The sequence below is a fragment of the Crocodylus siamensis genome, chromosome 4 (genome assembly GCF_052110815.1).
Source record: "Crocodylus siamensis isolate JL-2025a chromosome 4, ASM5211081v1, whole genome shotgun sequence".
NCBI classification, from domain to species: Eukaryota; Metazoa; Chordata; order Crocodylia; family Crocodylidae; genus Crocodylus; species Crocodylus siamensis.
Window position 1 is genome coordinate 117832514 of NC_143398.1, and position 144179 is coordinate 117976692.

Consider the following 144179-nt stretch of genomic DNA (forward strand, 5'->3'; position numbering starts at 1 on the left):
CCACAAAGCTGCTGCTTAGCAAGTCAGTCTCCAACCTGGAGCAGTGCATGGGATTGTTCTGTCCTGAGTCAGGACTTTCAGGACTTTGCTCTTGTTCTTACTGAATTTCATGAGATTTCTTTTGGTCCAATCCTCCAATTTGTCTAGGTTTCTCTGAATCCTAGCCATACTTCCCTGCATATCTACTACTCCCCCCAGCTTGGTGCCATCTGCAAACTTGCTGAGGGTGCATTCCATCCCATCTTCCAGATCGTTAATGAAGATATTGAACAAAACAGCCCCAGGACCAACTCCTGGGGACTCCACTTGATAATGGTTGCCAGCTAGACATCAAGCCTTTGATTGCTACTCTTTGGGCCTGACAATCCAGCCAGTTTTCTATCCACTTTACAGTTCATTCATTCATTCATTCTTCCTTAGCTTGCTTGTGATAACATTGTGGGAGACCATATCAAAAGCCTTGCTAAAGTCAAGGTATATCATGTCCACTGGTCTCTCCATGCCCACAGAGCCAGTCATCTTGTCATAGAAGGCAGTCAGGTTTGTCAGGTATCACTTGCCTTTGGTGAATCCATGTTGACTGTTCCTAATCACCATCTTCTCCTCCAGGTGCTTAGAAATGGATTCCATGAGAACCTGCTTTATGATTTTTCCAGGGACTGAGGTGAGGCTGACCGGTCTGTAGTTCCCTAGATCCTCCTGCTTCCCTTTCTTAAAGGTGGGCACTATTTGCCCTCTCCCAATTGTCTGGGAATTGTCCTCATCACCATTGACTTTTCAAAGATAACGGCCAGCAGCTCTACAATCACATCAACTCCCTCAGCACTCTCAGGTCTGGCCCTGTACACATTCAGCTTTTCTCAATAGTCTCTGACCTGTTCTGTCTGCAGTAGTCTGGGAACTGACCTTACCTGTGAAAACAGAGGTAAAAAAGGTAGTAAATACTTCAGCATTTTCCACATGATCTATCTGTAGGCTGACTCCTCTGTAGGTAAGGGACCCACATTTTCCCTGTTCTTCCTCTTGGTTCTGATATACTTGTAGAATCCCCTCTTGTTATCCTTCATATCCCTTGCTAGCTGCAACTCCAGTTGAGCTTTGGCTTTCCTGATTTCATCCCAAAAAGTGCTCTTATACTCTTCCCTTATTATTTGTCCAAGTTTGCATTTCATGTAAGCTCACTTTTTGTGTTTTAGCTCATTGAACAGTTCCCTGCTAAGCCAACCCGGTCTTTTGCCATAGCTGCTAGTCTTTCTGTGCATCGAGATGGCGCATTCCTGTGCCCTCAGTAAGGTTTCTTTAAAATACAACCATCTCTTCTGGACTCCTTTCCCCTTCAGAATGGCCTCACAGGGGATCCTGCCCATTAGTTCCCTGAGTCTGCTTTTCTGAAGTCCAGGGTCCTTAATCTCCTGCCCTCCTTCCTTCCTTTCCCCAGGATCCTGAACTCCATCTTGTAGTCCCTGCTGCCCAAGTTACTATCCACTAGTACATTCCCTGCCAATTCTTCCCTGTTTGTGAGAAGCAAGTCAAGAAGAGCAAGGCCCCTAGTTGACCTCTTTAGCATTTGCACCAGGAAGTTGACCCCAACATTCTCCAAAAACTTCCTGGATTGCCTGCGCACTGCTGTATTGCCCTCCCAGCATATGTCAGGGTGATTCAACTTGCGCATGAGAACCAGGCCCTGTGATCTAGAAACTTCTGCTAGCTAGCTGTCTGCTGCACCTCATCCTCCTGGTCTGATGGTCCATAGCAGACACCCAACACCACACCACCCTTGTTGCTCTCTCCTCTGAGCTTAACCCAGAGACTTTCAACATGCTTATCTCCAGTTTCATACTGGAGCTCTAAGCAATCGTATGCCTCTTTTACATAAAGTGCAATTCCTCCTCCTGTTCTCCCCTGCCTATCTTTCCTGAAGAGTTTCTACCCATCCATAACAGTACTCCAGTCCTGTGAGCTATCTCACCAATTCTGTGTTATGACAGTTACATAACAGTTTCATGACTGTGCAAAGACTTCCAATTTTTTCTGTCTGTTTTCCAAGCTCTGTGCATTCATGCATAACTGTAGGCAGGTCATTGTGGCATAAATATTTAGTGTAATTTCTCTCAAAATCATATTTTCTTGTGTCTTGGTTTATACCTGTTGTGGACTTAAAGAAATTTTATAGCTATCATCTATTTATCCTTGATATCAGCTTGTAATGGGCAATTTCCTTTATATATAATTTGTGTAACATACTTGGTACTCCCTTAAAAAGAAGCTTACTATTCTGATACAAAAGGTGTCATGTATACACAAATTATTCTTTTACAAGTAAAGCTGTAGAAACAGTAGGTTTCAGAGGGGTTGCTGTTTACTTAATAATAGTATTGTATATTCCATCTAAAGGGTAACCTAAATGCACTTGTTTGAGAAATTATGTACAAAATAAACTTTTAGAGCTAATGTTGTTTGACTATTGTACCCGCCAGGCCTCGAACATCCGGTCTCGTGCGGCCTTGGTCTGGGTGGCCGGTAGAGGGTGTCCTGCAATCTCCTGTAGGGCCGTGGGCTGACATCTATCCCATGAGTGGCTTCCCTCAATCTCACCTGCCACGACTTTGAATGTTACACCAATGGGGGGACCAGCCACCCAGGGTTCTGCTGCAGCGCAACAACTGCCTGGCAGTAGTTCATGGGGCTCCACCTCCCCTACACCCCAACCTCACCCCAACCTCCGGCAGGTCATCAGATCTTCTTGGCCATACCCCCGACAAAGTTTGTCTTCCATAGGACCCGTTGGCTCACATGTTCCCCACCATGCTCTAGGACCTACCTCCCAAGGCAACTAACTCAAACAGAAGTAGGGCTATGGAAAATCGCGCCCTCCTGGCTTGAACAGTCCCTACCCAGGACTCCAAAATTCACACTACTCTCCCACCAAAGATGGAGGCTCAAAGAAAAATATGGTACAATGTCTTACTATATGTATTGCCTTGCCCTATCTCTCAACCCCTCCAAAAGGGGAAAAACTAAAGAAAAGAAAGACTAACAAAAATCTAGCATGTAAGGACCTGACCGGTCTTTTTCCTCTACTTCTATGTTGGGGCGGCTGCCAACCCTTTACACCCACTGACTCTGCTGAGGTTTGGCCCATCGGGGTCAGTGTAGACCGTGGCCCTTTGCCCCGGGTCATTACGGCTCTCCCTCTGCCTTATTTGACATGGGCCATTGTCGTCCTTCTCCCCTGTAGGGAGCACCCCATTCCTTTTAATCTGGTGTGTCTCCCTATTTATCCAGCCTCTCCTCAGGTTGTGGACTGGCACCCAGCCTCTGGCCAGGCTGTACCACAGTTTCCCTCACTGCCCTGTTCTGTCTCCAGTCAGCAGGGAAACCTCCCTTGCCTCCTGCGTTCCTCCAGTGCTCCCACCTCCGTCAGCAAGGAGAGCCTCCTCCGGCTCTGTCGTCTCTCCATTGACCCTGCCTCTGTTGGCACAGGGAGCCTCTTCTGGCTCCTCTGTTTCTTCGGTGCTTTGTCTCTTGTTGCAGCAGAGAGCCCCTGCTGACTCTCTCACCCTCCAGGTATTCTGGGCAGTGTCCAGTTGCAGAGACCTTGCCATCTCTGCTCCGCTTCTCCTGCCGTCTTCCCCGGTCATTTTATCCCCACCGGCCGGTGATTGCCGGTGACATCAGCCAGTTTCAGCTGGATAAAAGCATGGCTTATGATCCACGTGGATTTCTTCTCTCTCTCCAGCTGCATTGCAAGACCTGCTGCTGCTGGTAAGTGATCCCTTCGAGTTATTTTAATATCTTTTTCCTTTCCATCATGTGCTCTCCACCCCAGGGGGTCCCTGTTTATTGATTGGGGTTCTTTCCCCCATTTCCCTCCCAGGACAACTATTAATTAAAATGAAATTATTTATACAAATGAACTATCAGTTTGAAAAGTAAACTTTGAAGTGTGTCTATAGTCCTGAAATAAATCTTAAAAATAAGACATGGGATTTTGCTTTTTTTGTTTTGCTCTCTTTTGCTATGTCTACACCAGTTCATTGAGTTGTCCAGATTTGAAATTTTGGCAATTCTTTGAATTGTTACAGAACTGGAAAGTTTCTTCATTTTTCAGTTACTTCTCCTATGAAAGATTGAGTGCAGCTTCATACTAGCCCTAATATTAATAATGAATTTGTCTGTCTTACTGAACATTTACTTCTGTTTCTCTTAGGAGTATGCATCAGGAAGGAAAATGAATATACAGAGGACATATAAAAGGCACAGAATGCTTTAGAGAGCCAAGGAACAGGAAAAGGAAAGTTGTTAGAAAATGCCCCACAGTTAGAAAATTGTCTTCTACACATTTGCCCCGTTTTGTTGCTTCTATGACCTCATATAGACATTCAGTTTATTCTGGGAGAGTTGCTGCTTTCTCAGAAAATAGCTATGAATGTTCTCCCACAGTAAAAATGGCTGTTCTAGGAGAAAAGTAACTTGGGAACAACCAGGGTTATATCACTTCCAGGAGAGCTTTTTCTGGGACCATGAATGTCTCTGTGCTGTAAGATTAACCACTGGTTTTAACTTGTTTCATATTAGTGGTTGTTTTTTCTTCTTCTGTGTCTTGAAGCTGTGGGTTTTATTTGTTTCAGCACCAATTTTTTCCAAAAATTGATATCTACCTCCAGAATAGTGACTTCATCCTGATAATCAGAATTTTTGCCATTCATACATCTTGCTGTATCAGAAATTGGATATAAACAAAGATAAAAGTCTTGTAAGTACTTCTGAACCAAGGATGCTGAACAGAGGGGTATAAAGGTAGGGAACTTCTGGTAAAAAGTCAAAGACCAAGTAGATGGCAAAATATGGACAATGGGAAGGAAGTGGCAGGCCCCCTATCAGTTTTTGGTTTGGGTTGTAGCTGGATGGTTTCACTATAGCAGCAGCAAGTTAGAAAAAAATAAGGCAAAAGCTACATCTGAGATTAATGGCTGTATCCTGAGGAGCAGAGCTAGTTAGAACCAGGCCAGTGCCATGGAGATGTAGCTATACTATTTTCATTTTAGGAGCTAGGGCACATAAAGCTATTTTGTATATGTCTTCACAGGGCTATCTTGTGGGTGTGTTTACACAAGACACTACATTGCCGTAGTGATGAGCTACAGTGACATACCCCATTGCTATGGTGATGTAGCATCAGCAGACACGAACCATGACACCAGTCCTACTAGCAGTGGGGTCAGAAATGACCCATGCACCACTAGGACTGCACAATAATAGCTAAAGCAAGTACAAAATAACTAAAGCAAGTAACAACTGAACAGTTGGGGGCATATGTAAATATGCCCTGTGCCATACAAATGTATCCATGGTGTTGGTATCTGAACTGAGAAATGCGGGTGCTCAAATGCAAAATGTATTAACAAAACCCTAAGCTTCATAAGTTAGAACTGTAGTGAAGACAAAAGTCAGAGGTTTATATGGCAGAAAAATTCATACAGAAAATTGGTTTTGTTTAGAAGTAAGGGAAACTGCTTCTGTCAGAGTTTTTAGAATATCTAAACAACTTAGTCCAACCCAAATGGAGCTTCTTGGGGTTTTTTTCTTTCAAATTATTATTAAATATATATTGTGTGCTTAAACGTGTAAGGTATGTATAGAAACTGATATGGGCCAAAGGAAGGGATCTGAATCTGGAAATTTTCAACATAATATCTATCTCTTCAGTTTTAAGCTGGTAATGGCAGCAGATTTATAACTGGATTTAACTGAAATTTGGAAATTGAAGGAATTTATGATGTTGCAAAAATCTCATTTTTCCATCAGAAGATCATTCAGATAGAAAATTCACATCACGCTACAATCATAACAACTCTGTTAAAGGAATCAACCACTAAAGGGGAAATAACGAGCCATAGTCTCCTCATTTGTTATTTACACACAGTAGGTAATAATTTTCCTCAACAGAGGATTGAATTGTACTTTCTAGCATATACAGTTATGTTTGATGGGAGGGGAGGGTATCTGAAAGGTGAAGGAAAAGAGGGGTGATGTTGTGTTTGTATGGTTGCCACAAAAGTGACAAGTTAGGTCAGGGGTGGGCAAAATACAGACTGCAAGCTGGATCTGGATCATGAGGCCATTCTATACAGCCCATAGGGATCCTAAAAAATGTAGTAAATTAATATTTATTTGCTCCTGGCTGCCTGTCAAAGATGACAGGAGCCAGGGGCAGTAGGACCCAGGGGGAGCCTCAGCAGGACCTAAGAGCCCTGCCCCACCCCATCCCCAGCCATTTTCTTGCCTTCCTACCTGGGCACTGCTTCAGTACTATGTGACTCACGGCTGCATCACTGAATCAGGGGGAGCATGGAACCGTGCCAGTATCCTGGGGCCAGGAGCGGTAGGAGGGTGTGTGTGTGTGTGTGTAGGGAGGGACAGAATGTGTGTGTAGGGATGAGCAGTATATGTGTGTGTATGTGTGTGTGTGTGTGTGTTCATAGGGTGAGTCCCACACACGCAGCCCACTGTACACATGCACCCACACCCCCTCTTGCACTGCTATACACACAGACCCTCACACCCCCTCACACACTCCAACCCCAGCCACCCTCCCCCAAACACATCACCCTACACACTTTCTCCCACAAACCCCATACCCATCCACACCCCACATATCCAGACACACACCCAAATGCTCCATCACCCCACACCCACACCCTACCCCACCACAACATACAAGAGTAAGACTTCATTTTAACCTATTGTGCAATCACCTCTATGAACACTACACAAACAAATGTAAATCAGGACAACAGTATTTTTAAAATCAAATTAATGGATGTTGTAGATGTTTGCTTTTTAAAATATAATTTGGTATTTTGCTGCTTCCAAGATGGCAAACCCCCTTGGAGTACTTCCGGGGGCAAAGGTCAAGAGTTAGGGGGTGAGACTTCTGGTCACAAGATGGTGACTAGGGGGTGAGGCAGCTGTCTAGGGGTGGAACTACCCAGGCAGCCCTTGACAGCTTGCCAGAACTTGGTAAGCAGCCCTCCACCCAAAATCATTACCTACCCCTGAGTTAGATGAGCAGGTTTCTATGATTATGAGGCCAATTTCTTTTTGGCTGGTCTGTTCTGGGCACAGAATTGCAATGGCAGAGCATCTATTGACTCTAGAGCACCGAGTGGAACTAAGGGATTCCAACAAAAGCAAACCAATGGGTCTGGGTAAGAGGGAGGATGTGAAGGTCTAGACTGCAGCCTTGATGACTCATTGATCGGGGGGGGTGGAACTATGAATAGTGTAAGTGAATATACAGGCATGCCTATACTGCATTACACAGGGAGTGTCAGGTGAAACATGGTACATCTGGTACCTGAGTTCCACTTGAAAATGGATCCTACATGGCCTTAGAGCAGTGCTGGGTGCACAGGAATTACCTTGCTCTCTTGGGTGTGCTTATTGGCTTATGCCTGATACTATAGTAAGAGTGTCTACATTACATCTATTTGGGGATGCAGTGCTAATCTAGGCATGTTGTGCCTGCATTCTTTCCACCTTTCCCTCCCCCACCCACCTCAGCTGACCAGGAAGGAGCAAGGCTGACAGCCATGTGGGCTGGCAGTTGAGCTGCACAGTACTGGGGAGTAATGGAGAGCAGAGGTCCCCACTCCAGCTGTGCTTGCTCAGGTCTGAGGGGCTGGGCCCAAGTCCATGGGACAGGGTCTCTCTCCTCCCTACCCACTGCTGCTGCCCTGCTTGGTTGATGTGGACAAGTAGGAACCAGGGATGAGAGCTACGCCAGGACTGTTAGCTCAGTCACTCAGTGTTGGGGGTGGGGTAAGTGGGGGACCTGTCCCACAGGTCCCATCCCAGCCCCCCCACACCTGAGTAAGTACATCTGGGGGGAATCCTTGGTTCCTCCCCATCCCCCACCCACACTGCCTGGCTTAGCTGACAGCCTGTGTGGCTCTAAGCCCTGCTCCTGCCTGTCCATGTCAGCTGAGCCAAGCAGGGTGGATGAAGGGTAGGGGAACTTGGGCTCCCCCTAGCTTTGCCTGTTTAGATTGGAGGCAGGGGATGGACTCAGGCCCATAGAGCAGAAGGTTCCAGTCCTTCACCACCCCCACACCCAATCCCAGCATTAAGCAACTGGGCTGAACGTGACAGTCCTGGTGTGGCTCTCAACCCCAATTCCTTCTTGCCTGTGCCAGCCAAGCTTGGCAGTAGTGAGGGAGCAGAATCACCCAGCCTGTGGGCTCAGCTTAGCCCTCCCAGACCAAGCAAGCACAGCTGGGGGACCCTGTGCTCCCTCACCCATGCACAACTGGTGCCACCTTAGTCAGGGGAGGCACGTGCCACCCCAACGACCAGTCAGTGACTGGGGGAGTCCCCCTGCTCGCTGACATGGGGGGAGTCCCCCTGTGGCTGATCCCAATGACCAGGGGAGGCTCCCCCTTGGCCAATCTTACTAAAGGGGGAGGGTCATGGCTGATCACAAGATGGCCGATCATTGTGGCCGATCAGTGCAGCCACTTCTGGAAGTGACTGTGGTCGCTTCTGGGAGTGTAACGGTGGTCCAGTCCCCAGCTGGTGCTTGTGGGAAGGGACACCAGTGCTCCCACCTGCTGCCCTGCCCATTGCCTAAGCAGTAAGTCAGGGGGTGCACTGGCAGTCTCAGGGGGTGTACATGCATCGCCATTGCCCCCTACACATTGCCATTGCCCCCACCCTTCCCCCTGTCCTGCAAGGCTCAGCTGACATGGGGAGGCAGGAGTAGGGCTGTTTGCTGGGCAGCATCAGGGGGTGAGGAGCAGAGGACCTGCCCTGGCCCCCCCAGACCTGAGCAAACACAGTTGGGGCTGGGGCTGTACAGTGGGGACTCAACTCCTTCCTGCTTCCCACCACTGACTGGCACAGCTGACATGGGGGGGCAGGAGTTGGGGTTGAGAGTCATGCCATGACTGTCAGCCCAGCCACTCAGCTCTGGGCTGGGGAAGTAGAAGCAGCTGCAGGCAGGGCACAGGGTGGGGGAGCAGAGGCTTTGCTACCTCAGCAATGTGACAGCCCAGGGAGTGGGGCCAGTTCAGCTCTGTGGAGCTGACAGCATGGCCATGCAAAGGATCATGGGATACTGGAGGACAGTGTGGTAACTTGATTCAGGAGTGGATCTGGGACAGAACTTCAGTAGACCGGTTTAACCCAAATCGGTTAAGTCTGATACATCCAGGTCTATCTTAATCTGGTTTTGGCCATTTTTAAACCAATTTATGTTACACTGAAGTTCAATGTGTTACAGGTTTAAATTGGTTTCCAATCACTTAAAACGGTTTATATATAATTTCTGTCTCTAGCCTTGGAGCCTAAGAAGCCAGCCATAGAATCCATGAGGAGACAAGAATATAAGTGAATAGGATCAAGGAGTGTAACTGTTTACTTATTTGGCCTACTGGAGACTCCTTTAGCCTGAGACCTAGGCAATATCCTGGTTGCATATCACTAGAGTCAGCTCTGCTACTAAGAAACTTTTAATTTTAAGATGCTTTCTTAAAATTAGTGGTATTAGTGTTATTTTTGGTGGGTTTACCCTCTAGTGTCAAGAAACTCAAAAGATAATCTTGGTATTACTGTTTCTGTCTATTAAGAAAGATTTTTACCTCATGTATTGGGTCTGCAGCTTTGGAATTTGATTTTCAGACAAAATCTCAATAGAGTTAGATTTTACAGAGTGACAGTGAAGTACTATACCAGAGTCAGTAGACTTTTGAGAATGTGCCTAATAAAGGATCTTTTACAACCTAACCTTTTATGTCGCTAAGGTTGGGGCCAGCCTGGAGGCTCCAAACAGCTGCGCCAGGCTCTGGCATCAGCTCTGTATTAGCACGTGCAGGCGCACCTCGGAGCGGGTGGTGGGGGAGGGGCCTGAAGCAATGCAGCCCCGGTTTCTCCTCTGCTCCTGGCACGGGGGTGATGGCAGCGTTCTGGAGCTTGGCTCACCTGTTTGCTGCCTGCCCCCTGCTTGCTAGAGCTTCCCAGAGCCCAGGCTGACTACAACAGCTGTGGCCACGGCAGGGTCTAGAAGCCAGGCCTGCAATAGTTTCCCCCCTTCCCCTGTGCCCCAAGACAGACACAGTTGCACAAACACCCAGGTCATGAGTTTGCCTGTCAGCAGCTAGAGGTGCAGGGCCCCAGAATCCAGAAGCCCCTGCACCTATCTCCTCGACAGCTGGCAGTCTTCATGGCCTCAGCAGGGGCTAGCAGACCTGCAGCTTTCTCTCTGCTGCACCTTAACATACACAGTGTCACCCATGTAATGAGTTTTGCTTGTCTGCAGCTTGAGGTACAGTTTGCCCCAAACCCCTGCAGTTATCTCCTTGAAACTTGGCAGGCTTTGTGACCTCAGCAGTGGCTGGCAAGCCTGAAGTTTTGACCACCCTGTGGCTTAACACATACACGTGATATGAGTTTTGCTTTTAAAATGTTGGGGTGCAGTTTCCTTGAACCCCCTGCACCTATTTCCTTGAACCTTGGCAGACTTCATGCCCTCAGAAGGGGCTACCATTCCTGAAAGTTTCATCCAAATCAGGCCAGAAATGACAAAGTCATAGGCTGTTTTGTCCTTCCCCATTATATCCTATGGGTGAAATGGCAAAATGTTTCAACTTGCCTCGTTTTGTTTCGAGGCTGTTTTGACTATATCTGTTCTGTTTCAATTTTGCTGTTTAGACCTTGAAATGGGTCGAAACAGCATTCAAACAAAATTGGCAGCAAAATTTAGCACAGCCCTATCATTTATTACTTGTATACATAACTTTCATAGACATTATTTCATAGACATTAGGGCTGGAAGGGACCTTGGGAGATCATCGAGTCCAGCCCCCTGCCCAAAGGGCAGGAAGTCAGCTGGAGTCATAGGATCCCAGCAAGATAAGCATCCAATTTACTCTTGAAGATGTTCAATGTAGCTGCTTGAACCACCTCCGCTGGCAGACTGTTCCAGACCTTGGGGGCTCGGACAGTAAAGAAATTCTTCCTTATGTCCAGCCTGAAATGGTCTTGCAGGAGTTTGTGACCGTTCAACCTCGTCATCCCTTGGGGTGCTCTGGTGAACAGACGTTCCCCCAGATCCTGGTGGTCACCCCTGATAAACTTATAGGTGGCCATCAGATCACCCCTGAACCTGCGCTTTTCCAGGCTAAAGAGTCCCGTGGCTCTCAGCCTGTCATCGTAAGATCTGTTTTCCTGACCTCTGATCATGCGCGTGGCTCTCCTCTGGACTCTCTCAAGCTTCTCCACATCCTTTTTGAATTGTGGAGCCCAAAACTGGACGCACCAAGGCCGAGTACAAGGGGAGAATGATGTCCCGGGATTTGCTCGAGAAGCATCTATGGATGCACACCAGCATTTTGGTCGCTTTACTAGCCGCAGCATCGCATTGCAGGCTCATGTTCATCTTGTGGTCAATGATGACCCCCAAGTCTCTTTCTTCTGTAGTGCTATCCAATGTAGCACTGCTGAGCCTATAAGGATGCTGCAGGTTTTTCCTCCCAAGGTGGAGAACCTTGCATTTATTGGTGTTAAACACCATCAGGTTCTCATCTGCCCATTTGCTGAGCTTGTCCAGGTCAGCCTGGATCAGCCACCTATCTTCTGGCGTGGATGCTTTGCCCCAAAGTTTGGTGTCATCAGCAAACTTGGCCAGTCCACTCCTGACTCCAATGTCCACATCGTTAATGAAGATGTTGAACAGTATGGGTCCCAGGACAGAGCCTTGAGGGACCCCACTGGTCACAGGGCACCATGATGAGTGACTGCCATCAATCACAACCCTCTGGGTCCGACCACGAAGCCAATTTCCCAGCCAGCGGATCATGGTGGAGCCAAGGCCACAACTGGGCAGTTTGGCCAAGAGGTGATCATGGGATACCAGATCAAAAGCTTTTTTGAAGTCAAGATATATGACATCAATCTCTTCTCCCTTGTCCAGGTGATAGGTCACCTGGTCATAGAAGGAAATGAGATTGGTCAAACAAGACCTACCCACAACAAACCCGTGCTGGCTGTCCCTTAGAATGTTAGCCTGGGCCAGTCCCTCAAGGATGGCCTCCTTAATAAACTTTTCTAAGATCTTCCTCAGGATAGAAGTCAGGCTAATGAGCCTGTAGTTAGCCAGATCCACTCTTCTCCCTTTCTTGAAGATCAGCACCACATTGGCCTTCTTCCAGTCTTCGGGCACTACACCAGAGCACCAGGAGTTTTCAAAGATCCGTGCCAGGGGCTGAGCTATGACGCTCGCCAGCTTCTTGAGTACCCTGGGGTGCAGATTGTCAGGGCCAGCTGACTTGAAGGTATCCAGCTTCTCAAGATGTTCCTTCACGAGGTCAGCATTGATGGAGGGTAGGGGATCCCCCTCACCCAGATTTCCCTGTCCCATAGCAGGCATGGGCATCCCATGTGACTGATGAAAGACTGACGCAAAGTACCTATTTAATAGGTTGGCTTTTTCCTGGGCGTCAGTTGTCAGTTGCCCCATCTGGTTTAGCAGGGGTCCAACATTGCCCTTGCTTTTCCTCCGGCTCCCACATATCTGAAAAAGGACTTTTTGTTGTCCTTGATGCTTGAAGCTAGTTGGAGTTCAGTTGCAGCCTTGGCTTTCCTGGTTTGGTCCCTGCAGGACCGGACCAGCGCGGAGTAATCCTTCTTGGAGGTGAATCCCGTCCTCCATCCTTTGTAGGCTTTCCTTTTTAGCCACAGTAGGTCCGCTAGGTCTCTGGAGAGCCAGGGGGGCTGCTGTGCCTTCTTGCTGCCTTTCCTCCGTGTTGGAATAGATTTAGCTTGTGCACTGAGGATCGCTTCCTTGAGAAGCAACCACTCTTCTTGAACTCCCATCTCCCTGGGGTCATGGTCCCCGAGGGCCTGACCGACTAGCCTCTTGAGCTTGTCAAAGTCGGCTTTTCTGAAGTCAAGGACTTCTGTGTTGCTGACTGACTTGCCAGCTTTACGGTGGATGGTGAAGGTGATCAGCTCGTGGTCGCTGTCACCCAACTTCCCACCAATCACTAGGTCACCGATTAGGTCATTCCCCATAGCCAGTACCGGGTCAAGCAGCGCTTTGCCTCTCGTTGGCCCATAGACTTCTTGAGTCAGGTAGAGGTCATCCACGCATGAGAGAAAGCTTTGCGCCCGCTCAGATTTAGCTGAGTGATCTTCCCACGAGATGTCCGGGTAATTGAAGTCACCCATGACAACCAAGGTCCTGGAGCAAGCGGCCTCAGTCAGTTCCCAGGCGAACTCCTGGTCAAGCTCGGGACTTTGAGTGGGAGGTCTGTAGTAGACTCCCACCATTGTGTCCCCTGTGCCGAATTCCCCATGAATTTTTACCCAGAGGGTCTCTAGCTGTCCATGCCGGTCGCCAACATCAATTTGCAGGGACATGTAGCATTCCTTCACATAGAGAGCTACACCCCCGCCCCTTTTGTCAACACGATCCCTCCTGTACAGGGTATAGTCCTCTATACCCGTGGTCCAGTCGTGGGTGGAGTCCCACCAGGTCTCCGTTGTCCCAATGACATCAGATTTCTTTGCACTGAGCAAACTACTAAATGACTGCACAGTAACTGTTGTTACTGCATAATAGCATCCCTCAATGGCTTTTTTGGTGATGCTGACTGCACAGTAGCTCATTACTACTCCACAGTAGTGGTGCATCATGGTTTGTGCCACATGACGCTACTGCGTAGTAGTAATGACAGTAGTAAGAAGCTACTGCGCAGTCAGCATCTTGTGTAAATGAGGCCACTCATTCCTAAGCTAGTAGGTACTACAAGAAAAAGAAAAATAGAAGAAAAAAGTCATCAAGAAAAAAAGAAAATATAATGAAGAAAGTGTATGAAATATCCACTGCTCAGGCAGCTTCTACTCTGTCTGATGCTGTAATATACACTGCGCTGTAACAGTTTTTCTAGATTGCATTAATCTATGGCTATAGCAGGTAAAGTCATTAAAGCTGTTGTTTAATTCTCTAAAAAGTAGGCATAGGTTCTGAAGTAACCTAGATTTATATTCTAAGTGTTCAAAAGTAAAATATTTTGGGTCAATCCAAAATCTTTGAGGTTTGAAAATTATTGAGGAAGTGGGGGAAAGATGTGACAAATTTTAGAAAGACAACAACTGGTAAGAAAATGGAATTTATATTGTGTAGGAATAACGGAAATGTCATAATTGGAAAAAAAAAAAAGGCAACCTTTCTCAGAGAATGGAAAATCTGATCAAATGTATTTTGGAATCAAAGAATAACTTTATTTTGAAAATATGTAATTAGTTGATTCTGATAATGCCACAAAATTTCTGTATGCTATTTAAGATACTAAGTGTATTATAGTGAATTCAATTATATACGCATTATATTCAATATTATTAAAAATAGAATATTTCAATATTTCAACAGAATGTAAAATTCTAAACAAAATTAATTGAATGATTAAATAATAATAAAATCTTTACTGCACCAATGCAAAGTAAGAAAGTTGAAATTATTTCAGTGTAAGATTCCTTCAAAATCAACATATTATGTAAAATATTTAGATTTTGATGAAACTTCATTTTCCAATGGAATAGTGTTCTCTCCAAAACATTTTTGACTGATTCTACACATAAGCTTTTCATGGACTACTCTGTCTGTGAAGGAAAAAGAACAGCAGGAGGCCTGATTCATTTGTGTCAGGCTTGTGTTACAAGATGTCCATGATGCCTGCCTGAATATCTTGCATAAGAATGCTGCTCTCATCTTCTAAATAGTCTAATGCCTGAATGCATAGACAAATAAATTTAAAACAAAAGACAAAGGGGGATTTGCACTAACTTTTGTCTGTACAGATTGCCCAGCCTCATCCACCAGCCCCCCTTACATCTGTCCCCCTTACATCTGTAATGGCAGTTGGCACTGTTATCAAGCATGGTCTCTATTAGGAAGAAGTGTTTAAAAACAATATTTTGTCTACCTGCGTGAAATGCATCATCTCTTGTTCTGCTAGTAGCTTTGTATACTAGAAAGGGGATATTGTACTTGTCAAACCATTCTTTCTTTTAATAATGTGTGTATATGTATATATGTGTGGAGATACATATATTCCCTGCCATTTATTTATTTATTACCTTACTACATCTTTAACTGTTGATGTTTGTTTATTTTTTATTTGACATTCAGTGAATTTGCTCTGGCTCTGCCTTTTTAGTACTGGCTGATGTTTTATAACGTATTGATTCCCAATATTTTAAACTGACCCACTGTTGATATGAGGATCACACTGGGAAGTAAGATGTTTACATCTCACTATGAATAGCAGATAAATGAAATAATAAAGGTTGTCAAAAGCTGAGAAATAAAGTACATTGGGTTCTTGTTTGCTCTCAAGGATATATGACTGTGCAGCTCAGAACTAGTCAACTTCAGAATGCAAGGCAAGTAATTACAGACCTCCAGACTTCTATTTTATTCCATTTTTATTGGTCAAGAAGAAAAAGTCAGCCCAGTCCAAAATCACAACTTTCCAACAAATGACACAGAAATAGGGATCTCAGTGGTTTTATATTTCTATATCTATATCTATATATTCCATGTAGTCCTTTTTAAATTAATTCTTGTTGTAATGAGCACATCAATGAAGGAGTCTTAACTTTTTTCCCTTATTGTATTTTATCCTGATGACTAATTAGATACTTGGTATGTGCAGACAGAGCTTGTGACACAGATTTTTATTCTTTCTCCTGGTAACTTTGTTTTGGTGGAAGTATACCCAATTCTTATTGCACTTAATCCTTTTTGGTATTTACCACAGTAACATTAATCATGATGAAGTCCTCTAGTATTTCATTTCAATGTAATTCCAATGTACACTACTTTGAATTAAAATAGTTCCTAGAATGTCAATAAATATTTACTGATTATAGTACAGTTCTCTGTGTGTGTGTGTCTGTGCATGTGCATATGTGTGGAGATATAGCTATATTGTATACATTAAGGGTGACATGTAATTTAAATCTGCATATTTTGCATTATTCAGTAGCTGGTTGCCAGCTGCTTTTCTTTTGTACTTTGTGATTAATTTCATTGTCGGTAGATTTTACGTTTCTGAAGAGTCTTTCACAGAACCTACATAGGACTGAATGAAGGGAATATGAATACACACTTGTCAGTGGTATTCTAGGCTGATGTGCAACACTAAAGTTCAATGGTCAGAGTTTTACAACGATGTGAGTGGACAACAAAAATGAACTGAAGGATTTAAGGATTTAAAAGAATACATTTTTCTCTCATTACCTTTAACATACAAGTAAAAGGGGTAAAATATATTTTTTATTTCTAATGCAATAGTTTGCCTGGTTTATGGAAACAAATATAAGGTAGGAGAATGCTTTGTCTACATTTGCAGGTCTGTTTCTCCAAGCACTGAGAGTGAGGAAGTTAGAATACTAAAAGCCTCACAGCCGGCATGGATTTCAACAGAGTTTAAAAAAGGAGGGGGAAAAGGGCTTTTTCTAATCTGTTTTATAAACCATGTTCCTGTTTGCTTGATTTGTTTAATCTGAAGGAGAAAATTTTGAGACAAAATGCAAGATTCAGGAAGGATGAAAAGATACAAATCCTAACTAGTACTGGCAATTACGAGTTTCAAAGTAAGAATTTGTGTGCATGTTTAAAGTAATTCTATAGGCCTCACAATTTTGGAAGGCTTTAGTCAAGGGGGCTGCAGGTAAAATTTATGCTACATTTGTCAAAAGGCGTAAATTCCCCTTTTTTGTAAAGCATTAAGTCCCTCCCTTAATTAAGCCTTCTGGGGTTTAAATGTGTTGATCTCATTTTAAACTGAGCTAAGCACAATTAGACACACTGAGAAGATAGGAGATAATCAGCACATACAAAAACATTTCAGACATAAATGCTTCATCCTGCCAGGCCCAAAATTACTATTTCAGTTTTTTATCTGGTTGGAAAAAAAAAAAAAGAAAAAAATTGATTATTTTCAGCTCGTCATACATCTCATTTGTAGTGGGTCAGACCTTCCCCATTCACAATTACCACTAGTTAATCTTATCAGAGAAAAATTCAATTACATTTATCAAGGTTATTCCATACGCTCAAGTTATTGCCTCGGAAAAATCGGGTTTCAGTGTTAAGAATGTTGGCATTGTGTATGTGTATGGGTTTTTTCTATCTTTTTTTAAAAAATAAATAAATAATTAAATCCTGCTTTCACACTGACGTTACTAATATATAGTTGTAATAAAGTAATATTTGACAGCTTTGTAAAAGGGATCATTAATACATAGATTATGGAAGTTTAGGAGGGAGGCTCATAACTGTTAATAGACTTCAATTCTCAGCCTACACTGACATTTTAAAAAATCTAGTTTCAAATTTGATAACAGATTACCAGCTAGGCTGGGAGCCAGCCACCTGATTAAGGCAATTTAAATGCTTGCAAAGTGGTGAGATTAAAATCAAATAAGTGCCGATTTTTTTCCTGCTTCACTTATCTTTCCCTGGATTCGTTCCTTAACTACCAGGTGGCAGAGGACTCTGGGTAATTTTCCTCTGCGCCAATTACCCCAGGATGGTTTTTAGGGTGAAGCAGAATAATTACTGCACTATCAATCCAAAATGGGCTGCTTAATGTGTTTAAGAGAGATTTTGAGCCTTAGCAGGGAGGCTGCCTGAAGCGTGCTATGCTTGTGGTGCCAAAGCCCACTCGGCCTACTCATGTAGTTAACTGTTCAGTGAGAAGGCAGCACACACCCAAGGTGAAAGAAAACAAGGAAAACTCCTGGGAAGCTGTAGGAAAGTTAATGAGCTGCTTCCAACGTGTGGCAGGCTGCAGTCGCAGGTGGCTGACAAAGCTAGGCAGGTTAGGAAAATAATATTTATCTTTCAGCTGCCAGGACCATCTTTCTCAAAAGTCTTTCTAAAATCCATACAACATGAAGAAAAATGAGTTTAAAACAACAGAAAATAATAACAATAATATTAAAAAGGCAGAGAAAAAAATTCTGTCACTGTAGCTGTGTTTCCCTTAATGGTCATTTGCAAAGCTTTGTACTGAAGCTGATTTGATATGAGGGCCCACTGATTTTTAATCTTAAAAGGGAGACAGTCTTTTGGTTAAAATACAAGAGTGGGAGCTAGATGATTTGGATTCTATTCCTGTTTTCCAAAGCCTTTTGTGACCACTGAATACGAACATTTATTTAGGGTCTACTGACTTTTGGGCACCCAACATGAGATGGGTTTCCAAATGTGCCAAACGTCTGTGTGACATGTGCCCATTTATTGACCTTAATTGGAATTGCCTTTAGAACCTGGGGCCCATAATGCTCAAGTCCCTAAGAATCAGAGGGTTAATCTTGAAAATGTTGGCTGTCATTTCTGTGTACCATAGCTTTATCCATCTATAAGATGGAGAAAGTAACACTCGATTCATTTGATGGTATAAAAAATAATTTACTAAGGTGTGCTAAAGTACTAAGAGATCCTTGAATGGAAGGCAATAGAGAGAAGTCTAAAGAGACAGTGAAAAATATCATTCTGTTTTGGTGGTGGATTGTGGGTGGGGGGCATTGAGCTGAGGAGAGGGGTTTAAGTTCAGCTGAAAATCTGAAATGACTTATTACTAAATAGTATCCTGTAGCAGCCACAAATTAAGTATTATCTTCCATCTGGTGACTATGCACTGGATTTCTTTAATTATCATTATCTGAATGTAAATTGTGAGTTTTAGCCAAGAATTCTGGAAGGTTGTCCTTAGAAACGGATAGATAATTAAAAAAAATCATTATATTTTTGAAGAGGTAGTGGCTGTTGCTTGCCTTTCGGTGATTTGCTTACATTGCTTTCCATATGATCTCTACCTACTTGATGTACAGAGCTTTTTTATTACTTAATGAAAAATTGATTTATAATTTTGCTTAGCAGATGGTTTATGATAATGCAAGTCAAAATGTTCCATTTTAAAAAGATTCTCTACTTTGAAATTTTGTTTGTGGGTCCAGTCCTGCAAAGGGCAAAGTATTCTCAAGCCTTACAGACTTCTGATAGATTTAAGTATCTGGAGGACACTGAAGGAGTTGCTTACTACCTATTGGGATCAGGCTTGATGCCTTTATATTTCTTGAAGTTGTAGCTTGTGAAATCAGATCCAGAATAATTTCTAATGCAAAACAGAATTTGCCAATTTACCTAGGCACTAAGGCTAAATACAGACAATCAAAAAGCTCAAGGCTGAACTGATCCAGTCTTCACAGTTAGTCTAAACTGTGTTGATTGAACCAATAAGCAAGTGAACTGACATTCACTTTTGATTCTAGAAATGCAGCCACATGCCATCAGTGGCCCAGGCCATAAGCTGGAGGGTGCTAGAGCATGCCTCTCTACTCTGCTGGAGCAGACATATTGGGCCAAGGCTAGCCCATCCTCCCTGTGAGGGTGGGGTGTTGCAAGGGAGGTGCAAAGAATCTTCGGATGTTGGGGGATTATAAATTAACTTGAATCTGGAGCGGACCTGGGACAGAAGTTCAGTAAACTGATTTAACGTAAATCAGTTAAGTCTGATACTCCATCCATCCAGGTTTATCTTAAACTGGTTTTGGCCAATTTGAAAGTGTTTTATGTTAGGCATGTGCGAAGTGGCTAGTGTTCACTTCAGATTTGGATTTGTCTGCTTTGGTGAGTCGAATCACTGTCCAGAATTGATTTGGCTGAATCTGGTTTGGAGATTTGGCAGCAGCTGAATCAGATGAATCTCTGAAGTGCTCCCCCCCCCACCCGCTCGCTGTTAATGGCTGCCCTGCCCGCTCTCCCAGCTCCAGGCTCTTTGAAAAAAAAAGCTCACACTCATTGGCTGCTGCCAGGTGGGTGGGAAGGGGGTGATCCCTGCCATCCCCCATTGCCCAACACTGTGTGAGGGGCTCTTTCATGAGCTCCCCAACCTTCGTCCATTCTCCCAGCCTCCCCCATGGCTGCCCCACCTGTCCCAGCTCCCAGCCATTAAAAACAAAATAAAATAAAAGCCCTGACTCACCAGCTCCTGCCAAGTGGAGGGTGGAGATCCCCACTGTCCCCCACTCCTCCACATTGCATGGGGAGCTCTGCCATGAACCCCCAGAAGCCCTGAGGCTGCTGCAGCAGCCAGTGGGTCAGGGCATTTTTTTAAATAGCTGGGAGCTGGGGCTGGGCAGGGCAGCCATTGGGGGCTCAAGGGACTCTGCCCCCAGCCCCTCCTGCCCCGCCCTCTACTTACCCGCATGGAGTACAGGTCCAGCTCCCTGCTGCAGCCATTGGATTTGTCCAAATTGCCAAAGCTCTCTGAATCTTTTCTGAATTGATTTGGAGAGCTTCAAATTGATTTGGACCTTTCAATTGGTCTCCTGTTTCGATTCAGATTTGGAGATTTGGCTACCAAATTGGGCCAAATCTCCTCCAAATCAAATCAGCACCTGAAGTTTCACACAGCTTTTGTTTATGTACACTGAGCTTCTGTTATGTTACAGATTTGAAATGGTTTCTTTTCACTTATACTGGTTTTTGTGCAATTTCTGTCCCTAGCCATGGGCCTTGTTACACAGTAATTTTGGGTGGCTCCTGGAGCTCTTAACACCTGGATAGTCCACACACTAACACCTGAAACTGGTTTTAAGCACTCATGTGACTCAAAGTTATGCCTCTCTAGTGCAGGTTTATCTCTGCTTTGTGCTACTCAGCTTGTGCTGCACTAAGGTTACACTTGGGCTACACTTTAGAGTAAACACCCTACCTGCCCCCCTCATCTTCTGGCTCCTTTTAACCCTCTGTGCCTGCTCACCTGGAACAGCCAGCCAGGCAGCTAAAAGTAGGTGGGGGTGGAGGTGGGGCAGAGGGGAACCTTGAAGGACAAGGGGGAGCCCTAGGGGTGAGGGTGAGGGGCCCTTGCTGGCCTGAATGTGTGAGAGCTAACATTAACATCAATCAACATTTGTACAGCTCAGTATAATGTGTAACAAGGCCTTAAATTGCATCCCCCACAAAAGAAAATGTACGTGAGAATAAAGGGAAGTAAACCCTGGTTTGTGGCTTAGATGCACTATTTATATTGACAATTTTAAAATAACACAGCAGTTGATGGTCAAAGAAAAGGCATTTATGTCCATTTTTCTGCATGTAGAAGCTTATGCAGGAGTATGTTTTGTAAGATGCACACAATCCATTTAAAGATTATCACATGAAACCATATTTACTTCAGAGGTCTGTAATAATTATACCTTCACTTGAAAAATCCCCAGGACTTTGGCTGCTGTGTCACAGATTTATACTCAAACATTTTCATTTGATGCGCAAAGTGTGAAGTACTCTTTAGTGGCAAGACAATTATCTGATTCTACTAATAAATGAATGCACTAGTAGTCATTTTTAATTGAACAATTATAGGATATTGCACTGTCAGTTGATTATAGAAGTCATTTCATAAATGTCAAAAATCTCTTTAAATGAATTATGAAGCTCCAAAATAACTCCGGCAATCAGCCAGCAATAACACAATAATCTGTTTACCCTGTTGTCAGGCAAACTACCACCATTTTTTTTTTTTTATTTTGAGGGGGGACTGAATCTTTAGGATTAAGTTCCATTCTGCAGCCACCAGATTTTGATTAATACAGATTGCGAGTGGTGTTAAGAGTTTTGCCATGTATTAAATAGCAAGAGAAATTAAAGTTATTTTTGAAAGATATCAATAGCAAACAGAAAGGCAGATCTCTCTGTTGATTGAAGGAGGTTGAATCCAAAACCACACTTTTTGGAGTAAAGCTGAATCATTTGAAAGCTTTATCATTTGCTTCAATCTTTATCATGGTTTGATGCACTGCTATAATTTACAACATCTCCCATTAATTATTAAACAATATCTATTTTTCCCGCTGTGGACAAAATGGCTACCTTCTTGCTTGGCTATAAAAATGGGCCAGACCATACTTACGGACATTTATGATGGTTGATTGTTTCCTCATGGTGTCTTCTGCCTCCTGACAAGCAAAACCAAGTGTTCTGTGGATTACCAGCTTGAATGAATTCCTTCCCTCCATAGCAGTGCAGTCTCTGCTATTTTGTAGCCCTGCAGTCTCTTTTGAGACTGTGGGCTCCCCTTGTGTGGCTGTGCTAGAGGAGCCTTCTATGGGTACAGAAGATAAAGTGAAAAATGCCCACATGATGCAGGCAAAAGGGAGGCCACTGTTGCAGAGGAGGTTTGACCCTCTTTCAGCATGTTGGAGAGAGATGTGAGTCTAATTTTGGATTAGTGTACTATGGCCTGCTGTAGCGTTGTGCTAATAGTAATAATAATAATAATAATCAGCTTGGTAGGGCTGATGAAAGCCAGAACTTAAAAAGTACATAGATCAGAAGATCATAGAAAATTAGGGTTGGAGGAACCTTCCAGTTGTCTAGTCCAACCCTTTGCTCAAATCAGGTTCATCCCCAACTATATCATCCCACCCAAGGTTTTGTGTAGCCAGGTCTTAAAATCCGCTAAGGATGGAGATCCCACCACCTCTCTGGGTAACCTGTTCCAGTGCTTTACTACCCTCCTAATGAGACAGTTCTTCATGATATCTAACCTAAACTTCCCTTGCTGCAACTGGAGACCTTTGTTCTTTGTTCTGTCATCTGCCACCACTGAGAACAGTCTAGCTTCATCCTCCTTGGAGGGTGACACTTATGAAATGACTTCTATAATCAACTGACAGCATAGTATTTTATAACTGTTCAATTAAAAGAAGCTCAGTGCTTTGAAGACACCATTCTCTGTTGTTTAAATGCATAACAAGAAAGATGCTTGATCTAAGTAAGGTTAACGGGGACCACAGCTGCTCAGGACCTCTAAAAATCAGTAATATGGTTTCTTAAGTACACCAGAATGAGTGGATACACCAGCAAATGTGGACCCTATTTTTTTGTGCGTGTGGAAGAGTTGTATTTCTGGCTTATCACAAGACATATAACTTATTTTATTCCATAGCAGTGAAAGGAGGACACCTACAACTTTGAGTCTTCTTTTAGTATGTCTATGGGTGCAGCTGTGAAAAACATTAGATCATTTGGTCCCCTGTTGATAAGTTCTTCAAAGCTGCAACTCTGAAAAGGAATAAGAAGGCTGAATCATAGGCATTTATAGAGATCAAATTCAATCTGGTGTTCCTATGACCCTCTGTAACTCAATCCATTTGGTGAGGTTTCACAGTAGGAGCAAAAGAACATGCTGTCCTGCCTATAATTTGTGCATCATGAGGTGTATGTGTGGGGGAAGGGTGTCTTTAGCCATTACTACATGAACTAGCACAGAGGGTAGTGCTGGGAATTGAGCCAGAAGCATTATGCAGATTCAGTAGCAAAATTACCTTATAAAAGCTGGTGTGCTTAGGCTAGAAGCAAAGGAAATAAAAGCCACCATATGCGATTATTCATCCTGCAATCAGTACCATAGGATGCACACTGTATAGGACATGAAATCAGCAAGGTTCACACTAATACAAAATAGTTTAAGGGAAAAAAATATGATAATCTTTTAAAAAATAATGTAGATGAAAGTCCAAGGTTGGAACATATTTCCTTTTCATTGTTACAACATAGATTGATCCCGTTCACACAAGCCAGGTCAAACCAGGTTCTAACATGGTTATAACACTAAGGAAAATCAATAAATTGTAATGGGTAAATGGTTTCACCTCTTGGTAGAAACATGATTTCAGAACCAAGTGGAACAACATTTCCTCAAGCGTCCAAGTCTTCAGTTCTCTAAAGGGATTTAAACATTAAGGAGGATTTTCAGTGTTCGAGATCAAGGAGACAAAATTTAAAAAAAAATCCAAGTCACTTTCCAAAATGGGACTTTTTCCCAAGTCACTGAAATGATAGCACCTTCCAACACACTGCTGTTTTGTGTGAGCTGCTTCCTCGAGTGGAGCTATTATAGTGGTGACTGTGGAGCACTGTGGGTGAGCTATGCAGACAGTGCTATGTGGTTTCTGAAGTTTGGGAGGCAGCCTGCATGGAGGAGCACAGTATCTCTAAGGGTGGTAAGTTGGTAGTATGCATTCTCTTATACCCTTTTGGAAATTTTACTCAAGGGCTGACAGCATTTTACCATATGAACCTTAAAAGCAGTAAATGCTTAGCTAGTGACTAGAAAGTCACAAATCACATTGCTGTACTGCTAATTTCTATGTCTGTTACCTACCTGTAACTTATTGTTGTTTTTTAACAAGGAAATTTTCTAAAGGAAAATATTAACTCATAAAGGAAATAAATAGGCTTTCCTAGATGCATAAAACCTTAATACATAAAACCTTAAGAAGATAGCACAGTTGCTACTTTCAGGGCTTGAAAACTCTATTTTGTCCTTTGCCATTGGTAAATGAAATTATTGATTGATCCAGTGCAGAGTTTTAGGTTAGCAAATACACAATGGTTTGGCATAGTGGCATCTTTCCGATTAGCGCTACCTGGATTTTTGAGACTGGTTGTTCTGAAATCACTAGGTCCTACTGTTCAGTGCTCTGTTAGCACGGCAGAGTGTCCAGAGGTGATCAGTCCCATCAAATACCTGTCAAAAAGTTTGAAAAATGTTTTCTGTCCTGTGTTAAAGGAGAAAGTTATACAAACATCCTGCTGATTCTGCTTAGGATGGGTAACAAATGTAAATCTGGAAAGGAAAAAGGAAATGTCCCCTCCCAAACAGGAAGGGGGAGGCATATGGAAGAGCAGGGTTAATTTTTGCTTTAAATAGTCTTTTAATTTTAATGTAAGGCCTCAATTTTCACCCTACACAGTTCAGCTAATTTTAATAAGGCTTGATGGCATGTTAGTGAAGAGTTCAGATGTAAAAGCTAAGGCTCCTCTTCTCCACTGCCTTGTACCTTGTGTTGTCATCTATACTTCTGCCAAATTGGTGTCAACTGTAGCCTGGCTTGGCAGCATTTTACATCTACTGTGTTCTCACTTTAGCTGACTACACAAGGTGCAAGGCAGTGGAGAAGCAGCCCCTGATATTTTTAATTGGCATTGAATTTAAATCATCATCAATTATTCCATGTTGGATGCATCTGTATTCCTTAGCACTGCCGTGCATATAATTCAAGAGCCCTTGCAAAAACCCATCCATGGTATCTGTCTTGGCTAGTAGGATTAAGCCCTGATGGCTGGTAGGTGGCTGAGACCTTACCATATGCTGTTGGTAGACAGCAGCAAAGCTTTACCCTGTGACAAGCATACTAAAAGCAATCTGTTAGGTTTTATATATATATATATATATATATATATATATATAAAATATACCCGCATGTGGTTAATTGGCATTCATATTACTGAAGAAATTTGTAAATAATATGATTCTCCCAGGAATCGTATCAGTTGCACTGTGGGTAAGTTTAGATTTCAAAGTTGCCACGGTGCCTCACTCTGTGTTGACGGAATTGAACAGCATTAACCTTTTCACTTGCACTAACAAAGACAAGTTAAGACAAGATGTGGTATGATGGCTGCACATCTATGTATTGTTTTTGCCCAGGGCCCTCTACAATTACACAGCACTTCAGAGCTAATATTGGGGACGTGTTTAGTATTTTTTTCCTCCCTGCAACACTTCTACAAAACAATAGCTTCATTATTTGATCAAAAATAACCAGTTACATAATAAATATATATCCTTTAAAAAATAAAGTTTTATAAAAATATATTCCAAGCAATTGTGAAGAGACGTAGCAATGAGGAAAACATGTAGCACTGCACTTAGCGCACTGAAGTTCAGTTATGGGGCTGAAATAATATGTTATTTGATGAATACCAGAGACTACAAAATATGTGAACAAATTCTGCTTAGTGATACATAGGCTGCATGTCCGTAAGAGTATTTGTAATGTCATTACAGAGACTCATGTGAACATCCAGCCTAGCTTTAAAATTAGCTAGCTCAAATTTTGTCAGCACTACAGCTATGGCAGTGTAGAACTCACTGAAGACTGCAAACCTGCCTTAGAGATCCTGAGCTATCCTGAGCTCCTTGTTCACAAGCATAGGTTTACTGGCTAGGTTGGACAGTGCTATTTTGAAGGTATACATACAGATTTGGCCATCTACTGTATTTCAGTGACTATATTTCTTTCTTTTTGTCTTAAAGGACCAAATCATTGTTAGGGCTCCACTGTGCTGAAGATAAAAGAGAAGTGGAGAGGAAACAGAAGTACAAAGGTGAAGTGATTTGCTCAAGGTCACACAGAGGGTAAGTTGCAGAGCTAGAAATATAGACCACCCCCACATCTGCTGACTACTATCTGTTGTTCACTGTACCACACTGCATTTTAAAAACTAGCTCAATGGACTGATGTTGGAGATATGAAGCTTTTCATATTTATATTCCTTGTTCAGATCCAACTCAATCAGCCTGTGTAAAAATAGCAATCTCCATCTTGTTTCCAGAAGACCATATTCCATATTACTGAAGCAATAGCACCTTGTTTCTGGCTATCTCAGGAAATTAGGCATGAAGTAGTGGGTACTATTATTAATTTGTTCTTATTATCTCTTCTCATGAACAATCACATTAACTCTGCGTATGTTCCTCTAAGTAAGGACTAAGACACAGGGTAGGGCAATTCTGTTTTAGAACCAACAATTTAACACCTTTTGTAAGCACTGGTCTAGCTAAAAAGATTTAGACTGTGCACATGTACCCACACACACAACTAGATACCCTTGCATTCCTTATTCGTCACCAATGAATATGTGTATAGCATATCCTTTAGACCAGGGGTCAGAAATGTTTTTGGGTAGAGTGCCAAAAACTTCTGAAAACTTGACTTGTAAGATGTTAGTGTGCCAGAGGTGGCTGGTGGGAGAGTTGCAAGGAGCACCGTCTTTGTTAAGGTAGTGCAGCCCTGGCCCCTTCCCTGCCATCTGCCTTGAGGCGTGTGTGTCAAGCAAAGTGCCTACACATGCCACACTGACACCCATGCCGGGGTTTGTCTATCCCTGCTTTAAACAGAGGCATGGATTAAACATTGTGAATTCCTATTCTCTACTGTAATTCACTACCACACAGCTGTCATTTTAAAATCCACAGACATTTCAGTAACATGAGTGATAAAAGGAACAAGAAGAAAAAGTTGCACCAGAAGCAGTAAAGATAAACATAAGGTACAGTCCTGTGTGCCCATGCTTGTTTCCTTGTGCAGCCAATTTGTTCATTTTCTAGTCATATTAGAACATAAACTTGTATTGGAGGCTGGCTATGGTATGTGATGTAGACCATATTGATGCAATCTTAAGACTGTAATGAGAATAGATTACACCTATGCTATTTCTATTTGCCATGCCAATTCTGTGAATTCTCTGATAGGGTGTTGTGCCTTTTGGAACTATTCTATATTAAGCATTTTGACTGACTTGTGATTTTTTTCTCTTACAAGCTGATGGGGCTCTCCACTAGGCATAAACAGATATGGGACTAGATATGGTCATAAGCTCAAAAGCACAGTTAAACAGCATGTTACTGCCCTAAACTGCTGTACTACTATTTTTCTTTTTACTGTTTCAGAAGTGCCACAAAATAAAACAATGTTGTTTAGTAGCATAGTTAAATGGAAAACCAGGCTGAATTCTGAATAGACCAGTTTCTGCCGTCAGGTACACTGCTGCAAATATTGAACAGCTCTGCTTATTTCAACATTTACCTTGGGATAATGGTTCAGAATCAAGCCCCCTCTCTTCTTCTGTCACTTTGACACAGGAATAGGGAATATCCTGGAAGTGACAAAAGTCAGGCTTGTATTACTGAGCACAGATATCATCCCACAAAAAAGGACTATTGTTAGTGGAACTCTGCAGGATGCTGAATTTGGCCCACTCAGCAGATGATGGCTTTAGTGTTGTCATGGATCCTATCTAACTAAAGGTAGATGAATTTAATCAAGAGGAATGAAGAAGACCTTCATATAAATACCAGTTTAAACTTGATTTTGACATTTTGCTGCCAGTGCCTCTAGCTGTGACCAGTGCAAAAGCTTCAGTCCTGTAGCTGACATTGTTTGGGCAGCCTTCTTGGCCCACAAAGGAGGTCACTAAAGTTGGTTACAGAACTGGGGCCTTAGATGCTTCCTTCCTTGGAGATCTACAATTCTATCAAAATGGGTAGCATGAGATAGCAAAAGTTCAAGAGTGGAAAAACCCAATATTGCAGGTACATGTGGTCAAGCAATAAAATAAAAAAGCAATGGTAGTTTTGATGCTGTTGCTTAATTTTTCTTCCTTGAATATGCCAACTTTTGGACTGACATCAAACTGCATTGGCTAATAGGCAAGGAAGATGCACTGAGTGTATCTACAGGCATGCCAAGCTAATAGGCATTTAGATGGCATTCGTCCTCTCACTGCCTTGACTTTTACAAAGGATATTCTCAAATAACTTGACACTTCTGCTCCTTCCTAATGATAATCATGTACAATAAATCCTCTTTAATGAGACACTACAGTGGACAAGTTATTATTTCTATTGACCTCTGTGTTTCTGGGCAATTTTGATAAAATGCAACTTGTTGAAGGTTCTGACAGCTAGTTGACTGGGCTGGCAGAATGTACGGTGGATAGCAGGGTAGGGCGAAGATGGGGTGGAAGGAGTGAAATCTGGAGCTTCTGTTGGGGAATATGGCAGGAAAGCTTAGAAGTGGAGCTAAAACGGCAGCTGAACCTGAAGGATAGCCTGGGAGAAGCTGTAGAAACCTAAGCAGCAATGAGTAAGAGAAGCAGATTAAATTGTGGCTGGCATATTTACAAGAACAAGTGGTAAGAACAGCAGTCAAAGCCCACCACTATAGTTGGGATAGAGGGATTAACTGGCTATTTGGATAGGAGAGACGGCCATTAAAAAAAAACTGCGATGACTTTAGGTCGCATCAAATCTAGCAAAAAGTGAAAACAGAATTATGAAAGGACCCTCAACATCAGGCTTTGGAACATAAAACATCCATTGAAAAAGCTGTGGGGTTAAGGAAGAAATGTTGAAAGACACATTATTCTCTCTTTGCCCACTGTTAGTTTCTTGTACCTTCCTTTGAAACATCTGATACTGACTACTGAGAAGACTGGAGAGTGAATTAGGTGGATTGCCTGTCTGATCTGGCATAGAAATGTGTATATCTGTAAAACAAATGTTATTCATTTTCATTTTATCTTTCCTACTCAAATGTTTGGTAACTTTTTATATAAAAAGGCCAGGATTTAGAACTTTTCACCTGTTTAACATGGGGTTAAAAGCCACTTAATCCCATGTTACCATGTCCCAGTAATGAAAATTATGCTAATAGCGTCCTGATTAAGTGAAACATCATTCAAGCTAAATTGGCTTCCTGGGAAATATCCCCATAAAGTAGCCATCATGATTAAGAATGCCCCAATTAAGTAAAGTACACTATGTTGATTATTAAAGTACCTGGAAATTTCTGCCAGATCTCTTTTCTTTTATACCACTGATTGTTCTGCATGTTTGCAGGCTGTTGTTCAGGGCATTTAGCTGTGAAGTGTAAACAAGTTGATTACCTTTTAGCAGCTTTTACCTGCAGTTCCTCAATATTATCTAAGAATGGATTATATCCTGAAAGACTCTTCTTGAACCCTGTGCCATGGTGGTTGGCTCACCTGTCACTTTAAGACAGGAGTGGGCAAAACATGACCTGTGGACTGGATCTGGATGACTAGGCCATTCTATGTGGCCCATGGAGCCCCTCCCAAAGATAATTATTACCAGCCTGTGGCCAGGGAGCTTGAACATCTCACTGGCCTAGGAGCAGGGACAGGGTCTAGAAAGACCAAAGGTAAGGGACACAGCCACAGACCAAGGGGGCCAAGGAGCCCATAGCCCAGGAGTGGTAAGGACTGGGGCTGGGAGCCCAGAGCCCAGAGCCCAGAGCCCAGGAGAAGGTGTTTATCATCAGGAATATCACCTGCAAGGCATGGGAGTGGGTATTGAGGATGAAATCTTTGATTAGACTTACTCTACTACACTTAGGCAGCCTCCCTCCTAATAAAACAATGACATCCAAAGCATGACAGGCAGGTAAGGAGGGGAGGTCACCCTAGAGTTGCAGCTGGGCAGGGATTGCATGACAGCTGGGAGGTGTCACAGCCACTCCTGGAGCAAGAACCTGCTAGAAACCTCTACTCCCCTACAGTTTGACACCATGTGACCATTTCTTTTGCCATTAGTCATTCCATAGCATCTTGCTGGCAGCTTCAGCAATTACTCACATGGGAAAGTAATGGAATGAAGGTATTTAATGTATTTTTAGCTGTCTCTTAATGGAATTTAGCAGCTGGAAAAGGAGCAGAGTCATTGCCATGTGATTAGCCAGTTCTTCACAGATCACAGTTTGAGAAACATTGACCTATCCCGCTACTGCTACTGATGCAATGATCACTAAGATGGCACTAATGATTGCAGAGGTGTTGTATTGACATTGTTCAAGTTCAGGCAAGGGACTTGGACTAAGCATCCCTGGTTGTGCTCCTGGTTTGTTTAAGGAACAAATGATGTTAGTGGCAACAATGCACAATTTTTCTGGGTAAATTTTTCAAAAATAATTATGCAACTGAGGATCCTAAGAGTCATACTGAGAAGTGATTAAGGCTCTGATGCCCAAGTAGATTGGTGTCCCATTTTCCAAGGAGGTTTAGGTATTGACTGTCAATGAGATTTAGCCTCCTAAGTGTCTAAATCCCTTTTGAAAGTATGACTTAAAGGCTGAAGTTATAGGTTACACTTAGACCATACTAAGGGCACTTAAAACATGAGCGTCTGCAGGTGAAATCTCATTAGCTCATGCTAAGTGCCCTCTGAACGTCTCAAAGTTATACCACTTCAGGTGAGGATAGGCTCTGCTACCTAGCTCATGTTAGGGTAATTTCAGTCTATGCCACAGAAATGAAATTAACACACTGAAGTCCTTCAGTATCCCAGGAACCTGCCCTCCCAGCCCCCTTTCTTGTAAGGCAGAGATGGACTCCAGGGGCATATCCAGATGAGTGCAGTTGTGTAGTATGTGGTGCTGCAAACAGGTTTCTAGCACCACATACTTCACAGTCAGGTGTTCTCTGCACTGCAAGAGTATACTGCACATGTGTGCACTGCTCAATTTTTTTTCTGCAGGTTTTTTTGATCCTTGGCTATCCAGGGGTAAAAAAAAAAAGGTGGGGGGGAAATGCAGTAGCGCACACTCAGGCACCATGTGCTCCTGAAAAGTGGAGCTGGGCCACTTGGAGCCACAGGCTACTGGCCAGACTCTGCCCAGCAGAATCACAGTGGCTGCAGACCTGGGAGGCCCCCAGGTAAGGCTTCTGGGGCCAGCATAGTGCTGGCCTCAGCCTCCCCTACCATTCCTGGGGTAACTTGCCATGTGCCAAAGCATGCATGGCACAGGTGTTTCCCAGGGACAAGTAGCTGTGGTGCAAGGTACGCTGCTGCTAGTTGTCACCCCCAGACAACCAAACATCCATACATGTCTGGATGTGCCCTAGATATTCTATCTTCTAGCTATGACTCTGCTCCCTAGCTGTCTAGTGGCAAGTGAGGGCAAGAAACAGTATTAACTCTTAATGTACAACTGCTGACAACATATTGTAACTTCAACACCACTTAATGTTCCATAGATTCAGTATGATCTAAGTGTAATCTATAAATCCCCCTTTAAGGATGCTGAGTCACTTGTATGCTGCTGTAAATGTGATCTTCGGTGACTCTATTTCACCATTAGTAGAATAGCGATAACAATACCTGACTACTTCTAGATGTAAGGAGTTTTGAATCACCTATATTTGTCAAGCTCTTTGAGATCTGCTATGTAATAAGCACAAATAAGTGCTTTATAATTTATTTATTATTTATTATTCAATTGCTGTTTTATTGGATTCAATGGGAAAGCTTAAATAAGTCATAAAATTGTCAAGTATGATGGGGAAGCTAGAGATCCTCATTTTGCCCACCATGCTTCTGGCAAAAGAAAAAAAAGAAAGACCTGAGGGAAATTCCTAAATGAAAAATATAAACAAAACCCTGAAGCTACTAAGGTCCTTAACAGATATATTTTTTTGAAAATAGGTTCTTTTTAAAAACAAATTAAATACATTCTTGCCCTCATTTTTTTTTTCCCCTGGTTTTGGTGGCAGGTGCCCCAGGCATCCGAATGTGGGTAGTCAATCCTTTGTTCTATTGATCCTGACAAGGACACGTGCTAAGGAGCCTTCTCCTCCCTGAGGCAGTGACTAACTACAGATTTAACAGGTCCAAGTGAGGAGGAAGAAGAGAGGTTCTAAAGCTTGTCATTCATTCTGGGCTCATCATTTTGCCCTTTTAATCTCAACCTTCTCCCTGTCTATATCAGATCATCAAGGTGTATTATAGCCAGGAGGCAGACTCCCAGCAACTCTGCAGAGCCCTCCCAGGGTTGGCAGATGCAGAGGATTTAATGAACTTCTCCTCAGCAAATGGGAAGTACCTGTAAGAGTGAGTAGTGCTCTTTACAGGCCACTATATCCTCTGAGGAGGGATGGGGACAAGGCCAAAAGGGAAGGAATTTTGGTGAGACCCACCTTTTTAAAATTCTAGTTGCCATGGGAATGGGTATATGAAAGATGAAGCTGTGTGATCTGGACACTGTTTTTAGGTTTTGCTCACAATAAGAAATGTGCTCTTTTGCTGTTCTTCTCTTCTTCTCAGTTTTCAGTGTTATTCCAAGCCTACCTACAGTTTTTGAATGCAGGGCAAATTAGATTCTTCCGTGTTTAGACTTCTCTTTAGCCACACAAGTTCTTTTCCCCTGAATTATTAAATATGGTACATTTCATCAAATGTGTTGATCAAATGCCAGAAGTACAGCAAACTGGCACTAGAACTTGTCTCCCATATATTGGTGCATTAAAGTAGACTTTCATGGTTCAACTTTGTTATAGATTTTGTGCATGGTTATATTTTATTAAATACTCCATGTTTACAGCTTATTGAAACTTTCACCCAACAAGATCCTGAAACACTTCCCAATCTAATATTCAGAATATAAAAATATATTGTCTCTCCTTATTTGTTTGGAACACAGGAATTCCTTAACATTTAATAACGTATTCCCAACATATAATAATGAATTAAATGTATCTCCATTATGGAGCCTGCTGCTGTTGTGTGTCATGCTCTAAGAGATGCCATATAACTACTGCTTAAAAACAAAGAAGCAAAATGGCTTAAAAATGGGTTAAAAACTCCTGGGGGTGGGTGGGGGGGGGGGTGTTTCATCTAATGTGTGTAGAATGTAGGTGTTAAGATTAAATTTAAAGGGTAGGTTTTGATTTTGTGAAATCATGCCTCAAATTAGTATAAAAGATTGTTCCAGTCTCCTGAATGTCAGACTTTACTACTTTTGTGGTCCTGAGAGAACTCACTTACAGGGACTGAATTGGAGAAACACCATGAACTTGCAACTCTTGCCAAGGTCTTTAGGAGTTGTCTGTTCAGCATGTCTCAGAATGTGGTCCATATGCCTCCATTTTTCCATCTAGGGGTAATGTTCGTCTACTTCACAGGGATCTTTTAAGAGTAAACTGATTATTATTTGTTTAGTCAGTGTTTATAAAGCATTTTGATGATAAAAAGCTCTATTATCAGTATTATGAAATATTTTAAGTGCTATTTGCTACATTACAGTTCCTTAGCAATTACTTTTTTTTTCTTTTAAGATTCTTACGTGATATGATTAATTGATACTGTTTACAGGTGAACCTTATTCTATCTCTGGATAAATAGCATACTGTAAAAGTCTAGGGAAAGGCATTGATAGATTTGGAATGTTATCCACAATGTACTTGTATGATACTTTTGCAAACTGCCTTCATCTGGCTAGTAAGAATTTGTCAAGGCATTTACCTGTTGGGAAACTCAACATGATTTCTTGAGGGTGCAATCTGGGTCTGAGTTATGTGATCTCCTCTCCTACTCTTCTAAGTATTCGTACATCAATGTCTCTGCCATTGTAATTCTTTTTGGCCTCCTCTTTATTCAGCAGCAGCTGTACAAAACAAATGTATGTTGTACTCGGAGAATACTGTATATCATATGCATTTATCCACCCAATGAAAAGAACACTTTCAATGCCCAGAGGCAGAAATGTCGTCTTGGGGAAAACTAGTGATAGGCTGTGCCTTATGTTGTACAATGTGGTATAAGAGCATATAGAAGCAATGGGATGAAAAAAGCAAAGAAAAATTTACATGAATATTAGAAAAAATATGTCTTAATAGTCTTAAAAGCGTGAAACAGGTTCCCAAGGACCACGATGGAAATCCCATTGCTTGTGTCAGCTAAAACATATTTTTTAGCACTAGTTTGGGCACTGTAAGAATCCTGCACTAGTTTGGATGACCTAACAACTCTCCACCATCTGTAATATTTGTTTTTGAATTTCATAGTTCTTAATTGGTATGCTGATATGTCCCTACTTAGAGGACTGAAATATTTTTCTTTGCCCAACGTACTCCCTTACCTTGCAAAGATAACAGAAGTGGGGATCCTCAAGATGCTGAATAGAAGATTTGAGTAAGAACTTTCTCATTTCTCCCCCACCCTACCACTACAGCAGGTGTGAAGTCAGGTACCTGCTAGGCAGCATTCCTCTCCAGAATGCTTAGACCACGCTAGGCCTCAAGGAGATGCTAGGCAGAACAGATGTGGCTTAGTTAGTATTGGATGCAAGGGTGTGGTAGTGTGTGCTACAGGATCCTATCTGTAGCCAGTACTCACAATAAAAGCTTGCCTTCATTTTATTAAAGAGCTTTGTTTCTTCTATATCTGGAGTTGCAATAAAGGAGATATTGACAGAAAAGGGGGTACAAACTCAGTTCCTTGCACTGCATTGTGTGTTTGACCAGTCCCAGAGGGGAGGTAACTGTCCTTAGCCTAATTTAGGTTTCATTTCTACAAAACCCTTGAAAAACTATAGCATGACAGTTTTTTGAAATACAAAGAGGCATTGAGGATAATCAGTGATGCATCACAGAAAGGCCCATTTGTTTCCATTTAACAGGGAAAAGGTTAGGGTAGTACATCATCTTGCTGCTTCCATTCTCTGCATTTAAGAAACTGTCTGTCCCACAACTAATTGAGAAGTGAATTTGTATATGTTGAAACTTGACTAGGACTGTCAGTTAAGAGGTCCTGGTTTTCCTGTTACTGAAAACAGATGCTGCAACAGCAACAATAAACATATTGTCTGTTTTTTTTAAAAAAAATCTTTGAGCCTAAATATGAATACCTGAGATTTTTCTTGGTACACTCTCCTCTCTGTTCTCATGGGTGGCTTTTATTTGATGTTCTAATTTTCTGTTATGTCTCCTATCTGCATCCAGCCATCTTAATTAGGTTGGTCATAAAAAGCTTTTAATTGTATTATGGCCTTTTTCTGCTCTCCCCAAAATTATTGGTTGCTGACTTCTTCAGCAACAAGATCAAAATCAGGCCTCTGGCTGATTTGTCTTCAGCCCGGGATGGTAGGGAGAGGCTTAAACCAAAATTCCTAATTTTAGTGCACCAGAAAGTTAGATTCAATCTCTGCTGGCTGGGCTCATTTTTCTGTGGCAGATGTCTTTCGATGAAGGTTGTACCCTCTGGGCCAGCATTCTTGCATACTGTGCTCCCTCTCTAAAACAAAGTCTGCTTCTTCCATATCACGTCTAGTTAGTAAGCTGTCTATCAGGACCCTGCAAACTTTGCAGAAAATTACTAGTTTTCCTGTCTTTGCCATTTCTTCCACTCCTATCTACTTGCAGATGTGTCCTTTTGGGACCTTTCTATTATTTAATTGCAAGTAGAAAGTATGAATGTGTGGTATTAGCACACCTTCAAGGTCTCCTGAACACTGACTTTTACATACAGTCCATTTGTGGCCTTGGGAAAGGCACTTTATCTAACTTCCTCAGCTTCCACATCTAAAAAAATGGAGGGCACTATATATACCTACATCTCTGGGGCAATGTTAAGGCTTAATGAGCTAACACCTGTTTGGTACTATGAGACAAACAACTTCAAATACAAGCCTGCTGTTAGATAATTATAAACTGTTGGGTTTTGTAGTCTAAAGGGTTAACTTAGCCTCTGTGGTCAGTTCTGACCACTTTACTGGGTGGGAAATATTATGAATTACAAATGGTGAGGTAGATAACTATTAACTTCTTTTTGTTATTAATCATTTTGTTATTTATTGCCGTTTACTTTGTAATTATTGCTTGGGAAAAGAAATCTGTCATTGCTGTGTGCCAGCTCTAACTGCAGCTGCGGATTTAGAGACAAAATTCAGGCTTCAGCCTTTCCCTGGGGCTGATGGACTTCTCCTTTCAAAGTAGGACACTTCTATCTGATGGCATTAACCATAAAATCCCCCATTTCAAGTCTATGATATCCTGAAGGACAACGGCTCATTTCATTTCTTATCAAGAAATCGGGCAGATCAGTCATATTTCCCGAATCAAATGACATTTTCAGAAAATTCATTTGAACCAAAAATGAGGTTTCCTCTCCACAGACTCCAATTAGTTTAAAAGTGGTTTTCTGATGAAAATTCTTGAAATAACTGAGCTGTATAAAGAAAAAATCCATATCTATATATGTATGTATATAGATATATGTACACATACACTCAATGCAAAAGCTACAGCCAGAGTACCCTATCAAGCAGTATAAATCTTTAATTTTGGTGATCAGCATTAATAGGGGAATACTTTAAGATCTTTCCTTGCTTCCTTTTATTTTTCTCCCTCTCATCCCATCTCTCTAGCTATTCCAATGGGAATGCACATACTCATTTGCTCCCTAAGTACACAAAATTAGCTGCTTATCTGTTGATCTTCTTACATGATCCTTTAAAAATCCTTTCTCTGTATGTGTGTCCAAGGCTGCTTTTGCCTTCAGAGGAAGTCCAGGCAAGCCAATCCTCAACCTTCCCCTTACCTGCTCACAGGGGGCCTGGGCCTAATTAAATTGCTCTCAAAGACAAGAAGGGATGAATTTCCTTCTTCCAAGCTCCCTTGTCACCCATTTAACTCAGCTGAGATTCATTCATTCCTTTTTACTTATGTTAAAAAAGATAAAATGGGAGGGAAGAGGTTGGATTAGGGCACAGGGGGAAGTAAGAGGAGGCAAGGGAGGAAGATGGGGAAAGTAATGAAAATAGCCCTCTAATCTGGTTATACTGCATAGATGTAAAATTCAAGGAATGAACAAAGGAAAGAAAAAAGAGTGGGTGAGTGAGACAGAGTGAGAAGGGAAAAGTACTGAAGGAGGGTTTGGATTTCTCCAGGTGAATGGGGCATTTGAAGAAAATTATTATTTTTTAACACTAATATTGGAGAAAAGTATCCATCTATCTCTGTGTTGTAAACCTCATTGCTTCTGCTTTCTTTCTTTCCCCCCTTCTTTGTCCCCCCCGCTTCTTTTTTCCCTTTCCCTTGCTCAGATTAATGAAGGAGGCCTGGGAAATTAAGATGAGCCCTGCCTGTTAATGCAGTGTTGCCTGAGAGGGGCGGAGGGGAAGAGGCGGCCACTTTGGCTCGACTGCTATCGATTGCACTGGGAGGGTCACAGGGGAGACATCGCTGCTGCTTCACATCTAAAGGAACAGGGAGGTGGGGGCTGTGGTAGAGGCTGGGGGTGGGGAGGGGCAAGTGTCGGATGTACCAAACGAGAAGGTCCCCTTTGCAAGCTGAAGCCCAGTGAAGGCCTAGGAATAGCCAAGCAATTAGCCTTTGAAGGTCATCTGAAGTTGCGGGGGGTTTTTTTGTTTGTTTTTTCCCCCTTTCCCTCCCCACCCCTTTCTTTTCAGCTCAGTATCCTCCTCCTCCTCTTCCATCACCCAAACCCCAAACACAGAGGAATCCGTTCAATTAAATCTCTCTCAGCTCCAGCTGGCTCTTGAGTGAAAGGTCAGTGGAGTCCGGGAGGGAGAGAAACACACAAGGAGGAGCTGGAGCTATTGCTGCTACCACTGCCTCTTCTGTCTTTCTGTTCCCTCCACCCCTCCTTCTCCTCATCTCCCCTCTTTAATGATACCCAATGGTCAATCACTCCCCAGCAGAGAGAGAGATGCCCTGAAGCATCATTGTGGTCGGGAGCGATCGATCAGGTTTTTAAAAAAAGAAGATAATGATAACCCGTGGACATAATGTCAGTGAGTTTGCGGTGTCTCTTGGAGGCCGCTCTCACTCTGTCTGCCAGGGCCAGTGAGAAGGTTGGAGGGGCCCGAGAAAGACTTTTCCCCCCACTGAGCCCACTTAGCCCTGCTTTAAAGACAGCTAATTAGACCAGGGCTGCTCTGTCTGTTTACACTGGTGGTGTGGTGTGTGGGGGTGGGACTTACACCAATGGTAAACAGGACTAAAGCAGGCTTTGTTTTAAAAGAGGCTTCAAGTTAACTGAAGGTAACCATATAGAGATATAGATATAAATAATACATATACACACATAACACACCGCACAGCCCAGACAGGCCCTTATAAGAATGCAATATAGTATTCTAAAGCAATCATCATAATTACTACTTTTTACAGGATGTGTTGTTCTGGTACATTACTTTAAAATCCATTAGTACTTATATTATAAGGATATTCAGGTAGGTGCTTACTGCTGCTTATGTTTTAGGATGAAGAAAATCTCCCGAAGGTTTTCCTGACACTTGACTTGGTAGCTAAGTGCTGATAGATGCATATCAACTCTTTAATTCTGTTAGCATACTCCTGAATAGGTTGTCAAAATTAGTAAATACTTTTATTGAAGGAAAACGGAACCTCAACTTTTCTAAATCTATTAGCCTGCGTGGCCTAAGCCTAGGAGCCTAAGTGGCCTAAGAGACTTTTAATTTCTCATGGATATGTAATATGTGTGTTAAAAGTTGAAACAGTGTATTATCAGAAGGATTTAATACTTCTGCAGTCTGAACCTCCTTTTACTCCACCATGCACTTTAAAAAAAAAAAAAAATTTAAATATCTGGACCATCTCCCCCACCCCCCTTTTTTCAAGAAGTTATAGGATAAATAACCCAATACAAATAATTTCCCATCCCCACACAAATTTTTTGTTGTCACATTATTTTCTGCATCATTTGATGAACAAAACTACATTTTCCTCTGCACCTATTAAACTATTTGATGATGCCTTTTATTTTGCACTATAATTGGGAAACCAATCATGTGATAAAATGTAAGTTTGTTGTGAAATAAAATAAGCGACGTTGAAAACATCCAGATTATATTGTCCGACAAAGTTTCCCAGACATCATATCCATTGAGAGAGGGAGAGGAATTATATTATTATTTCTTAAATTTTGCACATATAAGAAAAAGTGTTGAGTATTGGAATATACTTGCAACAGACATAACGATAATATTGCATTATTCTGCCATTACCTGCTTGCTTATGATATTAAAAAGGTGGGTAGCAAGTGTTAAAAACGGCTATGATCTTAAATAGGATATTTTTCTTGTTTCCTTTCTTTGGACAGCTGGTTTGTGTATATGAATTTGGAACACTTGTATGATTGAGCCAGTAAAAGGAAAAGCTGCCAGACATATGTATTAACATGCACTAGCAGGATTGAAAACTTGGGGCTAGCTTTAAGGGAAACACGGAAAATAATATGTGATGCCATTTGGTATTTTGCCGTGAAGAATCACAAAACACCCACTTGGATTTTCTTAATAAAACAGTCTACTTTAATTAAAACACAGAATTTCACAGAAGGAGCTAAAAAGCAGCCTGACCATTTTGAAAGCTAATGTACCTCTTTAGCAGCTCTCTCTGATTCCAGATTTATTAAGTAAAAGAGGATTTTAGAACAATGGTTGCAACAGTTTGTTGTATTTTATTGGTAACACGCTTGCATATCAAATAGGAATTCAGGCACGCATCTTTACTTGAGTTTAGACAGAACTGATTATACTTCATGAAATCAAATACAGTGCAAAGCACATTCTAGCATAAACAGATAGATCTAATTGCTGGTAAAAAGTTTTATAATATAACATTTTTACAGAAACAAAAGGGTCTTTTGTGACCAGGAATAAGTTAGCTGTGAATAATAGTGTTGTACATATGGTCAATAATGACAATGCTTTTAATCATCAGTGACAGCATGCGCTGGGAAGCTCCATTCCATGAGAGATCCCTTGGAATCAAAGTTCCCGTAAATGGGAAGATGCTAAAGCGTACAAGAAAACTTGGTTGGCTTGCTTTGGAACTAGTAGCCTGAGTTCCAGCACTAGAAGATGGGAGACAGGTTCTGGTCTTGCCTCTACTATTTAGCCAATGCATGGATTCAGTTATTCTGTTTAGGAAACAAGGTGAGAGGGGAGCGAGCTGATAATCTAAACATGCCTTACCACTGCTCTTCTCTGGCCCTCAGACTCAATTGCTGAAGCATTGGAGATCCACAGATGAAAACTTCTGTGGGCCAGATCCAAAACCCAGTGAAAAATATCCACCAGCGCTCTGGATTATATTACCTCTAAAGGTTCTGTTTTTATAGCTATTTTACAATTGAACAAATATATATTTGTGTATATATGTTTGCTGCAATCAATTAAGGGGTCCTGGGGATGTGCAGAATTATTCATATGTGCAAGGTGGGCAAAATATGACTTTCTATTAACCCTCTGGACAGCAAATGCTACTGGACATCACCGAATTGTCTCATATAATATTTCTTTGCTTTTAACAGTATAAAGTAGCAGATTAGATATCATGATACTGTCTAGCTAGGGAAATCATAAGCATGCTGGTACTGTAAGTATGAAATTTCCAGGTATACTCCTGTAAATATTCCCCTCTACTCTCCCTCAGAAAAGGAAAAAATGAGTGCTCCCCCCACATACACAGAACCATATGCTGCAGATGAAATATTTGGGGGATGAAAGATGTTTCTTCCTATTTTAAAGTCTTTTTGAAAGCTCCTATCCAATGCCACATGTACAATATTGCAATATTCTCTTCATGAAGCTGTGTTACCAGCTAGGATTGCAACAATAAATAGATTCAGACAGTGGTACCTCTCATTATTGTTCCTTTGTAGATTTTTACTGCTTTGTATTTATGCTGCATGGAGCTGAAAAGTGCATTTTGTAGACCAACATCTAAAGCACATTTATCTTTCCTACTTTATTCATTCCTTCCGTTTTATCCCACCTTATCTTTAGACCCTTCAGTGCTGTCCAACATACTGTTTAGTGTCTGAATGAGGTAAGTGGGTGCAATGCACTGTGGGGATTTTTTATTCCATTTTGGCTAACAAATATCCCAGGAAAAAATGAGTTAACCTTAGCATTGGAACAAAATTGTCTATGCATTGAAATTGCAAATTACCCACCAAAGTACTGAATTGAGTACTCACTGTCTGAAGTGATAACAGATTTTCAATCCTAAAATATTTTTTTTGTCATTAAAAGTTATTTGAATATTGCATTGCTTACACTATATAACATAAGTGACGCAGAACTATGCAGAGTTAATGCAGCAATAGCTAACAAAGTGACTGGAGAAATGACTACATAGGATTTTATATTTATTCCCTCTCAATGACTCCATGTCATATTTACAGAGATTTGAAACCAGAAGGTGCTTTTCTAACTGCCAGGCTTGCACGCTCCACCTGGAAAAAAATCCTACTATAGTCTTTCTGTCTCTTAAATCATCACCAGATTTTTTTTTTTAAACTCGGCCTTCACAATCTAGCTGACAATTCTGATGATGATGCATGAGGCAGCCCTCTGGTAGGTGTATGTATGTGCGGGAGTAGAAAAAAATGGGTTTTGGCAGTAAAACAAGCAGACGTACAGAAAACCGAGCGAATACAGGGTTGTTTTGTTTTGGGGTTTTTTCACATTGGGTCTAATTCTGCTAAGCCTTAAACACAGACATAAGAATGTAGGACTGGATGGAAGGGATTACCTATATCAGTGGTTAGCAATGTTTTGAAGAGGGATTACTTTAACAGAAGGTAGATCCAATTATGGGTTGCTTTCAGCCTGGCCCATGAAGTGGCCACGGTCACTTTTCCCCACTCAGTGCCTCCCCACTTCTCTCTATTGCCTGGGACAGCCCTATACCACTGAAACGCCACCGAAGTCCCTTACAGGCAAAATGCTTCAAAAGCTCCCCAGCTCCACAGGCCAGATAAAATGGCTCTGCAGGCTCTAGAGCAAGCCTAGCAGAAGTTAGATTATAGCAAATTTCCTGATTACACCTACGTTATATATATATTCAGAATTTAACCTCAAATTGCACAAATTGAACTAAGTTATGTACTCAAGCTCATTGTCATTCATTCTTTTATGTAACTACACTTGGCTTTTATGATATGCAGATAGTAAAGTGTATGACTTATAGGCAAAACCTCATCTTTTGTGATGCTGTCAGGTCTTGTAAGCTGAGCATGGTTGAGGTTAGGTCAGTACATGAAAAATTCCTGAGAACATCTCCACTCGTAGATGGAATCGTAGATGGTCAGCATGTTGGAAAAATCAGTCTTCTAGTGTGCAGATACTGGAAGACATGGTGGTTTGATAGCAGTAATTTATTCTGGCTCAGTATTAAATCACTTTATTGGTATGGTGTTAGGGCAGTATCAACAGATGTACGGTCTTGCAATAAAATGTAAAACTGTGGTCCTAATCATCTACCATTAATCTTCAGAGATTGTGGACTTGTAAGTACACATTTCTCTTGTCAGCAGGAAAATAGTAGTTTTAAGGTTTTTACTTTTTGTTAGATGTAAGGGTGTTTTAACCTTGCTAGGCCACAGCCTAATTCTATGCTTAGTCAAGTTCTTAGTATGTTTACAGTGACATATAAAAGCTTAATGCAATAATAATTTATATGGCAAGATTTATTCCTTAAGGTTCCCAAATCACTTTAAGTATTTAAAACCTATACAAATGATAAAAAGGGATAGATATGGTTGGACTAGTTGTAATGAATAATTTATTTGACAAATCTATCCCTTTTTTTTCCTATTTGCAAATTATCCAAGAACAGACTTTGATTCTTTTGTTCGTTATTTGAAGTTAGTTGACTAATCATTTATGCAAAGAAAATGTAGCCTATAGATTGCTTGCAAATGCCTCAATGTTACTATTACTTCAAGTATTAACTATTTTTAATTAATTGCTCAGTCTGCTGTAAATAAGGTTGTTTTATTTCTTCATGATGTCTGCGTGACTTTAGCTCAAACCATGTGGATCTTATAAATCTGTAAGGGGATCCACAACTGGCTAAAGAAGATAGACAAGATTGAGCGGGAACTTCATGGTAAGGGGATTGGGTAGGATATTCTGTGAGAAGTAGGATGACGGGGCGGGGGGCACAGTTTGCTGCCTTCTACAAGTGAAAACGAACTTGAGCCAAGCACAAAGAAACATGAGAAATAGATTTTAAAAAGTACCTCAATAACAATGGTAGGAGTCTAGATAATAAAAAAATTGGAGCTGGAGATGGTCATGCATGAAAAGAAATGGGCTATAATTATTACTAAAACCATAAGGGATGGGTCATATGACTGAACCATTTAAATCAGGGGTGGGCAATTATTTTGGGCAGAGGGTCGCTTACTGAGTTTTGGCTAGCCATTGAGGGCTGCATGACAGGCAGCCCAGGGCAGATTAATATGAACTTTCTAAACTTTTAGGGGCCCCATGGACTGGATAGAATGGCCTGAAGGGCTGCATCTGGCCCCCAGGCTGCATTTTGCCCACCCCTGATTTAAATCAACAGCTACAGTTTTATGCATAAGGATAGAATGGGAAGGGGGCATGCAGGTGACAGGTCAGATTAGGCCCATGAACCCTCACACCTCCACAGTGGATCCAGTTCACTTGGCATCTGCTCTGGCCAGTCCGAGACACAACAGGAAGAGGTCTGGTATCCTGGATACTTTTCTTCCACTGATGGGAACAAGCCACAGTGCTGGGCTTCTTGTGGTGTTGCTGGGGCTCCAGCACCTCTACTGTCTCCCAGGTGTTGGCAGCCAACACAGCGAGGGACACATGGCTTCTTCCTGCATCTGCAGCCAGGTACTTGGGCAAGAGACCCAGCAGCACTGTGGCTGCAGACAGAAGTGCAAGTCCCCGCTGTAACTGAGAACGTGTTGCAGGAAGCATTCTGAGTTACAAGGATCCCCCAGACTAAACAGCAGTTCACTGTTCGTTCCAGGAGGGATGGGAATCTAGCTGCTGGCTTCAAGCCTGCAGCCAGTTTCCCCTAGCAATGGCCCCTCCTTCTTCCCAGCCTGCACTGTTTTAAGAAGGGGAGGGGGAAAAGGGAGCAGAGGGAGCTCATTCTAGGGATCCCCCTGCTGATGCTGGAGGGTGGGCTGTGTGGATTGGACCCCGCCCATCTTGGGGCGGGAGGGGCTCCAATCCACCTGCCTCACCTTCCATCATGGACTGAAAAAAACTCCAGGTCAAATTCCCTCTGCTCCCTTTCCTTCCTCCCATTATAAAATAGTGACAGGCTGGGAGGCAGTGCAGGTGGAAGTCACTGAAGATGCTATGTTTTGAAACGTCTTCATGTGATCCCTCATACAATGAGGGTTTAGATTTTTGTGGGATTGAGCCCTTTTAAAGCACTTTTCAGATGTGCAATTGTGTTTGAGCATGGTTGTAGAGCATTTTCAGGGGCTAGAGCAGGCAAAAACTGTCACTTTTGTCTGTGCCCTGTGGCTTGTTTATGCTGCAGCAGGAGCAGCAGCAGCAGCAACCAAATGCCAGGGAAAGAGCAACACCATGGGAAGAAACCTGCATTGTGCGTGATTGTCACTGTGGGGACAAGCTACAGTGCCAGTCTTCTTCTCTTGGTGCTGCTGGAGCTTCAGTGCTTCTGGTCTCATCCAGGAGTTTGGTGGCCACTGTGGGAAGGTTCCCCATTGCAGCTGGAGCCAGGGCAAATGTCTGCAGGTTGGATGACCCATCTCTGCAGGCCAGATCAAGCCTGCAGGACATATGTTTGACGCCCTTGTCCTAGATGAATCAGATGCACAAGATTCTGAGTTCTTACAGATTCAGGTTGCAACTAATAATAATAATGATAAAGATGAGATAATGGTGGGCGTCTATTACAGACCAAAACATCTTACTGGAGAATGGAATAATCTCCTCTACAGATAGCTGTTCATAATGCATATGAAAGTGCAAGTCACCATAGTTGCCTTGATGGGACAAATTTGTAGCCAGTAATAAAACGTTCCATAAAGTTTCTAAAAGTAACAGTTGATAATTTCATGTCACTGAAACACTATGCCCAGGATAGGGGAACTTTAACATTGTGCATCATTCTGATGGTTAAAAAGTTAATAACTAAGCTAAAAATGCTATGACATATAATCATGAAAACAAGGCACAAACAATAATGTGTATTCTTGGCACTTTAAAAGGGTCAGTTTCCTGAAGATTAAAGCAACCTTTGATATAACTTAACACATCTACATGTGCAATCAATGTGCATAAATAAACTCTGGAGTTTATTGCTCCCCGGCATGATGGCTTCACGTATGCCCAGTGCCCCAGTACACTGGCTGGGTCAGCTGCCCCCGCAGTGAAGCATCCTCGTGCCCCAGCCAGCTGAGGCAGCATCTTTATGTGCACTGCTACAGAGTGAAAAAAACTCAACACCAGGATAGCACTTTGTTTACAAGTAATACCCTGCTGCAGAGTTAATTAGTTTACTCCAGCCTAATACAGGAGCATGTGTAGAGGCATAACGTTTACTACACAGCTGATTAGTTTAGTGCACAGTAAGCATCTAGTGTAGACATACCCACTGACTAAGAATTTTAATGAAAGAGGGGAGTATTGATAAAACCAGATTTGGTCAAAGGCATTGTACTGGATGCCTCAAATTCATAATTTCACAAAAAGAAAAGCATTCAAGGAAGGAAGTTATATTGGTCAAAAACCGTGCTAGATAAAATCAGATATGAAAGAAGTGAAATAAAAATAATTTATAAAAAGTGGTATAAAAGAGAGGTTGTTGGCCATTGTAATTTCTACATTAAAAATATAGCTACCTGATAAGAGAAGGTAGAATAATTTAAATAACATAAACAGAAATGTGTTAAAGGGGTTTTAAATATTAGGATCAAAAAATACCTTAGGTTAAGCATATATCAACTGCTAGACACATTGTGAAATCAATGTATACAGAATAAGCAGAAAATATTTCCTCTCTGTCTTTGGTACAAAATAGTAGGGCATATATATGATGACATGGATCATGCTGAAGGGGGGCATCATCTACAAAAATTGAATATTTTCTAGTAAACAGGATAGACATTTCATAGACATGAGGGCTGGAAGGAACCTTGGAAGACCATTGAGTCCAGCCCCCTGCCCAAGGGGCAGAAAGTCAACTGGAGAAAGGTGATTGTCCCTCCCTCCATCAATCTTCATGAGTTATGGAGTAGGAGTACTAGCCTGAGGAACCTTTGCTCCTCCCTCCATTCCTGAAGACAATGGTCAATTCTGACTGCCAGGTTCACACAGGCAGTTCCACCCATACCATTATATCATTTCCTCTTCCCACATTCCTCACTGAAATTGGTAATTTTTGGCTGATTTGTTCTAGTGGTGTTTGCTGTGTAGTGGTGGGAAATGGGTGCATAGGTGTTGACAGTACCCTGACACTGGAAATGGTTCCTTAATGCAGCTTTTGTTGCCTGTGCCTGGTAGGGGTCATAAAACGTTGTGAAGAATTCTTGAAGGAATGCCTCCCAGTCCTGGAGGACAAGGATGTTTTACTCCACCAGTGGAGAGGCCTAATTCAGGGCATCCTCTGTCAGGAGACTTGTGACAAGGGTCACCTTCACTTGATTCCTGGAGTATGCTACATTTTGGCTTGGCAACAAGAAGCAACGTTCAATAAGAAACCCCCTGAAGTGCCACTGGTTCCCATTGTACCTTTTGGGTAATGGGAGAGGGGTGTGGGACTCCACTGGATAGATCTGGATTGCAGGGATCTCCTCCTATAGCCATTGTGCTTCCCCAGAGCAGCACTGGTTATTCTTGTGGTGTGTGCCATATGGGAATGGAGGTTTTGGTTCTTAGCTTGCAGTACTGCACTTGGCTTTCTAGTATTTGTTGAGGGAAGGCAAGTGGGTTCAGAAAGTCCTGTCTGATCTGTGAATCTCCCAGACTTATGGCACCCATGGTGGGCTGGTCCTAGAGCACCAGCAGGGGACTGGATTCCTTACTGGACCCTCTTCACTGAATAAAGGTGGTGCAGGCAAACTGCCATGCTGGGAAGTGGGAGGCCAGATCTGGGGCCACTCAGGGGTCAAGGCACCGGCAAGGGCTAGGATGGGTGAGCAGGATCTATGGATAAGTCACTACAGGAAGCCAGGAAGTTGATCTAAGAGCAGGGTCATGCGGAGTCAAGGAGCTGGGAAATGAAGCAGAAAGCTGAGACTGAGGGAATGGCAAAACAGTCCTGGGTCAGTCCTGTTTCCCAAATGCTTCCTCTTCCTGCTTAGGAGCTCATATGAAGAAGTAGAGGCCCAGAACACCCTGATCAGACACTCTGGTGACAGAGAGTGGGCAGAGGACTAGGCCCCTGATTGAAGCTTCAGATCAACCTTGATCAGTCTTGTTGGTCAGTTGGAAGATGGCAAACTGGAATGAGTGGCTATGCTGATCCAGGTTTGAGGCTACGGCCTGACAAAATTAGAGAAAGTGAACTTTCAAGTATGATACTATTTCTTAGAAGTAAGGACTACAAAACAGAAGAGAAAAGGACTCACAAGATTAGGCATCTTTCTAAAAGATATGCTCTTATTTGTTTTATAGGACAAATTATTACAACCTGTGTATACTAGAGGACTGATTAGAAAATCTTTGTTGTCTCTTTTGACCTTGGAGACTATATGGAAAAATTACTTGTAAAAATACTTGTGGGAAATGAATACAAAGGACTGCATATTCCCTTGACATTAGCTCTGTTAGCATTCAGAGGAATGTTTTGAAGAGTTTCCTGCAATATTCAGAAAAGGATGGCTCCTACTACTAAAATGTGACTGCCTCTGGAATGGAATAGGGCAGGTGTTCTTACAGAAACATTATACACTTATCCAGGGCAGACAATGCAGAATGGCATATTCTGTTGATACTTCTAGCAAATATTAAAAAAACAGAATGCACATTGTTGGTTATCTTGGTTAATGCACATGGTTATCTTGATGAAATTGCCCCAAGACCTTGAATGAGTGATCACAACGATCTAAGCTGTAAGTACATCTCATCTTGAAGAGATGAGATGACCTACAATGATATAATACCTCTTCAGCAACTTGCTGAGATATTCGTACAAAATAAATTCAGACAGAAAACACTATCCTAGTTAATGCTGTTCTATGTATCTCACATTGCTTTTGTAGTTTCCCTTGGTTGCTGAATTCTTTGTGTAGTTTGGCAATACTATGTAATATTACTTTGTCACCACGTTTTCATGGTATAGTAAGTCATTTCTTATATATTTTGGTGTATCAGGTATATAGTTATTTAGGATCTTCTGATATCAAAAGCATCAAAGATGGGCTTTGGTGGTGGTTGTTGCCAGAAACAATTTATTGAATAAATGCTTGTTTGGTGAGATGGAATACATTAGCTATGAACTCTCTTATAACTAGGCAATTATTAAATGCATGGTGTTTGGATTAAACCCTGTGTTTGTAAAGAGCGTAGCCTACCTCATGTTTGAACTATTTCACCATATGTGTGGATAAGGCCAGCTATTCAACTGCTCACCACCGATAAATAGAAACAGAGTTTCACGAAAGCTCCTCTCCTATGCATCCAGCATATTAAGTTATTTTAAATGTCTGGTTCTGATGTGGGTTTGATTGGTTGTCTGTCTTTTCCCATTATAAATCTGGAATAATTGCATTGTAGTCAGTGAAGCTGCCTCCATGCAAAAGTCATCTGAGAAGGGAAATAGGCCCTGAGTAATTATTTATATTTAATGGAAAATAGGGTTTTCAAAATCAATAGGAAACAACTTAACTTTAAGGTACACTTTCTTAAAGATGCCACATGTAAGCCAGGTACATTTTCAGTCTGGTGTAGGGTATGACATTTACATACACTTTGCATGAATGCACCCACATTTTAAAGTTAATCTTCTAAGTGTGTCTTCACATCACACCTACTTTACTTTCAAACTAGGTTTTTCAAAAATGACACTGACACAAGTTCTCAGAAAGTTGGCAGGTCCTGAGGTCTGAATTGATTTAGGCTCTATGGAAAATTTTACCTCAAACCTGGTTGGAAAATAGGTTCTAATATCATGATGGATGACTAAGACAAATTTTATTTTCTCTTGATCCATTAAGAGCAGATTAATAGTCCTTGTTTACAGATTTACAAAATTAATTGGTAAAACAAAAGTTAAAACCTTGAACATTTTTACAGAAAAGGTAGCCCTGGAAAATAAAATATCTCTTTAAAAATAAAATGTATTTAGAATACCAAAGGCAATATTTTTTTCTGAGCTGAACTGGGAAAAATATTTTAAAGAAGTCATTGCACATGATAAAAAGGATCAAGAGCTAGCTTGTGTGACTGGCTGCACAGCAAGTGTTTATGTTCTGGAAAAATTTCTTGGTCTGAATCTTATCAGTGTAATTTTTCACTAGACAATGAGAATTTCAATAGTCCTTTGGCTCTGTGAGTGACTCACTGTGTAACCTTGGGCAATTCACTTATCTCTTGTCCCTCTACTTCCTCAGCTATAAAATGTGTATAATAATGTTTCTGGAGGCTTATAACTCACTCTGAGATCTACAGATAGAAAATACTATATAAGTACTAAGCAACAGTATTATTTTTGTCTCAATACAATATAAATGCAGTGTGAAATTCTCCTTGGGTTTTTTTTTTTTTTTGGAAGTCTCCCTGAAGTTTATAGCATACAAACCTCCTCTAGATCTGAACTCAGTGGTACAGGACCACTTTGAAGGCAACACTGGCTGGTTTTTTTTTCGTTTGACTCTTGGGTGTTTTTTAAAGGCCCTTTATCAGTCTGTATTCCTAGAGACTATCAAGAGGAAAGGTGATATATGCATGCTTGGCAGTGCTTATAAATGCCTATCAGAGTTATACTACATGGTTCGTTCAGATAAGAAGAAGGAAAACCAGCTGGAAATACTGGCACTAAATGGCAGCAGCGAGAGAGCTCATGGTGCATTTACGCAAGACTCTTTACTGCAGAGTTGACTACTTGGTTCCACAGTAAAGCATCACCATCTACATGTGTGCCCCTATTAGGCAAGAGTAAACTAATTAACTTCATCATAGGATAGTACTACCTGACACAAGTGTCATTGTGGTGGCTTTCTTCATTCTGTAAAAAGTAATAATTACTAAAACTAGCTTTCATGTACATTACATGCACTATTACTAAAGCACTTTTAGGCTCCAGATGTGGGGGATGGGGACATGGGGGGTTGAGAGTTAATGGGATGGGGTGGGTAATGTAATGGGAAGTGGAAAGGAAATAAGGTGGGGAAAGGGTGAAGAAATCAAGAAGTTCAGCCTCTGAAGGATAAAATAAAGTAAAATAATGTACTGTAAAGGAAATAAAGAGGAAGTAAATTAAAGAAGGTCTCATATTTTAATAAAATGGAATTTGGGATTAGGGTGTGGTGGATGCTGGTTATGCTTTCTGGTGTGACTGGGAGGTGGGAGTGGTGAGGGAAGGAGTTTTTGAGGGAGCTACTTCCCCTTTCTTGGGAAGGAAACCAAGCTCATGAGGATCCAATCCAGCCCTCTCCCTTGTTTCCCTCCCACACCCTAGACCCCATTCCTGGACCCACCCATTCCCTGTGACTTGGTTAGCTAGCATGTGCTCTAACATGCTATTTGCTTGGGGCTGCATCCCTGGGGGTAAGAGGGTCTCACTCCTGGGGTAGGAGGGGAAGTTGGCTTGGTGCCAGAAGAAGTTAGATGATGGAATGCTTGTAGACACAGAACAGGAGGGCAGGGGAGGGGACACAGCATCCTGGGATGCTGGGAGACTGCAACTTGGGTAGCTCATCTATGGGGAGTAGATGGACATTAATGGAACATTAATAAACAATAATGGAACATGATCTGGTTAACACAAATCAGAGACAAACCTTCTCTGGAGTGGCATAACTTTAAGCCACTTAAAATTTGCTTAAACCTGGTTTCAGGTGTTAATGTGTGGACAATCCAGGGATTAAGAGCTCCAGAAGCTGCCTAAAATTAACGTGTAATGCGGCCCTAAGGCTTATTAAGATTGTCAACAATAATCTGCAGTTTTGTTTTCATTACTAAATAATATTCCTGGACTTTTACATATTAGCGTGCTTCAGAATCTCAGCAAGCTTCACAAACTTTGAAGACCTGATTTTCATTATCAGCACTCAGGCAATGTCATGTGTAAGTAAAAGTCAGGCCCAACTCACTTAAGTCTGCATACACACATTCAAATGATCTGGGAGAATTTCTGGGTTTGTTTTCTGGGTAGAAAAACTTAGCTGGAGACCCCAGGACAGTCATTCAAATGCATAGCCCCTAAAGAGCAGAGATCTTTCAGTCCTGACAATGCATGGTCTCTGTACACAAATATCACCATGCTCTGCAGATGCTCTCAGTCTGCCTGGTGACAGATGGCAGCAGTGCACAGAGCAGCCCTGATTGGCTGACCCAGACTGCTCAGGGTCAGTCTGTGTTTCCCTGCAGCACAATGTGGGGATTGTGAAGGGGATGTGTTCTGTGCTCTGCTCTGCTGGAGCACTAGAGTCCAACCTAAGCAACACACTGTCTCCCTAGTGGAGGGGAGGGGAAAGTCAGGAGCAAAGTACCCTGGGATGCTGAAGAACTTGGGTATGGCTTCTCTCAGAAGGGACTGAATACAGGCATTCATTCTACTAGCAGAAACCCTTCTGGGAGAAAATTAATTCTAGTTGTTCCCATGTTGTTTTTGTCCTAGAACAGACATTTTTGCTCTGGAAGACAAATTCTGAATACCTATACATGTGTGGTTTCTCCTGGGAGAGCAGAGATTCTCCTCTAGGAAACTAAATGTCTGTATGCGGCCTAATTCTTTAAAGTACATGTGAGCTACCTGGTAAGAATAGTTCTCATTTTATAGTTGCAAAAACTGAGGCCCAGAAAGCTGTTTCATCCATGGTGCACAGCAAGTCTATGACAGAGCAGGTCCAGATCCAATTCAGATTGCCTGTCTCCCCACGCTGTGCTCTGAGTCCTGTACATTTCTTAAGTCTACTTAAAAATGAGAAGTCTAACTAAAAATTCAGCTTTCCCACTGATCCCAGTAGCTCACTAAGCAAAAACAAACAGGAGCCAAGGCTGCCAAACTCTAGTTAAAATCCATGTGTTCACCGAAATGCCATCACTTATATCATGCAGTTTCTGAATCATTTGGTATGATGTTCACATTATTACCCACTAAACTGTTTCTTATACTGTTTAGGCCAATGCATATCAAAATTCATGAATTCTGATGGTTACAAAGAGCTTTTAATGATAGCTTCAGATGATGAAATACATAGGTTTCAAAAAGGTATGCGAATATATGGATATTAGGCATAATAGTTAGAGGTAGGAGGAGCACACAAGATCAACAAGCCAGACAAGTTCAGAAACCTTTAGTGATTGTGTAGTGATCCATAATGAAAATTCAACTGCCTTCCCTTTAATGATCCATTTATCTCTTCGACATGATTTTCTGTCATTCTAACTGGTTTGGTTCCTTTTTTTCTGGTTGTTTACTATGAATTTATTTTGTCAAACAAGTCTTTACTACCTCATAGCTCTGCCTGCTTCCTCAAGATTTTCATGAGCACTTTTCCTCTCCTTATGGAAAATGAAGTTGTAGCATTTTATATCTAAATTAGCAACATTGACCAGGATTGTAAGTACAGTGGGGTGAGGAGGAGGAAGGGGAGAGGGAATCGTGTGAGTTTAATACCTTTGCTTTGGGGATTGTTGTTGTGGCAGTAGGTGTACTATATGGAAGCATCACTATCAGTGGCACTTTGAAATTATACTATATTTGTGCAGGGATTGCTGTGTGTGAATAAACAGGTTGGGTGGTTTGAAAATGGGAAGAAATCAGAGTAGGACTTGATTCTGTACTGTGTTCCCATGACAGAATCCTTTGACAAAACACTTGCAGTTGTCATGTAAGTGTGTCAGTTATTCATTAATAACATTTCTATCAGTATATAGAATAGTATGTCCTATGTAAAAAATAAATAAATAAAACTCACGATCTAAGGGCTTGAGAGGGCTTATGTACAAGAGGAAGTCACTTTGCAACTGACTAGAACGTGCATTCATTGTTTACTAGATGTTCTGGATGGACGTGAATACTCTACTTGCAAGGTAGTTTACTCCATTTTGGATATGACTTGAAAATGGAGTAAGTTACCTCACAGTAAGACTGCTCACACTGGGAATTAATGCCTAAAGTTCTGTAAATTCACAGATTTATAGTACTTAGAGTTCTGTAAGTATAAACTCTAGGTTGCGGTGGAGAAACATATTTATGTAGGCAAGACCCTTGATAAGTAATTTTTTTGGAGGCAAAAAACACATTAAGTTCAGATGCAACTGTTACATGTGCTAAATGACTACTCATGTAGTCTAGCATGCAAGCAGAAGTTGGACACAACTTTGGGGTTTTTTTATGGTTGTCAGTGGCCCTTTTGTTATGTGAAACATCCACTGAAATCCTCGAGAGTGATCCATGTTTGGATACTTTTATACATCTTGGAAATTAAAGTTTCTTCTAGACTATATGCAGGTTCAGTCAGTAGCAGTCAAGTTTTAACAATAGGGGTGTGCAAAATGGGCTGTATTTGATTCAGATTCAGTCCAAATCAGGAATGGTGATTCAATTAGTTGATTCAGATTACTATCCCAAGTTCAATTCAGTGAATCTGAATCTGAAGATTTGATGCTGATTCAGAGAATCAGAGATTTGGCCATAGACACAGCTTAAATGTTTTTTGTACATACCTCAAGGTACCAGGCATGGCTTGTGAATGTTGCAATGGTGGGGTGGATACGCCTCCCTACATGCTTGGTGGCAAACCTGGAAGTGGACCAGAAGTACTTCTGGTCCATTTCCGGGTCCACTTCCAGGAGCATGCCAGGGGGCCCCCTGTACCCCTCTGGATCAGCGATTGGCTGAGGGGGGACCCCGGGTGCCCCTCCAGACCCAGGAAGCACCAGTCACTAAGCTGGAGAGGAGGTGTAGTTGGGGGAGCCTGCGCGCTCCCTGGCAGACACAGAAGTTGACCAGAAGAACTTCTGGTCCATTTCCAGGTCTGCTGCTGAGTGCACGGGGGAGCCCCCATGCTCCTGTGGGACGCTTCATCCACACCACCAATGCTGCGTTCACAAGCTGCCTGGTACCTTGAAGTATGTGTGAGAGGGGAGGCAAAAGCCACCCCAACACATCACGAAACTCTGCCTGATGCACCCCAGTACTTACTGCAGGGGCGAAGACAATGCTGTGAAGAAACAGTTCCAAAGCTGCCTGAGCCTGCGAATCAGTGAGCCCTGGCGCAGGGTTTTGGAGGAGCACTTGCTGCTCAAAGAGCAGCTGAAGAGGCAATTGTGAGGCCAGGGAGAATGCTGGCCGGGTGATGCTGGCCGCAGAGCCAGGCAGTATTGACCCCAAGTACGGGGAAAGGAGGCTGAGCTTCTTCTGGGGAATCCCGGCTGATGAAACAGGAAGCTTGGGCCCTAGGAAAGAAGGGTCACCAGGAAGCTCCATCAGGGAAAAGCAGTTCCCCAGCATACTTGAGAGTGGAGCCATGGCCACACCAGAGATCACAGGTACTGTGGCAGGGAGTGGCGATGAGGGACTGCCAACACCCTCAGGCAGTGCGGTGAAGAGGGAGACACAGGACGTTATGGAGCCCCACATAGGAGTAGGAAGTACCACCAGGTGGTGGGACCAGGATTGATTGACTCCAGGTCAGCCTGGCCCCAGGGAGGTCACCTGGAGAGGCTGCCTGTCCCCATGCCTGCTAGGAGGGAAGAGATGGATGAGTCCCACCCAGGTGATTAAGTGGGTCCTGGGAGACGGAATCCCAGGTGCCCATCAGCAGATGCTGGACACTTTTCAATTAAGTTGCCTTAAGTTACAGTTAGTAACAGTTCAGCTGGTCAGAGCAAGTTTATTTGCCCAAAAGCCGGCCCAAAGACAAGGGACCGACACAGGAAGGATCGATGGCCAGGAAGACCCAACTTATGTCAAGGTGGGTAGTATGGATGAGGTGAGATCATCTGGAGGAAAACTTGCAGCGAGCAGCATTTGCCCAGGCCATGGATGTGGTAAGGTGGGGTTAACGGGTGGTTGGAGCCCCACAAAGAAAAGACCAGGGTCCAGACCCCTTTGGGCCACTGACAGGAAACTGCCTCCCCAACAACAAACATCAAACAATGGCAGGCGAGTAGGAGCAGCACCCGAACCATCTAGGTGGCACCAGAGCCCAGCCTCACCCTGATGTCACTAGGGAGTAAGGCACCGACCAAAAAGGGGCCAAAGCCTTATAACACCTACCAGTGACAGTATGTATGAAAAACAGTTAAAGTTGTGTTTACGTCTGAATTTCTGAATCTCTCCAATTCAATTGGGAGCATTCCAATTTGATTCAGAGAGATTAAATGGTATCCTGATTCAATTTGAATTCAGAGATTCAGCCACCGAATTGGACAACTGGTTACAGTAAAACAGTCATTCTGGTGGATTAAGGACATGATCCCCTCAAGTTACTCTCAAATACAGTTGGGTCCCAATTGTCTGGACAGTTTAGAATTATAATACATGATAGAGACCTTGACTAAAGAAGTGAAAATTATTGGGTGCAACCATATATCACACGATGTATATTTATCCTGGTAATGATACTGTAAATTAATTTCTTGCCAAACTTTCATTTATAATTTTTTGGATTCGGAACAATAATGATGGCAAACGATATTCAGTTACTTGTCCCTTTTCTCTGCAGAAGAGCAAGTAAAATTTTGGGACCCTTTCAGTTTGGGATATAATATAAGTAAGCTTCTAACATTTTGTTAGTAAAGTACTAGAACTGTAAGCCCAGCCCCCTCCACCCCCAATTACTCCTAACAAATTCTGTACACAGTGTCATTTGAGGGAGCTGTAAATCCCTGTGGGCCAGAGTCTGACACTTCACGCACCCTGGATAGTACCTTACTCTGCATCTAATCCCACTGAAGTCACTGGCAGTGTTCTTGGCTAAGGTGTTGTTCAGTGCAATCAGAATCTGCCTCTGATATTATAAGTTCTGAGGAGGCCTGTGAATCATTTTTACAATTAATAAACTGAAGTCAGAAAATATGGAAAAATGCAAGATGGTGCTTGCGACGTTAGCAGTAGCACAAATTACCTAATTTATGACTTTGATGTGATGTTTATATTATCCCTCAAGATTTTCACAGATTAATCCAAAAGATATGATTAAAAAGGAAAAGGGCTGCAATGTTTGATTAAGGGAACTCAGAATCTCAAATGAGGGTGAGAAGAGTGTCTTGTAACTAGAGTTAGAGAAATGCATGATGCGTATTTTTCCCACTTGGCATTGCAACAGTGCTCATCTTCAGCTCTGTACCTATACCTGTGTTCAATTTAAAGGTTTTCAAAAAGCACTTGGACACACACTTGAAGCTAAGCAGCTGCTGAAGTCTTGTGAGTTGTTCGGTATAACTGTAGTGAAGACCCCCTTCTCTGTACAATCATACTTCCTAGTGCAGAATTTTAGCATTCATAGTACTTCTGAAATTTGCTAAATAACTTGCAGGCTGAATTCAAAGATTTTTTTTTTAATTGACCAAAACAGTCCAGCACTGTTTGTAGGATGTTAGACTGCATGGAGACTTCAGAGATTTAAAAAAATAAATAAATAAAAGTGAATCTGTTGAGATAAATTGGTAAATAATTTAGAGTGCTTAAAACAACAATGTTCACACATTTTTAATTTAAAGACTGCTAAATCCTTTTAAAATTCATTTGTATTTGCAATTACTTAAACTGTGAGCTGTGCACTGGAGGGAGTGAAACTATAGATTTTAAGTACGTAGCTGGAGGTAATATATAAAGTCAATTGATCAGTCTGGCAGAGAATTGATGCCACAATTTGTACCCAGTGGCATTTTCTCTTTCTTACCCGACTGGCTTTAGAACATTATCAGAAAGTCAATATGATACGCCAATATAGTGAAATACTTGCATTCATAAGTCCCTTGTTTTGATTAAACCCTAGGTGCTCATGTTGTGGATTATAATGGACAGACAGCCTGACTCCATCCTACTATGAGATGCTCTGCGAGCGCTTGAATTGACTTAGCTCCCAGGTTTCATATGGTTATCAATGGCCCTAACAGCCAGCCAAACCGGTATCACAGGACGTCTGTCTCTTCCAAGACAAAACAGTAGGCGGGGGATAACATGTATCCAACGCTATAGTCTGGCTGCAGCCCCCTCTTTGTCAGCTGCCTGTCTCTAACTGGCTTTCCACTCGTGATCAAATTTCCTTTATAATTCTCCTTTAGTCTCATGTTTTCCATCTCTTTCTCTCTTAAGTTATTAATGACTTTTCCTCCTCTGCATTATCTTTTGAACTCATTCCATTCCATAGAAGTCATCCTTGTGCCTCCTCAGTCTGCTCTTTGGGAAAGTGATGTTTCTGCATGCGTATGAAATAAAGGTCCCAATTTTGAATGTGCTAGGAAGAGGACCAGGCTTTGGATTTGTTAATTTTACAGGAAATAGAGGCATTTTTTTTCAAATACAAAACCTTATGTCTAATGTGACAGACAAAATTAGAAGGCAATCCACAGCTCTACCCATTATTTTTTTCCTGGAATTAGTCTGTATACAATATGTACAGTAACATCTGACATATTGCTGTGTGTGTTAATTTTCTGCTGAAGCAATGACCCTTATCTTTCCACCCACATAATATCTGATGCTTAGAATCAGAGGAATATTGAGAAGATTTGCTAGATCAACAGTTGTTTATATCCCTCTCTGCCAATGCAGGATTGTTCCAGACAATATACTCACAAGTTCAGCGTAGGTTTAAGTGACTCAGTTGATGAGACCTTCCACCATATTCCTTTCTAAGTTTCATAAATTTCACTGGTAGGAATTTTTTTCTGATCTTCAACTTAAATTGTACTGTGCTCCATTTCATTTCTCATATATCCCATAACCCCTCCAAACAATTAATCTCCCCTGATAATATTTGTGGCCTTCAGATCTTCCTAGACAGTTAAATTTTGTTTAGTCCGGCATTTCCCTGAAGATCTGCTTCTGCTTGTGATCTTGTACAGAGCTCTTGTTGAATTCACTAGTATTCCTGGCATAGAAATCTTGGCAGGGCTAGATCACTCTGTGATTTTTTTTCTGTATTAGTCAATAGTTATACCCCCTTATCATTTTTTACACTTCTCTGTAGTTTGTTCAATGAGCCAATGAATCTTGACCCAAAGCCGATGATTGGGGCTGGGAAATAATGCTTAGTGACTAACCAGTATGGCAATTTGTTAAACCTGTATAGCGAACAATACTGAAAGGCTCATATACTTTTGCATAAAAGGCATTGTGTTTCCTTGCTTTGAGACAGATATGACACTTCTTAAATGTATTTGTTGTCATATTCAGGTTTTCCTTTTTTTCTATATTTATTTAAGTCCTTATCATGTCTGAGCGCAATGAAACCCTAGAGCCATTGTTTTTCTCATTGAAATCAGTAGAGGTCAGTGTAAATCAGTGGGCTTGATTTGCAAACTAATTATGGCTAGGTACAGACATCACACTTAATGCGCTTTCAGCACGCAGAAAGTGTTTTACAGCCGTAACAGAACAGAGCTTCATGGTATATAAAGCACTTAAAAAACATAGGATCCTGCTCTAAGTTAACCATGGATGGATGTGTACTATCCTAAAGTGCTTTCTATTACAGCTTTTTATTGAATATGTTTGCCATTGAGTTAACTTAGACCATGATCTTAGAGTTAACTTAGAGAAATCCTCCCATCAAGGATTCACTTAGAGCATGATCACCACCATCCCAGGTGGTGTTGCACAGTGCTGCTCTAGCAAGTGCCAGCCCTGCCCTGCTCCTTCAGCTGTCACTGACTTGAGTCAGTGACAGCCTCTGATCCCAGCCCTCCATGCAGCCTGGTTTGGGGGGAGAGGGGTGTTGGGAAAGGAGGGTTTCTGTCCCCACAGCTGCCTGGGTTCATGGTGCTCCACAGCCTGGCCACAGGGGTGCAGCAGGGGAAGGAGTCTGGGGTCTCTCCTGCCAACTGCTGCTTGAGCATCCTCCTTCTCCATCCCCACCCCTCTGCTAGCTGTCAGCAGTGGCTGGGGGGAAGGGAGGGCCACAGCTTGCTTGGGTGGGGTCCAGTCTGAGTCCATGTGGAAGGGTGGCTCTGTTCACCCAGCCCCCTGCCTGAGTAACCTGTTGCAAGGCCCCTCCCACCTCACAGCTTTCTGGATTGGGAGTTGGAGGGGGTCAGTCTAGGTCCACATGTCACAGGGGCTTTCTTCATCTCCCCCTCCCTGCCCAGTTTGTGGCTCAGCAAATTGTGGGACTGGGCAGTTCTGATGAAGCTGATGGCTGCCATTGTCAAGAGGCTGGGGTGAGGGAAAGGGAGCCCCCCCATGACAGCCTCCCATAGCTTGCTGGCTGTGCTCTTGGGGGAGGGTAGGCTAGGTGCCCATGATGCGGGAGTGCTTCTCTCCCTGCAGCCCCAATTGTCAGCACAGAGAAACACGGGGCTGAGCTGCTCCTCCTGCAGTTGCTGGCTGCTGCTGTCAAGAGGCTGGGGGAGGGGAAAGGGAGCCCCTCCTGCCACAAGCCCCACCCCACAACTTTTTAGCTGGCTTGTTTGTGGGGGCTGGGCTAGGTTCCTGTGGCAATGGGTTCTTCCTGGATTCCTCTTGACAGTGGCAGCCAGCAGCTGCAGGTGGGGCAGCTTGGCCTGGAGTTTCCTGATGCTGGGAATGGAGACAGGGGAAGGGATTCCCCTCACCATGGGGACCCAGACCAGCCTCCACCCCCAAGATCCAGATAGCAGGTTGTAGAGGGGTCTTCATGGTGGTGGTGGGGTGTCTCTTTCCCTAACTTCAGCCATCAGTGGCAACACAAGTTCCCTGTGCCACTTTTTGCTGCTCTAGGAACTCTGTGGTGGTGGAGGGGGTGGAAAAGGAGCCCCTCCCGCTGGACAGACCCCCACAACTTGCTAACGAGTCTGGGGGGGCGGGTAACAGGTCAGGCTCCCCTGCATCTGTGGGGCTGCTTTCTCCAGCAGCAGTGTTAGTTCCCTGCATTGCTTTTTACTGCACTGGGAACTCTGGTGGGGTGTGTTGATGGAAAAGGAGCCCTCATGTGGTGTGGGCCCAGCCCTACACCCACCAAGATCCAAGCTGGGATGCTGCTGGTGGCCTGTTTAGAAGGGGGTGGGTACTTTTTCAACACCCCCACCCCAGAGTTGTTGGCACAGCAAAAAGTAGTGCAGGGAACTTGCATTGCAACTGCTGCCTGCAACTGGGGACAGGGAGTGCCCTCACTGTGAGGGTCCTTCCACAGCTTGTTGGCTGGGGTCTGAGGGGGGTGGGCTGGGTCCATGTGGCAGGGGGCATCCCTTCCCCCCTGTCTGTCAGTCATTGCTGACAGTCCCTGGCTAGTGGGGGGGCTGTTTGAGAAGCCTCCTGGGCGACCTGTTGGAGCCCCCCCACTTGCTGGCCTTGACCAATACAGGCAGATATTGAGCGCCCCACCCCTCCCAAGGAGCACATATTTGTGTGGTTGGAATGCGCTCTAACTTTAGCATCTTAAGTAAAGTACAATAGAGTACTTTCCAGGGGCTTTTTGAACATCTGTACTTAGCCTACAAGTTCATGTATAATTGTCCTGATGATAATGGTTGAAACATAATGTCCCACGTAAACTTGTGATAATGTCTGAGATGGAATACGGGTATTCCTTCCTCAATTTGCCTTTAAGTAGTACAGCACAATGATGTGCTTTCAGGTTTTATTTTCATTGCTGATCTATTATATCTTTTAAAAACACCTTGGTGGCAAAATCCTCTAAATGCAGGTAAAATTTAAAGGCTTTATTGAGAAAATGTTAAACTGCTAGTTATTATGTGGCTTGGTAGCGTTGGAAGACAACACAGGATCTTATGCATGGTAGCTACATAAGTGTACGATGGATGTGTATTAATACAATCCAACTCATGCAATTAGTCATATGGTCTATCTTAGCTTGGGGTAGAATAATTATGCAATTCCCTGGTAGGAAGAGACACTCACTGGACCCTGCACATGGTAACTGTATCAGTACAGAGTTGTAAGATTGCAAGGCATTCTTAGACAAAGGCTTTAGGATGAGGTGCACAATTTGCAAAGTGGGGACTATTCAGTAGCATTAGCAATCTTTTTAAGACTTTATAGTATGGGAGAGGGTGGTCTCTTTGAGTCTTTTCCCCTACTCTTCTACACATAATAAGTTGTTTTTTGTTATATTGAGATCAGTGAACAGTCAGACTATCCATTTGGATTTTCTATTTTTGTACAGTGACTACTTATCAGAAAACAAATAAAAGGTAAAAAGGACCTACATGCATCACGGCAAGCCATGGTAGCTATTAAACCTAAAACATGTAGTATATGCCCTTTTAGTAATAAGGACACTGTCTGAAATTGTCAGTGACAGATTTACTCTTAATAGCTTAAGCAAATTTCACAGTTTATTCAGATCATTTTCAAGTAAGAAACTTTAATGTGTTTGGAATAAAAATTAAAGATTATAAACTGCATGCACATCTGCAGAAATTCAGCCATATGTCTCATGTGTTACTTAAAACATTTAGGGTGTTAGGATACTCTTGTTGGGACAGATTCTTTTGATTTCAGCATATGGCAGGTTGGGGGGTAGATGCATGCATATATATAAAATCCTACATAATTTAAATGAATTTTAACATTGATTCAAATTAATTTCTTTGCTGCCCCCAAAAATGGAATTTTTACATTTTATCCTTAGAATGTCCAGGCCATTTAGAATGTTTGGAGCAATGTATTGCACATATTGGGCGCATTCAGATGAGCGTGATCTTGTGGTGTGTGGCACTGCAAACACATTTGCAGCACCACATACTGCATAGTCTGGTGTTCTCTGCACTGCAAGGGCACACTGCCTGTGCATGCATTGTTCTGTATTTTTTTTTCCTGCAGGTTTTTTTGACCCCTGGATATCCAGGGGTTAAATTCCTGAGGAAAGAAAAGCAGAGCAGTGCATACTGGGGCAGCGTGTGCTGCTGAAAAGTGCAGCTGGGCTGCCCGGAGCTGCATTGTGGCTGCCAGCCAGGTTTTGCCTGGCAGAAGCACCATGGCTGCAGCCCCAGGAGGCTCCAGGACCCCAGGTAAGGCTGCTGGAGCCAGCCCAGTGATGGCCCCAGTCCCCTCTACTGCCCCCTCAGTAACTTGCCATGTGCCAAAGCATGTGTGGTATGATGCTCCCAGGGGACAAGTACCTGTGGTGCAAACTGCACTGCAGCTACTTGTACCCAGGGAACCAAATGTTTGTGCTTGTATGGATACGCCCATTGGGTGCATCTATATGAGATGTTAAATGCACAGTAGATTCCTTCTGCTGCACATTAGCATGAGAGGCAAAAACTGTGCTAATGTGAAGTAGAATAAGTCTACTGCATGTTAGCATCACAAAAAAAGTGTGCGCAGGCACTACTGTGCAACAGCACCAGTTACTGTGCATTGCATTAATACCTGTTATTACAGAGGTACTAAATGTAATGAGCCATAACTATAGAGCATTAATGCATGTATAGACATGCCCATGGACAATAAGGAGCTTATGACTAAATTTATTTTACCTAGGATGCAGTTCAGACAATGGGTTATAAAGGGGTCACTGGGCATATGTGTTTATGCATATGGGGGGGATTAACGCTAATATGCTTTTTTTGAACTGCCACCAGATTGGCTCAGATGGCGAAGAGAAGACTTCACACTTTGAAGAGAGGATCCAAGTACAGTCATGTTTAATTTTGTTTAGATAAAAGTCTACATAACATGAGATTTAAAAAAAAATACTGAAAGCTACCAGTAGGTTGTATTCATCACTGTTGCTAAAACTGGTAGTGGGATATTTTAGAGAACTAAGCCTAACATGGGTAACTTGACTTATGAGGAAAGGCTGAAAGAACTAGAATTATTTAGTCTGGAAAAGAAGACTAAGGGAGGGATAACAAGCCTGCAGGATGGTTACAAAGGGGATGGAGATGGACTGTTTTCTGTGACTGAATGAGATGGGACTAGAAGTAATTGTTGCAAAGTGCAGTAGATGAAATTTAGACTGGAAATTAGGAAGAACTTTCTCAGTATAGGTTAGGTATTGCAACAGGCTACCTAGAGAAACTGTGGAATCTCCATCCTTGGAAGTTTTCAAGAACAGGTTAGGCAGACACTTTATTGGGATAGTTCAGTCAGGGATGATGCTGCCTTGAGCAGGAGCTAGAATACATAACTTTATGAGGTTCTTCCCAGCCCTGATTTCCTTTGATTCTTAGGCTAGTAAAAAACCCCTCATAATACTGATTTCCCACTCTAGCAAAACAATTAAGCATGTGCTTATCTTTAAATATTACTCAAGTATACTAGCTTTACCCATGAACTTGACATTAAGCATGTGCTTAATTGCTTTTGTGGATTGCATAAGAATGCTTAGCATTCTGTAAGATTGAGCTCTGATTTTCTAATTAATGTAACTATATATATACAGTGAAGAGTTATTATGCATCAGTAAGCGAATGGTAAGTGTCTGGGGGTGGGTCCGATGCTGCTGCTACTCGCTGCAGTCTCCACCCCCCTGATTTGGGGACTGTCCTCAGGGTACTTTACCCGGAGCCGCTCCTCTGCAGGCTGGACACCTCCGGACCACCTGCCATGACTTTGATGACCTCCTGGTTCAGTGTTGATAATCCGGTGCGTGACAGTCCACAGATGAGACTCCTGGGTCCTAGGGGTCCCACGTTGTCGAGGGGTCCTCCACCCCTACACCCTCGCCCGTACCTCCATGGGGTTGAGCAACAGTCCGCTCAGCCACCTTGTCAGGATATCGTGCCCGGGATCCGTAAATCAAAGCAGGCAAAAACAACTCGGTGCTAACAGCCGGGGACTCCCCAGAGCCTGGAGGACGCCTGGACCTTTTTGCGGGCCTCCCTGGTCTTTCCCTGTCTGCTGTGTGGCTCACACCCCTCCTTGGCCTTCTGTTTAAGTAATCAACTTGCTCCAGGGCTTGCGGGGTCCACTGGCCCCTCTTTGTTGCCCTGTGGGGTCAGGCCAACTCTCAGGATCTCAATATTGCACTGTTAGACAGGAGGGTGTGACACAATTGCACATATACAAACACACAAATCAATTAGGTGCATACACACACACACACACACACACTACCAGCTCAGGCACATACACATCCAAACCAGCCTAGGCACATGCATACCTATCACCAATTCAAGCACATACACATATACACCCCAAAAATTAGACAAAAATCAATTGTCAATACCCGCACACTCAGTACACATACACAGATCACTAATTCGTATATCATGCACACAATGACATATACATACACACACACTCACCAGTTCACACACATACAACCCCACCTACACATAGGTAAGTTCCTAACTTGGATGGTACAGTATGTATGTGTGTGCTTGGGGTACCTGGGATACTTGGGGGAAGGTTAAGGTGAGAGAGAGAGAGTTAAAGTGTAGGGAGTGAAAGTTGCCAGAACCAGGATTAGAACCACTAGAGAGAAGCTGGCTGAGGAACTGAGGCTTGGGTTTACTTAAGATCAAGTGGCCCCAGGGTTACTTGAGGTCACTGGTGCATGGGGGGGGGGAAAAAAAAAAGCCTGGTGGCAAGGAGGAGACAGCCAGGAAAGAGAGAGAGACAGAAACCTGAGAGCTTGGGGCTGGAAACTGAGGCAGACAGCTGAGATATTGGGGGGGGGGGGGCAGATAAGTGGTGGCAAGGAGGAGACAGCCAGGAAAGAAACTGAGGCAGAAACCTGGTTGCTCAGGGGAAAAGGCAGTGGGGATAAGACAGTGGCAAAGAAACAGGGGGTTTGGAGGCAGAGAGGAGCTCAGGACAGGTGTTGGAGGTGGCAGTGAGCCAGAAGCAGGAGAGGGAGAAATGAGACAGAAGTTAGAGGGGTGAGGAGCAGAGATTGGAGCAGGGCCAAACCATAGTAAAGCAAAACCCAACTCAGGGTCCAAATAACAGGTTTATTAAACAGACAACACACTACACAGCCCCATGAAGTTATTGGTTCACACACATGCACACACACACAAGCACTCACAATGGCAGCAGGAGAAAGAGACTCAGTGGAAGGGCTGGAGTCCAGGTAGGGAAGAGAAGCAGAGTCCAAGTCCTTGGTTGAAGAGGGGTGGGGGTGATAGCTACCTATCCAGGCTGGAAAGGGGTCCTTGTCCAGTAGGTGTTGTCCAGAGGGGGGTCGCTGGCAGGGCCTCTGGGTGGATAGGTGGTGTGGCATGGTGCTGGTCCAGATGGAGAGGGCATCCCAAGGAGTCAGTCTTCACTACCCCTTTTATGGGGCAGACTACCTCTGATCTCCTATGGGGAGGGCCTGTCCAGGCAAGGTCAGTCCTGTTCCAGAGGGCTCCAGGTGTTCTTACTGAGCATGTGCAGCCTGGCACAATGGTGGGTTGCCTCATCTTTTGTTTCTTGAATGCTGAGGGTGGTTCCAAGGTTGGGTCATTGGTCCAGGTATTGGTGTTGATGGTTTGGTCATTCAGAGGAGCTATTTTTAGACCTACTGCCATTGTCTCTCAAGCACCCTCATTCATCCCCATTCATTCAGGAACCAAGTTACATAGGAGGGGTAGGTGTGAGTCATGGGTTACACAACCAGGCCTGGGGACAGGATGGAGACTTGACAAACAAAATGGAAACTTGACATGACTTATGCTAACTTACATATGTAGGCCTAAATCATATAGTACCAGTAAAACAGTAATATAGAACAGTAAAAATCAATATAAACATAATAATTATACAATATAAAGAAGGAGAAAAAACAAAACAAATACAACTTGCTACCAAAATAAAATGCTGAAGCTTATCCTATGTCTTAGCTCACTTATACTTATCTATAGGGAATAGAGAGGGAGAGACAAAAGTCAGAAATGGTTGGGGAAGGGGAGGGAATGCATTTTAAAAAAATTAAAAAAGAAAACTGGAGGTTTTGCATCAAGTACTTCCTGCCACACCCAGAAAAGTTGCTCCCAGATGGACAACTAAAATGATACACTGGTGGCTTTTATTGTCTCTAATTATGAACTAAGTCCAAAAGGGGAGCCTTGAGTGAAATTAATGTCTTAAAGCATTGTTCAGTCTTGCCCTAGGTGAATTCATGACAGCACAGCTCACATGATTCTTATGGCTGTTTTGGGGAGGAGGAAAAGTTCACATGGCTGGTAATACCAAGGTTAACTTTTCTCTCAGTAGGGATGGCATGGTAATTTTTTTCCTTAAGATTTGAGTGTTGGCTGTTGGTTTGGGGTATGCTTGGGAGACAAAATGTTTGAATGTGCTTGGGAGACAAATGTCCCAAAACTGAATTAAGCATAAGTACGGCATTGTGACACACTTCTGTACTGTACTAGTAACCCAAAGTCCTGAAATACTTTACTGCTGAGAATGCAACTAAATTACAGTCTATATACATTTCACAAAGTTGCATAACAATATATTTTGGATGAAGTGGAAACAATCTTTCAAAACTCGTTCATGGGTGTACTCATTGCTCAGGCAAAGAATCTTATTGGCCATTCACTTGGGCAAAAGCAGGAACATGATGGACCTAATATTTATAATCTGCTCCTGTAAAGTGTTGAGAATTTCTGAGTGGTAGTTGAAGGTACCCAAAACAGCACAGAATCAGGCCTCTCTATCTGTACATTTTCCTTTTCTGTAGAAGGTATTGTGCACTGAAGCTAAGGAAGAGCAGCATCAAGCTTGGAATACCCAGCATACATTTACAAGACTGTTTGACATTTCTTAGTACTAGTAAATTATATTTAGGCTGTTAATAGGGATAAAAATCTCAGATTTTTTTTTTTCACTTTAATGACGCCAGGATCATTATCCAAAGGGAACACATCAGGTCAAGTGTTAACAATATGTGCTTAAAAAAACCCATATTCAAGAACCAACCATCTGTTCCAAAAAAAATCCTACTGCAGCATCAAAAGACTTGATAAGGATTTTTAAAAAATAGTGTAATTTCACTGTTTGCTTTAATTTATTTTAAAAATCAACAGATCATGTCAATTAAATGACTTAGAAGAATTTAAAACATTTCTATACAATAATTTTGAATAGAAAATGCAAATTGCTGCATGGACATTTAATATTATTTAAGTGAAACACCATTTTCCTTATGCAATGTCTTAAAAAGATAGTGTTAAAATATGAATCAGTCCCTACAAATTAGAATAGATTTCTATTCATTAGGAGGAAATCATTGCTGGGTGAACAAATCATTGCAACAAACCTTTTTAAAATCAGCAAATGCCAGAAAAAAACAGGGAGAAAGTTTGTTAAATGACTCTTTCTATTTGCCATAATGGGGTGAGGAACAAATAATTATCTCCTTTACCTATTACTTACAGGTTAAGTAATTAATTCATTCATTCATGTTGTCAGTAAAATGGGGTGGATACCTATAGAAAGTATCCAAACTCCTCAGCTCCTAAATTAACATTACAATGATTGAAAGCACTGTAGTATGAGCATGTTGATGCCATTATGGGAACAGGATTATGTGAACATTCTCTCTAGTGACTTCAAGAGTTTGAAGTTGTCTTGGAGATGGATGAAAAGGTGAGGTAAAAAGAGGTGGGGTATTCTGGAGAATATATGGGGCAAATTAATTCTGACTTTTTTCAAAGAATGTAATAAAATATAGCACATAGTCAAACATAGCATATAGACCCACATTTAAGTATATTATTTAAATAAAGAACACACAACAATATGGCTAGGGGCAGAAATTACACATAAATGGACATAAGTGATTGGAAACTGGTTCAGATTTGTAACACAACAGAAGTTGAGTGTACATAAACCACTTTCAGATGCTAACTACAGACAGTCAAAAAGCCTGAGGTTGAATTGATTCAAAATCAGCAGCTTCCCCTAAGCTGTGTAGGTTGAAGCAATAACACATTGAACTGACATGATAGTTTTCAATTGGGAAAGGCAGGGGGAGGCTTGCACTGACCCAGGCCTGTAGGCAGGAAGTGCTAGAGTATATCTCCCATTCTGCTGGCCATTGCCAGCCCAGCCAAGTGTCCCCAAACCCCTGCTGTAACCTCACAGTGGGTTAAGGCCCACCTTGGGGGAGCCTCTCCCCACAAGAGGTTTTCCCCAGCCTGGGTTCCCCAGGCCTGGGAAGCTGAGGGGAATTCCCCTCCTTCCCCTTCCTAGCTGTTTACTGTTTCAGCCACTGCCACAGGAGGGATGGAAGAGAAGTCCGCCTATCTAGGTCCTGCCTTGAGGGGCTTCCTCCCACCTCAGCCCAGGGACCCCAAGTCCCAGAGAGCTCCAGGGAGTTGAGGGGACTTCTCCCCTGGCCCAGAGGACCCCTCCCTCCTGGGGCAGCCACGGAAGCAATCAGCAGCTGGGAAAGGGGAGTGGGAGAGCTGCCAGGATCTGTAAAGCCCTCCACCAGAGGGGATTTTCCTCCCCATGTGCTGTGTAGACCCCAGCCAGTGGGGCTGGGGCTCTGTTCTCTTGTGCCTCATCCCTATGGGCTGATGGACATAGGCAGGAAGCAGGCTAAGGAGCAGAGGGGTGAGTCAGTCCCTGCTCTGTTGCAGCAGGCAGCATAGCCCAGGGATGCAAAGCATCCTGGGATGCTGGAGGACTGTGAGTTAACTTGAACAAGGAAGGGATCTGGGACAGAAGTTTCATAAACTGGTTTGACCTAAATCAGTTAAGTCCGATACTACCTCTAACCAGGTTTATCTTAAATCGGTTTGGGTCAGTTTGAAAGTGATTTATGTGCAGTGAACTTCTGTTCTGTTGCAGATTTAAACCAGTTTCTGATCACTTAAACCAGTTTGTCCATAACTTCTGTTCCTAGCCAAATGGCTGAACCTGGTTTAAGATAAACCTGGATGGGTGTAGTATCATATATAAATGATTTAAGTTAAAGCAATTTATGGAACTTCTTTCCCAGATCCCCTCCAGATTCAAGTTAACTCACAGTCCCCAGCTTCCCAGGATGCTTTGCACATTCCCTGCAAACCTCCCCTCATAGCATGGGCAGGCTGGCCTTGGCTCAAGCTGTTTGCTTCAGTTGAGCAAGCAGGGAAGTATGCTCTTGTACTCCCTGTCTTCTGCTCTGGGCCACTGCTGGCATGTGACTGCATTTCTGGAATAAAAGTGAATATCTGTTCACTAACTTATTAGTTCAATCTAGGCAGCTTAGACTAACCTACAAAGACTGAACTGACTGAGCCTTGTGTTTTTTTGACTGTCTGAATTTAGCCTTAGGGATCAAACCCTGGAAAACAATGCACAGCCCACTTTTATATAAGACTTTGTGTTCAGGAAAAGTTCATAAATTTACAGAGTGTACTTCTATGGTATAGCCAGTCCATATCTGCTACTGAAAAATATGTTATAGTGTGGATCGCTGCTCCTACTTGCAAAGGACTGAGCTACGCAAATCGTTCAACCAGTCACCCTTCCCTTCCTCCTCCAAGCATATGTACTCCCTTGCTTATTTGTTGGTTGTGGAGAACTGCTGTAGAATCTGGACTGGCTACAGTGCTCAGGGCCAGACCATTCTTTTTGAATAAACTGTCTGTTGCTCGTCTGCCTCTTACACAAATAATAGTATGTTCTTGCTGTAGCTACATTTTGGAACTATGTATAAATTAGTCTTTTCAGCCTGAAACCTTTCAACATTTTGTTTTTTAAAAAGAAATATCACCAGCTCTTGACATATTCAATCACTGTATGTGGTAGGACTTATTGTAGATGGGTCCATACCAATTTCCCCCTGCCTCAATCTGATGATCCACAGATTTAAGGGAAATTCAGATCATCAGATGTGTTTGCAGCTCATATTCATCTCTAGTTTGGATTTATAAAATTAGACATGGGCTGTCCTGTATATATGTATGTGTGTGTATGTGATGTGTGGCTTGATCCTCAAAGTGCTGATCTCCTGCATTTCTGACGGACCCAAGACAAAGACTATGTGATTCTTGTTGCGGGGGGGAGGAGAATGTTGTCTTCCTCACTGAGCATGTTGTATGCAATTTCTCCATACTTAATGGCATTTTTTTGTAACAAGGTTGCTTTAAGCAAAGAATTAAACTGAACAGTAAGCAAGTTGTGTCCTTGGCTTCTGCACTCCATCCAAAATATGATATTCCACAGCTGCCATCAAATCAAAAGAGAAAGAAAAGGTTTACTTCACTCCATGCAAATGCTGTAGCTAACAAATGAATCCACATAATGAAAAAACAAACACTTTGGAGGTGCACAGTTGTTTTGTGTAAGAATTTATAAAAGAAACAGTTTCTGTAAAACACAGCTGAATCTACTTAATTGATACAGGGACCCCAGTGGGGAGAGAAATACAACAATTAAGCAATCATCACAATCATCAGAGGTTCCAAGAAATATCTATGTTCCCTTTGTGCTGGTAAACAGCAAGTGCCAGGTCCTGAGCTAGTGTAAATTGGAGTAACTGTATTGAACTTGAGCCAACAGTTCACAAGTTCACACCAGCTGATGTTCTATCATCTCCTTTACTAGGGATTTTTGTATTGGAAGGGCTTCAATATTCCCTGCCAATGTAAGATCTTAGCAAGTATAAAGGAGGAACAGCAGAAGTGAACTAAAAATCCCAACTAGAACATAGCTTTTGCTAGCAAACATAAGTTATACCCATTTAAGGTCTGCAGACACTGAGCAGTCTTCTTGATGGTGCCATAATGGTTTAATCTCAGGTGTGGGACTCAAAGATCTGGATTTTATTTTTAGATCTGCTTCTTAGTGGTATGACCATAAGAAAGTTCGTTAATTTCTCTGTCACTCTTTTCCCCTCTGCAACAGAAATTATAGTCATACCATTTTTGTAACTTGCATGAAGTCCTCAGACAGAAGGTGCCAGAAAAATGTCCATTATCATTAATTAAACTTTGTGCCATTTATGGCTTTTAAAGTTACTTGAATGCACTGCATATAATCTGTCATCTGGTTATTATGATGTCAATGAGATGAGGTACTCTTATACGTTACTCAAATGTGTTATGTTATCAGTGAGCAATCATCCAATCAGAATCTGTCCTGATGATACAGGGCACATCTACATATACAATTAGTGCAAATTCAGGTGCATTAAACTGCACTGGACTATGCGTCTGAACATGTGCCTGTTGAAAGCAAATTTGCTTCTGAAGGGAGCAAGTTAGTCCAGGGCTGCTCCTGCCCTGCTCTTCCCCTGTACAGCAGCTAGCGGGTACTCCAGGCTCCCCCAGGTGCTGCCCTGGGCTGGCAGGAGGCATGGGGGTTAGGCCTGGACTCTGGGGGCTGGGGGGAGTTATCTCTGCTCCAGGGCAGCTCCTTCATAACAGTGATGCAATTGGGGCAGGCCCTGAGCCCTGGGGGGCCAGGGGAGGTATCCTGGCTCCATGGTAGCTCCCTCATTGCTGTGGGGAGATCAGGGCTAGCCCTAAGCCCCAGAGGTTGGCAGAAGATATTTCTGCTCTGGGTGGGCCAGTCACAATCTCCATGTGGCTGGGAGGGAGCTTCACTGGAATTGGGACAGATCTCCCCACACCATGGAGATTAGGGCTTAGCCAGGCAGTAGTTGTGGCTCTGTGCTTCCTAAGCTAACTGGGAACAAATTACTCCTGATCAGGATCTACATGTGTATTTTACTGCATTAGTTAATGCACCGTTTTTCTGGAACCTGTATGTATTGGTACTAGCAAACTATTGTACAACTGTGTGTATTGGTACTAGCATTAGACTCATTTAATGTGCAGTGATTGCACACATGTAGACGGTGATGTTTTACTGCACATTGTATTAGTCTAATGCACAGTAAAGCCTCTTGTGTAGATGCAACCCGTGTTTATAAATTAATCTTTTTGATAGAACTTTGGCAGATGTGTGAGATAAGAGTAGCAGTGATTAATTTTTCTTGAGAAGACTACCCTTTGAAGTGCCTTTGGTTTTCAAAAACAAATGTCCAAAGTTACCCTTTTTAGCTGTATAGAGGCACATAAAGGAGAAATCTGCTTTCCAAAAATAGTGAAAACACAGCAATTCTCACTGAAGTAAAAGCTGGATTTGAAAATCAAGTCACTTCTCTAAATATCTAAATATGGATTTAAGAACCTAATGTCAAGCACTGTTTTTTGCAATTTGTATTTAGCCTGTTTGGATAATTGAATAGAATAACTTTTAATGATAGAATTTACCTCCTGATTCTTGATGACTATTACTGCAAATATAGCCATTATGTTCCAAATTACCCACATCTGCTATTTATCAAGGTACTGATGAATAAGTGGACTCCATTGTAGCACTTGAGTAACCAAATTTTTAAGCAAGATAAAAGGAAATAGTTTTTTTCTTTCCAGGTGTCGGATATAAATGGATATCTCTGTGTTTCATAACTGATATCCCTCGCTGTCAGCATCAGCTTAACTTAGGAAAGGAGACACTCTGCTCTTTCTGTTCTGGTGCCATCAGTTTTAGCTACTTTAACTTACTGGAAAAAAAGAAAGAAAAGATTGTTTGAACCGGTTCTAGCTGCCAGCAGCTCCCTTTGACCCACATGGCATTCAGGGCTTATTGGGGTGAAGGGACATTATAAGCACTCCATTTTTTAAAATTCACATTAATTTTCAATATATTGCTTCAGCAGTATGCTGGGGCACTTATGTTAACTCAGGCCCACCCTAATCATTTCCTTTCAGAGCAGTGATTCTCCTGTATTGGTTAAACCATCTTTGAGACTTGTTTACATAAATGAAATGCTGTAACTTTGTTTTAGCACAGATGAGACACTCACCCTAAGACACTAGTTTTAGCATCCATAATTTTTCTGGGCCTTTACATGTGGTTGGGGGTGGGGAGGGAGCACTTTAATTAGAGTTGGTTGCAGGAGCCGCTGTAATTTAAAGTGCCTGCAGCATCTCATTTATTCAGTATCCTGCACTTCAAAATGATGAAAATGGTGATATGGGCACTTTAACTAAAAATCTTTCGAGGAGCTTTAGTTAAAGCACCCCCATTGCCATTTTGAAGTGCAGGGACACTGAATACACGTGATGCCGAGGCTGCTGGAGCATGCCAATTAGAACACGTTGGAGCAGGTGTCGAGCATATTTATAGGTGCCCTTCATATCTTGTATTTAGGGAGCAAATTGTATCAGAAAACATGAAATTCAAGGTGTAACTTTGTGCACAAGCACAGATCAAAGGTAAAACCCATTTTCAGAAGTCACTTGTGGCTTAGTCATGAATTGTGAGTCATGAGACTTATTAGAGATTTTTTTTCCTCAGTAAGAGGAGCCAACTTCTGAGACTTTTGTAACTTCTGCAGAATTCAGAAGAATAGTTGTTATCTGTGTTCTATATTGGATATAGCTCCATATATTTTGAAAAATTAAAACCACCTTGTGTCTCTTGTCTTCTTCTTAGGGTCTTTTGTGCCTTTTTAGTTGCCTTGGCCTGATCCCATCATTCTCTTCCCTTAGCCCCAAATGCCAATGGCTTCTAATTAAAAGGCGACCTTTGCAGGTGTCCATGCCTTTCAAGAGTGCTTTACCTTTTGCTGGAGTGGATTTTAACTTCACTTTTTATTTAAAAAAAATATCAGTTGGGAGATTCTAATGTTCCCAATTCAGCTTTTTTACTAACAGTCCAAGTTAAAAGTCAGCATGACTGAGGATGAAGAGAGGGAGAAAGCGAGTAAGAGCAAGTGCAGATTCATGTAGTAGAGTACTGAAAAGGTGCCATTTTTATGTTATTCTCAAAAGACCACAACGTTAATCTTATAGAACAATAAAGCTTGTTGCTTCGGAGAGCCTTCTTAGCCTGCTGATCTGCTGTTCCTTTCAGTTCCCTCCTCAACCCCTGAGCCAATGTAACAACTTATGCATAACACTCTTAAAGGTACCCATACATCTTTCCCCTTTATATATAACATATCCCCATACTAACTAATGTAATACTAACATTGAAAGTTTAGTTCAACTCATAGCTAAAGTGTATTTTAATAGATCTTTATTAGTCTTTATTTTGGCTTTTTAGCTTTAAGTGATCTCAGTTTCTCAGCATTCTCAGTCCTTATTGCTACAGTTCTTGTTTGGTTACTTTGTTCAGATGTCTGTACTTCTGTGTTATTTTCAATCTCCTCTGTCCTTTCTCATTGCTTTGTTGTTAGCTCTGTTTCCTTTGGTGAATCTCACGATGCTGCTTCTTTTCTCACCTTTTATGAGCTGCAGGTGTTGTCTGTTCCTTCTTAATACCTGTCCTTCTGGTGTGACTACTTTATAGGATCTGGGAGCTACTTGATGAGAAACTAGTGCTTTTTGTTTCTACCTTTGTCCATCTGAAATAAGCACCATATCTTTGTTGTGCAGTTGTGGTAACTCCCTGGAACCCCTGCCATAGTATGGCTTTTATTTGAGTTTGTTGAATTTTTTAAATGTTTTCATGTCTTGCTTTTCATTCTGATGAGCATCCTCCACAAGATTTGGCAGCCTGGTTTTGAGTTTCCTGTTTAAACAGCATTTGTGCTGGGGACAATCCGAGTTTCATCAGTGTTGCCCTGTAATTTAAGAGTGACAAGTAAACATTGGTGTGAATCTGTAGCTTTTTTCAGCAATTGCTTCACTATTTGTACTCCATTTTCCACCAAACCATTGAACCATAGGTATTTAGGACTTGAAGTGTTGTGACAGAATCCATAGTTGTTTGCAAATTCTTTAAATTCAAGACAGTTGAAATGAGGTCCGTTGACTGTTCTCATAATTTGTGGAATTCCATGCCTAGGAAAAATTGATTTGATGTGAGTTATGACATGGTTTGCTGTTGTGCTTTTGAGCAATGCAATTCAGGATAGTGAGAATAATAATTCAGCATTAATACATTATTTTTCCCTGCATGCATGAATAAGTCAATGCCCACTTGATACTACTTGAGGAGCTACAGGCTCTTCCATGACTATCATGGGCTCTTTTCTTTTCATTGATCTGCACTTTGGCATGTTTACAAGCCTTTATAGTATCATCTATGTCATTATTTGTATTGGGCCAATATAGAATACCCCATGCTCTCCTTTTGCATTTTTCAATGCCGAGATGCTAGGGCTGTGCAAAGCTTCAGATCATGATTTGGATTCGGAGATGATTTGAATGATTCAGAGGCCAAATCTATCAATCCAGATTGAATTGCTGGAAGCTTTAGGCTATCTGAATTGATTTGGAAAAGATTCGGAAAAAATTTGGAGATTCAGCCATAGGGTATAATGGGGAATTAATGAAACATGTATAACTTTTGTCTTTTGGCTGCTTCTGATGAAACTTGTAGGGGTGATAGCCTCTGCTGAGAGCATGTTGTGTGTCAAGGTTCCAGGAGATAGGTGCAGGGGTTCAAGGGAAACTGCACCTCAAAGTTCTGAAAACAAAACTCATGCCACGTGTGTGTGTTAAGCTACAGTGGAGTAAAAACCAAAGGGATGGTAGCTCTTGCTGAGGACACAAATACTGCCAAATTTCAAAGAGATAGGTGCAGGGGTTTGGGGGAAACTACACCCCAGATTCTTGAAAGCAAAACTCATCTCATGTGTGTGTTAAGCCACAGTGGGGTGAAAACTGCAGGGATGCTAGACTCTGGTAAGGCCACAAAGCCTGCCAAGTGTCAAGGAGATAGGTGTGAGGATTTGGGAGAAACAGCATCTCAAGCTGTGGACAAGCAAAACTCATGACATGGGTGACACTGTGTGTTAAGGCACAGCATGGTGAAAGCTGCAGGGATGGTAGCCCCTGCTGTGGCCATGAATCCTGGCAGCTGTCGAGGAGATAGGTGCAGTGGCTTCTGGGTTCTGGGGCCCTGCACCTCTAGCTGCTGACAGGCAAAACTCGTGTCATGGGTGCTTGTGCAACTGTGTCTGTCTTGGGGCACAGGGGAGGAGAGGGGAAACTCCTGCAGGCCTCCCTGCTAATCTATTGTGTTACCAATAATCCATCATGATTCACTCAGGGACCAGCTCAATACACAGTAGCTAGTGAGGATAATGAGTTAATGAGCCAGGATTAACAACTACAAAAACACAAACTAAGGAAAGGAAAGAATTAATACAGAGCCAGGAATTGCTTCTGCTCCAAGACAATCAGTTGCATAAGCACCCATGTCACAAATTTTGCCTGTCAACAGCTAGGGGTACAGAGACCCAGAACCCCCCTGCACCTATCTCCTTAACAGCTCGCAGGCTTCGTGGCCCCAGCAGGGCCTAGCAGCCAGGTCTGCAATAGTTTTCCCCCCTTATGCCCCAAGACAGACACAGTTGCACAAGCACCTATGTCATGAGTTTTGCCTGTCAGCAGCTAGAGGTGCAGGGCCCCAGAACCCAGAAGCCCCTGCACCTATCTCCTCAACAGCTGGCAGGCTTTGTGGTGTCAGAAAGAGCTACCATCCCTGCAGTTTTCACCCCACTGTGTCTTATCACACGCACAGTGTCACCGATGTCATGAGTTTTGCTTTCAGGCCTTTGAGGTGCAGTTTCCCAGAAACCCCAAAACCTATCACCTTGAAGCTTGGCACATGTCATGCTCCCAGCCTAGGCTACCATCCCTGCAAGGTTCATTTAAATCAGCCGAAAGACAACAAAGTTATAGATAATTCATTAATTCCCCATTATACTCTATGGCTGAATCTCTGAATTGGCACTGAATCTTCTGAAACAATTCATATGAATCAAATTGGAAAAATGATTCGGATCTCCAAATTGAATATCTGGCATCTGAATCAGCCAAATCCAAATGGAATAGTTTTCTATGTGCACAGGCTGAGTAGATACCCATCATGTATTCTGTTTAATATGTCTTTCTTTAGCACTACTGGAACAACAGGTCATGAACCTTTGAATAAAGTGCCATCTAGTACTCTGACATCTCTTCTTTGAACTGAGAGTAGGGGCTAGGTACATGTTTTCCAGGCCAGTCAGAACAAATAGCTGTTATCACTTTTTTGCAATGTAGTGTCCTGAGCTCTAATTGCTTCTGCCCACATTTTATGGTGATAGGAATCACTCTTTTAATTAAATTAAAATATAAGATATCTGAGTCTGGAATTCTGTCGTTTTCCATGGTGTCATATGTTCTGGACAATGTATCTGCAATAAGTAGATGTTTTCCTGGTGTGTACTATATATCTAGATCACACATTTGCAGTTGAAAGAAAAATCTCTGTGATCTGGGTGGCATGTCTGATGACCCTTTCTTTGCTACAGTTACCAAAGATTTATGATCATTTTAAGCTAATACAGGCTTCCTGTAGATGAATATATGGAGATTCTTAAAGCCATATACCAGAGCTAAGTTTTTTCTCACTTTGTGCATATAGACACTCGGACTTAAAGAGTACCTTAAATAGATATGCTACTGGTCTCTAGCTATCCCCATGCCTTTGAAGCAAAGCTGGTCCAATGCTTTCTTTAGAAGCATTTGTTGACAATTTAATGGGTCTTTTAGGGTCATAGTATTTTAGTACCAGAGCTTTCATAATTTTTCCTTCAAGTTTTTAAATTCAGCTTCATGTCCATGTTCCTATATCCACTGAACATGCTTTTGTAGGACTAATCTAAGGTGTTTGGTCTGCTCTGCTAAGTTAGGTAGATATTGCCCTACAAACTTAATCATTCCCAGTAATCTTTGCACTCCTTCCTTATCTGTAGGGGGTGGTATGTTTGTAATGGCTTTAACCCTTGCAGGATCAAATTGCACCTCTTTCTCAGAGATCTTTTCTCCCAAATATGTTATTCCTTTGACCCTGAGTTTGCATTTTTGTTTGTCCCATGTCAAACCTGCTCTGCAAGCTCTTTCTAGTGCCGCCTTTAGCTTCAAGTCATGTTCTCCAAAGTATTTCTTCAAATGAATACATTATCAATATAAATCATAGTTCCATCAAGACTTTCAAAAATGTGTTATACCTATCTCTGGAATACTTCAGAATGCAGTCCAAAAGGAAGCTTACGAAAGCAGTACCTTCCAAAGGGCATATTGAAGGTACATAATTTGCTGCTATTCTTGTCTAGGAGCACTTGCCAAAACCAAGAAGAGACATCCAAAGTGGAGAAATACTTAGTTTCTGCCATGTTGGCAAAAATCTCTTCCCTGGTAGGAATAGGAAAATACTCCTTTTTGATGTACTTCGTCATTTGCTTAGGATCCAGACACAATCTCAAAGATCCATCATTTTTTCTATTATGGCCAATGAATGAACCCAGGCAGTTGGTTGCTATACTTCATAGATTTCATAGACATTAGGGCTGGAAGGGACCTTAGAAGATCATCGAGTCCAGCCCCCTGCCCAAGAGGCAGGAAGTCAGCTGGGGTCATAAGATCCCAGCAAGATAAGCATCCAATTTGCTCTTGAAGGTGTTCAGAGTAGGTGCTTGAACCACCTATGATGGCAGACTGTTCTAGACCTTGGGGGCTCAGACAGTAAAGAAATTCTTCCTTATGTCCAGCCTGAAATGGTCTCGCAGTAGTCTCATCATCCCTTGGGGTGCTCTGGTGAACAAACATTCCCCCAGATCCTGGTGGTCACCCCGATAAATTTATAAGTGGCCATCAGATCACCCCTGAGCCTGCGCTTTTCCAGACGAAAGAGCCCCATGGTTCTCAGCCTGTCGTTGTAAGGTCTGTTTTCCTGACCTCTGATCATGCATATGGCTCTTCTCTGGAGTCTCTCAAGCTTCTCCACATCCTTTTTGAATTGTGGAACCCAAAACTGGACGCAGTACTCCAGCTGAGGTCTCACCAAGGCCGAGTACAAGGGGAGAATGACATCCCGGGATTTGCTTGAGAAGCATCTGTGGATGCAAACCAGCATTTTGGTCGCTTTACTAGCCACAGCATCGTATCGCAGGCTCATGTTAATCTTGTGGTCAGTGATGACCCCCAAGTCTCTTTCTTCCGTAATGCTAGCCAGCATAGCACTGCCGAGCCTATAAGGATGCTGCAGGTTTTTCTTCCCAGGGTGGAGAACCTTGCATTTTTCAATGTTAAACACCATCAGGTTCTCATCCGCCCATTTGCTGAGCCTGTCCAGGTCAGCCTGAATCACCTGCCTTTCATCTGGCGTGGATGCTTTGCCCCAAAGTTTGGTGTCATCGGCGAACTTGGCCAGTCCACTCCTGACTCCAATGTCCACATCATTAATGAAGATGTTGAGCAATATGAGTCCAAGGACAAAGCCTTGAGGGACTCCATGATGAGTGACTGCCATCAATTACTACTCTCTGGGTCTGACCACGGAGCCAATTTCCCAGCCAGTGGATCATGGTGGACCCAAGGCCACAGTTGGCTAGTTTCACCAAGAGGTGATCATAGGATACCAAATCGAAGGCTTTTTTGAAGTCAAGATATATGACATCAATCTCATCTCCGTTGTCCAGGTGATAGGTCACCTGGTCGTAGAAGGAAATGAGATTGGTCAAGCAAGATCTACCCACAACAAACCCGTGCTGGCTATCCATTAGGATGTTGGCCTCGGCCAGTCCATTAAGGACGGCCTCTTTAATAAACTTTTCGAAGATCTTCCACAGGATAGAAGTCAGGCTAATGGGCCTATAGTTAGCTGGATCCACTTTCCTGCCTTTCTTGAAGATAGGCACCACATTGGCCTTCTTCCAGTCTTCGGGCACTACACCAGAGCACCAGGAGTTTTCCAAGATCCGTGCCAGGGGCTGGGCTATGACGCTCGCCAGCTCCTTAAGTACCCTGGGGTGTAGATTGTCAGGGCCAGCTGACTTGAAGGTATCCAGCTTCTCAAGATGTTCCTTCATGAGGTCAGCATTTATGGAGGGCAGGGGATCTCCGCCACCCAGACCTCCTTGTCCTGTAGTGGGCATGAGCGTCCCATGAGACTGATGAAAGACTGATGCAAAGTACCCATTTAATAGGTTGGCTTTTTCCTGGGTGTCAGTTGTCCCATCTGGTTCAGCAGGGGTCCAATGTTGCCCTTTCTTTTCCTCTGTCTCCCCACATATCTGAAAAAGAACTTTTTATTGTCCTTGATGCTCGAAGCTAGTTGGAATTCAGTTGCAGCCTTGGCTTTCCTGATTTGCTCCCTGCAGGACTGGACCAGTGCAGAATAATCCTCCTTGGAGATTAATCCTATCCTCCATCCTTTGTAGGCTTTTCTTTTTAGCCTTAGGAGGCCTGCTAGATCCCTGGAGAGCCAGGGGGGCTGCTGTGCCCTTTTGCTGCCTTTCCTCCAAGATGGAAAAGACTTAGCTTGTGCATTGAGGATGGCTCCCTTGAGGAGCAACCACTCTTCTTGAACTCCCCTCTCCTTGGGGTCATGGTCCTTAGGTCCTGACTGACAAGCCTTCTGAGCTTGTCAAAGTTGGCTTTTCTGAAGTCAAGGACGTCTGTGTTGCTGACTGACTTTCCAGCTTTATGGCGGATGGTGAAGGTGATCAGCTCGTGGTCACTGTCACCCAGCTTCCCATCGATCGCTAGGTTGCCGATTAAGTCATCCCCTGTAGCCAGTACCAGGTCGAGCAGTGCTTTGCCTCTCCTTGGCCCATAGATTTCTTGAGTTATCCATGCACAAGAGGGAGCTTTGCAACCACTTGGATTTTGCTGAGTGATCCTCCCATGAGATGTCTGGGTAATTGAAGTCACCATGACAACCATGGTCCTGGAGCACGCGACCTCAGCGAGCTCCTGGGCAAACTCCTGGTCGAGCTTGGGACTTTGGGTGGGAGGTCTGTAGTAGACTCCCACTGTTGTGTCCCCTGTGCCATGTTCCCCATGAATTTTAAGCCAGAGCGTCTCTAGCTGTCCACCCTGGTTGCCAATATCAGCTTGCAGGGACATGTAGCTTTCCTTAACATAGAGAGCTACACCCCTGCCCCTTTTATCTACACGATCCCTCCTGTACAGGGTATAGCCATCTATATACCCATGGTCCAGTCATGGGTGGAGTCCCACCAGGTCTCCATTGTCCCAATGACATCATAATTCTTTGCATTTAGCAGGAGGACAAGCTTCTCCTGCTTTTTCCCCAAGCTCCTGGCATTTGTGTACAGGCAGGCAAGTGTCCCCTTGGGGGCTCTTGCCTTGCCCACAGATTGTACCAGGGCTGGGGCAAGGGTGGACTCCCTTAAGTGCCTTGGTCTGCTGGCTTTGCAAGGGTTGCTCAGCAGGCCAGCAGTGGCAGTAGTCCCCCCATCCCCCAGCGGGCTTAGTTTAAAGCCCAGTGGAGCAGGTCATCCAGTCTGGCTGAGAAGAGCCTCCTCCCCAGGGGAGAGAGGTGAAGGCCATCTCTTCCCAGGAGCTCACTGCCTCTCTCACCAAAGAGCGGGCTGTGATCATGGAAGCCAAAGCCTTCCCAATGACACCAGTGCCGCAGTCTTTGGTTGACTACGTGGATCCTACTCTTGGTCCTCAGCACATAGCCTGAGACTGGGAGGATCGATGAGAACACCACCTGTCCTCCCAGACCCTTAAGCCCGTTCCGAAATCCCTGTAGTGCCTCACGACATGGCTGGGAGCACTCCGAGCTGTGTCATTGGTGCCCACATGAATAAGGAGCATAGGATAGTGGTCTGTGGGCTGGAGGAGCTTTTGGGATCTTCTCCACAATGTCCCGGATGCAGGCCCCCAGGAAGCAGCAAACTTCCCAGGCTAAGGGGTCGAAGCAGCAGATTGCCCCCTCAGTCCCCCTCAGGATGGAGTCTCCCACAAGAAACACCTTACGTTTTGTCTTTGGGAGAGCGGGGATGGTAGCTGTAGTTGAGCCTGTGTTGCCTGTGGGATCTGGCACCTCAGCAGGCTGTGCTGGAGCAGCAAGCAGTGCGTACCTGTTGCTAAGCTCCGGTGGGGCAGGGGCTTTGGTGCGGTGGGCTGTAGGGCCCTTGACCACCTTGGTCCATGAGCCTGACTGGACAGAGTGGGAGGTCCCAGAGTCCTCCTTTGTCCTGGAGGGAGATGGTGGTCTACCCTCTGGCTCCTGGGGGAGAAAGGCCTGGCAGTAGGAGACAACCTCCTGCTCACAGTCCCTGATGGCACACAGTCTCTGGACTGTGGCCTGGAGCTCCTCCAGCTGGCGTGCCAGAGACCCCAAAAGGAAGAAGACCCCACACAGGGAGGTGGCCATGTTCCCAGGCCCCAGAGCCTGAAAAAGAGACAGGCAACCCCTTCAGCCAAGAGCCAGGGGCTCCATCTGCATGGAGCCTGGAACCATGGGCTCCATCTGGGTGGTCATCTCTGAGGTGCCTGATGGGGAGGCTGCAGAGCCTGAGGGGACCCTCGGGGTGTGGCATCTGCCCATCCGTGTCATGCCTCTGGTAGGCTGGCTACGGCTGAGACTGACTACCCTGTGGGGTTCGCAGGCAGGGTCTCGAGCCCTCCCGCGCCCCCTCCTGCATGAGCTCTGTGCTAATTCACATGCGGGCAGACAGTGCACCTGTTTGTGGAGCCTGTTCGTGTGGCTCTGGTTGCATGGCTCCCTGGGGGGCTGGGCGAAGTAGGGGCCTGGGTGGGGGCTTGACCTGGCCCAGCTCCATGCAGCCACCTCCTCCCACTCAGAGAGGGATTAACTCCTTCCCACCACAAGCCCCACTTACCTTCAGCTGTGCTGGGGGTCGGCAGGGGGCTCTGTGGCTGTTGAAGGGTGTCTGGGGTGTCTGGGGGGGTTTGGGGGAGCGGGGATGTGGGGGGCTTTCACCCACATGTCTCTCGCCGCTCCGGAGCCTAACTGGGCTTTTTTGCTGTTTGGTGGGCCCTTTTAAACTCCGTGCATGCGCAGTGGGCCTGCCATCGGGGAAAGCTGTTCTCAGGCAAGGGGTGGCTCTGCCCAGGATTTGGGGAGCCCTGCCCTACTGGAGGGGTACTGGTGAGTACCCCCCTCCTACTTTTCTCTCTCCCTGGGGGGCTGGGCCAAGAAGGGGCCTGGGCGGGGGCTTGACCCAGCCCGGCTCCAAGTGGCCGCCTCCTCCCACTCAGAGAGGGGTTAACCTTCCCACCATGAGCCCCACTTGCCTCCGGCTGTGCTGGGAGTTGGCAGGGGGCTCTGCGGCTGCTGGGGGGTGTCTGGGGGACTATTATGTCCATGTTAACTAATCTAGCTAATTCCTTTTTTTTTCAGTTTCGCCCTTTGTACAAGGGGAACATTTCTTGGAACATGTATGGGAGTATTTTGTTCTCTTAATTCTATCTTGTACTCAGTTGACAGTTTCCCTATGCTTTGAAACACATTATAAAACTCTTCTCTGGTCTTGCTTTTTGGTCCCTCAGTGGCATCCATTCTCTTAAACCTAGAGTTTTACATGTTCACAACCCAATAATTGGCACTAGCTTTCTTGGGACTGTTACAAACTGAATTTGTACTATATTACCCTTGTGCATAGCAGTCAATGCACAAACACCCTTAGTTGTACTCATGTTCCCATTATATGCTCTAAGTCTCACTTTCTTACTCTCATAGTACACAGGTTTAGTTTTCATTTTTTGAATAGTGTATTCTGGTATTGCATTGATCTGCATCCCTGTATCTAACTTAAAAGTTATGATTAGTTCATTGGTTTCCAGAGTGATTGTCCAATCCTCAGAAGAATAAACTTCTAATCGCATTTTGCCAATGAGGAATTCTTCTTGTTGCATAGAGCATGCACTTGATGTTTCTTGTTTGGTACAACCTGCTTCTTTCTACAAACTCTTGCAAAGTGATCGAAACTTTTGCATTTGTTGCAGTGCTTACTGCAGTGCAGGACATTTCATGGGTTTGTGGTAAATTCTACCAGCATCTGCAGCTGACAATTGTTTCTTCAAGCATTTCTCTTTCACCTGTTTGCCCGCTTCATAGCGAGGTCCTTCTGCTTTGTTTTTGTTGCCATAGATTTTTGTAGTCTTATAATCCTGTCTAATTCAGCTTGTTCTGTTTTTTCCTCCAGCTTCTGCAGCCTGGCATTTGTTATGTCAGCTATAGGGGTGTGCAAAATGGGCCATATTCTATTTGGATTCAGCCGAAATTGGGAACTGATTTGTTTTGTTGATTCGGATCACTGTCCCTGATTTGATTTGGCCAAATCTGAATACAAAGATTCAGTGCTGATTGAGAGAATCAGCAATTCAGCCATAGACACAGCTTTAGATGTTTTTTCTACATATGTCAAGGTACCAGGCACAGCTCATGAATGCTGTGATTATGGGGTGGATGGAGCATCCCACAGGAGCACAGTGGGGCCCCCTGCATGCTCCCTGGCAGACCTGGAAGTGGACCAGAAGTGCTTCTGGTCTGCTTCCAGGTCACTGCCAAGGACCCTGGGGACCCCCATCATCACAGCATTGAGAAGCCACCTGATACCTTGATATATGTAGAAAAAACATTTAAAGCTGTGTCTATATCTAAATTGCCAAATCTTTCCGAATTGTTTCGGAGTGTTCTGATTTGATTTGGAGAAATTAAAGGGTCTCCTAATTTGATTTGGATTTGGAGATTTGGCCACTGAATTGGGCCGAATCGCTGCCAAATCAAATCATGGACTGAAGCTTTGCACAGCTCTAGTCATCTGTGTGGCACATTCTAACTGCCTTTTCCAAATTAAGCTCAGGATCCTCTAGCAGTTATTTCCTGATGCTTGTATCCTTTATGCCTAATATTATTTGGTCTCTGATCATGGACTTTTTTGGGTCTCCAAAGTTGCATGTCTGGCTCAGCAGTCTGAGGTCTTTGACAAACTCCTCTATTGTCTCACATTCTTTCTGCTGCCTCATGTAGAAGTTATACCATCCAAAGGTTTCATTTTGTTTGGGTATAAAGTATTCGTCAAACTTTTTTTTATTACTGTGCTTGTCTATTCTGCTTCTGGCAGTTGTATGCTATTAATAGAGAGACAGAGCTTCTGGGCCCGCTATATTTAAAAAATCGCTGCCTTGAGTGGATTTTCCTTCTCTGTAGCTCCACTGGTCATCATATATATGGTGAAGCTCCGTTTACATTTCTTCAAGTTTTCTGCTGCACTGCTAGACAGCTTTAACTCCTCTGGAATTCTGAGATGCTCCATTTTTCTGTCTTTCTTCACACCTCACTCCTGATACCATGCATTATTCTCAAAAGATTGAGGTGTTAAACTTGGAGAATGGTTAGGTTAGTTTATTCAGAAAGCCTTCTTAGCTTACTGATTTGCTGTTTGCTCTGGTTCCCTCCTGCAGTCCCCAGACCAATGTAACTTATACATAACATTGTTAAAGGTATCCACACAATTTTCACTGAGGGTTTCTTTGTTTCTCTTTCCAGTTTCACACCAAGATATGGAGATATTTGGTGTTTAAGCATATCTAAATGATTCTGTGAGATATATAGGAAAAACGTAATACCTTATCGGTGCCAAATTTTGACACATTTCATGTAACTACAGAGACTTCAAATCTTTGCAATATGTATAATAAAAAGGCTTTTTTTAAACACATTTTTTCTAAATTTATTCCAAGTCTTCTGTGTCTCTAGTCTGTAATATCTTCCCCTTTCCTCCACTTACCCTAGTGTGTCATTGCTACCTCTCTGCTGGCTGGATGGGACTGCCTTTAAGTCTTGAACCAGGAAGGTGAGGGATATATTATTTGAAACATTTCTATCATGGACCTGCCAAACCCAAGTAATGTAAGACAAGAACCAGAAATCCAACCTGTTTTCCTGAGGGCAGTGTACCATCACCATTCTCTTTACTTTTTTTAAAAACCAAAAGGTTATAAATGTTACATGTTCTTTGGTTACATTATGCCTCCACGTAACACCAGGGGCCTTCCTTTATAATGTGTGCTTTCTTGGTTGATGCTCTTAAAACTTAGTTGACATCCAGAAATTCCTGCAGAAGCTGAGCCAGGAAATGCTTGGAGTTTTTTTCCCCACATGAATAGTTCATTTCCAAACAATGCAATTCCAATTTTACTGAAACTGTTCATATATTTGTACCATTCATCTAATAGTTTTAGCTGGAAATATCATACCAACACTTTCAAAGTGAACAGATAAAATTTTCATTTCAAAATAGTGTTTGAAAGGTACCGTTAGATAAAATGTAGTCTTAAAGTATAGAATTAAAAAAATTTTAAACATTTTTTTTCATTTTAACAAGACAAACAAAAATATTGAGATGACTTATGTTTTTAATTAGCTGTATCTACCAAATGTAAAAACTATTCTTAGAATCCCAGAAGATTAGGATTGGAAGGAACCTCAGGAGGTCATCTAGTTCAACACCCACTCAAAGCAGGACTGGCCCCAACTAGGTCATCCCACACAAGGCTTTGTCAAGCCAGGTCTTAAAAACCTCTAAGGACTGAGAGTCCACAGCCTCTCTGGGTAATCTGTTCCAGTGCTTTACTACCCTCCTTGTGAGCATTTTTCCTTTATATCTAACCTAAACTTCCTTTGCTGCAACTTGAGATCATTGCTTCTTGTTCTGTCATCTCCCACCACTGAGAACAGTTTAGTTTCATCCTCTTTGGAACCACCCTTCAGGTATTTGAAAGCTACCCTATCAGTCTTCTCTTCTCCAGACTAAATAAGACCAATTCCCTCAGCCTCTCCTCTGAAGTCATGTGCCCCAGCCCTTTAACCATTTTTGTCCACATCTTTTCTGTAGTGGAGGGCCCAAAACTGGACACAGTACTGCAGATGTGGCCTTACCAGTGCCAAAGAGATGGGAAGAAACACCACCCATGATCTGCTGGCAATGTTCCTAATATAAGCCCAATATGCTGTTAGCCTTCTTTGCATCAAAGGCACACTGTTGATGCGTATTCAGCTTGTTGTCCATTGTAACCCCCAGGACTTTTTCTGCAGAGATGATGTCCATCCAGTTATCTCCCAGCCTGTACTGGTGCCTAGGGTTGTTCTATCCTAAGTTCAGGACTTTGTGCTTGTCTTATTGAACCTCAGGAGATTTAATTTGGTCCAGTCCTCTAATTTGTCTATGTTTCTCTGAATCCTACCCCTACCCTCCAGGGTATCTACTACTATTCCCAGCTTTATGTCATCCACAAACTTGCTGAGGGTGCACTCCATCCCATCTTCCAGGTCATTGATGAAGATATTGAACAGGACTGACCACTGGAAACCAGCTGCTAACTAGATGGAGAGCTATTAATTACTACCCTCTGAGCCCAATGATCTAGTCAGATTTCTATCCACCTTCTTTATGTATCTCTAGTTGGGATGGTATCTAGATTTCTTCAGAGAACCTTGAGGTGCAGTTTCTTTGATTTCTCTTATCCCACAAGTTGAGGTCTGTAATGCCCTCCCTAAAAATAAGTTTACTTTGAAAACTATTAGAAGCCAGAAGGGCAGCTGCTCTGGTACATGCCTGCTTTTTTCCTGCAAATAAATTAATACTAAAGCTTCTGATGGACAGAATATCCTTTAAAGTCCCAAGGGTTTACACACTGACCTGCATTTTAGAACAACCTTACCTTTTCACAAAAGGTTTTAAACTTACTTTTCTAGCATCAGAAGTTTTGATTTATAAAACATTTGCTTCTATCAGTATTTTAGAATTTTGCTATAGATTTTTTTTCTTTTGGAAAAGGGGTGCATATTGTGTGCTGGATTGATTAAAATCAAAACCCTGAAGTGTTAATCAGAAGTGCCCTGAGGGAAGCAACTTGGCAAAATAACAAATTTAATTTTTTAAAAATCAAACAGGAAAAATACAGAACAATATCCATAAAACACATGAAACATTAATTTCAGTAGCTGAAACAATAAGATATCAACACTGTCAAAAAATCATAATTGCCTTAACACTAACATTATTTATTTAATATTGAAGAAATATTATTGCACTCTAGTTTTAAAAAGCCCAAAAAACTGTCTTAAAAAAGCATGAAAATAGCATTAAACATTAACAAAAACTTTGCAACAGTGGAGTGGATGGCTCAGAAAAACTGATTATGGCATATAGGGTGCATCTACCAAAGATGGTTATTGTGGAGTAGACTAATTAGCTTCATAGTAAATGTCTTGGGATCTACATGTGCAGAGCTATTAGGCTATAGTAAACTAATAAAATCCTCTGCAGGATAGTACTTGTAAATACTCCAGAGCAGTGCACATGTAGACACTGATGGGACTGGCTGGGGCACAAGGATGCTTCAGTTTGGGGGCTGCCTGCCAGCTGAAGCACCCTCATGCCTCAGCTAGCCCCTCCATAGCACATTGAACCAGGTTACAGTAGCCCCAGGCTAGCAGGTTGACCCCCCCAGGCCCCTTGCCAACTGCTTCTACCTGGCTTAATATAATGTGGTCTCATGCGCGCATGTAAACAGTGCCCGGAAGCAATAAACTCCAGCATGCTAAGTTATTGCATTGCATTAATATGCACAGGTAGATGCACTCTTAGTCTTTCACACCAGGTCAGTAATGGCTCAAAGTCCCCTGTGAAGGCTATTTGGCCTATGAGAAATGAGATGATAGCCTGTATCCAATTTCCAGTGGGCAGGCATGCCCATTCTTAGAAGCTTGCTATCAAAAGTGACTTGAAATAATGAAGTACACTTGTTGCACAGAAACCAAACTTTGGATGTGGTACAGAGATCTATCAACATTTCCTCTTTCAGAGGAAATCACTTACCAAGGCATAGTGGTGGAAGAACATGGACAGTTTTGTTCTACTGAATATGGCATCCAAGACTATCATCAAACATCTTTCCACCATTACTAACCATTCATGTGACATGATTTTTCCTTCTTGCTGCTGTTAGCCAACATTTATATTGCACTGGAACTGTAACAGCTTGGTTGTGCTCAATTGTACTAAGTTCTATACTATCTAAAGGATTTGCACAAAGCTTCTATGCTTTTTTAAGCCCTAAAGTGAGCTCCTACTCCCTCACAGGGATTTTACTCTTAAGGACTTCTCTTGAGATGTGCTGAATCCATACCTCCATGAGACTTGCGAGTGCTGAGAACCATTAATTAATCCTTTACTTTAAAACATAATATATTTTGACTTCTTTACTCCCACAGCTGAGCTGTGCCTTTTCTTTCCCATTTCCAATGATTCCTGTCTCTTTAGCTGCAAACATTATCAAATGGCCCCCAAACAGTTCACTCATAACCCCTCTGCTGCCCCCTCTCTCAGCCTGTCACATATCATTAGTGTGACCCCATCCTCCATGAGGTGGTGCCAGACTAGGTTGCCATAAGCCTCATCTGCATCTCAAGTTTTGGAGAATCTCAGGACTCATGACCAAAACATCTGGTTCTGGTCATGAGTGGGGATGCTAAATAGCACATGGATCCTTTGAGGGGGAGGGGGTATCTCTGGAGTACATGCACATACTGAGCAATGCTGAGCTGTGGTTTACCATGGCTTGAAATGTTTTTGGGGCCCAGCCCAATGAACTATATGGTAAATCGTGAGCCTTTTGTCTTTGGACTAATACCATGCATAGTTTGTAGGCACAGAGGCAGTTTTTGTGATTGTAACGAACACAGGATACTGTGAAGGGTGTGTGGTGGTGGTTATTATAACAGATGCTTATTCTTAACTGTATACATATGTTATGGGTTATCAAGTGAACCACGGTGGCTAAGAGACAGGGCTGTAAAAGTATAGGTGTATAGAAATATTTATATATGGGCTGTCTTTTGAAGAAACAGTTTTAGCTGACTATACAGAATTTGTAGTTTTTTCATGTTCATACTGCCAAACAAAACAAAAGGTTGAGAATACATATGAACTCAAAGTAAAGATGCTTAGCTATTATGCTGAAGTCTCAGCTTAGAAACACTTCAGAAATGGAAATGGTTGAAATCATCCCTGATGTTATGAATGGACACAACAAAGAATAGCATTTCTGTATTAGTGAGTGGAAAAGTGGGCAGTTTTTAGACTGAATTTTCAAATTCTAATTCAAGCAACTAGTGTGGTGGGTGGGAAATGGCAAACAAAAAACTGTCCTATGGCTTTTCTTGAAGACAGTGCTCAGGCCACATATTTCTGCTCCAGAAATTTCATAATCAGTGTTTTTTGAAGACTAATCTAAATCTGAAGCCGTGGACAATTTTCAGATCCAAGTTCAGTTTTCAAATGTTGTAACATTTCAGGTGTGTTCATAAAAATGATTTTAGTTCAAATACACCTGTTTATTATGGTATGGTAGGTACAGTACTCTTTTTAAGACATAAATAATTGTGGCTCAGAGAAGGCACATTATTCCTTTAAGTTACAATTGTAGGGGAAAATAAAACAGTGGCGTTCAAATGAAGCTTGACAGTCTGCGTAGCAGGCACCAGCCATCTGTGCTATGGCAGCACTGTTTGTATTTTAATGTTTAAACATACAGCAAAGATAATTAAGAATAACTATAATTAAAAATGATTACAACAAATTACTTTTCCCTCAACAGTAATATGTGTCTGTAACTTATAAGTTACTTGATAAAGTAACCTTTTGGTAAGCCAAATAGGATGGCATTGCAATTTTTATCCTGTTCCTGACAATTCACAGATTTTTAGGGGGATTTCCCCCCTCAGAATGATAACAGCATTTAACATACTGGGCTTTACCCACCCATCTGATGCACAGCAATTATTGCTGGAGTTTTATCCTTTGCATCAGTTGCTTTTCTTTTTTTTTTTTCTCCTTCACAAAAGATTAGAAGCTGCTTATTCCTTGGAGAATGACAAACCAAATAATAGAAAAATGCACACAAAATTCATTTTTCATTTTCAAAGAAAAATATTAATCTTTGCCTCTGACATACAAAAATCTGTGTATTTTAAATTGAGAAACTTAGAGAAAAATGCATGTAATTTTGGTAGAATACACTCTTTCTAATAACAGTGCTTTCTAATAGTACCAGACATATAATGAGTTCCATGTGGATACTCTCCTGCTGACTTTGGTGAGGCTGCTGACAGACACAGTGGCCTATTCTGGTGGAGATCAATGAAGGATGGGTCCTGAAGTGCTTTACAAGTGTTAAAGGTCAGATTTTTCAAAAGGGTCAGTGCTAGATTTTCAAGCACTCAGCACCCAGCCATTCCTACTGTGAAGAATTAAATGGACAGATTATCAGAAGACTAGGTATGGAATTGGAAGGAAAATGGTTGTTTTCCAGAGAAAATATCTATATTTTTAAAACAAAATATGGACATTTAAAATATTGTAGTTGAAAATAGATGCATTTGAATTCTGGAATACTTTTCAGGGGCATTGTTGTTGAGATGTCTCATTCTTTCTTTCTTTCCCATAGACTAGGGTCTGTGATAAGACTGTCTTTTGTTATGTGTCTGCCTGTGAGAAGAAGCAGTGCAAAACAATGGGGGTTATGTAGCCATAATCATTGTTGGTAGTCCCTCGATACAAAGATGACAAGCTTCCTGTAAATAGGGAAGTTATCAGAAGTCTGTAAATGACCAAGAAGGCCAATCCAACATCCATATGTTTGATTGCAGAGGTGGTAAATACTTTGGGGAGGAAGGAATGGAACCAAATGATGTCAAGTCACAGCTCTTTCCTTTTGTCTCTTTTGTCTATCCACCCCCATAATGAGGTGAGTTTGTTTGAAATGATGAACGTCTTACCAGTGATAATGGCACCATTGCGCTTGCTTCAATAACTGAATCTTCCAGATGTTGATGTTAATATTGCATTTCTTCAGATTGGCCTTCAAGGTGTCCTTGAGTCTCTTATTTTGGCCACCTCTAGAGGAGTGACCATCAGTGAGTTGGGAGTATACAACCTGTTTTGGGAGCTGGTTGCCAGGCATCATTATGAACTGTTCTGTTTGATGGAGCTTTGATGTGGAACCAGAACTGGAGTGTTCATTCTTCTGTCTTTCCAGCTGATATGGAGGATTTCTGAAGACATCACTGAAAGTAACTTTTCAAACCTTTCAGATGTTTCTGATGCACCATCTAAGTTTCACGCCCGTACAACAGGATAGAAATGACAACAGCCTGGTAGACGAGACATTTGTTTTGGGTACTGATGTCATGCTCAGCAAAGACACAGTTTTAGAGATCTCCAAAGGCAGTACTGGTGGATTTTATCCAGTGTTGAATATTGTTGTCTATGTTTAGTTTTTGGAGAAGGTGGCTACTTAAGTAATGGAAATGCTCAACATTCTTCATGAATTTCCCTCTAAGCGTAATGTGTAGAGGAGCAGCTGTTTGGTTTGGGGTGGGTTGATAAAGTATCTTGGTTTTTGTGAGGTTGGCAGTGAGTCCAAGCATTAAATATGCTTCACAGAAGCAATCAAGAGTGGCTTGGAGCTCTTCAAACGAGTGGGCACACAATTTGCAGCGTATTTTTTGGTTATCCTCAGTTTGGAATGTAACCATTTGGAACGTAACCAGATTTAGAATGTAACTGATCTCATGTGAAAGAGACCCATGAAATATTGGATGTTGACTCCAGAGGGAAGTCTATCAGCAGTGAGATGCAGAATAGTTGCAGCTTAGATAGAAACAAGTGTTGGTGCAATCACACATCCTTGTTTGACTCCAGTTTTAATATTAAAGATGTCTGTTTCTGAGCCATGTGTTTCCACAGCACGTTGATGGTGGAATTCTGTTTGAGTATGGTTTCATCCATAGACTTCAGTGGGACAGCTCCATGAGTGCTTGGTGTGGCCATAATATACCCTAGGGAAGTTAGACAGCTGTGGAACTTGGCCCACTGAGAAGAATGCACTTGACCCAGAACTTCCATGGGGTAGAGAAATGACATTTCAGAATCAAAATATTTCAGTGTTCAGATATCCTGCATTTGAATGAAAAATGAAATGGAAAGCAGAGACTGTTCATGAAAAGTTTTTTCTGTAGTGAGTTTTCCCTGAAAAAACATTTCAGGGGAATGTGGAACATTTATGACCAGCTCTTCGCAATACCCAGCAGTTTTGAGCTCTATTGAATTTTTTTTTCTGTAGGTGAAGGCAAATGGAGTTCTGTCTCTTCCTGATGAGTAAATGGAGAAACATGCAGGCTGAGTAATGATTTTTTATGCCCATGAAATTATTCTGTGGTAGAGTCAGAGAGAGTCCCCAGTCTCCAGTTAACTGCTTACATCAGTGGACCAAAGGCTAAATAAAATAGGCTGTTTTTATTCTGGAGGGTTTTTTTAGATGCTTCACTTTCTTGAATGCAGAGAATGAAAAGTTGACTCCTTACAAGAAAATAAAAAAAATAATTTAGCATTTAAGTTAATCATAGGAAAGGCAAACTTTGCTATTTTACAGAAACAGCTGAAAAATACTGCTTCAGACCAAGTTAACATGCTTAACATGCTTATAATGAAGGAGGAGGGCTTCTGAAAGTGGGCTTAGTTGGGAACGGCAAGTGCATTAATATGAACATGTTTGCAAACTAAGCTTGCCACCACTGCCTTTCCTGTAGGCCTGGAGGTGTGGCAGGTGCTGCACAAAGAAAGCCGTTCCCTGTACAGCTGAACTGTGTGATCATATGCTGGTCAGTCAGATTAGCAGAATGAAGAGAATATCTAAGTGGGATATGAATAAAACATTGCAATAATGTGAAGAAGAATCCAAAACACTTTCCCAAACTAATGTTTTATTTACTACTCTACGTAGTTTAGTGCTGTTCTAGCATGCATTGTTTGATGGGTATTATGTTTTATAAAGTTTTCATTGATAAGATTATCTGCTTTTCATACTGTGGAATCACATGATCTCCTTCCTTTAGAATAATATTACTTTATTCATTTCATTTTTAAACATTTTGGTCCAAATTCAGCCCTGGTTCAAGTCTACTGATGCCAATAGAGTTACAGTAGAGATGTATTTGACCCTATGAGTTAATATAATGAAAAGATAACATAATACTATATGTTCATATAAATTAAAGATGAGGAATACCAATTAGGTCAGCTAGTCTGTACCCTGGGGACAAGTTCAGGATTTTTCTTTTGTGCTTTGCATAGTTTTAAGAGACTTGAGCAATAGGACTTCTGTCTTGGAAGACTATCCTGTAGTCTTTCAGATCTTACAATTAGGAAATACTTTCTCAAGCCCAGCCTAAATTTCCCTTTGAATAATCTCAGTTTCAGTTTACTTACTTACATTTTAATTTTTGTTTTTTGTCATTGTACGAAAGTCTTAGTAACTTGGTCAAGGAATACATAATCCTTGCCTCACAAGCTCTGCTATATAATAGCAAGCCTTGCATATGTTTTCATTCAACACCTTTGCACTTGAAGTTCAAATACAGTCAGGGAGACTTCTAATTTTCAAAAGCCAGGGGAAATGTTTCAGGTCACATATAAATCACTGCAACCTTCTTTTTTGTCTTGATGTTTTAAAAAGGGTTTTGTTATTGTTGTTTTGTTGGGGTTTTTAAAATATTTTCCTATATTTTTTTTGAGTGGCTGGAAACAGAAGTGTAAAAGTAATGTATTTCCAGCCTTGCTTTATCCAGAAAATATTGATAATTTCATATGAAACTATGATTTTTTAAAATTTCAGCTTTATCTCAAGGGAGGGGTCAGAACCAAAACCCCAGATCCCCAAATTTTCAGAAAGCTTATAATTCCAGAGATATTATATACTTTAGGAAAGTTATAAGTAAGCTTATAGCACAGTAGTGCCTGTCTGCAGGCAAAACTATTATTAATGGCATGTGTATATAACAAGTGGGCATGTCTAGATGTACATATTAATGTGTATCAATAAACTCTGGAGTTAATTGCTCCTGGGTGTGCTGTCTACACATACGCCTGAGACTGGAGCATATTGAGTTGGGTCAGAGCAGCCCCAGGGGGGCAGTGAGTCAGCCTCCCAGCCCAGGGCAGTTCCATCCAACTAAGCGTGCTGCAGAGGGGGTGGCTGGGGCATGAGAGCTCTTCAGTATGGGGCTAACTAGCAGGCAGCCCCAGCTCTGTAGCACTCCTGTGCCCCAGCCAGCTGGGTCAGCATCTACATGTGTGCTGCTGTGGAGTAATAAACTCTGCAGCAGGATAATATTTATAAGTACTACCCTGCTGCAGAGTTAATTAGTTTACTTCATCCTAATAGGGGCGCATGTGTAGATGTCAGTGCAGTGTTTACTGTGAAGTTAGTCTACTGCACACTAAACATCTCATATAGGTGAGCCAGTTTGTTGTAATCAGTGTCCATGTCAAATATATCTCCCACATCCTAGCACAAAAAAGGCCAATAGAAACTTTCTTGAGTTGGTGCCAGCACATATAGATGTATCTTTATAGAGGGGGAAAAAAAGAGATGTGTGTGCAGCTCAAAGCAATGTCCATTCTATAAATCCTTCTTTTTCCTACAAAACTGACTTTGGTCAAATGTGTACTGTGTATTTTGCATCCAGGGACATGAGACTGGTGAAAATTAATTTCTTATATTCATTCCAGAAGTTAAAAATCTTCATAGTTTCCCAAGCAGGAAGCAACTGTGACCACCTGGAACCTGAGAAACTGCTCCTCCTTAGGTTCAAAGTAATTTGCATCATAACAGAGCCTCACAAGAGAGCTGAGAGACACCTACCAGCTAAGAACTGCCTGCCCAGAGGAGCTTTCTATCTATTGACTCCTCTGTGAAATCCTATGAAATATGTACTTTCATTCTACTCTAGAGAAGTTTTACAATCTTTTCTCTGATGCCTGATGAAGGGTGTTTGTGCCTGAAAGGCTGCAATTAAAGAATTTTTTTCCCCAAAAATCTTGGTCTAATAAAAGATATCATCTGAATGCTTATAGTTAATATTTTGGTTAATCATCTTATTTCTAAAGGGGAAAGAATAAATGAGAGGAAAAGCAGAAGTTCAGGAAATAAATACATAAACTATCAACTAATATAATTACAGTTACATTGTAGGGATTGGAGAGGGGTGGGAATATGCAAACTAAGTCAAACAGTACAAAGTGGATTAGTTTTTTGAAAAGGATTCACATTTCCCCAGAATTAAGTAGGGAGAACATTAAAAAATGATAAAGGAGATCTAAATAGGGAGGTTAATGCTAGATTTCTTCCAAATATACAGGCATACCTCAGAGATATTGCGGGTTCGGTTCCAGACCACCGCAATAAAGCGAGTCACACAAATTTTTTGGTTTCCCAGTGCATATAAAAGTTATGTTTACACTACACTGTAGTCTATTAAGTGTACAATAGCATTATGTCTAAAAAAACAATGTACATACCTTAATTAAAAATACTTTATTGCTAAAAAATGCTAACCATCATCTGAGCCTTCAGCGAGTCGTAATCTTTTTGCTGGTGGAGGGTCTTGCCTCGATGTTGATGGCTGCTGACTGATCAGGGTGGTGGTTGTTGAGCGTTGCGGTGGCTGTGGCAATTTCTTAAAATAAGACAACAATGAAGTTTGCCGCATCGATTGACTTTCCCTTTCACGAAAGATGTCTCTGTAGCATGCGATGCTGTTTGATAGCATTTTACCCACATTAGAACTTCTTTCAAAATTGGAGTCAATCCTCTCAAACCCTGCTGCTGCTTCATCAACTAAGTTTATGTAATATTCTAAATCCTTTGTTGTCATTTCAACAATGTTCACAGCATCTTCACCAGGAGTAGATTCCTTGACTTGCTCAACACAGGGTTGCCACAAACCTTCAATTTGTAAAAAACACAATATCTGCGAAGCGCAATAAAGTGAAGCACAATAAAACGAGGTATGCCTGTATGTATACATTTGTGTGTGTGTGTGTGTGTGTGTGTGTGTAACATTAGAAATGGAACTATAGTGGTTCTGTGAAACACCCATTCCTTAAAAACAACTGAGTTATAAAAGTTAATTAAACTCATGACATGGCAGTAATGATTACAGTGTTGAAAACTCGGGGTTCTTGTGGTGTAAATTTACTTCAGCTTCAGAATTATTTTAACTGAATTCAGTGGGACTAGGATCAAATTGTTATAGTAGCCATTCTTTTAAAAAAAAATGAGTACCACGAGCATTTGGGTCATATTTTTTCCTCTCACGCTTTACTCAAATATGCCTGGAGGTTGTAGCATCAAGAAAATAGTGCTAGCTTCCTGACTGTCAAAGCCTGACACAAATTAAAGCTACTGCTGCATCATTAATTGCTGCACTAGAATTATTCTCTGTGATAGCCCTTACTAATGTCAACACAATGCTGAAATGCCTCTGTACCCCCTTCTCTACCTTGGATAGAGGAAGGTGGAATTAGACTCTCAAAGTCTGTTTGCTGTTCTGATGAATAAACAGGGAAATCCCCTTCTACAAGGACTTTTCTTCTAGGTTTTACAGCTCTTTTACAGACCCTTTTTTCCATTAGCGTGTTGTAAAAAAAGGACATAAGTTAGTTTGTGAATCTGGCTTCATGAATTTAATACAAGTAAAATGTGCCTGGGCAGGAACCTGGGAAAAATCTATAATAATAAAATACAGACTACTATATTTGCAAACAACAAGTGTCAATAATTAATATTTAAGGTAATATTTTTTGGAAGCAGAGGAGGAATCAAGCTTTTGAAAGTTAAAGGTACAGCCATGTAAATAACAAATATTTTAATTTTCTGAGCAAATTGAATAACAACAAGAACAATAACATTCTCCCAGGTCAACCAAAAATGCAAAATTTTCAAAACATTTTTGCAAATCAAACAATTAAAACATATGTTTGTTTCGAGCTCAATGAAATGTTTGTTTAGCTCGTAAAATTGTTTAATTTTCAAGCTTTTTATAATTAAAATACTTTAATTGAGATGAAGTCATTAAAAAGTCTTAATTAAAAATTGTCAGACTGAAAAATCAAAATGTTTCCTTTATATTTAAAAATATTTTAAATTTTTTACTAATTTTCTGAAAATAATATACATTACCAAAATGTATTCACTGACCTGAAATCACATGTTTAACATTGTCTATGCACATTCAAAAATAGTATGTCCCAAAAAAATACACGAAAAAAGGGGAACTTAGAATCTTAATGTCTAATAGCATGGATAGTTATATAAGGAAACTTTAACTTTTCTGTTAATAGGCATTAGGTTTTTCTAGGTTTAATCCAGACTACAGCCATCACTATATACATGTGGATGTCTATAGTCCAAATTTAAAATTGGCTCCATTTTGAATTAACAAATCCTCACTGAATGAGGATTAAAGTTAATGCAAACTGGGACAGTCCAAACTAGGCAATTTAAACCCTATTAATTAATAAGTATATATGGCCATGTGTAGATGAGATGAGGGGCATGTGTGCATGACACTTTAAAGCAGGTTAAATGCTTTTGTACCACTTTAATAGTGTTGGTGTTTGTACGCGTTGGTGGCATATTGCACAGTAATTCCAGCTGTTGCAGCAAATTTGCTGGCGTAATGCACCTTAAATGACTTGGGGCGCAGCAAACTGAAACTCCTTTAGTTCATTGCCCTACAGCCATGGAGCAAAACACCGGGCTCCGTGCAGCTCAGGGACTCTGCAGGAAGCTGGTGCAGGCAGCCTGGCAGCAACCTGGGAAGGCAGGCTCTGCCTAAGATTTTTATTTTTTCCTGGAGCCTGCCTGCCTGCCTGAGCTGTGTGGGGGCCTGGTGCAGTGCCCTGCAGGACTGCCCAAGCAAGGTGCCTACTGGTGGGTGCCACCTGGGCGGGGGTCACTGCGGAGGGAAGCACCAGTCCCCACTCCGCCCGCAGCCCAGGGACTGCTCCACCTGCTGGAAGCTCTCCCACCTCTCCCTGCCACCGGAGAGGCAGGTAAGTTTGGGTGTGTGCAAGACACAGGGGTTTAAAGGGCCCTAAATTGAAGCAGTGTTTTTACAAACCCACCACTTTAACTTAGGACCCCCATTTTATTTACACATGCCTGATAGCAGGTATCTAGGGTTTGCTGTTGCTTATGCCCACCACCAGATATAGCAAGTGAGTACAGTTTTGTAACTCTGACTGTGAGTGGTGGGCAGTGTCCGACGCCCCCTGCCATCTCTACAGTAGAAGCGCAGAAATGCACAAAAACCTCCCTCGTGGTCAATGATCGTCTATTAACCCTTAATTTGAATTGAAATTTGATTTGAACTGTGTGATGTAAATCAGATAACATGGTTTAGAAAATGGTGAGCATGTCTACAAATGGCCATATAGACTAAATCACCTGGCCTATCTACCTGGAGCTGGTAATGATGTTATTTTAATACCCTATAGATATGCATTGTATCACAAAGCCATCACTCCCCAGAACTGGCACTTATTGGTATGTTGGTACATTGTCAAATACTGAATTAACATACAATTTGGGTTATCAATTCAGTGAATAGCAGTGGTGCTAGTGGGTCAGTATGGCTGGCCGTGGCAAAGAAATTTGCGCTCCTGATGCCTGTGCTGTTTTTTCTATGGCTTCAGGACTGACTAATGTGGCATTCCATATGATTATTTAATTCATCCCTGCTCAGAAAAAAAAAAAGGAAAATAGAAAAAATATATATATAAAGAAGAGAGTGAACTACTCAGGAAATAAATTACCAGTTGATTTCAGGGAATCCTGTGTATTCTGGGAAAGGTATTAAGGACCATATTCAGTATTGTGTAAATGCCCATGTAATGCAAACATTGTAAACGAGGCTCACAATTGATATCTCTTTGGTATCTCAGTTCTTTGGTTTCAAGTAGTACCAGTAGCCTGAGGCACAACATAGCATACCAGTATTTAGGCATGGCTAGTTTACTTCATATAGGGATATAGGATGAAACTTGTAAAAACAAGTCTACATGCCTAATCTGTACATACATTTAACATGTTCTTACATACAAGTCAGGTTCTGTGTTGTTTGTGGAAATGACTAGCAATAGCCATTGGTATAGACTGTATTTATTCAAATACAAGACAAGTTTTTTTTCCCCCAGTCAGCCTTGGGGAAAAAAGGCCCTCATCTTCCATGTGCATACAAGGAAACCCCATTACATAAATTATTTATTATTAAACTGCTGTCAAAAAAGCATGCGCTCAGTAATGGAAACCAACTCTGAAGCTAATTAAATGCAACCAACAATGAGGAGGACTATGAAACGCATGGCCCAGACTGGGCAAACATGCTGATGGGAACCGTGTGCGTGTATATATATGTGTGCGTGTGTGTGTGCGTGTGTGTTCCTTAAAAAAAAAGACGAAGGGATTTTCTCCCCTAGGAGGGAAATGGCACCACTCTGGAGGTACTGCAATCCAGGCTGGCACGGGAGAGGCCAGATTCAGCCCTGACACCCTCCCTTGGTGCCAAAAATGGTTGATCATAGCTGAGATGCTGATCAGAAACTTTTTATTTTATTTTATTTTACTTCACAAATGTTATTAAAAACACACTTATCACCCTACACTATAAAGCTTCACATGTTGAGCAGTCTTGTTTTACCAAGACTTCATATCACAGAAACAACTACATATCAAAACCATACAATTACATATATTAAACCCTTAAACAACATAATCACCTTCCCACAACAGAACCCCTTATAGAACTCACATTCTTCATACAGACCACCATGAAAAACTATTACCTCAGTAACCACTTGAAACTCTCCACCTCTGTCATTAGTCCTCTCTTGTTGGTTTAGTGAAAATGTGTGTCCAGTCCTTTTTCCCTCCATTTCTTCTCTGCCCCTTCCTCTCTGATCTCTTCCTTGTCCCAATCGATGTAGTATTTCAGTTCATGCAGCCCCAGCTTCATGCACCTTCTTTCAATGAAAGGCAACACCTTAAACATCAAAAGGTTTCTTATATTCCATCAACTAGTTTTAACACATTTTGTAAATTCCTTAATAACATTTCTTGCAGTCACTTTAATATGAGTCCATATAGTAATGTCTCCTGTGCTAACAACAGGCTTATTTTGGTGACACAGAAAGCCATGGACCCTTCCCTCCCCCCCCATTGCATATGTACACTCCAAAAACATGTCCCACTATTTCTTCTTCCTTGCACCTCTCCCTTGGGCACAGACAGAAGTGCAGCTCCCTGCTGTAACTGAGAACAATTTTGCAGGAAGTGTTCTGAGTTGCAACGATCCCCTGGATCCAAACAGAAGTTCACTGTTGGTCGTACGGGGGAGGGGAATCTAGCTGCTGGCTTCAAGCCAGCAGCTGGTTTCTCCTAGCAATGCCCCCTCCTCCCTCCCAGCCCATGGTGTTTGCAGAATGGGAGGGGGGAAGAGAGCAGAGGGAGCTCCTTCTATTTCTCAGTGCTGGCGGGTGAGGTGGGTAAATTGGAACCTCCCCACTTACCCCACCCTCCAGCAGGGGTTGAAAAAACCCCAGACCAAACTCCCTCTACTCCCTTCCCCCGCTCCCGTTCCGAAAACAGCTTGGAGGCTGACAGGAAGACAGAAGATGCTATGTTTTGAAACATCTTCATTTGAACCGTCATGCAACAGAGAGTTCAGATTTTCACCAAATCAGCTATTTTTTACGTGGTCTGCAGCTGTGCACTTGTTGGTTCACAGCTATAGACTGCTTTTTGTGGTCAGATAAGGGGAAAATGGTCACTTCTGTCAGTGCCCCTAGATGAGCTCCTCAAGCCCTCAAAATCTGTTGCATCTCTCACTGGCAAGATATTTCTTATAGCCATCCATGTTAGGTCAGCATGTTTGCCTTTTAGTTGTTTACCCGCCACTGCTCCTCACACCTTTTTCACTTGTCCTTCTGTGCCATTCTGGTCCACTGGTGCCATCCTGTCTCTTTCCCTTAATGTTTGCATCAATTTATGATCATTCAGGACCTCCAGCCCTACCTTCCCTATTTTGTACTTCTGTATGAAACCTTCTGCTCTGACGTAATGATTCAGCGGTTGCCACACCCATGCACTCTTCAAAGAGGTCTGATATACTCCGCATTTCCTCAAAATTGCAGATGTGTGTAATAGGGTGATACACGCTGCTTTCCCCTCTTCCTCTGTTACCACCTTGTATATTGTACTTGCATACTGCACATAGATGAGCAATCCCAAATCCCAGCAGCCATCCCCCATCTCTCTTGCTTTGTACAGTTCAGCTCTAGCAAAACTTTCTCATTTGGCATTCCAGAAAAACACACATATTTCCCTCTCTACTTCTGCTATTTGTCATGTCAGTGGGAATACAATTCCCATATATAGAATAATCAGCAGTAGCACAGCCTTAAACTCTGCCACTTTTCTGGCAAAGGACAATGTCCTTCTGGACCATAACCAAAATGTTTGTAGTACCATTGCCTTCACCTTTTCCCATGCTGTATTACCTTTCCATTCAGTGTCCATCAGGATCCATAGCACTCTGATTTCTATCGCTCTTATTTGAAGGCCCATATTCTCCAAGTCCCTCCTTTTCCCCATTTCTGTTATGGTGCTTTTCGATTTATTTAGTTTGGCCCCTGTCACTTCTCCATAGTCTGATGTATGCTTTAGCATCCTTTCCATCAAAAGTCTATAACTACTACATTAATATCATCCATGTATAATACACATTTTACCTCTCTCCATCCCAGTATCTTTACTCCACTTATGATCTTATCTTTTCTTATTCTTTGTGCTAACAGTTCTCTGGCACATTTAAATAGTAGTGGCAACAGGGGGTACCCTTGTCTCACCCTTGCATGGATTTTAGAGGCCCTGCTTAGGTGCCCATTAATTTGGATTTGACTCTCCACTTCTCTGTACAGTAACCTTATCCAACATATATATTTCTCTGGGAACCCCATTTTTCCTGACATTAGAAATATTTCCTTAACATCTCTAATATGTAATCATGATCAGCTCTATCATATGCTTTTCTAAATCTAGATTTGCTATAACTGTGTTTTGTTTTCCTATCTTGGATTTGGGACAGTGCATCTCTGATCACCAGGGTCACTTCAGAGATCCTCCTAGCTCGTACTGTGCATTAGGGCTGTGGAACTCTTCGGTCCCTGGTTTGATTCAGTGGAGATATGTCCCAATTCGGTGGCCAAATATCTGAATCCAAATTGAATCAGGAGACCCTTTCATCTCTCCAAATCGAATCTGAACCCTCTGAAATGTTTTGGAAAGATTTGGAGATTCAGACATAGACACAATTTTAAATGTCTTTTCTACATACCTCAAGGTAAAGGGAGCTCGTCAATGCTGCAATGATGGGGTGGATGGGGCATCCCAAAGAAGCATGGGGGCCTCCCCAGCGTGCTTGGCAGCAGACCTGGAAGTGAACCAAAAGCACTTCTTGGTCCACTTCTGGGTCCACTGGGGAGCATACAGTCCCCCCACACACACACACACCTTCTGGCTCAGCGACTGGTGCCTCCGGGGTTTGGGGGGTGCACCAGGGGTCTCCAGAAGTACTTCCAGTTCACTTCTGCGTTTGTTGCCAAGCACCGGGGTGGGGGGGGAGGTAAATAGGTCCTGTGTGATGCTTCATCCTCCCCAATATTGCAACATTCACAAGCCACACCTGGTACTTTGAGGTATGTAGAGAAAACATTTAAAGCTATATCTATGGCCGAATCACTGATTCTCTGAATCAGCGTCAAATCTTCAGATTCAGATTCGGCTGAATTGAATTGCAGATAGTGATCCAAATCAATTAACTGAATCGCTGTCCCCGATTCAGGCTGAATTCGAATCGAATATGGCCTGTTTCACACACCCCTACTGTGCATACTTGGTCTTCATGTATTATCTTCTGGAGGCTTTTCCTTATCCTCAAAGCCGTGTACTTATAGTCCTTTATAAATTTTTCCTTTCCAGCTTTTCAGAAGTTCCTTCTCCCCTGTCTTGAAGAGTAAGATCACAACACGTCTTGTAAAATCTTTCTGTGCCTCTCCTGTTTCCATAATTTCTTCAGAAACTTCTACTATATGCCTCCCTCCCCATTCCCAAAACTTCTCATAAAATTACATAGGCAGTCAATCTGCTCCTGGTGATTTCTCCCTTTTAAAGATTTTTAAATATTCCTCCACTTTGTTTAAGCTTATCTTTTTCTTTCATCTTCTTTGCTTCCTCCTCTACTTTCTCTTCAGACTCTTTCAAGAAATCTTTCATCTTATTTCTGTCTGTATCCTTTTCTGGTATAGTTCTGCTTAACATCTTCCTCCCTCCAACATCTCCTTTTGCTTTTCCACCCATGCACCATCACCTTTCTGTACTGCTTTAAGCTCTCCTTTTGCTGACTTCACTTTGGCCAAGTGAAAGCAGTAGCAGAACCCCTCTTTATTTTCTTCCACCCAGGGTGGTTGTGCTAAGATCATTTTTCTTTCTCATCTTTCTTTTAGACCAGGTTTCTAACTCTTGTCTTTTTTCTTTTACTTCTTCTAGTATGTGAATTCCTTCTGCTGCTTCCTGCAGCTCCAACATCTTTTCGTAGAGATCCATTAGCTCTTTGATTCTTTTCCACATGCATCTTTGGTCTTTCTTCCTGAAGAATTCTTCCATTCTCCTCTTCACTAGGCCTGTGCGAAGTGGCAAGTATTCACTTCGGATTCAGATTTGGCTGATTTGGGTACAGTGATTCTATTTGGTGATTCAAACCAGTGCCCCAAATTGATTTGGCTGAATCTCCAAATCAGCCAGGCCTGTCCCCCACCTGCTTTCCCAGCCCAGCAATGGCTGCCCCACCTGCCCCAGCTCCTGGCACTTTGGAGAAAAAAAAGCCCCAAATCAGTGGGTGTTGCTGGGTGGGGGGCAATCTCTGTTGCCCCCTACTGCCTCATGGTGCATGGGGGGCTCTGCTTGAGCCCCCAAGCCCTCCCCATGGCTGCCCCACCCACCGCAGCTCTGGCCCTTTAAAAAAACCCCAACCCCCCCAGACTCACTGTTCCTGCTGGCAGGGGGTGATCTCCACTGTCCCCCCTGCTGTCCTGCACTGTGTGGGGGGCTTTGCACAAGCAAAGCCCTGAGGCTGCTGCAGGAGTGGTGAGTCCCAGGGCTTTTCTGATTTTTTTTTCCTAAAGGGCCAGAGCTGGCCCAGGTGGGGTACCTGTGGAGGGCTGGGGGAATGAGGGGGGTCAGAAGGCTTGTGGCAGAGCCCTCCATGCAAAGTGGGGTAGTGGGAGGCAGCAGGGATCAACAAGTGAGCACCAGGGCTCCCTTACTTGAGCCCTGCTGGCCCCTTATCAGATCCTTCCAGTGCCTGATATCCCAAAGGTTAAGCTGAGAGCCAGCCAAGGGGTGTCAAGAGCTACTGTGGCACATACCCAGTGGGGGATGGGGGGTGAAAGTAGCTTTCTTCCTCCCTCCCCATCTGGACTGGTGGGAGGCAACCAGTGAGCACCTGCCAGGCAACAACCAGTGAGCACCAGGGCTTTTCTTTAAAAGGCTGGAGCTGGGCTGGGCAAGGCAGCCATGAGGGGGCTGGGGGAGTGAGGTGGGGGGTCAGTGATCTCATGCAGAGCTTCCCATGCAGTGTGGGGCAGAAGGGAGCAGTGAGGATCACACCCTTGCCCAGCAGCATCCAGTGAATGAGAGCTTTTTTTTTTTAAAGCACTGGGAACTGGGGTGGGTGGGGCAGCCATTGGGGAGCTGGGGGAGCGAGTGGGGGTCTTGGGATCTGAAGGAGCAGGCAGGGGATGGGGCCTGGCAAGGTTCTCCCCATGGTCCCCTCCCCCTCCCCCAGCCTCCTTTCCCCACCCCTATTTACCAGCTCAGAGTCCAGCTGCACCTCCCTGCTGCAGCCACCAGGGGCTGTCCAAATCATCAAAGCTCTCTGAATCTTTTCTGAAGATTCAGGGAGCTTTGAATTGATTTGAACCTTTTAATTGGTCCCTTGATTTGATTCAGATTTGGAGATTCAGCCACCAAATTGGGCTGAATCTCCTCTGAATCAAATCACCACCTAAAGCTTTGCCCAACCCTGCTCTTCACCATCATCCACCATTTTCTGGTACTCGCAATATATTACTTCAGTGTTCACCACACCTCATACTGTCTTGTATACATTTGACATATTTCTTCGTTTTGTAACAGCTTTACATTTAACTTCCACAGTCCCTTCCCTTTAATGGAGCTGTTGCCAACTCATTTCCATCTTCTGCATCACCTAGTGATCACTAAAAGCCACGTGTATGGTTTATTTCTTCTTTATCCCAAATTCCTTGGATACAAACACAAAGTCAATTCTTGATTGTTACTTTCCACTGGGGTCTGTTCTAGTGAAAGCTTTCTCTCCAGCCCACACATCTCTTAGTGACTTTTCTTGTATTATATTTGTTAACAGTCAAGATGAGTTGTCTAAAACTCCATTTCCTCCTTCCCCTGTTCTGTCACCCACTTTGATTATACAATTGAAATCTCCTGCTATCATGTGCGGTCTCCCTCTGACCATGTAAACTGCTAGCTTTCTAAGCAGCATATTCCTTCCCGCTCTCTCCAATGGTGCATATGTATTGAAAATCTCTAATTCTGTTTCCGCAACTGATAATATCATTTATTGCAATCTGCCACTGATTACTTCTACCTGCTTTTCTCTCAGCTCTGGATTTTTAAATAGTATTAATACTCCACCTGCTTTGTTCTCATTTGTCCTTGACCACCAAGATGGTCCCCATCTCTGTCTTTTCTCAAAGCATTTATAATCCCTTTCCCTGGTATACCACTTTCTTGTAGGCAGAATTCTTATTTGGTTTAACACTGGTTCAGTCAGTTTCCAACCATTGGCAATGTGTGGGAAGGGTATGGGGGGGCACATGCCCTCCTGACAGGTCTGCCGCCGATGCCTCTGGCAGCGCCTATGGGAGCTTGCCAGTTCTGGTCCCACCGCTGACAGTGGTGTCTGCAGGAGCTCACCAGCTCCATCTCCACTGCCGCTACTGCTGGTGGTGCCTGTGGGTGTAGTAAATTTACTCATGATTAGTAAAGGTGCAGTAGTACTTATGTTGACTCCTGACTGGGAGCAAAACTGCTCACAGTCAGCCAGCTGGGGGTGGGAAATTGCTCCCTGCCCCTAGGAACTGCCTGCTGCTGGAGTGGGCTCTACCACTGGAACCCAGGTGGGGACTATGTCTCCTTGCCCTGGCAGAAGGGAGCTCCAAGGTACCCCACTCTGAGATCACAATCAGGGAGCAGAGGCTGGGAGATCCTATCTCCCAGGTCCCACTTCACCATAACGATTGAGGAGCAGGGAGCTAGGAGACCCTTATCTCCCAGCACCAGCTCTGCAGTTATGGAACTGGTTCTGGGAGATCCTCATTCCCAGCCCGAGCTCCAAGGTAGTAGGGTTTGGGCTGGGAAACCCTTATCTCCCAGTGACATCCCCATGACTGTGGACCTGCCACTGGGTGATAAGGGTCTCCCAGCCCAAGCCCTATGACTGTGGATAAGGATGATAAGGATGTCCCAGTGATGGCCCTGCAACTATGGAGCTGGCAGTGGCACCTCCCTGCTGGTAGGGACAGGGAAGCCTGTTTTCTGCCCAGCTCCATGATCACAGAGGTGGGAGGGGAACAGGCTGGGGAACTTGTTCCCCGCTTAGCTCCAAAGGTGCAGAGCAGGGCAGGGAACAGGCTGGGCAGCTTGTTTCCTGCTCAGCTCTGTGAGTGCAGAGCTGAGAGGGGAAAAACGTTCCCCAGCCTGTTCCCCACCCAGGTCTGTGCTCATGGAGCCAAGCAGGGAACAAGCTCCCAAGTCTCTGCCCTGCAATCCTGGAGTGGGGACTGGGAACTGTCCTGGTCAGAGGCAGGTCCCAACCCCATGCCCTAATTGGGTGATTGAGGCATTGGGCTTGGAAAGAGCTGCAGGTGTGGGGTAGGTCCCAGCCCCCTGCCCCAATCAGACAGTAGGGCAGCTAGCAGCAAGCTAGCTGCCCCGCTGGTGGATGGGACAGGGCCTGGGACTTACCCTGCCCTGAAGGTATTTCTAAGTCCCCTGCCCCCCAGTCAGGGAGCTGGGGCCAGGAGCTCCCTGCTGCTCGGGTCCTAACCCCGGCAGCAGGCATCCCCTTGGGGGCAGGGGACAATGTCCCAGCCCCAGCCAAGAGACAGCCATCTCCTGCCTTGGTGCTCCCTGTCAGCCCCTGGGCTATCACCCAGGGGAAGCCGAGAGCTTCCCTTGGTGGTGGCACAAACCAATTGCAGGTCCCCAAGAAGTGGGAGCAGTTTGCTGCCATTAGCAGCAAATCTGTTCCCACTTCCCTGAATGTGTAGATGCCTGCCTAGGATTATTTACTTGCGATTAGTTTGCTCGAAAGTAACCTGATTCTGGATCAACAGCATATATAAATGCACCCACTATTATATTTTTCTTGTATCTTTGCTTGCCTTCCTTGATCATCATTTTTATGCATATAACATGAGTGAGTCAGAGAGAAGTAGGGCTGGAAGGGACATCCAGAAGCCATCTAGTCCAACCCCTGCCTGAGGCAGGATCATCCCTGTCCAAACCATCCCAGATAAACCATAATCTAAACTCTACATAAAATTACTATCAACCCTGACACAACATAAACCCCTATTGGTTTTTATGTAAGGTCTGAAGTCCTGCTTTCCACTTATTTAGAAATGATCTGAGCATTGCCTTAATTTTCCATCTGCCACTGATATATATTCCATTTTCTCTTTCTTAAGCACACTATTTTTAATTCTTTATTTATATATATATATATTTTTTTTTTTTTTCTTTCCTTAGGCTGCAAGCCTGTTGACTGCCTTCTAAAATTATACTCCAGCTTTCGGTGAAAATATCTTTAGCAAAGCTCAGAACCTAACCCTGGAGAAAAGACTGAGATGGCCCTGCTATTTTACCTTGATTTTTATTTTGTTATAAATCTCAATTATTGGCAAAACTTTTTTGTATGCAAAAGCACAAGGGGGCAGCATTACATTAAAATAAATTGTTGCCCTGTGTGTGTGTGTGTGTGTGTGCGCGTGCGGGTATAAAATGTTGTGTGTGTGTGTGCGCGCGCGCATACCATGGAACCTTGCATAGTCTATTGAGAGTGGTTGCAAAAAATATATGTAATTTGAGCTTGATCTTTCCAATTAATTTATTTGCTCAATTATTACTAATAAGTAAAGAAAAACCATCCTGTACAACCATACAGTAAACACGCTTTGCTACTCTGTTTTGTGCTGTATTAATAATTTTTCTATGAAAGTTTATTTTTTCTGATGAGCCATCATTAAGTTTCAGAATATAAACTGACCACCAGTTGGCATAAGGGAGCAGTTCTGCCTTCCTCCATGATTCACTGCTCTGTAATGGAGTGCACTATGGAGCATTTCTGCCATCCTCTGATTCATTCAGCATTGACCATTGATGGGCCTTTTGGTAAATATAAGTTGAGGTCATCTTTTCTGGTGTGGCAATTCTTATGTCAGCTCAGTGTGTAGAAGGGCAGATCATCTGGCATAGGACTAGATACTAAAAATAATTACTCTGCTGTGGAAGTTCATTTTCAACTAGTAGGGTTATTTTTATCTGAAATTGCATGAATGGGAGTGTATCAAATAGGGATTTTTTTGTTATATATTTTTGTTTAATAATATCACTATTGTGTCTGCTTTTGATTTTTGAAAAACGAAGTGGATTTAATAAGGGTGATAAATCCAGTGTTCTGAATTCTGACTTCAGCAACTACTTGCTTTGCTAACTTCCCCTTGAGATTGCATTAGCAGTGGACCTGGGTTCTCCCACAAAGCTATGCATCTTTTATCTTTATTCAAGGAAGGTTACATTAAACTAAAAGAAAAACTATGAAAGTATGTTCATATCACTAAGGCATTCTTATTTCTGTCCCCACATTTCTGCTTGCATGTTATGGAAGTAAAGGTTGTTCAAAGATGGTGTACACAGTTGTTACTCTCTTTTGTCAGGAATAGAAAGTGAAGTATAACATACAAAAGTGGTTCCATAACAATTAATATATCCTTAGATGTGGCAATCCATTGTCTACATCTTACACTGCAATTTGGGTCTCTGCTTAGTTGACAAACCTCAGTTAATCACTGGGGACAAATTCTTATCTCACTGGGATCCACGGGAAAAGTCCCATTGCTATCAAACTGGGGCTTTTCATAGACAATTTAACTTCAGCGACTTATTTTGGTTTTCTCATTTGGGGATACCAGTAGACTTTTTGTGTTGTTAAGCATCACCAATTGTGAATATTCTGATGAGTGCCACTCAACAGGTATAAATAATTGTTTCTACATGTGTTAAATCATCCTCTTTAATGCTGTTTTACACCATGTAAAGGAAGGTGGAAAAGATTGGGACCTGATCATGTGAGACCCGAAAGAGGTCAGTAGGGCTTGGAGGGATTCAATGCCTTCAAGATGTAATCTTTGGAAGAAAAGAGAAGTTAAAGTACTGCATAGAAATTTGCAACCACATGCAGTTGATAAGAATAGTCTTTGGGTAATCTTTGGGTGAAAAAGGACATCCTTATTGTCACCTTTGTGAGGCCATAAACATTTTTATGGTGGCACAAAGGCCAGGAAAACTGGCATGCACACTCTTGTCATACCACATATGCTCAACATTTATAGCCATGACACAGGTAGTATTAATTTGCGATGCTTTTTAGTGATGGGTGTCTGTTTGTTTTGTGGTAGGAGAACCTGGGCAGCCTGGAGCTGCCCACACTTGCTTGCTAGTCACCCCAGGCAGGTGCTCCTGGGGTATAAGGGGCCTGATCCTGGGAATTCCCATACAGAATTGGGCCCCCTAAGGGTCTTCCAAAGATGTGCCTTAGGAAAAGTCATCCTGGCACAGCTGTTCTGTTTCATCTGACAACGTCTATTTCTAGCCTTTGACATTTGCCACCATCCACCTAAGAACTTGACCACCTCTACCAGAAAAGCCTGGCTAATAAAACTTGAATGCTAGGACTGAACTGTATAATAGTAAAAATAAAAAACAACACCTCCCACCCAAAAACAAACAAACAATAAAAAAACCTGATGGTGATAACATTTTATAAAGTGATTTTTTTTCTCTCTAAGCTGAAGTAGGGGAAAAGAGTGTATTTTAATTTTGAGTTAAGTAACTCAATAAAACAGAAATATATTTTAAAAGTTAAGCTGTACAGAATTTTAATTCTGATTAGATATTTCTGTTCATATACCACCAAGAGCCAAGAAGCAACATCATGCATGAGAATTTTATACAGAGTATCCAGTGAATCACTTCACATTCCAAAAAGCAATTATTGTCTTTCATTGGTTCAGCAGATCTACAAGCTGTTACTGTGACTAGTTAAACTCTATTATAGGGAGCACTGCTCTATGATTTTGATACACAGGGTTTGTGAGGGTCTTTGCTCCTCATGTCTTGCCTCTTTTATGTCAAACTTAAAGAGTGCCACCTCCCAATATTCTCAAAATCCAGCTAAATCAGCACCTGGCTAAGGAGCAGCTGGGTTTCTGAACCTAAACAAGGCTTGTCAAAAGGTAGGTTAGATAATTTGCCTCTTCTGCCTCCATAAAACTTCTTGTTGAGAATATTTGCCTCAGATTTTTTATTGGCCCATAGATGTAGGGTTCTTTTAGCTCTCCAGCAATCTGATATGGCTTGTAAGCTATTTTTGTGTAAAAAATATCAATGTCTGCTTGCAACTTTTCAAAAGTAAAGTTTTACAATATAGGACTTTAGATTTCCTACATGGATTTTGAGAGTTTTTTTCTTAACTGGAGATCTTTGTTATATCTGTGTGACTCCTACAACAACTATACTCTGCTGTAACAAGCTCATGAGATAGAAAGGAAGATGTGTGTATGTTGGGTGAGGGAAGCATTAGGGATTTGAGACACCATATTTGTAAAATGAGGATGACACCATTTTGAAGTTTCCAGAATGTGGTATGTGATTGATAGGATGTAATATAATCTGATTGCAAAAAAGGACTTTTTTGCCATAAAATGGCTTTCTAGCTATCTATTATTATTCTAGTTTTTCAAAATAATTTCTGTAACTAGCTTATTGTGAGGATAGGTTAATTAAAGATGGAGATAAACTGAGAGCCTATTGTAAAAAATAGACAAATAGAAGTGTTACAGGAGCTGGTCTTGCCCTATGTGGCTTATACCTACCTGTAAGGAGTACCACCATCTGGAGCTAAATGCAAAATTCATTTAATTGACTTAGCTTTCTCTCTAAATACTTCGCATATACAAAGCAATACCTAATTTTATATATATATATATATATATAAAAAAGAAAATCCCATTATCATGTCCCCACAAACTAATTGAACATTTTTTTCTTCTACAGGCTAGAGGACTATTATGTTTCTCCGTTGGCTATATTTGGGATACACTCAGATGTCAAGGTGAATTGAGACTATAAAAATCCCTTGAGATACATATAAAGCAATTAAGGACCTGGAGGAACGACCCAAATATGAAATAAAATTGTATCTTTGTTTATTCTCTTTAGGGGGAATGACCCTGCTCCTCAGATCAAAGGTACTATATTTTTATTTTTCAATTAAAATAATATGCTCTGTGTGGAACTTTTCAGCCTGTATGTTATTTATGTACAGGCTAATTTAAATAGTACCAAACCAATGAAGAATTTCCCAGGTTTGTAACTGTAGGAGATGCCAAGCAGACAGAGATTCAGAGTTCTACACCAGCGACGGGCTGCGCAAAAATCACGGCTCAGAGAGGCTTCTTCCTACAGGCATATTAGCTGCTACGTTCTCTGCCTCCAGAATTTGCTGAGTGCTTGGGCTGAATGTCTTGCTCTGGCATAACTTTTTATTGATTTTTATTGCCAGATTGGTCATCTGCTTTGCCCTCGTTCGTCCCAGTTTGTCAAGTGAGACACTTCTGGGCTGTTCTTTGACAGAACTTAAAACGTATGTGCCTCTGCTTACAGCAGCTAGGAGATCGAACTAACATAACTTTCCTTGACACATTGCCTGCAGCCTGGCCCTGCCATATACAAGGGCTAGAGCTGGGTGGAGGATGGCAATTCCATTTTGTGGCAAATTTGAACTTTCAAAATTTGTTTTCATTTGATATTGAAACAAAGAGCCTCAACTAATGTGAATACTTTTATGAAAATGGAATTATCTTAAAATATTTGTATTCTGTTTGAAATTTGAACTTCTCAATTTGAGAAGAGATCTGTGCATACCTCTTTGTCACTGTGATGTATGATGTACATATTTATGGCAGACATGTTTTGTAAACTACTAATATTTTAAGAAATACTTTCTCTCATTTCATTCATTTCTTAGCATCACTTGCCGGCAGAGGATAGGCTTAGTAAAACATGTTTCAGTCTAACTGAAATATGTGAATCCTGCTATAGCAGTTTTCACATCTTCTGTTTTTATTCCCAGAAAAAACAAACAAACAAACCTTGGGTAAATATATGGCCTTTGACCTCTGATTTCAATGGTATTCTTCTTTTCCTACTGTTTAGGGAAGTAAAATTGTTGGTATCTTTAAGAAAAAAATTAATTGAGTTGCATAAAGCCATGTTTCAAATCTACTGTTTAGGAATCCAAAATAGTAGTGATCTGTTTTTCAGAGGTGCTACACACCAAGAGTTCCCACTCATATTTATGCATAAATATAGCACACTTTAAGCACTCCAGGCTGGAAGTTGTATTTTGGGGATGAGCTAACAAAATGTTTTCTTTTCAGAATATTTGAAAATGTTCTTGTTATGTCCATGTTGCAAGCCTGCTTTACACCTTTTTCTTCTTTTTAAAGAGACAAGCGTGTTGGCTAGGTAAGTTTCTTCCGAGTGCTTTGAGCTTCTGTACAAGGGTTTTAGTGCAGGGGCAAAATGAATAATTCCACTCTGTGCTGCATACATTTTATTTGATCTACTAATAAATGGAAAAGGCTAATTCATATAAACTCAAATATTCATTAACGCTATAAGAGGAGGAAATGAGCTATATTATACATTCAATCTTGTAGCTAAAATAAATAACTGCCTCTAACCTAGTTGTATGACTAAACTGGGTAAACAAGTGCATGGCCTTTTATTGGCCTGGCTTTAGAAGACTTTTGGAATAAGGTTGTGGGCAAGTATTTCTGTAACTGATCCTATTAAAGAGCACCCTCCCACCACTGTCTGAGCTAACTGGCTATTGTAGTTATGGAGTATATTGTGACAGTCCCTCTCACAAATATAGATACCTGGAGAACTAAGGATTCTTGGCTTTTGGCTTATTTCATCTTTACTTCCTTTCCTCCTGGAAGAAGAGGAAGCATGGTTTGTTGCTAAAGCACTACAATTTGGGAGATCTGGCTTATCTTCCCTGCTCATCCCCAGTCTTTTTGTATTCCCTTGTCCAAGTTGTGTAAACTGTTGTGCCTCATACCCCCACCTGCAAAATGAGATAACTCCTACCTCAGAAATGGGCACACTGAAGATTGTGAGGTGCTCGGAAACTACAATAAGGCATGCCATGTAAGTGAGTAAACATTGATAGCCCTGTATAGGAAGTGTTGAGAAGAAGGAGAATTAAAAACTGCCAACTTATCCCAACAATAAAGAACATATAAATGATAGGGTAACTGTTGCTGAAGGTACCAAGGTGAATGTACCCTTGCCTAAGTGCAGAGGCTTGTGTGTTAACCCTCTGGCCTTCCGGTACTGGCTGCCTTACTCCAAATGCAAACGTGTCACTGTCAGTGGTCTTGCCTACCATGGCTTGATGGAATACCCTGACTGGAGAGGGCTTCCCTGGTAGAAGAGGCACCTGGGCATTTGGCTTTTGTCTGGACAGGGGTCTGTACTGTCTGCCCCTGTCCACTGTTACTCTAGCTGCGCCTAGTGCCTCTGGGCCCACTATTCATGGCTGCAAGCTTCAGGCACAGCGTTGTCTGTCCCAGGCTTGCAGCTGCCAAATTGGGCAGTGTTTCTATTTTATCCATCTGAGCAGGCACTTCCCAGCTGATCTCAGAGCCAGTCCTTTGCCTCCTGACCTGGGGGAATCTCCCGGCTACTCTCCACGTCTTTTCCTCTCAGGCTCTGTGCATTTTCAGTCCCTCTTTTCCCCACTCCAGCCCGTTTCCTGAAGTCAAGGCTCAGCCACAGCCATGAATGCCAGTCTGATTCTGGGTGCATTTGCTCTGCCAGCATTCACTCCACCTAAGGCAGTCCAGAATCCCAAGCAAAATAAAGGAAAACAAACACGTAAGTCTTGGAAAGTAGCTGTTTCCTTTGTACAACACTTTCTGCCATCTTTACTCGGCCACCACTTTCAGTTTGCTCCTTGGTCCTCACCAGCAACCTGCTGCAGCTCCTGGGGGCTCATTTCCATTTGGCTCCTACTCTCTTCTCCTCCAGCCAGCCTGAGCTTCGCATATTGTGGCAGCATGTCATCTGACCCTTCCACTTCCGCTCTGTATAATCAGCCCTGCTCGTACTTGCTCTCAGCAGTTATTGGGCTTCCGCTACTTCAGTATGGGTCCTCACCATTGCAACACTCAGAAGTCTCTTAGCTTGACCACGTGCTTCAGGTAAGCGGGTGAGCGTGCTTGTGTGTGTTCCTGGAGCAATAGGGAGCAAGCACAGAGCAAGGTAAGAAATGAGGAGGTGTTGACACAGTAACAATCAAGGGAGGGCATGCCCACATCACAGTGAGAGAAGGAGGGCAGGGGGAGAAGCCATGGAAGGCTCTGAATGTTTGTTATCTCCCTAGCAATGAGGTAGGTGCCCCATTACAGTGAATGGACAGGGGGCATCTCCTTCTCCTCCCTTGCTTGAGAGATGCATGCACTGTGTGCAGGCTAGTAAGGTCTTCTTTCTCCTTTTCTGCCTCAGGAAAGGGATTCCCTGATTTCCTTACCAGATGATCACTGCCCATTCGAGCTTAGCTCCCATTCCTGGGCCTGGGACATTGCTCTAACAAAAATTAGGCATCATCACCATCAACTTGTCTGGGCTGACCACATTATTGGGATGTCCAACTCTAGACTGCAGATGCAAGTTTTATTCTCCCAGATCAGTCAAAGCATATGCTCAAGAGGAGGACAGAGAAAGTGCTTCAAAGATGTCATCGAGGCCACCTTGAAAATATGTAACACTAACAACTTGTAGGAGACTATCACTCCAGGACTGCTCCAAATGGAGGAAGAGAACAATCTCAGTACCCTTTAACTTTACAATGACAGAAGATGGAAAAGCAGGAGTGGCAGAAACGATGTGTTGCAGACTGAATCAAGAATCCAGAGGCACCCACCCTGCATGGAAACATGTGTTTGACTTGCAACAGTCTGTCAGTCCTAAGTGGCCTTGTCAGCCATCTTTGGATCCACAGATGAAGCAATCATGGAAGACAATCATCCCCTACTGCGAGAGATTACCTCTCTCTCTCTCTTTTACATATATATAAAATGTAAACAAAAAATACTTTGGTGGGAGTTAATATTGCTCAAGTGACAGTGTCCTGTGCAAACCCTTAAAGAAATGTCAAGGCATGAGACATGTCTTTAGCCTACCCTCACCACCCACACAGCATGTTTCCATTGACAGTGACAGATATGGCATCTTAATAAGGAACCTACTTCTGCTTCCAACAGAGAGGGAAACACACTACTCATTAATCTCCCTCACAGTATAACACAAACCCTTATTTACAACCTCAGCAATGTTAGCAAATATTCTGCATTGGCATACGTGAATAGGTTAAGTGTGTAGAGTTTATATGTTTCTGAGGGAAGTACAAGGTCATAATGAAAGTTTTGTAGTTAAGTGTCTCACTTCTATTGATCAGATGGAATTACTGCCTGCCATATCCTTACAGTCTGTAATTATTACCTTAAGCATGCCTATAGCTCTCTTTGCCCAGGTAGTTGAGGCACGCTTTAAGAGAAATAGTTCTGAGTACTAAGTCTGAACCCAGATCCAGCTTTTGTTCCCTTTTGGGGTTTTTTTGATCTCTAGGATTATTTTAGAGATCAGGCCGAGCCTCAAAATTTGAATCACATCTAGTCAGATCCAAATTGGTCAGGTACTATGGTGATGACATGGGTACGAATGCCTAGCTAAGGGATGAGAACAGATCTGCATCCAAAGTTTCTTAAAGGTTAAGAGTGTTGAGAAATATGGTTTATGCGGCTTTAGTTTAGGCCCTGCTGTAGCAGCTAGTCTCTGATGTGAAGTGTCGCTGTGTATCTACCCTACTCAGTAGGAAAAAATCATTTAAACCACTTCTGAGCTTGGTATGAATCAGTTTGTTATCTTATGAGAGACTGATCAGGGTAAAAGAAGTGCCAAGCTTTGAAATGTTAGCCTCTGTTTTAAAGGCTAAATGTTGAAGCCATTATGTGGGAGATGTGCTCACAAAACTGGATAAATAAATAATAGCTTTGTGCATGTGCCACCCACACACTTTCAGAGAATTTAGCCCTGGCATTAGCTGCAAGTGTCCAGGCATTAGCTGCAAGCTTATGACATGATAAAAGTGTAATACTGTCAATCCTACAAAAGGACCTGTTTGTTTTGAGCTGGTTATCTGAGCTAAGGATTAGGAATTACTTACTACGGTAAGGCTTAAAATGAATTGCATGATGCTATAGAAAAAAAAATGTTTAATTTTAAAACAAGTGTTGATTACAGTATTAGGGAAATACTGTACTGTCCTGTGTTGTATTTCATCTGGGATGAGTCTGTTCACATTCACACATAGTGATGTGGTCTGGGAGAGAAGAATCCAGGGGATTTGTGAGACCTGGTTTCTGCTCCTCATGTTGCCATTGACTCACTGTTTGAATGGATATTAAAGGAGATAAAGAGTAGAACTGCACAAAGGAGGCAAGAGAGTAATGCTTGCCAAGAAACTGGGTGGTGGGATAGAATCGGCTTGTTGTGAGATGTTCCTTTCTGGTGTTGAGTGGCTGGTAGGTTCTTCCTACAATGAATCATCTCTTGCTATAAGCACACCAAAGACATCCTCCTGATAATAAATAGTATAGTTATATCTTTTCAGAATAGGTCAACTTGATATAAAACTTAGATGTACATTTCACATGAACTTCAGGTTGGGGCCATTGGTTTTGAACTGCAACACTGGGCTATCCCATTTTTTACGGATCCCATTTAATTTAATCCAGGCAGGACTCTATCTTTTGCTCTGCTGATCACCTGACCCTGCTTTACTCACCTGTATAGATTTTTAAGAGAGATTATCCAAAATGTTTTATTCATGGTACAGAAATCATACATTAATAGCACAGTGTCTGAGCCTTTGAATAATGATGGCTGAAAAACATGCTTTTTATCTGATCAAATGCTCAGCAATTCCTTATTGGATATGGGTCATGGGACATTATGCATCAGATAAGGGACATCCCTTAAAATGTAGGATGGATAGTCACCCTAACTTTAGATTTAGTTTAAGACACTTTTAAACTTCGGTACCATATTTTGGCTGGCAGCTCTGCTAAACTATACTGTCCTACTGCTCTAATAGTTGTTGTAGAATAAAACCAAATGTACAAGTAGACTTAACTATTAATCTGTAGCCAGCTCAATATGGAAGAGAATACCTTGCTACATTTTCTTGTGTGTTTCTCTTCTACCAAAAAAACTGAGACATATTTTCAGAAAACTCAGTGCCTGGTTTTGAGGTCAGATTTTCTAAAAGAGCTTGTTTTTCAGTGTGCTAAGCCTTTTGGAAACCCTGGGTGTAAACTTCATGCTATCTGCTGCTATAGAGACCCGCTTCAGAAATAAATGTTCTGTTTTTCTTTACCATTTTTGTAGTTAGTTCTTAGTGAATAACCACAGTATCCCTGGTTTACAGCTAAGGATTTTTTTACCAACAAAGGCCAGAGAAGTGGTTTACAAAGTGACAACACCATCAGTTCTTAGGCTTAGAAACTAAGGAGAATACTAAAACATTGCCCTTAAGTAGCACATTTCATCCATATATCTAAAAACACCATATACTGGTAGGTGAGCATTATTATCCCCTCGCCCCACCCTTACAGATTTTTGGAAGAGATGGGTCAAAATCTTCACACTGGCTTTAATGCCTTTTTGCAAGGAAAAGGGATGTGAAGGGCAGAAGGGATGCAAGGGCCACACCATGGATGATGCAGGTGCACGTGCACCCCCTGAGCTTGGCAATGCACCCCCTGTGAAAAGGCACCGCCCCCCACCCCCCACTGCCAACACTGCTGTGGCCACCTGTGGGAGCTCTCCACTTGCCACCCCCATGCTCCTGCTGCCAATAGGGCCCTGAGTCCTATACTGCCATTCAGTAGCTAACTCTTGTTACCAAAATGCTTGCAATGCAGATGTACCCTAGGAAAGTTTCCGTGCACTGTCTGCTATCTAAGGACCCTGTCAAACGTTACATTTGGCATGTTTTAAATGCACTTAGGATATGAATAACTGCCTGTTCAAGCAGTAAAACCTTGGAGGTGTTCAAGAGGAGGCTGGACGAGCACCTTGTTGAGCTTGTATGACCCCAATAACCTCCAGACCATGGCAGAGGACCGGATTTGATGATCTTATAGGTCCTTTTTGGTCCTTTGATTCTATGATTCCATAAAACACATGCTAAGTGTGCTCGTATCATAGCAAAATTAAAACTTTTTGTTGGAGAAGTATCTCCAGATCATATGAAGTAAGGCATGCTCCCCAGGCTGGGGAATGACTCGCTAAGCAGCAGGTCTGCAGAAAATGATGTGGTGGTTACAGTGGACAGTTAGCTGAATATGAGCTAAGGTGGTGCCCTTTTTGCCAAGAAGGCTAAAGGCATACTGGGCTACATTAATAGGAGCACTGTTCAGCACTGATGAGGCTACATCTGGAGTATTGTGTCCAGTTTTGGGCTTCCCATTTCAGGGAGCATATGGACAAATTCGAGAGAGTTCAGTGGAGGGGAACAAAATGGGTTAGGGGGCTGGAGAACAGCACTTCTGTGGACAGGCTGAGGGAATTGTGCTTACTTAGTCTGCAGAAGAGAAGACTGAGAGGGGATTTAATAGCAGCCTTCAACTACCTGAAGGTTGGTTCCAAAGAAGATGGAGATAGACTGTTCTCAGTGGTGGCAAATCATAGAGCAAGAAGCAACAGTCTCAGCTTTCAGCAAGGGAAGTTTAGGTTGTATATTAGGAAAAACAGTCTCATGAGGAGGGTAGTAAATCTCTGGAACAGACCACCTAGAGAGGCTGTGGACTTCCCTTCTTTGTAGGTTTTTAAGACCTGCCTTGACAAAGCCTTGGGTGGGATGATCTTGTTGGGGATGTTCCTGCTTTGAGCAGGGGGTTAGAATAGAACAGCAGTTCTCAACCTTTTGTACCTTATGTCCCACCTATGTATGGTCACAAAATCCTGGTCTCACTGGTCAAAGAGTGGGGAGGGGTCCTCCCAGAGGCCAGTTGAAGAGTGCAGTGGGGCCAGTTGATAGAAGTGGCTGATTGAAGCACGCAAAAGTGAAACCAGAAGTCTGGCTGTGGCACTTCCGGTTTCACTGCTGCAACCTGAGTCCCACCTAGAGAAGCTTCGCGTCCCACCAGTGGGACATGTCCTACCCATTGAGAAACTATGGATTAGAAGACCTCCTGCAGTCCCTTTCAACCCTAATTTTCTGTGATTCTTTGATTCTACATCATCAACTGTTCCATGGAAAAAAATATGAGCAGTTTGCAGTCCTCACCCAGCTATGACATCAGCTAGGAACCCTTCTGCTATACCAAGCCTCTGGATGGGACAGATAAAGCCACATGTCAAGAGGAAAGATCCTGGATCTTTCACTTGTCAGGTTCCTTCAGGATCAAGTTCAAAGTTAGATGCCTGCAAACCCGGAAGGTCTCAAGACTAGAACTAACATTTAGCTGATTGTCAGTCCCAGTATCAGCATCAGAGCCATTTCAGAAGTCCCATGTGGTGCCAGGACTGTGATCAACAATCTGTTCATGTTAAAGATCATAGTAAATATTACTCCAGAATATCTCCAGTCCTCAGAAAATCCCAGGTTTGGGAAGGGAACCACCACAGTTTCACTATTATCCAGTAGTATGAGTTATTTCTCTGCCTTCTGGAAAAGTGGACTGAAATCTTACTTTAAATGATGTACTCAAGTTCATATTGAACGTCAATGGCAGTCAGGTGTATATGCTGGCGTGAATGCTTTACTATATCACAGTTGCCTCTGTAAAAGAGGACTTCCCTGTTTTGTATATCTATCTGTCTGATGGCCACTACATTTATAAGAGAAGCCAAAATGGTGTTGGTAGTTACCCAGGAAGATTCTAAAATAAATCTTCTAAATATCACATAAGGCATGGTATTCCTTGCTAGTCAAACTTCCTTTGAACTCTGAAGGTTTCATTGCATTGGTTTTGTCTTTGGAATCTGCAATAAAAATATTTGGCATTTCCTCTAAATGTGTTATTCTCAGAAGTCATGGTGTTTTCACTGAGTAATGCAATGCAGTGACTTTCCTACTTGAAGGGTATTCTGTTCAGTATCTTATAACAAATCCATCACTGTGGTATCTCAGCACCTTCCAGAGCTAGAATTTTAAAAAAGGAAATTGGCATCAGTTATTTGCTTTTTCCTGTCTGTTACATACATGCACACCCAGATTCTCCCTGCAGAAAAATTGCATGTGTAAGGTTGCTTCAGTATATTTTTGGTAAGCTAAAGTACTTTGTGGCATTGTACAATTGACCTTAATGGCATGTAAATGTGCCTTGCATTTGGATTTGAATATAATAGTAGTTGGTTGGTTAACTGACCTTAGATCAAGCACCAGATCCCATAGGAAGGCCTTGGTAATGTGGAAAAAAAATAGCTAGGCACAAAAAGTGCTCCTGTACTGACAGCTTGTCTGTAGTCAGCATCCTCCAGCAAAGAGTTATTATGTCTTATGATTATTTTTTATTTACATACACATCAAACTGACAAAATGAGGTTTACACTTTCTCCACTTTTTAGTTTCCAGCTGACTATCATTTTCTTTTAAGATTAAATAAGTAATTTATTGAACTGTAACATCAAGTATTTATTAGGAAATTGCTGGGTAATTTTAACTGTATCTTTTTTTTTTAACATAAATCTGCATCCAAGGCCTCCAGTAACTTTGTGTGACTCTGCACCATTAATTTCTTCCAGAGTGACATTCTGATATGAGCTGAACAGATGGAATTGCAGGATTGTTCTAGCAAATTTATCATAAAAAATGCATCCGACACCTGTGTAATTTGCCTAATCATTTTCCTAATAAGCTCCCACCATTAATTATGCACGATTTCCACAATGCAATCAAGATAAAAGTAAATCTGATGACTTAATACCCTTCAAAATAATTGGTTCACCCAACACAAGGCCTCCTTTGCTTTCCATAGCCATTCCAGTTAATTAGAAAAAGGGTGCACCCTGTAGGAGTCAGCAGAACGGAGGCTGATCGCATAGTAGGAGGCAGGCCTGCTGTTTTTTTGGGCAGGAGTCAAGGATATTAACTCATGAAAGAAAGAAATAGAATCCCCCCACATCTCTCATCTTCCTCTTTCTCTCCCTCCCCCCTGCCACCCCACCCAGTAGCAAACAGATGCGATTAGTGTTCTTCAGCCATCAGAAAACTGACTGCAGGACTCCACGGGTCTAATGAGAATCAACTTTTCTGAGGCTGCTGTCTTGCGGTGCAGCCCACCTGTCACATCATTAGGTGCAGCATGTGCCTGGAATTCACTTTGCTAAATGAGATTTACAGGCCCCAGTGAAACCCATCCTGCAGCATTCCTGCTTCAATTAGCTAAAGATTAATTGTCTGAGAAAGGGAATGAAAGTTTTACTTCAACTGACCTGAAAAAAAAAAATGGAGAGGGAGGAAGGGAGAGGGGGGGCAGAAAGTATGGTTCAGGTATTCCACATAGGCCTCAGGCAGTGTGGAAAAACGTGATAATTTAAAGGTGCTGCAAATTTCCTACACCTCGTCTGGATGAGTGAAATTAACTAGCACTAAAAGCTGTCAAATTAAAGGTTGACTTCCAGATATTAGCACCTTAAATGTCACCGAATATTCTCTGTCTCCCTCTTCCCCCCCTACCCTTCCATTCTCTCTCTCGGCTTCTCTCTCTTCTCCCTCTACCCCTTTCCATCTCTCTCTTTTTTTGGCAAACATTCACGTCAGCACACCTGCACATGCACACAAACATTATCCTACTGCTGTTCCTGCTAACTGCTTGTGCGTGCTTGGGCTGGAGTCATTCAGTATAAATCTTTGATGTAACCATGGCTACAGAACAACTGGCAATTACAAAATTTCCTCCATTTTTAATGTTACATTAATTATGTTTGAATGTGTTTTAATGCAGAAAGGAGTCGAGGAGATGAAGCAGCATTCTCTAAACAAAGGCTGAAGTGGGGAGAGAATCCCACACCATCTTTTTCAGCTCATAAATACCCGTGAGAGAAGTATAGCGTTTTTGGAAGAAGAGCCAAAGTGGATTAAATTATAGATATCATTTTTTAGTATATGAATTTAACAGGGTCTTACAAATTTAAGGCATTTTAGTTTTAAATGAAGATGTGTCCCTACCAGCACAGGACCATGTGCAACCAAAACTTTTGAGAGATGAGAAACCCAACTAAATTTGGAGTGACTTTCACAGTTGAACATTAGTTATAGAACAAGATGAATCAAAACCATTTCATCTGAGAATCTTTGTTATTAAATTCAAGAGCTTGAAATCTAGATCAACCCAAATCCATCCATTGGCACATTGGAGTTCAGTCAGATACTAATCTAGAGTAATTTGTCTCGGTAATTCCAAAGTTTTCTTTAAAAAGAACAGTATATCTACTGTCTGCCTGGTTTGGAGAAGAAAACGGAAGAGAAATTTGAAAGCCTTTGGATTCCTCTCAGCCTGAGTGCTGATAGTTAATTCTTTTTGCATTTTAACATAAGGGTCCTTTTCATTCAACTGCATATTAAAATTGCACAGCAACCATCGCACCATGTTGACTACTATGTCACTGAAACTGATGTGTCACTGCAAAATTCCCATATCAAGTTGAAATATTGGTGGCACATTCCCAGTGCCCCATTTTGATTTTAATATCATGCTGGAGGGACATCAATGGAATGTTGCTGCTGTAACACAGATGCTGGGACAGAGGACTGGCGGCAAAGCCTTTCATCCTTATTGCATAGCACATAATTTGGTCAGAATCCAAAATATTTGAGAATTGATCCTGCACCTATTGAAATTAATGGAGTTTATCACCAACTTCAACTTATGCAGGATCAAAGCAACAAAGGGTAGTAAAGGACTACAATGTGACATGCTGAAATCATGTTGGCATTGAGGAGGGATCTGAGATACCATACAACAGGCTTATATTAAAGAGTCTGTTTATAAGAGAGATCTTTAGAGTAGAGCACAAAATGTATTTAAAAAGGACACTTTCCATCATACCTTTTCCTTATCTGTGTAATTTAACATGCATACACACCCACTGCTGAAGATGGGGTAGGGATACTGTTACAAGTTTCCTTACAGCAGTGATCTCTCGATCCCAGATGTTTTCGGTGGCATGTGGCAGCTTGATTATGCTAAAGCGCCCCCAGATCTCTTCCTCTTTTGTTTAATTCTACCCAGGGTTTTAAAGCTTGAACATTTGATACGGTTGGATAGTTTCCCCTCTAATTTTATCCCGACTGAATGTGCAATGAGTTTAACTCATAGCCCTTAGGTGCAAGCCACTTTTCACAATGTATATTAAACCTTATAAAACTAGCCAGTATGTCATTACTCAGCATATAATTACCTATATTGGAATTTGGCCAGGATACTGGGGCTAATATTGTTAGCCTTGCAAAAAGTGACATGGGACTTTTTAATGATCATGTGGCCAGTACCATATGCTCATCTCTTAACCAAAAGGTGTCATCTGGAACACTGCAGTGCTCCATGAAAAACACTTCAAGGTAGGGTTCAATAGGAAAGCTGAAGGCTGGTCAGTTGGGGGTTGCTAGTTCAGAGACTAGGGGACATTTTTGAAGTGGGGCACACCTGAGCTCTCCAAGTAGAAGTGAGCTCCTATTTGTATGGTGCCTGGTCACATACATGCACTGTGGACCTAAATTTTACATGCAGTGACAGTTGAATATTTTTTCCACCCCTTTTTATAACCTACATTCTCCCATGATGTTTTCATACACTCTAATTTAGCTGTTAACTTGCATCCTTTATTTTTTTCACTATTGGGTCAACTAGAACAGTGGTTTTCAACCTTATTTCATTTGTGGACCCCTAAAAATTTCAAATGGAGGTACAGACCCCTTTAAATGATAAGTGTGGGTATTCACATACTTCTAATTACTTTTAATCATCTTCTGCAGACTCCTTGAACATAGTTTGTGGACCTCCAGAGATCCAGAGACCACAGATTGAAACCACTGAACTAGAGTAAAAAAATGAAAGCAATTCCACTTTAATGTTTTGGTAATGTTTCTAGGTTTTCCATACATATTCAGGAAGTGATTCTGGATAAAAAGTTCTATTTCAGTGCTTCTTGAACTTTTTGTGCTCAAGGACCATCTCAGTAGAATCAAGACACCCCTTACATATACTCAAGACATCCTGGAAATGCCAACTCTTATTTTTACTCTTTTTTGGCTACAGAAAAATCATAGAGCAGCTTTTCTGTTTCAGAGAATTCAGAAAGACCACAGCCAGTCAGAATGTTTTTAACACAATGGATTCATGTTTGAAATCTCTGGGTTTATCTTGTGAATCATGTTTGAACATCTAAGAGTGCTAATATTGTGTAGAACTCATAACAGGGAACTCTTGTCCTGTTATTGGGGGAGGGCTACAAAGCCAGCAGTACTAGTGAAGGCCCTTGAAAAGAAGGGTTTTTGAGGGCCCAGGCAAATGCAGCTGGCAGAACTGGGACCAATGAATAGTCTCTGTACTCAAGCTGAACAATAGGATATGCTAATGGGAAGGGTCAGGGCTCAGGGGGTAAATAGGCTTGCGGTGAGGCCAGTGGGACAGTCCAGCTCTGGCTGGGGAAGGGGAAGGATCCCCCAGGTGGGCTGTAGTGGGGCCTGAAAGGAAAAGGGAGCCCTGGTGAATAAAGGCCAAGTGGATATTTTTGGTTTTGTGTGACTTTTCCTTTTTCTTTGCACAGGACCCAGATAAGAAAGGACTAAGCCCACCAGGGGTTGGAGGGATTACTGCCGGTGCAATCCCACTGGGCAACATTTGTAAATCCAGCAGGCTAAGGCATTTAAAAGAACCCACCCGTACTCTAGACCTGGACCAATCTGTAGGGAAGGCAGGGGCCCCCAATGGGACACTTGTCTGCCTGTACACCAATGCCAGGAGCTTGGGGAATAAACAGGAGGAACTGGTCCTCTTGCTAAACAAGAATGACTACAACCTCATAGGGATAATGGAGATCTGGTGGGACTCCACCTATGACTGGGCCACAGGTATAGATGACTATACTCTGTACAGGTGAAATCATACAGCTAAAAGGGGTGGGGGTGTAGCTCCCTCTGTCAAGAACAGCTACACATCCCTGCAAATTGACATTGGCACCCAGGAAGGATGACTGGAGTCTCTCTGCATTGAAATACATGGGGAATGTGGCACAGGGGACATCATCGTAGGAGTCTATTACAGACTTCCTAACCAGAAACAAGAGCTAGACCAGGAATTTGCCAGGGAACTGGCTGAGGCTGCAGCTACCCGGACATCTCATGGGAAGAGCACTTGGCCAAATCCAATCAGTCACAAAGCTTCCTCACATGCATGGAGAAGTTCTACCTGACTTAAGAAGTCTATGGGCTGACAAGAGGTAAAGTGTTGCTGGACCTGGTACTGGCCAGAGTCCTACTCTGGACTTATTAAAGAAATGTTTGGATGCTTATCTTGCTGGGATCCTTTGACCCTAGATGACTTCCTGCCCATGGGGCAGGGGATTGGACTTGATGATCTCTGAGGTCCCTTCCAGTCCTAAAATCTATGAAAGCTATGAAATGACTGCTGTGACCATAAGCTGATCACCTTTACTATGCATCGCAAAGCTGGCAACTCAGTCAACAATACAGAAGTCCTCGACTTCAGGAAAGCTGACTTTGACAAGTTCAGGAGGCTTGTCAGTGTCCTAAGGGACCATGACTTAACAGGAAGAGGAGTCCAAGACGAGTGGTTAAGGCAATGATCCTGACAGCACAAGAGATGGGCATTCAATTTCTAAGGAATGGTAGCAAAAGGGCACAGCAATCCCCATGGCTCAGCAGGGAACTTGAGGACACCCTATACCTCAAAAGAGAGATTTATAAAGGATGGAAGGCTGGAATTACCAGCAAGGAGATGTATTCAGCACTGGTCTGTACCTGCAGGGAGCAGACCAGGAAAGTCAAGGCTGAAACTGAGCTCCATCTGGCTTCACATATCAAGGATAACAAAAAGTCCTTTTTCAGATATGTAGTGAGTCAGGAAAAAAAGCAAGGGTGACATTGGACCTCTGCTGAACCAGATGGGACAGCTGATAACTGAAACCCAGGAAAAGGCCAACCTGCTTAATGGGTGCTTTGTGTCGGTCTTTTATCAGTCCAATTGGACTGCCCTGTCTAGCAAAATGTGGGACGTCCAGGTTGAGGGCATATTTATACCCAGCATTGGTGTTGATCTAGTAAAGGATCACCTTGAGAGGCTGGACACCTTCAAGTCAGCTGGTCTGGACAGATTACACCCTAGAGTACTCAAGGGGCTGGAAGGTGTCATAGCCCAACCTTTGGAAAAATATTAGAAAACTCGTGGCACCCAGATGAAGTACCTGAAGCCTGGAAGAAAGCCAATGTGGTGCCCATCTTCAAGAAAGGACGGAAAGTACATCCTGGAAATTACAGGCCAATCAGCTTGACCTCAATCCCTGGTAAGATTCTCAAGAAAATTATCAAGGAGACCCTTCTGGATAAGCTGGCTGAGGGCAACATCCAGAGGGATAGCCAGCATGGGTTTGTCATGGGTAGGTCTTGCCTTACCAATCTCATTTCCTTGTATGGCCAGGTGACATATCACCTGGACGAGGGAGAAGAGATTGATGTCATATTTCTGGACTTTCAAAAAGCCTTAGATCTGGTGTCAAATGACCTCCCCATGGAAAAACTGGCCAACTGTGGCCTTGGCTACACCACAGTCCGATGGCTGGGAAATTGGCTCCGAGGTCAGACCCAGAATGTAGTGGTCAATGGTAGTAAATCATTATGGTACTCCATGACCAGTGGCATACCCCAAGGCTCTGTCCTTGGACTGGTTCTCTTTAGCATCTTTATCAATGATGTGGACATTGGTGTCAGAAGCACACTGGCTAAGTTTGCTGATGACACTAAACTTTGAGGCATAGCCTCCACACCTGAGGACAAGCTAGTGATCCAGGCTGACCTGGATAAACTTAGTAAGTGGGTGGATATAAACGTGCTGATATTCAATACTCATAAATATAAGGTACTCCACCTCAGGGGGGAAAAAACCTGCAGCACACTTAGGCTCAGTAGTGCTACGCTTGCTAGCACCACTGCTGAAAGAGACATGGGGGTCATGATTGACCACAAAGTGGACATGAGCCACCAATGCAATATTGTAGCTGGTAAAGCAAACAAAACTCTGGGTTGCATCCATAGACGCTTGTCAAGTAAATCTCAAGATGTCATCCTCCCACTGTACTCAGCCTTGATGAGGCCACAGCTGGAGTACTGCATCCAATTTGGGCTCCACAATTAAATAAGGATGTTGAGAAGCTTGAGAGAATCCAGAGGAGAGCCACGCGCATGATCAGAAGGTAATAGAATAGACCTTATGAAGAGAGGCTGAGAGCCATGGGACTCTTGAGCCTGGAAAAGTGCAGGCTCAGGGGGGACCTGGTGGCTGCTTATAAGTACATAAGGGGTGTACATCAGGACCTGGGAGAACATCTGTTCACCAGACAGCCCCAAGGAAAAACAAGGACCAACGGTCATAAACTCCTCCAAGACCGTTTTAGGCTGGACATAAGAAAACATTTCTTTACTGTCTGTGCCCCCCAAACCTGGAATAGATTCCCTCCACATTTGGTGCAGGCACCTACTCTGGGCTTATTCAAGAAATGCTTGGATGCTTATCTTGCTGGAGTCCTTTGACCATAGTTGACTTCCTGCCCTTGGGCAGGGGTCTAGACTTGATGCTCTTCGAGGTCCCTTCTATCCCTAATGTATATGAAATCTATGGAATGACTGCTGTTAAGGGTGAGTGTCACCGCCAGGACTCAACTAGTCGCTCTTGTGCTGCTCTCACTTGGGTGATTGATGTTACGCATCTCTTGGGCTCACGTCTGTGCCTGAGCTGGTGACTTTCTCCCAACTCCTTGACCCCGTGCTTTCCTGCCATGACTTGATGACCTCAGTGTCCGGGGTCGTTCATCAGGCGTGCTTGTTGGCCCAAGGTTCCTCCCAGCGGTTACTCTTGGGGCTCCACCACCCCTACACCCCAGCCTCATGCCTCCTGTGAAGCGGTATCAAGCTGGTCAGCATCTTGCTCCTGGGACCCTCGACGGCGTCCTACTTGGGCCCCCTTCCCAACACTGTCTAGCCTACAGTGTGGGTCCACTACCCTCAGATCCCCCTGGAGCTCAGGGAAGAACAAAACCAGAAGAAACAGAAAAAGAAGCTCCAACACAAAACTGGGCATACTGCCCCTTTAACTACCCCCCCCCCCCGAACTACAACGGGACACTGGCTGCCTTTATACCTAGGCACTCAGTTCCCTGCCTACTCCAAGGCACCTCTTGGTCCAGCAGCGATGCTCTCTTTGGCTGCACCTCTTTCCTGGATCCCTCGCAGTCCCTCTCTCCTGGGGCTGATCTCTTCAGGGATACCCCCGATGTCCTCACGAGGCGATCCTGACATCCCTCCGTAGCCGCATCCGCAGCGTCATCTAGATGACCCTCTTCTTCCTTCTTGCTCCCATCCCGGACATTCCTACTCTTCTGACCTGGTGTACCAGCGTGCCTCTGCTGAGGGGACACCTGCTGCAGTCTTCTCTCCCTCTCCACTGGCTCCACAGCATGCACCACCATTTTTATTCGTGCCGGCTGGCATTCAGTGCTGACGTCACCAGCTGGCTGCAGCTGTATAAACAGGCGGCTGACGAGCCATGCGGATTTCGTTTCCCATCCTCCATGTGCTGTTTCCTGAGCTGCTGGTGAGTATTCTTGCATCCCTTGCATCCTGGGACAGTGAGCTTGTTTGTGAGTGCCTGGATAGGTGGTAACTTTTGGTTGAAAGTGGCTGCTTGAGTTTTTATTTTTGTTTGTCCAGAGGACCATATGTGACTGAGGGGGATGGAAGTAATTTGGCAGATGTCTTAAAGCACCCTGTATGTTTTCACCCTTTATGGGGAAGGGGTCATACATTGAAAGACAGGGGGAGGAAATTAACCCCTTTAGGGATGGGGCCCTGGAGGACCCAAAGCCCTACAGAGGAGCCTAATTCCCAGTTATGCCGTTACTCCTGATGATTCAAGGATAGATTAAGTAAGTTTAGGACTAAAGGGAGAAGCTATAGCAAATTAGGTCCCATTGAAGAGGGTCAGAGCCTGCACAAGTATGAAAATTGGAAAGCCAGGGGCCCAAAGTAACCCTTCACTCCTGTAAGGCTCAGGACACCTCCAGCATAATTAGTTCCATAAAGACATGGCAGATGAGATAGAGGAGGAGACAGAGAAAGGGTAAGCGGGGTAGGCAGGCTAGCCAGCTGCAGGGTCATGTGACCTCCCTGCAGGTCTAGGCCTACCACAAACCTTGTGGCACCCTTGGAAAGGATTTTGAGGAGCTCCAGGGTGCCATTGTGCCCTGGTTGAGAATCACTGTCCTATATAAACTAAAGGTATAATTTCTCACTTTTATATTCTGTAGAGCTTACTGAAGTATTCTCTACTTCATAATTCAAAAAATGAAAAAAAATCTATATCTATCTATATCTTGGAACCAACTTTAACAGTGAATTCCATGCCCCAGTCCAGTTTTATATTTGCATCATCGATCATTAGTGATCTTATATTCACCTCCATCTATGCTCTTCAGTTCTTCTCCATCCATTTTCACTACTCCTTTCTTGGTTTCTTAGTTGTTCTCTTTAGACTCTTTTCAGATGGGTGTGACCACTCGTTCATGCATGTTGCCCACATAGATAGAGTATTTTCCTCATGCCTTTGGTTTCTTCTTCCTCCTTATTGACTAAACTACATTCTTCTTAAAACCTACAATAAACCAATAAGGCTGGAAAAACCACACTTTTCAGGATAATTGTGTTTCTGAGGAACTGAAACATCTTAACTAGCCAATATGTCTATACTCTGTGACCTGCAGTTGAAACATGTGAAATTCTATGTAGACTGAAGCTTTCTTTCACCTGAAATCCTATAAATGGTCTGGCACCAGCCATATGTCTTCTCATGTTATATCGTGGTGGGTATTGTTAATGAAAGCACTTGAACTAGAGATACCTCTTTATGGTAACAAGAGTTCTCATGCTAAATAATGGCCCCTGAATTTTGAAATTCACTCCCTTCTCCCTTTCAGGGGATAGTGAATGTTTTATTTGCATTTCAGTTCTTCAAGAAGAGGGAAAGGGAAGGATATACATTGGCTGGGGCAGGTGGTTGGTTTTATTATGTCAGGATTTTTTGTTATGTTGGGGGAGGCTGCCTGAGGTCTGTATAATTGGATGTGTATCTAATTAATGGCAGGGTGCCCAGAGCTCTTGGATAAGAGCCCTTTTACCACTTTATAAATCCAAAGAAATAAAAATACTTTGCATGAGGGATACTATAAATTAATGACTCTCAATATTTTTAGTGCTGGAACCTCTGTACTATTTAGCTGGACCCCTCTCCCCCATGACCCCAGCTCTCATCCATTTAACAATATGTAAATGACAACATAGACATGAGACACCAGTTTATAGCTCTTCAGGGAACCAAGATGTATTGAGTAGGAACTCCTGAAATACAAAAGCCATAGCCAGTTACATTTATATAATTTCCAACTCTTCAAAACATCTCTTTGTTACTGGTTCTGTACTTCTTTCAGTGTATCAGACCTCCATGTTTGGAGATTCTCAGACAACTGTATCCTTAAATCAATGAGACCTTTCTCAGAGATATGCAGCGAATATTAGGAGCCTCCATAAGAACAATCCTCTTAGTTAATGATAAACTCCATGTAATAGGTTGGATGGAGGTTCTTGCAGGAAGTAGACTTGAGGGACTAGAGAATCTCTTAATTTATTTTCATAGTTTCATAGTTTCATAGTTTCTAGGGTCGGAAGAGACCTGAGCAGATCATCTAGTCCGATCCCCTGCCATGGCAGGAAAGAATACTGGGGTCAAATGACCCCAGCAAGATGTTCATCTAACTTCCTCTTAAACACCCCCAGGGTAGGAGCCTGCACCACTTCTCTTGGAAGCTGGTTCCAGACCCTAGCCACCCTGACCGTGAAGTAACGCCTCCTGATATCTAACCTAAACCTACCCTCTGCCAGCTTGTGACCGTTATTCCTGGTTACTCCTGGCGGTGCTCGGGGGGAACAGGGACTCCCCCAATGCCTGCTGATCCCCCCTGACTAGTTTATAACAGGCCACAAGATCCCCCCTCAGCCTTCTCTTTTGGAGGCTGAACAGGTTCAGGTCCCATAGCCTCTCCTCATACGGCCTGCCCTGCTGTCCCCTGATCATACGAGTGGCCCTCCTCTGGACCCTCTCCATGCTGTCGACATCCCTCTTGAAGTGTGGCGCCCAGAACTGGACGCAATACTCCAGCTGCGGCCTGACCAGTGCCGCATAGAGGGGGAGGATCACCTCTTTGGACCTGCTCGAGATGCATCTGTGGATGCATGCCAAGGTGCGGTTGGCCTTCCTAACTGCATCCCCACACTGCCAGCCCATGTTCATCTTGGAGTCAATGATGACCCCCAGATCCCTTTCCGCCTCCGTGCTGACAAGAGGGGAGTTCCCCAACCTGTAGGTATGGTGCCGGTTGTTCCTCCCGAGGTGCATCACCTTGCACTTGTTTGTGCTGAAACCCATCCTATTCTCGTCTGCCCACCCTTGTAACCTGTCTAGGTCTGATTGTAGCCTGTTGCATCCTTCCAGTGTGCCCACGTCCCCCCACATCTTAGTGTCATCAGCAAATCTGAACAGGGTGCTTTTTACCCCCTCATCCAAATCACTGATGAAGATGTTGAACAGTGTGGGCCTGAGGACCGAGCCCTGCGGAACCCCACTGCCCACGTCCTTCCAGGTTGAGAAGGACCCATCCAATACCACCCTCTGGGTGCGGCCCACCAGCCAGTTGGCAACCCATTTGACTGTGTGGGCGTCTACACCACAGCCCCCCAGTTTCTTAATGAGAATGGGGTGAGAGACAGTGTCAAAAGCCTTCCAGAAATCCAGGAACACTATATCCACTGCTACCCCTGCATCTAATGAACTGGTGATCTGATCGTAAAAGGCCACCAGGTTGGTCTGATAGGACCTGCCACTGATGAACCCATGTTGGTTGCCCCTAAGCATGCAGTCCCCTGCTGGCCCCTCCTGGATGTGTGCCAGCATAATTTTCTCGAACAGCTTGCCTAGGATCGAGGTAAGACTAACTGGCCTATAGTTTCCCGGGTCCTCCTTCCTGCCTTTTTTGAAGATGGGGACCATTTTCCTTCTGAGAAGAAAATAAGTTCAAAACTGTAAACATGGAGGGAGGCATAACTCCTTTGCAAACAGGTCCAAAATGAAACTGAACCATTTGAAAGGAAAAAAAAATATTTTTTTTCATGGCCCAGGGGTTGTTATTTCTTATGAGCAGGGTTAGTCCACATCCAAAGAGAGCATTATTTTATTGAAAGCTTGGAAAATCATCTCAACTGTGTTCGGAAAGGAGACAGAGATATTTTTCATTTCCTTTTATGCTTTCTTCAAAACTGGGGGATGTTGTGGGGAGGGGCACGTTTATCATGCCACGTCCTGGAATTTTGAATAACTGACTCTGGTGTGTGATGTTTAGCCATTTTCCCCTTGGCTTTGGTGAAATAGCATTACTTTATTACTGTGTTTACTGTTTATATTTCTAGGCTGGAAAAGGCAATCCAGGGCCATAGGCAGGCAGAACACAGCACCTAACTCTCCTGCTGATACCTCCTGGTCCCTTCATTGATGGAAAGGGTAACTGCACTGTCAGAGAACTCCTTTTACTTTCTTGAAAATCTGGCTGCTCATGTTGCTGCCTTAATGGAACCTAATGAGTTCTGAGCACTTTTGAAAAGCTGGTCCTTATTTGCCTATAGCAAATAGGAGCTCAGTTCTTTGAAAAATCTGGCTGTGTACTTGTTACGTGATCCTCAAACTTCATTTGAGAACAATAAGCTCTGCTGTGAACTAATTCAAGCTGTGTTACCATCTCATCAGACTGTTGTCCCTTCTGTTAGGCAAATTGTTATTTATCATTTCTATTGTGATGGTACATAGTGGCCCCAATCAAGGACAAGGCTCCCAGTATACTAGGTGCTCTAATTCCTAATAGAATTTACTTACTTAACTGTAAGCAATGATAGCTGTGGTGTGGATATTAATTGACATATTTATGGAATCATTTTACATGGGACTTTGCTATCTCATGTTTGGCAGTAGGAAACACTGAGCACGAGTAAGATGTAAAAATGAAGTACTTACACCTGTGATCTCTAAATGACTTTGGTCATTTTATATCTGTGCAGGTGTTTAACACCTATTAGTTTGGGGAATCTGTCAGATATCTTAAAGTTTTATAGCCTCATGTGTTCTCTTTCCATTTTGAATTTCGGCTAATCTAAATTCAAAAGCTCCACTGAAACTCAAAAAAATTGGACAGGTTTGTCCAGATTTTTCATTAAAAACATGAGTTTTACTAGCTTTGAGTGTCATTGGTCAATGGATTTCAGAAAAATCCTTTCAATGAATTCCTTCTTTTTGTGGTCTCTTGGATGTAAAGAATCAGGTATGTGTATTGCAGGTGCTATAGGCTGGCTGCTTCACTTGGGAGAGGACATGTATAGTGAAAACTTTTGGTGGGTTTTAGGTTTCAGTAAGATCATTTGTCTCAAACCTCTAGTGTTAATCCAGTGTCCTAGCAAAACATCAGCTATTGCCCAGATACTGTTTTCCATTAAAATCTCTCAGTGACATTAATCGAAAATGTTTTTTTACTTCTAGTCCTACCTTGGGTTGTGGTGAGATTGTAGTGTTCTTGTGTCTTACTGGTTACTGTGATCACTCCAGACATGGCTGCATTTGAAAAGATGAATATACACAAGGCTAGGGAACATTATGGATGAAAGCAGCCATTCAGCTATGTTCAGTGCTGCCTTAAACAATATGTTGGCGGTACAAATATGTACTGCCCTTTTTCAAATAAAATTAGACATGCTCAAGTGTTAGTAATTATGTTGCTCTCCAGTGACTTTTCGCCAAAGAAAAGGATATAAGCTTTAATTCTATTGACAACAAAGATCTGTGGTTTAGAAGTCAATGATTCTGGTTTATACCACAATGCTATGGAGGTGTCATGGAGCTAGCACCTGCAGTTATTTATGGAGCCAGTCATATATTTGTTGTTAAAGCTTTGGTGTGTAGGAGACACTTATATAAATAAATTGAGAAATAAGTCCCTGCTTCTCTTTTTGCAAAATGGAATTTAATTTCTCAAATCTCCAGTTGATATATTTAGCTTATAATGTAAACTATATCGGTTATAAACTATTAACATCCTATATAGTTGAAGTTTTAAAACCTGTTTCATTTTTTCTTTACCAGGTTTAGCAGATGACTGGCTCACCCAACTCCACCCAGCTCAAATCAATCTGGTCCCAGTAACAGTCTGTCTGGGCTCAAAACCACAGGCTGTAATGCCCTGGGTTTATTTGCTTCCCAGGGCTCAGCTGAAAGCAAAACAATCCAAATGAACACACCCTTAGCCTGGTCCCAGCAACACAGGCTTCAAAATCTGCACCATGGGGTTCAATTTCAAATATCAAACAATCCAAAATAAATACTCTCTGCATGGGTTAGCTCTTATCCTGTAGTGTTTCTTCAAGGAGACCTTCATCTCCATCTGAACATTTCCCCCTCTAGCTTCTTCCACTTAGTTCCTCTTCCTGTTCTTTCAGGAAGCTAGTCACTTTCCCTTGTTATTGCTAATTACCTGCCAACTGAGGCCCCTTATTGTCGGCTGGCTAATCCAGGCTGTAGCCTGTTACATTGAGTCACATACTCTTAGAACTTCTTAAGAACACTAATTTTTTAGGCTGGAAGCATTGATTGCCTGTTTTGAACTGGTTGCTGCACTTATACATTAAATTAAATTTAAGCTTTTACTACTGAGTCCTTTAGTCTTTTAGTTTTCTCTTCTTAGTAAAGTCTCACTGAGGGCATCTACATGTGTGCTTTACTGCAGTTGACTAATTAGCTCCACAGTAAAGTGTCACTGTCTGCACATGTGATGGTATTCAGGAACAGTACATTAATTAACTCCACTGTAAGATGGTACTGTCAAGTACAGTATTATCTTATGGTGGAGTAATTGTGATTAAATGCACTTTAGCACTGTTGTGCCCCAGCCAGCCTCTCCCCTGCCTGACACCACCACCTGGAGCTTGTGCCTGACACCCTGAGCCTGCTGCCAGCTTGGGGCTGCTCTTCCCCAACTCAGACTGCTGCTGTTCTGGGTGCACATGCAGATGCTGTGCCCAGCAGCAGCTGACTCCATCACAAACTGAGCCAGAGTTTATTGTGTCACCTTAATTGTTCATGTAGATGCACCCACTGAGAACTAAAAATCAATAAGAATTTGAGCAACATTGGCTAAATACATTTAAAGAACAAGTAAAATTTGCAAGCTCATAGACCATTATATCTGATGTGTGAAGGTATGTGTACAGGTAGAAGTATGACCTTTCACCTTTCCCTGTTTTAGGGCAGGGTTGTCCAGCTTCTAAGTATTCTGGGCCACATGCTCCATGAGCTGCATTAGTGGGGGCCACAAACTTCACAGGACACACCAGCAAGGGTGATGGGCCCCCAGGCTACATGCTGTATGGATGCCCCCATGCCCACTGCATCATGTGCCCACTGCCCACATGGCTCTGGACTCAGTGTCAGCTCCCGATGCTGCATTGCGTTGCGCTATTCCCTGGGTGCCTAAAGCAGAAGCCAGAGGAAAGAGGGAGAGTGGTGGCCAGGCAGGAGGCCAGGGGCTGCTACATAACCCCTCGCAGCCTACATACAGCCTGCAAAGGTGGTTGGATTGCCCTCTTTTATGATAAAACAGCTGATAATCAGTCCACATATGAGGGGTGTAATTCACTGATCCTAAGGGCCACAATGATTCTCTATATGACCTATGTAACCATAGAGCCTCACCTCCAAATTTTGGTACCAGCTTATCATTTTCTGTGTAAATTAAAGCCTATTTTAGAAATTTTTACTTAAAGGCTTCAAGTGACAAAGAATCCATCAGATCTCTAGGAATTTCCCTCCCCCTTAGGTAAATTACCTCACTGTTAAAAACATGCAGTTTATTTTTAGTTTGAATTACTGCAGCTTCAGCTTTCAACAGTTCTGTTTTATTACATATTTTCCTGGTAAATTAACCAATCATCTCATATCAGAAACCACTTTCTCATAATAAGTGCTTGTTGATCAGGATCATTTGAGCTCTAGAAATGAGTGCACATCCTCTACACCTACTCATTTAACTTGGGCCTAAACTATTTTTTCCCAGTTGCCAGCATCCTTAGATCTCAAGCTGGCATGGGTTAAAACCCAGGTCCCATATCTAAATTCCTCACTGTGAAAAGTCCAGGATAAAAATGTCAAAAATACTTAAGTGACTCAGGAGCTCAGGTCCAATTTTCAAAACCAACCCAAGTACTTAGCAGCTCAAGTCCCAGTGAGACCTGTGCCTGTAAAAACCCAAAGTATTGTAGAACATGGCACAGAAATTCTTTAGTCACTTAAGCTACTTTTGAAAATGTTACCCTAAATTTCAGTTTTAGCAAGTATGGTCTATCTGTAAAGGATGATTCCAAAGTGTTCCTCTGCACTTCTCAGAAAAAAGGAGTGAAAATGAAAGAAGAGAAATAAAAAGATAAATATTTCACAACTATTTCAAAAGACTCAGCAATGCTCCAGAAACTGGCCAGAATTTGGTGTATGAAAAACCTGGAGTGAATTTGGTGTATGAGGTGCATCATGGAACAGTAAGGAGCCATTTGAATGGCTGCTTTTCATCCTGAGCTGTGGATAAAAGGAGCACCTTAGTGTCCCTGTCACATACTGTCCATCCAGCAGCTATCACCAGCACTAAATTTATTTTAAAAAGCAAAAAGATATGCATGAAAAGAAATCCCTCTGTATTGTTCACTAAGGCCAGAATATAAAATTAATTATAGCTGGTTGGATCCTAATATTCTTCCATTGAGATTCCATGCAAGTCAGATGATAAAAAAAACAAAATTAAAGTTTAATTCCTCAATAAAATGCCTATATTTTTTGATCAGAAGAGTTCTGAAGACCGTTGTTCAGCCTTGAGTATAGGTTGTTATTGAATGTCCAGATTATATTTATAATTAGACCTCAGCTTTATTACTTAACGAATTTATTATCCCAGGCCACGCTTAATTTTGAGGCATGATTAGAAGAAGCCCTATCTATGAGAAATGTATTCTCTGTGTACAGGCTGGCTGCTTGTAGATCAAAACTGGAGGTTTTATTGATTAAAGTCTCCCTACAGTAGGGATTTAAAAAGTATGTTTTAACTTGCTATCTATTTGAAAGATATAGATTCCTGTTATTTGCTGAGGTAAGGGAATGTTGGCTGTATCGAGTTCTTTACACAAGGACTGACATGAGTAGAAGCTCCTTTGAAGATTTACCTCACTATCTAAGTCTAGCCACTTTAAGAACAAAACTATTCCACACAGGCAAAAAATAAACTTGCTGATCACTATTGAGCCAACTCTCTTTGCAGCAGTGGGTAAAACTATTACCCTGCTCATTTATCTTCTTTAAATTTACAAATGTGATAGAACAAGCAGAATTGTTTTTCATGCTACAACTGTAGTCCTCACTTGTGCTGGGTGTGTGAAAACATTGGCACTACACAGGTGTAAATGACTGCAGAATGTCACCCTGTTTGCAGTGCACCAAAGAGATAAGTGAAACATGGTTAACTTTTCTTTGTACTGTGACATTATGACTCAGAACCAGGTGCTGTACAAATCCAGAATAAGATAGTCCCAAAGCACCAAACAAATTATTTGCCAAATGTTGGATGCCTTTACATTTGCAAGCAAGGCATGTTCTATTAATTAAATTTGCTTGTCCCAAGTAGGAACAATCCCTCTCTCCCCCAAATATTGAGATGTTTCAGAAAATGTAATTTTTTGCTCTCTTCTCACTTCTAATGGGAAGTCCAATTCCCTGAGGAGCTGTGACTTTAGGAGCCACGAATCCCAGACTTAGCAAGACTGCTGAGTAGCTGGGTGGGAGTCCTGGTAGGAAACTGAGTTTATTCAGATGGAAAACTACCTAGCAAATAAGTTTCAAAATGCCACATTAGTGGTATGCAGAGTTCCAGAAGAATTTCACAAGCACTGATATGGTCCTATAGTACATTTAAACTTTGAATAAGCAAATTCCAATATAAAAATCTTTCATAAAATATTTCCAGTTAGCTCAATTTATATCTTTTGCGGTATTTAAGCTACCACACTGACTAAGCACAGTTACCTTCCACTGACAGAGGAGGTCAGCAATAGAATCCTAAATTTCAAGGAGGACAGTAGATTTTATTTTCTTAACTAGAGCATTTAGAGATGCATTGATACATTGGCACTGATATGAAGAAAATTGATCGTATTGGAAATTGGCCTCATGTGGCTGATAATTTGCCAATAAATGCCCATGTGTGCACGCAGCCACAGCACAACAGCCAGGCAGTGAGGAGCAGAGGCCGGCGGCATGGAAAGCTGCATGCAGCTGGTAAGTCTAGTGTGGTGGAAGGGGAGGGGGGAGGGAAGGAGTGTAGGGGGGTAGATCAAGGCCCCCGCCATGAGGGAGGAGTGGGGCTGCAGCTGGGCAGGGGCTGGGGCAAACACTGCCCAGCAGGACAGGCATGCAACAGAGCCGCAGGGCTTGTTCAGGGGGCGCGGGGAAGGGGGCAGCTCCTACTCCTGTGTGCAACTCATGCAGAAACCTCTGATCCTGGCACCTCATCTAGTGCTCACTGGGTGGTTCCCGCTGTTGCTCCCACTGCTTGTCTGGGAGGACATGGGGAGGGTGTGTGCCCCTGGATCAGTGCAGGGTGGGGTGGAGTGGGACAGGCTCGGAAGAGCTCCACATAGCCCCGACCCCATCCTGTCCCACCCCATGCAGATCTGGGGGTACACTTTTCCCCCATGCCCTCCTGGATGAGTGGCACACAGTGGTGGGAGCTGCCCCCCACCACCCCTGGATGAGCTCCATCCTGTGCCTACCCTCCCCCAGCTAGGCAATACTTGCTCCAGCCCCTGCTGCAGCCCCAGCCCCGCTTCTCCTTCACCATGGGGCCTTGATCAGCAACCCCACACCCCTTCCTTCCCCTCTTCCCTTCCACCACACCAGACTTACCAGCTGCAGGAAGGGTGCCACAGGAAATGCAAGTTCATTAAGGGTGGTGGGAGGAGATAAGCGGATAAGGGTAGACTCAGGCTTTCCCTCCTTTGTGGCTCCCTTCCTTTGTGCCATCATTGCTTGGCCCCTCTGATTATAAAGGATGGTAGGTTGGAATTACCACCAAGGAGGATTACTTGACATGGGACCGTACCTGCAGGGAGCAGATCAGGAAAGTCAAGGCTGAAACTGAGCTCCATCTGGCTTCACATATCAAGGATAACAAAAAGTCCTTTTTCAGCTATGTAGTCAGTCGGGAAAAAAAGCAAGGGTAACATTGGACCCCTGATCAGCCAAATGGGACAGCTGATAACTGACACCCAGGAAAAGGCCAACCTGCATAACAGGTACTTCTTGTTGGTCTTTCATCAGTCCAATTGGACTGCCCTGTCTAGCAAAACATGGGATGTCCAGGTTGAGGGCTTATTTATACCCAGCATTGGTTGATCTAGTAAAGGATCACCTTAAGGGGCTGGACACCTTCAAGTCAGCTGGTTTGGACAGATTACACCCTAGAGTCCTCAACGAGCTGGCAGGTGTCACAGCTCAACCAGTGGAAAAATATTCAAAAACTCATGGCACTCAGGTGAAGTACCTGTAGACTAGAAGAAGGCCAATGTGGTTCCCATCTTCAAGAAAGGGCAGAAAGTACATCCTGGGAATTATGAGCCAATCTGCTTGACTTCAATCCCTGGTAAGATTCTCAAGAAAATTATCAAGGAGACCCTTCTGGATAAGCTGGCTGAAGGCAACATCCTCAGATACAGCCAGCATGGGTTTGTCACGGGTAGGTCTTGCCTAACTAATCTCATCTCCTTGTATGACCAGGTGACGTATCATCTGGACAAGGGAGAAGAAACTGATGTCATATACCTGGACTTTCAAAAAGCCTTTGATCTGGTGTCCCATGACCTCCTCATGGAAAAATTGGTCAACTGTGGCCTCGGCTACACCACAACCCAATGGCTGGGAAATTGGCTCTGATGTTGGACCCAGAGAGGAGTGGTTGATGGTAGCGAATCATTATGATGCTCTGTAACCAGTAACATCTCCCAAGGCACTGTCCTGTCCTTGGACCAGTTCTCTTTAACATCTTCATCAATGATCTGGACATTGGTGTCAGAAGCGCACTGGCTAAGTTTGCTGATGACACTAAACTTTGGGGCATAGCCTCCACACCTGAGGAGAGGATAGTGATCCAGGCTGCATTGTATAAGCTTAGTAAGTGGGCGGACACAAACCTGATGATATTCAATACTCATAAATGCAAGGTACTCCACCTCGGGCGAAAAAACCCGCGACCTATGTTTATAGGTTTGGCTGTGCTATGCTTGCTAGCACCACTGCTAAAAGAGACTTGGGGGTCATGATTGACCACAAGTTGGACATAAGCCACCAATGCCATGTCACAGCTGCTAAAGGAAACAAAACTCTGGCTTGCATCTATAGACGCATCCCAAGTAAATCTCAGGATGTCATCCTTCCACTGTACTAGGCCTTGGTGAGGCTACAGCTGAAGTATCGCATCAAATTCTGGGCTCCACAATTCAAGAAAGATGTTGATAAGCTTGAGAGAGTCCAGAGGAGAGCCACATGCATGATCAGAGAGCAAGAGAATAGGCCTTATGAAGAGAGGCTGAGAGCCATGGGACTCTTGAGCCTGGAAAAGCACAGGCTTAGGGGGGGACCTGGTGGCTGCCTATAAGTACACAAGGGTTGTTTATCAGGATCTGGGCGAACATCTATTTACCAGAGTGCCCGAAGGAAAAACAAGGACCAACAGTCATAAACTCCTCCAAGACCATTTTAGGTTGGACATAAGAAAACATTTCTTTACTGTCTGTGCCCCCGCAAACCTGGAATAGATTCCCTCCACATTTGGTGCAGGCACCTACTCTGGACTTATTCAAGAAATGCTTGGATGCTTATCTTGCTGGGGTCCTTTGACCATAGCTGACTTCCTGCCCCTGAACAGGGATCTGGACTTGATGATATTTGAGGTCCCTTCCAGCCCTAACATCTATGAAATCTATGAGATCAGCACTGTAAAAAGTAAATTTGCTTCTGGTTTGGACAGATTATACCCTAGAGTACTCAACGAGCTCGCAGGTACCACTCAATTCACAAACGTTATGGAGGGATTGTCTGAGTCTAAACAGTTTGAGAACCACAGCACTAGGCTAACCATGATCTCAATTAAATGATACTGGCTTTGTGCACACTAGCATATTTAATGCTCTTTTTTAGCAGCAATGACAGTGCTATCATAGACAAAGCTAACTTTTTCCAGAACTGTGTTCTGCCATCTGTGTTCTACTGAAGAGACATGCAGTGCAAACATTTTTTAAAAATTCTTATAATTAATATAATTGATTTGTGAAAGAACTAAATTATATCATAAAGTTAAATCATTAAAGAAAACAAATACCTAGAAGGACCTGGGTTGAATGCATGTAGCTTTTCCTTTTGCTAAGTCAGTATGGATTGTGGAATTATATTTGACTTTCAAATAAATGTTAACTGTATTTGGAGACGGGGAAAAGATTTTGAGCACTGTCCCAGGGGGAAAACCAGAAAGGGGCGGGATACCCCTCCTGCGGTGAGGGTTACGGCAGGGACAGCCCACCATGGCACCAAGAAGAGAAACCCTAAGAATATGGCATACTTACCCCTAACAGGTATGGCCAGGCCAAATGAGCTGCAGGTGAACAGAATGCCTTCATGGTTCATCAGTTGCTTTTCTCTGAGATAAAAGTCGACTTTTTGGCTAGGATAAAAGTCTATGGTGGGGAAACAGTTGCAGGGGTGCAGCAGGGGAAGAGCTGTGAGGCATCCACACCACCCTGAGCTGACCAGAGGCCTCCTGGCCGGTGTGGGGAAAGACCAAAGAGGGATCCAGCAGAGGGATCTAGGATCCATTTTACGGGGGTACATCACTCCGGACGACGAGGCAGCCGGACTGAAGGAAGATGCTGAGGGATGACAAAGATGTCAGACTTGAAAAGTGTAAGTGGGGAGTGGGGTGAGGCCCCTCCCAAAAGTTTATGTTATTTTCCTCTTCCTTTTTCATTTAAACCCCAGAGGACAGGAGGAAGG

General features: G+C 42.7%; 1 long non-coding RNA gene across 1 annotated transcript; it reads left to right on the forward strand.

Annotated features, from left to right (window-relative positions):
* The first annotated feature begins 26219 nt into the window (after positions 1 to 26219).
* LOC149866400 (uncharacterized) lies at positions 26220 to 114044 on the forward strand. Its single transcript, XR_016441588.1, has 4 exons — positions 26220 to 26282; positions 112639 to 112696; positions 112804 to 112832; positions 114024 to 114044. It is a non-coding gene; the product is annotated as an uncharacterized LOC149866400 (long non-coding RNA).
* Positions 114045 to 144179: the final 30135 nt, after the last annotated feature.